At 39.0% G+C, this 144,179-nt stretch overlaps 7 protein-coding genes and 2 long non-coding RNA genes across 12 annotated transcripts in view; 7 read left to right on the forward strand and 2 right to left on the reverse strand.

Annotated features, from left to right (window-relative positions):
* Positions 1 to 4,953: 4,953 nt before the first annotated feature.
* KRT20 (keratin 20) lies at positions 4,954 to 15,691 on the forward strand. Its single transcript, XM_038547372.1, has 8 exons — positions 4,954 to 5,427; positions 7,996 to 8,078; positions 9,377 to 9,533; positions 9,820 to 9,981; positions 10,096 to 10,221; positions 12,065 to 12,288; positions 13,206 to 13,255; positions 13,775 to 15,691. The coding sequence occupies exons 1-8, from the start codon at positions 5,023 to 5,025 to the stop codon at positions 13,870 to 13,872; spliced, it is 1,305 nt and encodes a 434-aa protein (XP_038403300.1). The 5' UTR covers positions 4,954 to 5,022; the 3' UTR covers positions 13,873 to 15,691.
* On the reverse strand, positions 13,101 to 64,164 carry LOC119873274. Its single transcript, XR_005364383.1, has 2 exons — positions 63,253 to 64,164; positions 13,101 to 13,501 (listed from the first exon to the last, which is right to left on the reverse strand). It is a non-coding gene; the product is annotated as an uncharacterized LOC119873274 (long non-coding RNA).
* On the forward strand, positions 20,654 to 26,273 carry KRT12 (keratin 12). Its single transcript, NM_001082421.1, is given in 8 exon segments — positions 20,654 to 21,315; positions 21,698 to 21,780; positions 22,757 to 22,913; positions 23,805 to 23,966; positions 24,065 to 24,190; positions 24,368 to 24,588; positions 25,275 to 25,345; positions 25,841 to 26,273. Coding segments are annotated over 8 exon segments (1,524 nt in total). The 5' UTR covers positions 20,654 to 20,703; the 3' UTR covers positions 25,933 to 26,273.
* KRT10 (keratin 10) lies at positions 60,538 to 65,400 on the forward strand. 3 transcript variants are annotated; one of them, XM_038547368.1, is made up of 8 exons: positions 60,538 to 61,177; positions 61,972 to 62,054; positions 62,421 to 62,577; positions 62,672 to 62,833; positions 62,922 to 63,047; positions 63,539 to 63,756; positions 64,097 to 64,473; positions 65,029 to 65,400. In XM_038547368.1, exons 1-8 carry the CDS (start codon positions 60,581 to 60,583, stop codon positions 65,133 to 65,135), a joined length of 1,827 nt encoding a protein of 608 aa, XP_038403296.1. In that variant the 5' UTR covers positions 60,538 to 60,580; the 3' UTR covers positions 65,136 to 65,400. The 3 variants fall into 3 exon arrangements, with proteins under 3 accessions (XP_038403296.1, XP_038403298.1, XP_038403297.1); XM_038547370.1 differs by having other exon boundaries at positions 64,097 to 64,453; XM_038547369.1 differs by having other exon boundaries at positions 64,187 to 64,473.
* Positions 65,401 to 73,232: 7,832 nt separating this feature from the next.
* Positions 73,233 to 82,423, forward strand: KRT28 (keratin 28). Its single transcript, NM_001346072.1, has 8 exons — positions 73,233 to 73,730; positions 74,375 to 74,457; positions 74,994 to 75,150; positions 76,253 to 76,414; positions 76,493 to 76,618; positions 79,651 to 79,868; positions 81,701 to 81,756; positions 82,033 to 82,423. Exons 1-8 carry the CDS (start codon positions 73,281 to 73,283, stop codon positions 82,173 to 82,175), a joined length of 1,395 nt encoding a protein of 464 aa, NP_001333001.1. The 5' UTR covers positions 73,233 to 73,280; the 3' UTR covers positions 82,176 to 82,423.
* Positions 82,424 to 96,582: 14,159 nt separating this feature from the next.
* On the forward strand, positions 96,583 to 101,877 carry KRT27 (keratin 27). Its single transcript, NM_001346069.1, has 8 exons — positions 96,583 to 97,033; positions 97,508 to 97,590; positions 97,907 to 98,063; positions 98,969 to 99,130; positions 99,225 to 99,350; positions 100,945 to 101,162; positions 101,378 to 101,427; positions 101,555 to 101,877. The coding sequence occupies exons 1-8, from the start codon at positions 96,632 to 96,634 to the stop codon at positions 101,695 to 101,697; spliced, it is 1,341 nt and encodes a 446-aa protein (NP_001332998.1). The 5' UTR covers positions 96,583 to 96,631; the 3' UTR covers positions 101,698 to 101,877.
* A 19,282-nt stretch (positions 101,878 to 121,159) lies between these two features.
* On the reverse strand, positions 121,160 to 129,371 carry LOC119873426. 2 transcript variants are annotated; one of them, XR_005364029.1, is made up of 3 exons: positions 129,235 to 129,371; positions 123,112 to 123,187; positions 121,160 to 121,855 (listed from the first exon to the last, which is right to left on the reverse strand). It is a non-coding gene; the product is annotated as an uncharacterized LOC119873426 (long non-coding RNA). The 2 variants fall into 2 exon arrangements; XR_005364030.1 differs by having other exon boundaries at positions 123,087 to 123,187.
* On the forward strand, positions 121,489 to 127,056 carry KRT26 (keratin 26). Its single transcript, NM_001346066.1, is given in 8 exon segments — positions 121,489 to 121,966; positions 122,625 to 122,707; positions 123,094 to 123,250; positions 123,382 to 123,543; positions 123,652 to 123,777; positions 124,151 to 124,368; positions 125,797 to 125,864; positions 126,621 to 127,056. Coding segments are annotated over 8 exon segments (1,395 nt in total). The 5' UTR covers positions 121,489 to 121,537; the 3' UTR covers positions 126,773 to 127,056.
* Positions 129,372 to 137,675: 8,304 nt separating the features above from the next.
* The window catches only part of KRT25 (keratin 25), a 7,044-nt gene continuing 540 nt past the window's right edge, over positions 137,676 to 144,179 (forward strand). Inside the window, 7 exon segments of the mRNA NM_001346065.1 lie at positions 137,676 to 138,230; positions 138,733 to 138,815; positions 139,239 to 139,395; positions 141,871 to 142,032; positions 142,116 to 142,241; positions 142,632 to 142,849; positions 143,452 to 143,519. Coding sequence (NP_001332994.1) covers positions 137,802 to 138,230; positions 138,733 to 138,815; positions 139,239 to 139,395; positions 141,871 to 142,032; positions 142,116 to 142,241; positions 142,632 to 142,849; positions 143,452 to 143,519 — 1,243 coding nt within the window. The 5' untranslated portion in view covers positions 137,676 to 137,801.

Consider the following 144,179-nt stretch of genomic DNA (forward strand, 5'->3'; position numbering starts at 1 on the left):
ATACAGGACTCAATCCCAGGGCCCTGAGATCATGATGTGAGCCAAAGGCTCAAAGGTTCAACCCCTGAGCCACCCAGGCATCTCTACTTCATCCATTTAAAACTGCTGCATCATATACCATGGTGTGAATATCTGTCAACGTATTTATTCCTTCTACTCTTGATTAGCATTGAGGTTGTTTCAAGAGTGTGTGTATGTGTATTAGTATTACGAACAACACTTCTGTGAATATCCTTGTACAACTTTCTCTGGAATATATTCCTAAGAATGGAATTACTGGATGATAGATATGTGCATGCTCCCCGTTTGGATAACAGATCAAACTGTTTTCCAAAGCAATTGTACCAATTTACCAGCCACTACTAGTGTATATGAATTTCCCTCATCCATTTTTTTAAATTTATTCCAATTGACAGGTGTGAAATGGGCCACCCAGCTTTGCTTTCTGGGCATTCATTCATATTTTTGCCCACCTTCTCACTGGGTTTTTTTTTCTCTTTTATATTTATTTGTAAGTATTCTTTGCATATTCTGGAAACTAATTCCTTGTCAGTTACATGTATTATAAGTAACTGCTCACTGTTTGGGGACTTTCCCTTTATAATTATGAAGTCCTTTATTGAATAAAAATTGTTAAGTTAAATACCATAGTTTGAACTTTTTGTGTCTGTTTAAGAAATATTCCTTTACCCTGGTTCTTGGAGATATTATTCTGCATTTTTATCTAAACAATGTATTGTTTTTATCTAAAAACATTATATTATCTAAAAACATTAGACATTATCATTAAAAACATTATCTAAAAACATTTTATCTAAACAATGTATTTGTTTTATCTAAAATTGTATTGTTTTTACCTTTTACATTTATATAGTTAATAAATCTGGAATTTACTTTTGTATACTAACTATATATTTTGCCTGAACTACAATTTTCATTTTTTAAATATGGAAATACTTTATTCCTTTCCATCTCATTTCATTTGTAACTATTTCATTAAGTACACCAGTTTTTAAACACAGAGGCCATGATTTTTTTTCTTAACTAACTTGTATGGTATCTAGAAGCACAATGCCCACAAACACTCACAGTTCCTATACACCATCCTCCTCAACCAATGAGAGCAACATAATCTGAGATATCTGTTCAAGACAACCCCCATAGCCCACCAGATACTGCAGATTCTATATGTATCCCATTGGGCCTACAGTACTTTGTCCATATTGGGGGTGGGTGGGTGGAGTTGAAAATCCTCTGGATACTGTAGTGCTTGTAATAACTCTCCAAATTCCTGGCCATACTTAATCATTAACACCCTCAGCAGAGTCTGTCTCAGAGGTCAAAATGCACTTCCTATCAGCTATAAGGAAGTGGGAATCTAATAAATATTTATAGATGCTGTCATCCAACAGGCTGGAATAGCAGGGGCTCTAAATTCTAAATGACTTGTGTATGAACAAGAGTCAACAGGATCTGTATCTAGTCCTTGGGTATAATTCAAATTAATTGCTATGAAGTACCAGCCTGGTTTCCTCTGGTCACATTACAAGTTATAATAATCTACCAGAGCATAAAACTCAACGCTGTAGAGCAGCTGGGAAATTCTCTGCCCTGACATAAACATGTGGAAGTCTTCACAGCAGAAATTTTTCCAGATTGGATGACTGAACCCCATAATGATAGAATTGTTGAATCACTATGTTGTACACCTGAAACTAACACGACACTGTCTGTTGATTATACTTCAATTAAAAATAATAGCCCTATTGTATCATATTTTAGTTTAAGTTTGAAATCTCAAAAAATCTTCAAATAGTAGCCAAAAATTTCTGGAATAGCTTAGTTATTTTTCCAAAAAGTTAAAAATGATGTTAATAATTTTAATGAGACTTTAACTCTTTCACTTAATTGTAATTGGGTCCAGTCATAAGGAATAATCGTGCTAAAGAAGAAAATAAAAATTATCATGTTTAATAAGTGCACTGATATTCCTAGCTCTTATAAGGCTAACTCTTGATTTAAATAATTCTTCTACATACCTTGATCATTTGTTAGTGTATTAAACTCTTAGCTGAAACTAACTCACTGCAAAACTTGTGTAATTTAAACAGTACAATCTTCAATGACTTTAATCGAAAGACCCCCCCCTTCTCCATTAAGCAACAACAAAAAACACATTTTGTGAAAACATGCATAAAAGAACACAGTTCATGTTTATAAAGGGTTCTTCGTTGAAGATTTTAGCTGTGACAGCTATTTACAAAGTATTTTAAAGCTTTGTAACAAATGGCAAGGTGCTTATTACATGCTCAGTTACTGGTAGTGAACACTCAGTGAGCATTGGCTGATGTGAATGAGTGGATGAAAATGTAAATAAGAGTTATCCACACATGTATGGTAAAAAGCATGAAGTAAGTTTAACTCTCCCAATTTCTACTTTTATAATGTAACTTAAGCAGAGTCTAACACAAGGTATTATTTTAAAGTATACTGTTTATAAGAGAGAAATTATATAGTCTTACCTTATTTTAGATGTTTGTAAAAAATATTTTTTAAATAACAAAAAAAACCTCAATCTCAAAAGTAAAAAGCCATTGGTTTTCAGTGGAAGAACAACAGTTTGGGCCACTAAAAAAGTAAATTCCAAATTCCTCAGAAAGAATGTACAAAGATTCTGAATGAATGTCTTTTTTTTTTAGATTTCTTCTGCTTTGGTTGTTTGCTTGCTTGCTTATTTGCTTTTATCATATATAAACCTCAATTAAAGTACCAGAATGAAAATTAATGAGGTGTTTTCTGTAACTTCTCCAATCCTTTGAAATATTTATTCTGATTAAGGAAACGATTCAAATGTTTCAGTGAATTTTTTGGCCAGGGGATTTGAACAATTTGAGGAAGAACAAATGAATAGATTCCATTTGGCTCAATAATGTTTAGCAGAGCCCCACTGGTGAGACCACACCTGGAGTTCACCATGTGTCTGGATGTCTACACACATGCAGAGGCTTCCAGCCCAACCAGCAGAGGCTGGGTGTAGTCCCAGGGCACTACACACACACCCTGACTATACATAGCTCCCCTAATGCCGTGAGCCTGCGGCCCCGTAGGAAAGATGAGGCTTCCATGAAAACCACTGCCAGTGAAATCCATTGGAGATTCTAGCAGGGAGCAGCTGTAGTTTCAGAATGGATGGAGCAAGCAATCTGTCTCACGGTGGGTGCTGAGCTGACCTTATAACAGAGGAGAGAGACTCCATGCACCAGGTCAGGTGCACAGCACTATGCTATTTATTCTGTTTTCAGGGAACAAGATCCAAAGCCCAGGCAGTGACTGAAAACTTTAAATGAATTATCTAGTCTCTAGAACATTAGAATTGGGGGTAAAACTTCAAAATCACCTAAATTCATTTAATTCACTTCCCCAAACTTCATCTCCAAATGTATAAATGTTTCATCCCTGTTTTAAATACTTGAGGTTTTCTGTTTGTACAAAATATTTTAATCGTTTTATAAAATATAACCTCTAAACAGAGATAAACTTAAAAACAAAAACCAAAAAAAAAGGGATGCCTGGGTGCCTGAGCGGTTGGGTGTCTGCCTTTGGTTCAGGGCGTGATCCTAGTCTGGGGATCGAGTCCCGCATCAGGCTCCCTGTGAGGAGCTTGCTTCTCTCTCTGCCTATGTCTCTGCCTCTCTCTGTGTCTCTCATGAATAAATAAAGAAAATCTTTTTTTTTTTTTAAAGCATAAAACAGAGATTCTGAAGAGTGGTTATCCATACTTATAAATCGTTGTTATGCAAATCGAAACCACGATATCACCTCATTGTGTTACAGTGGTCATCATCAAAAACACAAGAGATAACAAATATTGATGAGGATGTGGACAAAAGGGAACCCTTGCACACTACTGGTGGGAATGTAAAATGGTGCAGCCACTATGGAAAATAATACGGAGGTTCCTCAAAAATTAAATATAGAATTACCATATGATCCAGCAAACCCACTTCTAGGTATATATCCAAAGGAGACAAAATCACTATCTCAAAAGTATCTGCACTCCTATGTTCATTGTGGCATTACTCACAACAGCCAAGATATAGAGACAACCTAAGATCCACAAAAGGATGACTGGATAAAATCACACACACACACACATACACACACACATTGAAATATTATTCAGTCACAAAAAAGGGGAGAACCCTGCCATTTGCAACAACATAGATAGATCCGGGGGGCATTAGGCTATGTGAAATAAGCCAGACAGAGAAAGACAAATACAGCATGATATCATTGACGTGTGGAATCTAAAGGAAAGAAAAAAAGTCAGACTTGTGGAAACAGTGGTTGCCAGGGCCTGGGGGGGTGTGGGGCATAGAGAAAATAGGGAGAGGTAAAAGGATAAAAACTTTCATCTTTAATATGAATAAGGTCTGAGGATCTAATGTAAAATGTGTGTAGAGTTGATAAGGCTGTACTTAGGAATTTACTAAAAGAATAGAACTTAAATGTTCTCCCCAAAAAGAAAAAGACAAATTTTAAAAGATTCTAAAACATTGTTCTTGATCACCAGTGTAACTTACTATTATGTACCCACATCTGTCTTTTTAGGTACCTAAATTATTCACAATGTTTGCAAATATTCTTCTTGTGTATATTAGGATGAAAAAAAAATCTGTCAAGGCAGGTGCAAAGGCTAAAAGAATACATCTTCCGTTTCCTTTTGTTGCCTCTGTTTAAAAAAAAGGAATCGCCCCTGAGAAAAGCCTCTAAGAAATGCCTCTAGTGATAATTTCTGGAATGAAACTAAACAGATCGCTGTACAAAGGGGAAAAAGAAAAAAACAAAGCAAGGCACGGTGGACAGTGGTGTCAATCCTAAAGCGAGATGTCAGCAGAAGAGGTCAGCAGAGGAGGCGTTTCTTTCCTACGAACTCTATAAAAGGTCAGCTCATCCACCACTGAGACTCAGACTCTGCTCCAGCCATCCAGAAGCTACAGGTGCTTCCTCCTAGAATCCCCAATGGAATTCAGTCGCAGAAACTTCCACAGAGGCTTGAGTTCCTCCCCACAGACCTCTGCACTCAGCATGAGTGGCTCCATGTATAGGAAGGAGGACATGCAGTACTTTGGGGCTGCACCCAGCGTCTATGGGGGAGCTGGAGGTCAGGGCATCCGCATCTCAACCTCCAGGCATATGAGGGGCTATGGGGGTGATCACACCAAAGGAAACCTGTTTGTTGGTAATGAGAAGACAACCATGCAGAACCTAAATGACCGCCTAGCAAGCTACCTAGCAAAAGTGCAGTCCCTGGAAAAGTCCAACTCCAAGCTTGAATCGCTGATCAAGGAGTGGTATAAAACAAACACGCCCAGCGCCAAGGACTACAGTGCATATTACAAACAAATGGAAGAGCTGCAAAAGCAGGTAAGGGATGACGCCTGTGTTTTCTACTCCACCTTTGAGCTGCAGGATATATATACCAAAAGGGCATATATGTTAGGTGGGTCCAAATGGATGTTATAAAGCAATTAGGCTGAAATGCTATATCTAAAAAAATGGTGCATTCTATCATCTACTTTTAGTGCTGGGGTAGCTGACTACATAATTGGATGACTGTACATATTTTTTTTCACTTTTTAAAATCTAATTACATAGAATATATGAAAATAAAATCCATATTTTTGTCAGTTTACCAGGACAAGTCTAAGTGAATAGTAAACTTTTTTTTTTCTGAGAAGAGCTGAAATTTCAATGATGATAAATCTGTTTTTTCACCCAATTCCCATTAACTTTTGAATTCCCAGTCAACTTAGAGATAATTCTTCCTTTAATTTATGTAAATGCTATAATATAAGTATTAAGATACTGTATCATAAATTTGAATGACAAAGTGATTCAGGGTGGAAATAAGGGGAAAGAATATAGCATTCTTTTTTTTTTTTTTTTTTAAGATTCTTTTATTGGGATGCCTGGGTGGCTCAGCGGTTGAGCGTTTACCTTTGGTTCAGGGTGTGATCCCCGGTCTGGGGATCGAGTCCCTCATTGGGCTTCCTTGCATGGAGCCTGCTTCTCCCTCTGCCTATATCTCCGCCTCTCTCTCTCTCTCTCTCTCTCTCTGTCTGTCTCTGTCTCTCATGAATAAATAAATAAAATATCTTTTAAAAAGATGTATTTATTTGAGAGAGACAGAGCAGGGGGATGGGGAGAGGAAAAAGAGAATTTCAAGCAGACTCCCTGGTGAGCACAGAGCCTTATGTGGGGCTCAATCCCAGGACCCTGAGATCATGACCTGAGTAGAAATCAAGAGTCAGCCACTTGACTGAGCCACCCAAGCACCTCAATGACGTCTAGATTTTTAAATGTCCTGCTTAATGATCTCATCATCATCATCACAAGTTCAGAAATCACTTCTACAGGAACAAAATGTTCTATTGCCCCCAATTCAAATTTGTTGCAATACCACAACCTACTCTCACAAAAGATGGAGCTCTGTTTTATCAGTTGTGTGCAATAAAGGATATGGACTTTGCTCCTAATTGAAGGGTTCAGATATGACAGGAGCACTTGCTTTGCTTTCAAATTCTTATCTAACCAAAGGGGGAAAATCCCATTCATTTTCATTTCTATTTTTTTAACATTCATATTCCTTTAAAGCAAAGGCCACCTCCTAACCAGGAAGTCTCTTTTTCTTGTGTTGTATTAGACGTCAGTGAAATTTAAACCAGACTCCACTGTAAGTTACTTTGGGGGTTTCAGGAACTACGGGGAGGTGAGGCAAAGGTGTCTAAATTATCTCTCTGCCAACAGGTCATTCTTCTCAGGCTCCCACTAAAAATGGTCAAAATCAGCAAACCATTCTCCCCTACCTGTCTCATGATTCATGTTTCTGAATCTACTTTGGATCATCCCAAACACATAGACACAGTCATCTGTTCCATTTGGGGCGGGGGGGGGGGGGCAGACTCAGTATAGGAAGGAAGGCAGCTCACTCCAGGACTAGATCTGTTGAAAGAGACATGTCACTGGGGCACCGGTTTAGCGCCGCCTTCAGCCCAGGGCGGGATCCTGGAGACCCCGGATGGTGTCCTATGTCAGGCTCCCTGCATGGAGCCTGCTTCTCCCTCTGCCTGTGTCTCTGCCTCTCTCTCTCTCTCTCTCACTCTCTCTCTCTCTCTCTCTCTCTGTCTGTCTCTCATGAATAAATAAATAAAATCTTTAAAAAATACATGTCACTATAACATCTTTTAAAAGCAGACGAGATCCTTATGTATCGTAGAGAATTCACCCATTAGGTGAATTCCCCCTTTTTTTTAAATCGAGGGCATACCCATCCTGACAGTTCCAGTGCTTAGCACAACTCTCACATAACAGGTGTCCATTCATTTAGCCAATATTTAGTACACACTAGCTGCTGGGTACCATGCTGGGCATTGAGGAATATCATGGTGAACATACGTGATTTAGGGGGAAACAGGCAGAGACAAAAGGAACATTTATCCCACACAGAGGGATAAATGCTAGCAAGGAGGGCTGGGCAGGGCAGTGAGAACATAGGCAGTTCATCCAGTTCTGCCTTGAGGAAATCACCGAGGCTTCCTTTAAGCAATGATGTCTAAGATGAGATGCGGAAAAGAAGTAGTTCACCAAATGAGGAGGGGTAACAAGAATATTCTAAGCAGGAACAACATCAAATGACAGGCACTCAGTAAGGTTTGATGGCTCAAGTAGAAAGAATTTTTCCTTTTTAAAACCGTAAGAAAGCTCACCAAATCCTAGGGACAAGAACTATGTTTTATGACTCAATTATGTTAAATGCCCATTTATCATTATTCTTTCTATTTTCATGTGGAAATTCTTTTTTTATATATTAATTTATTTTTTACTGGTGTTCAATTTGCCAGCATCATCTTTGATAGAATAGTGGCTGTATCTGAGGATACACTCATTTTAAACTCCTGTCCAGTTGAAAATGTCATTCTTTCTATTTTCCAGATTAAAAAGGCACAACTGGAAAATGCTCGTTGTGTCCTGCAGATTGATAATGCCAAACTGGCTGCTGAGGACTTCAGGCTGAGGTAGGTTCTAACTCCATGGTAAAACTTCCTGAAAAGGGATTTCTTTTAGTTGTTCTTGATGACACTCAGCTTTCCACGTTCTTGTTGGTAAAGGAGCTACTCCTTAAGTACTTCCAGAAGTAGAAGTAGAATCTATCTAATCTGGCCCAGCACTCAAGGCTACACTTTCCTCTCCCACAGTCTGATCTGGTCACCCAGGGTGTAACTGGGTATAACTAATACTGTTTTCACTGGTTAGCTCCGGTTACTAGAACATTCTTTTCGGGGAACCTCGCATCTACCTTTTCACCCATTGAAACTAATTCTGCCATTTAGAGTAATACCAAAGCAATTTACAACTCTCCTTCTGCAGTGCTGTCCTTCTGTTATCTAAAGCGAGCCATGTGTCTATGTTTAGTGATTCTCTAAATTAGTCATCCATGCTCTTTCTAGTGCTTGCAAATGTATGACCCAAATTCCAGGGGTGACCTTTGATGCATCTAAGTTTGCTAGTGTTTTATAATAGGGTCTGACTAACCAAAGAACTAGGACTATGATTAAACCAACTCAGATAGTGTTCACTCTCTTATAGCCATATCACACTACATGTAATCACAGCTGTTGCTCACAAATAGCACCTACCCTAGGGCTTTCTCATCCTGAATACGTACACTGCATTGGTACTGAAAGTTCTTTGTGGTTTAGAAGAGTAGCACTTGAATGCTACAAGAGATCAGATAAAAAGAAATGGGAAGGCAGATCTGAAGATTAAAGCAGTAAATATTCATTAATTCCAATTTTACTAAGTCAGCACCTGAATATCCCATTGTGTTATCATTTTGTAAAGTTTTGCTAGTTTAATAAAAATGAGAGTATATAAGATTGTAAGGAAGAATCATGAATTCTTTAAGACAATTCCCTTTGGATACATCTGCTTACAAAGTAATAAAAATAAATTGATCAAGTGTATTCATTACATAAATCTAACCATTTAATATCAATAATGAGAATCTTTTGCTGACACATTAATTAAAATATTTTTATTTCTTTTAAAGTATATTCTAGAATTTAAAAACTTTTAGGAGTTATTTCAGATTGTTTTTTTTTACCAATCACTCCAAATTACAAAGATTACATTATGGAGCAAATTATCTGATTCCTGGGTTCTCATGAACATTTTTGGAATGTATAAAGAGGGACACAATGTATTGAAATTAATCCTCATGTGCTACATAAAAATGTCTCATTATATTAAGACTATCTCTTCTATAATGGCTTCAGAAGGACTCCATTATCTCTGCATACCAATTAATTCACAGGTATGAGACTGAAAGGGGGATCCGCCTAACAGTGGAGAGTGATCTCCAAGGCCTGAATAAGGTCTTGGATGATCTAGCCCTAACTAGAAAAGACTTGGAGATTCAAGTTAAAGAACTGAGTAAAGACCTGGATATCCTCAAAAAAGAACATCAAGAGGTGAGAAAATATTCAGATGTGGTGCTGGGAATGACAGAATGGCTCTAATAATGATAATAAGGGGAGGGGGAGGATGGTAAAAAAAAATGACAATAATAATGATGTGAATGGTCAGGGTTCAATGACAGAGAAGTACCTGGACTGGAATAAGCCCCACCTAAGTTATTGTCTTTCTTTTTTATTCCTCCCCTATGAAAGAAGCCGTAAGAGTTATTATTATATCTTTTCTGCTCAGCCTCAAGTGAGAACATGCTGTAGACTGTAATCAGGATTTTCACTCTTGTAGGAAGTGGACAGCCTACACAGACACCTGGGCAATACTGTCAGTGTAGAATTGGATGCTGCTCCAGCCCTGAACCTTGGTACCACCATGAATGAAATGAGGCAGAAGTATGAAGTAATTGCCCAAGAGAACCTTCAGAAGGCCAAAGAACAGTTTGAGAAACAGGTAATAGCATAACTCAGAGGGTAAGCCAATGTGTAGAAGTTGTCCTTCCTTTAAAAAAAAGATAACTCTTTTTCTTTCCTTTCTCTCCTTACTCATTTTTTTTTTTAACTTTAGACTGAATCTCTGCAGCAACAAGTCATAGGGAGCAATGAAGAGTTAAAAGAAGCTGAGTTTCAAGTAAAGGAGCTGAGACGCACCTACCAGAACCTGGAGATAGAACTGCAGTCCCTCCTCAGTCTGGTAAAGCACATTTAATTTCCCGCTCTGAATGCAGTGTGTGTTTACTAAGTGCCTGTGTGAGGAACTCTAGAGATGCAGAAACCTCTAGGAAATAACATCTCGTCTCTGCAGAGCTGGCAGGGAAAGAGGCCAAACCACTGATTATAATTAAAACACAGAAAGAAATCCAGGACAAGAGTAATGCACTGCAAGGATGCACAGGAACAAGTAGATCTAGAAGACTTCACACAGAAAGTGGCATTTCAACTAGACCGGAAAACTTGAGATAAATTTGTAGTTGCAGAATAGAGGTAAAGACATTCCAGGCTAAGCAAATCAGTCAGCTCCTGATAAAATTATGCTTGTTAACAACCCCCAAATCACAGTGGCTTATAACAACACTACATCCATCATGGGTTGGCTGCAGTTCCGCTCCGTGACATTTCCACTCCAGGGGTAAGGCTAAGGGAGGAGACTCTAGCCAAGGCATGCCAGTGTTGCAGCAGAAAGAAAAGAGTAATGGCCAGACCATGTGTTAGTTCCTAAAGCTCCTCCTCCACAAAGGCATTTGTCAGTTTCACCTACATTTCCTTAGCCAAAGAAAGTCACATGATCAAGCCTGGCATCCACCGAAACCTACTCCTCCACTTAGGAGGGTCACCACAAATCAGGAGGAGAGGAGGCAAATATTAAGAACAATAATACAATATACCACAGTAAGACACCAGTGAGTGTGGAGCTAAAAACAAACAAAAGACCCCTAGTGGTCCTAGTAGCTGGCTGAGGTTGCCTTAGATGGAAACAGTGGGAGACAAAGCTAGAAATATGAATAATGCCCACAGTGACTAGCTGTCAAAATTCTCAAAAGAAATTAAAATTGAACCACCTCTTAAGTCTTCAACTAACAAAAACATCAGATAAAGGACTAGTATCCAAGCTCTATAAAGAACTTATTAAACTCAACAGCAAAGAAACAAACAATCCAATCATGAAATGGGCAAAAGACATGAACAGAAATTTCACCAAAGACAACATACACATGGCCAACAAGTGGTTGCTCTGCATCACTTGCTATCAGGGAAATATAAATCAAAACTACAATGAGATACCACCTCACACCAGTGAGAATGGGAAAAATTAACAAGGCAGGAAATAACAAATGTTGGAGAGGATGTGGAGAAAGGGGAACCCTCTTGCACTGTTGGTGGGAATGTGAACTGGTGCAGCCACTCTGGAAAACTGTGTGGAGGTTCCTCAAAGAGTTAAAAATAGGTCTGCCCTACGACCCAGCAATTGCACTGCTGGGGATTTACCCCAAAGATATAGATGCAGTGAAATGCTGGGACACCTGCACTCCGATGTTTATAGCAGCAATGTCCACTGCAGCCAAACTGTGGAAGGAGCCTCGGTGTCCATTGAAAGATGAATGGATAAAGATGTGATCTATGTATACAATGGAATATTACTCAGCCATTAGAAACGACAAATACCCACCATTTGCTTCGATGTGGGTGGGACTGGAGGGTATTATGCTGAGTGAAATAAGTCAATCGGAGAAGGACAAACATTATATGGTCTCATTCATTTGGGGAATATAAAAAATAGTGGAAGGGAATAAAGGGGAAAGGAGAAAAAGTGAGTGGGAAATATCAGAAAGGGAGACAGAACATGAGAGACTCCTAACTCTGGGAAACGAACAAGGGGTGGTGGAAAGGGAGGTGGACGGGGGTGGGGGTGACTGGGTGACAGGCACTGAGGGGGGCACTTGATGGGATGAGCACTGGGTGTTATGCTATATGTTGACAAATTGAACTCCAAAAGAAAAAAAAAAGAAAGAAACATCCACTTTTTCTTATGCTTATAGAAAGAAACCTTGGAGCATACACTAGACAACACCAAAGATTGTTACAGTCACAAACTGGCCACCATCCAGACAGTACTGGACAACCTAGAAGTCCAACTGACGCAGATACGGGCCGAGACAGAATACCAGAGCAACGAATACAATATTCTCTTTGACATAAAGACCCGACTTGAGCAGGAAATTGCTACTTACCGCCGCCTTCTGGAAGGGGAAGATGACGGCAGGTAAGTCTGTTAGAATCCAAGGTATGTGCCAGTGTGTCTACCTGCTGTACTATTTAAACATCGATACATTAAACCCTGTCACTCATTCCCCAGCAAGAATGCAATCCCTAGCACAAAAGCAACTGCACACATATCACAAACAACAAAACAAAAATATACAAAAGTACACCCATCCCCCAAATAACCAGGTATGGCCTTTTTACCTGAGGTCATGTGTGGGACTGATACAGATTATGCTTTTGCTCATTTTTATTATTAATACATAATTGAAAGTACAATAACTTTTTTAAAGATTTTATTTATTTTTTCATAAGAGATAGAGAAAGGCAGAAACATAGGTAGGGGGAGAAGCAGGCTTCCTGTCGGGAGCCCAATGTGGGACTCAATCCCAGGACTCCAGGACCACACCCTGAGCCGAAGGCAGACGTTCAACCACTGAGCCACCCAGGTGTGCTGAAAGTACAATAGCTTTGAAAAATTCTCCTTGAAAGGTCATGAAATGAACAACAGGCTGCAGAGGTCTGTGGGACCAGTTTGAGAATCATCAGTGTTGCTATGGCAACTGTCTTCTACTACCAAACTCAAGAAACTCAATAATATAAGATTTAAACTTCCACTGTTACAAAAGCTTCTAATATGGCATAAGCAGGTCAGTTTTGAAGTCGTGTGTGTGTGTGTGTGTGTGTGTGTGTGTGTCAAGTTGAAAAGTAAGAAACTCAAGTTCAAAGTAATAAGCATGGTCGAAGGAGAAAAAGTACAGACACAGCATTAAAACGCACACCAAAAAAACAACAACAACAACAACACACACACACACTATGCAGACTTTATTTTGAAACAAAAAAAAAGCAGAACAGGCCTTCATTTTCAAAATGGCAATAACATCTTTTCATGTTTCTTTTTCTTTTCTTTAAAAGATGCAAAATCACAATTCCAGATGATCAGATACACATTGAAGAGGAGAAAGGTAAGTGTTCTAATTTCACACGTTTCCTGGGAGACTGAATCCTCACTCAGTAGCTTACTACTCATTAAATGCCACTGGTGAAAAGTAAAAAGAGATCAATTCTCAAGAGAGCAGATATTGCCCTAGGGATTCTGAAAATCAGGCATATAACATAAAGAAACCCTCAAAACGGGAAGTTTGTCACACTCCCCCAACCTGGTGATTTTCTTGGCCCAAGATATTGCTGTCCTGAGACATCCTGGGATCCTAAAAAGAAAAAGAAAAAAAAAGATGAAAAGTGCATTTGGCTTAATTCAATATTGTATATTTCTCTTTGGAAGGAAAGTAGAAAATTTGTGAATTTGGGGACAGTGGCACATTTTCTACACTTATTTATAAATTGGACAAGATTAAGAAAAAGGATGGGTTGGGTTTCTTTTAGGAAAAAAATATATAAGATAATAATGATTTAGAGTTGAATATTATACACCAGCAGAGTCATTCTCCTGAGTTAACATTTTATACTTAAATTTAACTCAGATATAAAGAGAACAAGGAAGATTAAGACAGTCGTGGAAGAAGTGGTGAATGGCATGGTTGTGTCAAGTGAAACCAGAGAGGTGGAAGAAAATATGTAAACTGCTACCTGGAGATGCTGCTGAGAGTTTGAAAGAAATGTAGTTATAGTTTTTGCTCCCTGTAAGAAAGCGGCCATCAGAAGACACCATTAGTGCTTTGTGGTAATCCGAGGGGGACAAAAGCCCATTTATCAGTCTCCATAATTGAATATAAGTTGTTTTACTCAGAGGAGCTGCAAATCACCTACAAAAATGAAATCCATTGGGCACTAGGATATTTAAAAACATCACTACCACCATCTTTACTATGAAACACATTAATTATAAGCTAGAGACCACCTACTATCAATTCGTTAATGTTCCTGAAAAATTATAGCACATTTGAATTACTCTAAACCTTATAGAGCAGACGAGTACCTGAAAATCACAAATGAACTGCTCTAACTTTTCCTGTTTCTAAATTGCAAAATCTCCTTTCAGGGGCCTTTAGATTCTTAAATGAGCCTATTTCTTGGTTGATTTCATTAGATTTGTAATATTGGTACCATCCTACTAGCTTGGAGTTACACTTGCATTTTTTTCATGGTCTCCACTGCCTTTTAAAAACTCAACTCAGGGGATGCCTGGGTGGGTCAGTGGTTGAGCATCTGCCTTTGGCTCCGGTCATGATCCTGGCTCCAGGATTGAGTCCCGCATCAGGCTCCCTGCAGGGATCCTGCTTCTCCCTCTGCCTATGTCTCTGCCTCTCTCTGTGTGTCTCTCATGAATAAATAAATAAATCTTAAAAAAATAAATAAAATAAAATTCAACTCAGTTCTTCAAGTAATTTGAGTCAGACTCTAATCACAAATGCTGAGCAGAATTTGAATGAAGCACATTATGCTTGTAATGGGAGTAGATTAAACACAAAATTAGTGAAACTCTTCTTAAGGCAGAATGCTTCTCCTTAAGATAATAAACTGCATAAAGCATCAGGTGTTCTCTCTCTTTATGGGGTGAACGTGTGTTATGAAATGTTTCTCACTGTTTTTTTAAAAACAGCTTTAATGAAATATAATTCACACACCATAAAATCCATCCTTGTAAAGTACACAATTCAGTGGTCTTCAATATGTTCACAGGATTGTGCAACTATTGCCACTGTCCAGTTTTAGGACATTTCACCACTGAGAAAAGAAACCCCAATAGGAGTCACCCCCCCCAACCCACCTTCCCCCCCAGCCCTGGCAACCACTAATTGACTTCCTCTCTATGAATTTGCCTACTCCAGACATTTCCTACAAATGGAATCATACAGTGTTTTCTTTTGTACAAAAATGTTCATAGCAGCATTATTCATAATAGACCCAAAGTGGAAACAACTCAAATGTCCATTAATTGATCAAAGGATAAAGTGGAGTATGTCCTTACAAAAAAATATTATCTAGCAAGAGAAATAACAAAATACTGATACATAATGCAACAGGGATGAACCTTGAAAACGCTATGCTTACTGAAGGAAGTCAGACACAAAAAAGACTATTCTCTCCCATTTTGCATTTCTGTGAGCAGTAACTGCCTTGCAAATATTTACAGGAAAAATCATTTTGCCCTCTCTCCTTGTATTCTAGTAAATTAATAGCTTGGATTTAAATTTTGATATATAAGTTTATAAGTCAATGGATTTTGAGTGTGATTATATTGAAAATAATAATGTGATTCACTTAAGGATAATAATATCTACCATTTATTGAGCACTTTGAACTAAACAGTATGCTAGGCATTTTATAGGCACTTCTCATTTAATTTTCACAATAATCCCATGAAATAGAAGCTATTACGTTGAATCGTAGGAATTTGTCAATATGTAAAAATAAAATAAAAAATAAATTTAAAAAAAGGAACTTGTCAATATGTAATCATTCTTTTACCTTTAAAAAATAGCAATTTCACATGGTTTGACTTTATTCTATTATCCCTATTTTTCAAATGAGGATTATATATGAAGACATGAAATAGGTACTCTCCCAAAGTCACAGTTATCAAGTAATGGAGCAAGACTGAACCTTCTAAAGCCATGATACCCTTTTAGGCACTAATTACATGACAATTACAGAGTCATACCTGAAATGAGCATTTGCCTCTCCTTAGTTGTTTTGCTGTTTTCTGATTGCCATTTTCACTAGCCAGACACTTAAAACAGCCAAATGTCACAAATGTGGTCCAGACAGAATCCCACATGACTGGATTTATCACAACTTTTGTCAGAAAGAATATTATCTTCACTTATTCTCATTCTTTTGCTTTTCAAAGTGAAGAGATTCACTCTCATTTTTTTCTTAATTTCCTTCCAAGTCACTCTGGTTAGGACCTTGCTGTTAAAGATGTTAAGAACTTCTAGAAGTGAATTCTTTGTCTCCTATAAAACACATTCCAGAAGAGTCTGTAACTTCTACATGCAAATACCGGAGGCTGAGTCTGGTTAGTTAAAAACCTGCAGGAGGTGGGTTTAAAATTCACTAGGCATGGCCACTGTCAATATGACAATTACTGCATTTTGCCATAGGCAATAATGACACTTGGTTCCAAAGTAGAATTATTATTTTTAACTGAATTTCCTATCATGAAAAAATGAAAACTAATCCTTGCTTTTGGTCGATCTCTAGTTTCTTCCAAGTAATCTTTCAAAGAAAGTAGGTGAGGCAATATATACATGTGGAACTAGATGGTTCTACCAGTAATTACTGTGTGAAAATAAAGTGTTAATCTCCATATCTATACTTCTTTTTTTTTTTAATTTATTTATGATAGTCACAGAGAGAGAGAGAGAGGCAGAGACACAGGCAGAGGGATAAGCAGGCTCCATGCACCGGGAGCCCGACGTGGGATTCGATCCCGGGTCTCCAGGATCGCGCCCTGGGCCAAAGGCAGGCGCCAAACCACTGCGCCACCCAGGGATCCCCATATCTATACTTCTTATATGAGCTAGGAAACAGAACAGCATGATCCTATATCTGACAGGCTTACAAATCCAGGGAAGATTCATAATCCTTAAATTTGGCTCTCTTTATCACACATAGAATCACCAATAAATTTCATGACTTTATACAAAATCATCAGTGTACAAGTGGACCCATCAAACACAGAAACCTAGAGATGATTCTAGGATGGAGAGAACTACTTTTTCTGGCCTTGGGGAATTACATCTACACAGAGCTTTGTAACTTCTAAAAAGAATGGCATAGAATGACAGAAAATCAAAACTTGACCAGTGAACACCCTCTGCTCTTACCCTCACTAACTTGGGGGCAGTCTCAAATAACAATTCCAACTTACAGCATTGGCTAGTGATTTCTATTTTTAAATTTCCCTTCAAACATTTGTTTTCTCTCCCCTAGACTCACTTCCAAGATTCGCCTTCCCAGGAAAGGGAAGATTCCAAGATTCCTTATCCTTTTTCTCACCTCCCTGCCTTTGAGAACACTGAGCTCTGGAGACCAGAACTCATCCTCAAGCATGACTGCCAAGGGTCTTTTTTCATCCTCATTTCAAAAGCACAGCATACAATATTAGTTACCCAATATTCTTTTACTCACTCACAGGATCTTCAAATGTTATTCAAAGCAAAAGTGAAAGGTGTTAGGGACCAACTCATCAGTGAATTGCAGGAAGTGGAAGGTCTGTCTTTAATGGAAAGAACTCATGTGGAAAATTCTGCAATTAAAGAGCAGGAAACTAACCAATGTGACATGAGAAGATGATCATATGTTTTACTTAATAAATCAAAAGATTTACAAATACCACGTAGATAATTGTCTCTCTCTTGAGTATTCCCTAAACTCTACAAAAAGGGAAGCCATGATTCTTTTGAGTAGTTCCCCCTTTCTCATCATTTTCCTCTCTGCCTCAACTTACATAATCACTTTGCCACCAAGCCCAAGATGATTTCTGTTCTCTACACTTCCACCCTCCTATATTTTTACATTTGTCAGAGAAAACTATTTTTACTTCTAAAAACTCTAAAATACAGGCTTTATTATTTAACTTAGCCCTCCTCCCAAAAACACCAATGAAGAAGATATCTCAGGGATCCCTGGATGGCTCAGTGGTTTAGCACCTGCCTTCGGCCCAGGGCGTGATCTTGGAGTCCCTGGATCGAGTCCCACACTGGGCTCCCTGTGTGGATCCTGCTTCTCCCTCTGCCTGTCTCTCTCTCTCTCTCTCATGAATAAATAAAATCTTTTTAAAAAATCTATCTCTCCTCTCACTCTCTGTGTCTCTCATGAATAAATACAATCTTTAAAAAAAATGATATCTCTCTCTTTTCAATTTCTGAAGTTGTTCCCCATTCATAATTGAATTTAAAATAAATCTTAGTCAAAGCATACCAGCAAATTAGACAAAGGCACTCTTAAGTGAAATGAATTTTAAGTGACACATTCAAACACATTAAGGATTAAGTTCTTTCAAGTGAAATAGCTCCAGAAGTGCAAGGATGAAGCTTAGCCAAACACTAGGGTAAGACTCAGGATTTTAAAAAAATGAATTAGACATAGTCCCTACCTGAGAAACTTACAGTCTAGGATGATAAAAAATATGTATAGAAACATGAAGGTATAACATGCAAACGTGATATATAGATACCGAGCAAAATTATTTAAAATTTACATATAGGCATCAGAGATGGAAAATAGACATTTCAGCACAAAATCAGTTCCAAGTTCAAGAATTCAAGTTAATCATATTCCCATATTATATGATCATATCACTAAGCTACAAGTCTGCATTTGGCACATCCTCTCAAGTCTGTAAGCAAGTAATAGTCTGTTTCATGTCTATGGCAATAATGATGGAATCACCCTTGAAGGTGGCGGGGGGGTGCTGCTCATAACTAATAATTAATGACCATAATGTCAAAGTTCCTGTATAGGAAATGCAAGCAGAACTAGTACTTTACATGATCTCTGACAATGTGGTTACATGTCAAAAGTATAACTAAAAGTACACTTGCCCATGTGTTTGCAGGATTTCACATGTGGTGCCATTCTCTGGGTCTCAGCCTGTACGCTGAGAAATGAAATTCAAGGAGAACGCTTTCTTGAAAAGGAAAGAGCTAAAGCTCCTGGGTGATGTGCAGAGCAGAAACCTAGTCTCAAGAGTGACCCTCTGCTCTTTCTGTTTTCACCGTAAGAAGCAGGGTTGTGTTATCTATAAAAGGCACTGCAACCTGAATCCTATCTCTGCCACCTCCTGACTGTGTGGTCTTGAATAAGTCACTTAACATTGTGACCTTCAGATTGCTCATTTGGAAAAATAGGACAAAAGTATCAAACTTAAGAGGTTACCACAAAGGTTTAAAATAATGTCTGCAGTTCACCTAGCCCAGTGTCTGGAACACAGTAAGCACACTCACTACCAAAAATTCAAACAAGGACAAGCTCAGAAAAAAATGCTTGTAATATACATTAAAGGAATCCTTGGTAAAAATCTCCATATGAGGCCAAGGTCCCCGGCATTTCCACTTAACATATTTCCATCCTCTCACGAAATGGAACAAATGGATTATGGCGTCTCTCATCAAGCTGAGTCTGCATTTGATTGCTGCATCCTTTCTATATCTATTGTAAGTAAGAATATGTAGTTTCTGCAAATGTCTTGCTTAAACCCCTTTTATTTAGAAATCTCATTGGCTTGCTCTTTGTGATGGGTATAGGTTAGGGAAAATATGTCCCTTCATATGTGTCCTTCTACAATAAGGTAAAAGGAAGCTGTAATTGGATTTCACCCTGGGTTCATCATTCCTGTCCCTGGGAAAGTAAACGAATAAATAAATAAATAAAAAGCATCATGCAGTCCTTCTGTTTGCCAGAATTGACACTGAGTATTCCCTATAGAGGCCTGACATGGGCTTCAGGTGTTAAGTCCTCTGCATTTGCCCCTATGTCACCAGTGGGCACTGCCGGCTTGAAGAACCTCACTTTCTGGGACGCTACAGTCAAGCAGAGAATAGCTGTGGGGACACAGGGGTTGAGGGTGGGAGCAGTGATATAATTTTAATATACAAAAAAATCAATTGCATTTTGATACATTAGCAATGCTGGGGGTTGAGCACTGAATTATCAGACAAAGCTTCTGATTTCTTAGAGTTTACTAAGAAGGTCATTCTTATGTAAAGGAAGAGCTGCTGAGGATACTATAATATTCTAGTCAAAAATAGCATTCTTTCAATGTTTAAGAGGTCCTCTTTCTGAATCAGAAAGAAAGAAACTATGCAAAATCCTGATCCTAATCTGAGGTTTTAAAATCCTTGAGAATTCAAATCCCTGTATCAATCTGGAAAATTTGTTTATTCCTCTCCTTCCATTAATGCATTTCACAACTGCTTCTGAAACTATATTCCACTAGAATATAAACTAGATCATGGTCAGATGGTTTACAGTTCGTTTTCTAAAGGAAACAAGTAGGAAATGTGAGTGAAGAACTTTAAGAAGCTCAAGGCTGAGGAGACGTAAAATTAATTTATCCATTCAACAATCACTCATTGCTTTCCTACAGTGTGTAAGACACTGGGCAGTGCAGAGAATACAAACAATGGAGTAATCTGGAAGAGAAAAATTTCTTGTGACAACTTATCTCTACTCCACCCAGATTTCTTTTTTGTTTAACAAATATGTAATAGGCACAATTATTCAATTATTTCTATGCTAATGAGTTTTCAGTATGCATAAATCTTTTACTGGTTGAGCTGGTCAAAAAGGGGGGGGGGCATGATATTTTGGGTGAGAGAGTGAACTTTTCAACTGCAACACCCATTTCATGACCTATAAAAGGCCAACCCTTCTGCCTTGCTGACACTGCTTCCTCTCAGGTTGAGGCTCCCTTCCCTGGGCTGTGGATCTTTCCAGCAATACCATGTCCCTCTCAGTGCGCACCTCTGGGCTGCCCCGGCGGCTGTCTTCCCAGAGTGGGACATCGGGCAGAGCCAGGGGCACGTCTGCTTCCATAGTTGGAAGTAGCTATGGGGGGAGCACCCTTGGCTTTGGAGACAGCTATGGGGGAGGCTTTTCTGCTGCTTCCATGTTAGGTTCTAGTTCTGGCTTTGGTGGTGGCTCTGGAATTTCCTTTGCAGGAGGACTGGGTGCTGCTTATGGGGGAGCCCTGGGAGGTGGCTCTGGAGCCCTGGGAGGTGGCTTTGGAGCCCTGGGAGGTGGCTTTGGAGGCCTAGGAGGTGGCTTTGGAGGCCTGGGAATTGGATTTGGGGGAAGCCCAGGAGGTGGCTCTGCAGGTATTCTCTCTGGCAATGATGGAGGCCTTCTTTCTGGATCAGAGAAGGAAACCATGCAAAATCTTAATGACAGATTGGCTTCCTATCTGGATAAGGTTAGAGCTCTAGAAGAGGCTAATACTGAGCTAGAAAACAAAATTCGAGAATGGTATGAAACACGAGGATCTGGGACTGGAGACCCCGGATCACAGAGTGATTACAGTAAATATTATCCATTGATCGAAGACCTCAGGAATGAGGTAAGAATATGGTTTTTGAGGGGGATTTGGGAACTATTTTTTTATTTTCCTCTTTGGCTATACTAATATTTCACAGTGATAAACCATCTAAAACTTAAGGTACCTTTCAACTTGACTGTATTTGGAGCAATTTCTCATCTCAGGTTATTTAGTTTCATTCTATCATTTATCATAAAGTAACTGTATTTCCACTAACTTTCTGCAAGAAATGTTTCTCAATTTTTAAATAAAATGGTACAAGTATGTCTTCTTTTTAAAAGTTAAACTGCCTTAAACTCTTAATAGCATGTTAATATCACCTAAAAACTCCTTCTCAAAAATACACCCACATAATACTAGTATTTTACAACCCCATTTCATGTGTCTTCCCCTATTTGGCCAGATAATTTCTGCCAGCATTGGAAATGCCCAGCTCATCTTGCAGATTGACAATGCAAGACTGGCTGCCGAAGACTTCAGAATGAAGTGAGTAGAACAAAAGAAAGACTAATGGTAATTGACATGTCTCATCATTTCTTCTTATTCCCTATTTTCCTGCCTTTGTTGATGGCAAATATTTCAAACCCTCTGTAGTTAACACACTCTACACATCTGTTGTTTTGGTAAATTTACGTTGGACATTCTAGGAAGAAAGCTGATTCAAACACAATTCACGTTACATGTCCTTAGATATACGCTACTTAAACCTAGGGCTATGATCACCACCATGTTTGTAATTTGCTTTTGGCTTATACTGTGACATAGTATTTACACCAATGTCCTAAACCTCAATCTTCCATGTATCAAAATGAATTAATAATGTTTTTGTCTAGAAGTGAGATAATATTTTTCCTGATGACACATACCACTAAAATATTAACCACACACCTATTTTTATATTTCTTCCTCCTCTCCCATATTCCATCCTCCCGCACATAAGGAAGAAACACTAACACTCATTTTGCTCCACAAAATCTCCATGCAGGATGTTGCAGTGGTGATGATCCTCCACCTGTAAAATCTTGGTAAAAGGTATCAGAGAAGTATCAATGTTTTAAATTAAATCATGAATGAAAGTTAAGCAAAAATCTTTTTTTTTTTTTTTAATTTTCAACTGCTTTTAGGATTCCATCAGAAACTCCACCCGGAGAGGGCTACTACTGCCAGGGCAGCCAGCCAAAGGAGAAACTGTTCCCTGGGATGCAGGGCTACTGAGGTTCATGGTAGAGACAGACTGGTAGAAAAGTCTCACCTCACAATTCTTTCACTTCTCTCCAACTGAGTAGTAAATTATTATGAAGAAAAGGAAAGGAAAACGTTAAAAAGGAAACAGAGCATCATATATTACAATGCTGCCACTTTTACGTAATCACACAGGGTGCAAAACAGACCTGAAGATGATGGCAGAGGCCTTATTCAAATGGATGTGTTGACTTCGGAAACTTTTGTGCTTGGTTTTCAGGTACGAGAACGAGCTGGCCCTGCACCAGAGTGTGGAGGCTGACATTAACGGCCTGCGCCGTGTGCTGGACGAGCTGACCCTGGCCAGAGCCGACCTGGAAATGCAGATCGAGAACCTAACAGAAGAACTGGCCTACCTGAAGAAGAACCACGAAGAGGTCAGCCAGAAAAGGCAGATTTCTAAGTGGCTTTTTTCCTCCCAAGTTCAAAAATTACAATTTCAAATTTACAAATCCAGAGTTAGAACAGGTATGGATGATACATGATACCCCTGTTAAATTGGCCATTAGTTTTGGATTTCTGAGTGAGTGTATGTGTGGTGGCAGTGGCAGGATTGATAGTGGTTCCCGTTAAAGTTTAACAGATTAGCAGTGCTTTCTGATTTTGTCATTTTGCTCATTAGACAAGGACAACCAGAATTTTAATGGTCCTAACTTAGTGATTTCCAAAAATATAGTATATTTAAAGTTCAAAAACAAGTCTACCAATAATACAAAATGTTATATTTGTGTGAGAAGCTGGTTATGCCCAGTGTAAAACACACAATGAACTCTGGTATGCTGCATAGTATATCAAAAGTTCTGTGTACACAGACATTAATCATGACCCTGGCAATGGGCTTCTCAAGAGCTTTCTACTGGAAGTCAATGACTGATACAAACAGTGTGCAAGCCTTGGCACTGTCTGCAGCCCCAGTTTGGAGGCTGTAGTTGAAGCTCCACTGTACCTTTTCCACTAGGCCTTCTCTTCTTTGTAAAGGCCCTGGATCGCCAAGAAGCAGGGCTAACTCATCCATTTGCCATAGTAGGCACATCCCCTAGGGTCCATGGTAAGTTTAGGGACCCAAGGCAATGCCTTCAGTAGTTTTAAATCAAAAGAAAAGTATGAATTTGTAGATTAAAAAAAGAAGTTTTAATATGTTGTATTATAACAGTACAGCAACGTGGTCATAACATATAACACTTAATGTCTTTTCTGCTGTAAGACGCCCACCAGAGTTATCAAGGGGCCGGGCGCCTCTCCCTCACTCTCTCGCTCGCTGTTCCCAGGAGCTCCAAAGCTTCCGGGCAGGCGGCCCAGGGGAGATCAGTGTGGAAATGGACGCTGCTCCAGCCGTGGACCTCACCAGGCTCCTCAACAACATGAGGGCGCAGTACGAAGCCATTGCCGAGCAGAACCGTAAGGACGCAGAGGCCTGGTTCATTGAAAAGGTACCACAAGCAAAAACAAAAGGCTTTGACACGTAGGCAGGAAAGACCTGCGGGCGCAGCACGCGCTCACGTCCTTTCGCCCCTCTTTGCCGCGGCAGAGCGGGGAGCTGCGGAAGGAGATCAGCACCAACACGGAGCAGCTGCAGTCCAGCAAGAGCGAGGTCACCGACCTGAGGCGCGCACTTCAGAACCTGGAGATCGAGCTCCAGTCCCAGCTGGCCACGGTAGGGCGCGCACGCGCGGCATCATTTCGACTTCCAAAGAAAACGTGGCACCCACGTTAGTTATAAGGCCACTGGCTGGCCGCCTTCCTCATTGCCATCCCCTCCACTGTTGTGGCCGCCTTCCTCATTGCCATCCCCTCCACTGTTGTATCTGTGCCATCTCCCTCCCACGTGCAGAAGAAATCCCTGGAGGCCTCGCTGGCCGAAGTGGAGGGCGACTACTGCGGCCAGCTGTCCCAGGTGCAGCAGCTCATCGGCAGCCTGGAGGAGCAGCTGCTCCAGGTGCGCGCCGACACCGAGCGCCAGAACGCCGACCACCAGCGGCTGCTGAACGCCAAGGCCCGCCTGGAGATGGAGATCGAGACCTACCGCCGCCTCCTGGACGGCGAGGCCCAAGGGTGAATAGACAGGTTCACGTAGGATGCAAATAACTTCAGTGGCTGACCAGCAGGGGCCGCCTGATGCGCTTGGGGCAACAGAAGGAAGGAGGGTTCTTTCATTGATGGAAAATACCACATCTCCTAACAAGCATACCCTGGATTTCATTTAATGGTCTACACTTTCCAAAGTGGCGTCACCCTTTATCTCGCTTGACAATTCATAAAATGCTGGGATGAATAATGACACCACAGACAGGCATACTGCAAACTGACACTAGAGAAGTCACCCATTAGAGTCCTAGTATCAATGCCCCCATGCTGAGAATGACACCTCACACAACAGCCACCTGAATCACCTCACAACCTACTGCAGTGAACTTTCCAAAAGCAGCAGCAGCCTAGACTAGTGGGAAGACCCCAGGGCTCTAAATCAGGAAATCAAAGTTCTGAGATCAGATCTTCCATTAATTGCCAGTTTGCTTCACTTTGAGAGCCCATTTTAGGCAGAGTTTGAAAATAAAGGTTCACTGCACTAACTGCTTACTCTCAGGGTGCATTATTCAATCACTGTTCATCAAGAAATTTAGAATATCTTCTCTATTTAGCCATAGTGTTATGTAAATTTTTAGCTTAAAGAGCAAACTCTTTATTTCTCCTCCTCCCAGAAAGCATCATGTGGTATCATCCCCCTTGTTTTTTTACAGCGATGGCTTTGATGAGACTTTATATGTGACAGAATCCAAATCTCAAACGCAGTCGATTGATTCCTCTAAAGGTATGCAGACTCCCTAAGAATCACTGAGAATAAGTCAGAATCACACTTATTAATGACTAAAATGATAAGATCTCTTGAATATTGCAGTATTATTAATAATGTAAAATATATTTGCATTCTGGGCCAAGGAAAAATATTTATGTATTCCTGCAGAAAAATGAGTGGATTGTACTGTATGAACATTTCTGGCAACCCAGAAGGAAAACAATCTATTCTACAAAGAAGTGTTATGAGCATCATAGCCACTTTTTAAATTTTTAAAAGGAGAAATATTTTCACTTGTACATAATATGACACTGAATACATTTCACTTTCATTTTCAACAATGCAAAAAGTGCATTGTTTTAGAATGAATGCAAAGTCACTTTTGAAAGTTTAAATTTGGTGGATTATATCTGCCAATATCTAATTTAAAGCTTAAGCTAAACAACAACCAACTTTGGATGAATGTATGAAACACTTACTCTTGCCCCTTTATTCCATTTTTATCTTTAGACCCAACCAAATCCCGGAGAATCAAGACAATTGTGCAGGAAGTGGTGAACGGTGAAGTGGTCTCATCTCAAGTTCAGGAAGAACTAATGTAAAATTTCACAAGATCTGCCCCATGACTGGTTCCTTAGGGATAGGAAATTTACAAGCAGAAATTGTCCCTTTCAGAGTAAGATACCATATTAACTCAATTCTACGTTTGTCTGTTTCATTTTCCTTGGACTCCCTATTCACTTTGAGTCCCTATTGCTCTTCAATTACAAATCACTGTGGCCATGTTGGTCTTTAGAACAAACCAAAATTGCTTTACATCTTTCTGGACCTAGAGTAGCCTTCTAATAAGCTTTCTTTTGGTGACCTGGAACATATTTTAATCACATGATTTTGATCAAGTATTGTTTTAATAAAGTTAAATAAAAGATGAATGGTAATAATATGAAATATGTACCTTCTTAATTCCAACAATGTCAAGAGCATAGAGAGAGGTTTGTAAAACACTAATATAAAGTAGATAAACACTGAGATGAAAATGTCAAGGTTGGAGATTAAGAAGATTCTTTTAGAAGTTCTGCCCTTTTTACATCATCCCATTAAGGTTACAGCAAATTACATTGTCTACTATGGGGATAACAGTTGTCCTGTTCATTTTCTAAGACCTTCTTTGATTCAGTCAAGAAACACTTATGGAATCCTTACAGTATGTAAGAATGGAGACTCAAAGATGAATACGATAGGGTCCTTGCCTAGTGGAGCTCACAATTTAGGGCAGAGATAGACATTTAGTGGGAATGGTGATACAGAGAGGCCACATAGAAGTTAGAAGGACACATGGAGGAAGAACTGAACAATTTGTCAGGGGGCAACTAATTGCTTCATACAACAATCAACCAGGATGGAGCATCTGGGTGCCTTAGAAGGGTTAGCTGTCAGACTCTTGACTTTTCTTTCTTTTTTTTTTTTTTGGATTCTTGATTTTGATTCAGGTTGTGATCTCAGAGACATGGGACCAAGCCCCACATTGGGCTCTGTGCTGGGAGCAGAGTCTACTTGAGAGTCTCTTTCTCCTTCTCCTTCTGCCCCTCTACCCCCGTATGTGCTCTCGCGCTCTCAAATCAATTAATTAAAAAAAAAAAGAAAGAAAAGAGATCAACCAGGTAGAGAAAAGGAAAAGGGAACAGAGGAACGCATGTGAAAAAAACACAAGGGTATAAACAAACATTGTTTTATGTCCTTTCTCCTATCCAGCACCCGTGAGGCTCAGATTGGGTTTCTATTGGGGTGGATCAGACCCATGAGTCAATAACAGATGTCATGTTCTCGGTTATGGCAGAAGGTGGCCAAAGTCTAGGCTTGAGTAGATGGGGGTTCAATCTGGATTGCCATATTCAAAACTCTAGATGGAAAATAAGAGCAGGATTTAATGATTAAGAGCCTGGGCTCTGAAGCCAGACTGGGTTCAAATATTAGCTCTGTCACTTCATAGCAAGTAACCTACTTGCTGTATGCCTGTTTCCTGATCTTTGAAGTGGGTGGGTTTTGTGGAGATTAAGTGAGGGATTTAAAATACATACATAAAACACTAGGAGCAGTCTCTGGTACATAGCAAGTATTCACTATCTGCATTCTATTATTATGGAGTATATGGAACCAAAATGGGGTGCAGAAGGAAACTGATGAGCAAGGAGTATCAAGAGGAGAAAGGAGAGGGAGGAGTCATGCAAGCCTGGAGGAATTCCTGCACTGAGTGCAAAAGCCCAAAGAAGGTTATTATGCCATTGTAGGTGACTTACTTCAGCATGCAACTTTCTGAAGTGCTCCACTTATCTCCCTATATTATGCATAGCAATTTAACTCTCTGCCTAGCCCTCCCCTTCTAGAATATGTCATAGGAGAACTTTACCTTTTAGGTCCAAAAAGATTATCAAAATCTTTTCCTGAACAAGGTCCATGTAATAAAGGATGCCCCTTTTCTGGTACTCAGAAGTAGTTGCACATAGTTGCTGTTTCAAATAACATCTGTTTTCCTTACAACTATGTCTGACTTGTGTGAGACTCAAAGAAGAAAGGCATTTTGCACAAGGATAAACCCAGCTTATTGGTTCTTAGCTACTATCTTAGTTTTATCAACATTCCTCTTTTTTATCAGCATTTCTCCACTGGGTTCCCTGAGACAATACCTCACTTGCCACATTTTCTCACTCTTTTTTTTTTTTTTCAAACTCTTTTATGACCTCTGAATGTTGGCCCAATCTTCCTGTCCCCTCTCTCTCCACTCATTCCCTAGGTGATCTTAACTAATCCCATGGTTCTAAAATAACCATCTATAACTTATTGTGGTGATCATTTCACAACATATACAAATATTGAGTTATTATGTTGTATACTTGAAACTAATACACATTATTCAACAATTATACCTCAATAAGAAAAAAAAAAAGTAACCTCCTGTGCATTGATTACTTCTTGTGTACCCTCCAACATGGCTCCAGGGATCCCCACATCCTGGTACTCATGCCCCTATGTACAGTCCCCTCCTACAATGAATAGAATAGATCTACTCAAGAAGTGACCCTGTGTGATTTCCTTTTCACAAAAAGCGTTTCAATTCTGGGGCACCTGGGTGACTCAGTCAATTAAGCATCTGACTTGATTTCGACTCAGGTCATGATCTCAGGGTCATAAGATCAAGCCCCATGTTGGGCTCTATGCTCACGGTGGAGTCTGCTTGAGATTCTCTTTCTCCCTCTGCCCCTCCTCGCCCTCACCCACACCCATGCTCTCTCTCAAAATAAATAAATAAAATCTTTTTTTTCTAAGGCATTTCAATTCTGGATTGGTTTCTTGGATTGCTCACTTTGAGGGCAGTCATCTGGCCTTAGAGTTACATTACAGGAGAGGAACGCCTGGGTGGCTCAGTGGTTCAGCATCTGCCTTTGACTCAGGGCGTGATCCTGGAGTCCCGGGATCAAGTCCTGCATGGGGATCCCTGTAGGGAGCCTGCCTCTCCCTCTGCCTATATCTAGGCCTCTGTGTGTGTGTGTCTCTTGTGAATAAGTAAATGAATCTTTTAAAATAAATTAAGTTATATTATGGGGGGGGGGGAACTACCTTTAAAAAATCATTGATATCACAAAATTTCCTATTTAAACTCCAATGGCTAGGATCTAATGGAAGAGCCATCAAACCCAAAATTGCAGTCCTTTCCTAGTAATATCTCAGAATATTCTACAGTCTTCAGTGGGCAAAGGATGCATTAGGTTTATTATATAAGTTCACTTTGCCCTATTCTCACTGCTAAGAAATGCAATTAGCACAACATCCTTATCATGAGATTCCAGCCCTCATTCACTAAACCACAAGCCCTAATTCAACACAGATGTAAAGGGTCTTTCTGGACTCAGGAATTAATGAACTGCAGAAGTGATAGATCTATCTTTAAAGAAAATAACTTATGGGATCCCTGGGTGGCGCAGTGGTTTAGCACCTGCCTTTGGCCCAGGGTGTGATCCTGGAGACCCTGGATCGAATCCCACGTTGGGCTCCTGGTGCATGGAGCCTGCTTCTCCCTCTGCCTGTGTCTCTGTGTGACTATCATAAATAAATAAAAATTTAAAGAAAAAGAAAATAACTTATAAGAAAAAATCCAAGTACAGGATCAGACAATAAAAGACAAGCATATTGTTCATGATTATTTTGAAATCTAAACCTTTACAGATTAAAATGGTTACTTTTTATATGTATTTGTTGTATTTACAGGCTACAGAAAGGTCTGGAAAATATTGTATATACTAAGTTGTTACAGTGGTTATCTCCAGGAAATTACCAAGGACTTTGAAGACTATTCTTCTGTACATTTTCTTCTGTACATTTCTTAAAATGCTTAACAAAGAGCGTGTATGACTCTGATAATTAGGGAAACCATGAATTTTAATTATCCAGAACAAATGGGTTTGCAAGTCGGTCCCTACAGAAGAGAACTATCTAAAAAACAACCCTAGGTTGCCAAATCAGTCACTTCTTTAGGCTTTGTAAGAGTGCCACCTACTGGAATCTCAGAAAGTTAACTTAAAAAAATTAATCCTGCTTTTGAAGCCACTTGTGATATGTTTGAACTAGAAAGTTTACTTTTTTTTTTAGAGTGAGGGAGTGAGGGGGTGGGAGGGGCAGAGGAAAAAGAGAGACAGAACCTCAAGCAGGCTCCATGGCCAGCGTGGAGCCTGACACAGTGTGCAGTCCCACAACCCTGAGATCATGACCTGAGCCAGAATCAAAAGTTGGATGCTTAACCAACCGACTGAGCCACTCAAGCATCCCCTAGAAAGTTCACTTTTTAAAGTTCACTTTTAAAAAAGAGAGAGAGAGAGGTAAGGGCACCTGGGTGGCTCAGTCAGTTAAGCATCTGCTGTCAGCTCAGGTCATGGTCCTAGAGTCCTGGGACCAAGCCCCACATAGACTCCTTGTTCAGCGGGGAGTCTGCTTCTCCCTCTCCCTCTGCCTGCCGCTCCCCCTGCTTATTTTCTCTCTCTCTCTCTCATAAATAAAATCTTTAAAAAATAAAAAATTTAAAAAGAGAGGTAAAGAAAAGACAAAAAAAAAGCAAACTTTTTTACAAGCATCAACTTAATAAATTAACATGTTCTTACTTAAATAATGAGTGGCATTAGTTTCCAAAAAGTCCACCAGTAAGGAGGCAAGTTGTCTTAAGACATAAAGAATAAAGGTTGTGATTATTCAGAGTTTAGAGAACCAGACAATCTGAACTACTCAAGCTTTTAAAAATATACTCAAACATCAACTGAAAAATCTATTCACATAGCTGAGAAAATGACTTTTTATGAGCTAATGTTTCTTTAAAAAAAAAAGATTTATTTATTCACTTTAGAGAGAGAGAACATGAAGAGGGGAGAAGGGGAGGGAGAGAGAAACTTTAGCAGACTCCTTGCTGAGCTTGGAGCCCAATGTAGGGCTTAATCTCAAGACCCTGAGATCATGACCTGAGCTGAAACCAGAGTTGGATGGTGACTGCGCCACCAAGGAGCCCCACTAATAAATGTTTCTTAGGACTTGGAGCTAGACCTAAGATTTAAATGTCATAAACTTAAAATGAAACTAAAAAATATTAGTGTCCTAATTGAACATACCCTCTTCATCCCATGCCACTTCCCTGGCTGAACTTGGCTGGTCAAAATATGTGCATTTTAGTTGTCAGCTTGGAACGCATCTCCTAAAGTTATAAACACATGAAATTTCTGCTAAGATAAGTGTATCCTTTTTGGGATATTTCATTTATTTGTAAATACCATGGGATTTTTTTTTAAAAAAATGATTAAGGCTGCAATTTCATATTTCAAATGAACAGAGCTGCAAATACAACTTTTTTTTAACAAGTTGAAGTGTAATTTTTAATTTTTTAAACAATGATTAGTTGGTATATTTATGTATACATGCAGGGCATCATATATTCATTTATTTGTATATACATTCATTTAACCAATATTTAGCACCAACTATATGTAAGTCTTAATATATTCTATTGAAAATAACCAGTTTTGGGGATCCCTGGGTGGCGCAGCGGTTTAGCGCCTGCCTTTGGCCCAGAACGCGATCCTGGAGACCCGGGATCGAATCCCATGTCGGGCTCCCAGTGCATGGAGCCTGCTTCTCCCTCTCTTTCTGTGTGTGACTATCATAAATAAATAAAAATTAAAGAAAAGAAAATAACCAGTTTTTATGAACTAAAAGTAAATACATGATAAAGTTTCATACATTATTCTCCTTGGTTGCCTCGGTGCAAATAGAATAGGGCGAGTTGTCATCATTTTTAATTGGCAAAAGTGTCATTGCTCCACACACGATAAATGTGATTATTTAACAGAAGTGTGAGGAGGCTTAGTCAATTCCTTTTGGAAGACTGACACCTCTTCATTCATTTTTAGGAGTTTTAGAAGTTTTTAAAAGGAGCAACTCACACTGTTAAACAGGCATTTTCAGGGCAATTTTTTAAGATTTTATTTTTTAAGTAATCTCTATACACAAAACATGGGGCTCGAAGTTACAACCCCAAAATCAAGAGTCACATGCTCTGCTTACTGAACCAGTCAGGTATCAGGGCATATTTTTAAATTATAATATTCTTAAATATTTAATCACATTTTACGTCACATCTTTCATTATATTAAGGTACTTTCAAGATATTTTAAAATGTTTTCACTGAACACCCATTTTACACAACCTCATGTGCTGATTCTGGAATGACAAAGTAATTTTAATGTTAAACTTTCCTATCTTATCTAATAAGTAACTGAGTAGGTAGATAAATAATAAGGTAAATTTCCATCACTGTTTTAAAAAAAAAAAAAAAACACGTACAATCAGCATCTCATCCAGAGATGATTCTGAAACCAACACTGCAGAATTAGATCCAGACTAACAAAGAATTCATGTCAGTGTGCTATAGACAACGCAGAATAAAGAGGCCCAGCTTCCCTGTCTCATTAACCAGAGGCTGGGGGTGAAGAAAAGTCGCCCAAGAAGTGAGGAAGGTGAGAGAATCAGACTCAGTTCCCCAGTGGAGTCTTCTGCAGTAGACTCTGGAAGGTGTTTTTACAGCTTGCAGAGCTGGAAGGAGCAAGAACTGAATGCTAACCAGTGGGAAGATGAGTATTGCTCTAGGGGAAGGTAGGTCTTAGCAGGGAGGGGAGCCTGATGAACATTTTAGTCATCATTATCACCATCATCATCTGTCACCTCCAGGGTACACAGCCAACAGCTGCGTGACAGAGATCATTCGAGGAGTTAAAAGGACAATCTAACTTCGCAATTGCCCAGGTACAAAGCTAAAGCGGCAGGTTACACAATTCTTTCCTGATCTATCCAGAGGGAGACTGTTTAGCTGCATTTTCCAAAGCACTGGCATTCTGAAAACCTGCTCATATAAAACCACATTCCAAAATTGCATGCTATACATCACAAAACACTTGCTATATAAACATATATCCAAATACCTTATGCCATCATAACTTGTCTCTGTGTAAAATGTTTGTGGGTCATTTATGTTTGGGTTTTAGACAAATCACGAAATATGGGTTATTTTATTTTATTTTATTTTATTTTATTTTAAAGATTTTATTTATTTATTTATTCATGATAGTCACACAGAGAGAGACAGAGAGGCAGAGACACAGGCAGAGGGAGAAGCAGGCTCCATGCAGGGAGCCTGACGTGGGATTCGATCCCGGGTCTCCAGGATCACACCCTGGGCCAAAGGCAGGCGCCAAACCGCTGCGCCACCCAGGGATCCCGATATGGGTTATTTTAACAAATTTATACATTTCAGTCAAATTGTACTTTGCTTAATCAAGCCAAGGAAAGTTATTTCATCAATATTAGCCAAAAAATCCTTCAACTGTAACTTCTTAACTAGGTCAAGCTCCAGGTCTCCTGAGGCCATCGATTTATATATTCATTCAACAAATATGCTAAGCACATCCTGGCCACATCTGGCATTCTGCCTCCTAAATATCTATGATCCAGTTAGTTTACTCCATCTCCCCAACCTCCCCTCAACTGCCCCCCACCCCTGGTCCAGGTCATGGTTCATCATCACTAGCCTGAAAGTCATGCAGCTTCCACTAGCACCTCCCTCCATTCTGTTCCTCCTGTCACAGCCAGGAAGATATTGTTTTGAAAGACAAATCTGATCCTGCCATCCTATTGCTTAAAACCCTTCAAAGGTTTCCTATAGTCCTTGGAATAAAGACCAAAATCTAGCAAGGTCTGTCCTGGCCCCCTTTCCCCTCTCTCAAATTGTGTGCCTTCACCTGCCTTTCCTCTCTACTTCACCTCTCCTACTGGCCTAGTTCAGCTTTTCTAAAGCCCGCTCCTTCCCACAGGCTTTCCCTCTTTGCCTAGAATGTGCTTCCTCTTCATTTTGGCCTGGATAACTCCTACTTGCCTTGTCAGGTTTGAATTCAGATGTTACTTCCTCTGTAAAGCCTCAACCCGTCTCTGTAAGTCTCTACTCCTCCTCCTTCCTCACCCCCTCCCATGATAACCACATTGGGTTTTCCTATTATACACTCTCATAATACACTGTGGTCTTCTTACGTATTTATTTGCACAACTACTGAATTAGTGCCTGCTTCTCCCACTGTAAGATCTCTAAGCTCTCTACTGTTTTGCCTTCCACTGCAGCCCTGGTGTCCAGCCCAGGATATAAAACAGCACTCTAGCCCACTGTGTAGGAAAAAAATCAGTATTTGCTGAATATGTGTGCATGGAATTGTGTACAAGTGCTAGACTATCCACTCAATAAAAGTTGGAGTAACACTACTGTGCTATCCCCAGGACTTAGCATAGGGTACTACATAAAAGGCACTCAATAAACATTAGTTGCGTTAATACTGAAAAGTGTTCATATATTTCTTCTATTATTTTCTTGAAACAGTCAAGATATTTTTCTCTACTTATTTATTAACTATAACTCTAAAAGTTTCCACCACTTATCTTTAGTAAGACTGAATAAACAAACTCAAATTTATCAATACACAGCAGCTAAGCAGTATCCATTGTACAGGAGGCAGGAAGAAGATGCTTTGCAGGATTACTTAAAATAGCCAAGATATGAAAGCAACCCAAATGTCCATCAACAAATGAATGGATAAAGAAGATGTAGTATACATCTACAATGGAATAGCACTCAGACATTTTTCAAAAATGAATGAATCTTGCAATTTGCAGCATCCCCTCTAAGAAGGACTTAGAGGGCATAATGCTAAATAAAATAAGTCAGTAGAAATAAGCAGAGAAAGGCCAATACCATATGATTTCACTCATAAGTGGAGTTTAAGAAACAAGCAAACAAAGAAAAAAAGAGAGACAAATACAGAGAACAATCTAATGATTACCAGAGGGGAGGTGGATAAGGAGATGGGTGAAATAGATAAAGGGGATTATCTTGATGAGCATTAAGAAATGTACAGAATGCTGAATCATTATACTATATATCTGAAACTAAAAAAAACACCATGTATTAATCATACTTGAATAAATAAATAGGATGCTCTGAATATATTTAATTTGAATCTATTTATTTTCATTATTTTATTTTTTAAAAATGTATAAGTCACACAGAAATAAATTCTACTTACTTTATTTTCCTGAAATCTTAACTTAAAAATTTATGCTGTCAAGGACTAAAACACCATGAAGAAGTTATTTGCATTCTACTGAGAAATTTGATGAATTCAATGAATATTTTCAGAAAACCTTTAGAATACTTGTCACTTTGTGAAGACATAACTTTTTTAATCTAAAATACACAAATTCTCAATTGGTAATTTCACAAGGCCTATTGATATAAATCACATTGCTCAACAGGCAGTATCTGATGACTCAGTAGAAAGTGATCTTCAGTTTCAAAAGCCAGTCTTTACATTAATGATGCTTTTTTTCTTTTTAAAGGAAATTAACTCAAGGACTTTTTCCCATATATCTAAAGAGTCCCAGGAGTTGTTTCCACAAAATACAGTACCTTAGTCTCTATGAAGTCTTCATAAGAAAAAAACAAAACAAAACTAAACTGTATCCATTTAAGTTAACTTATGAAGCAACCCTAGAATCCTCTTATTCATCATTAGAGTATGCTTTGTATACAGGCAATCAACTCTCACTATGGATACAAAACTGAGTTCACTTAAAGCAACTGATCAAAGATATATTGGCTTTCCACAAAAAAATTGAGTCTGAAACCTTAATACTCCTGGCAATCTAAACCAAAATGGGACTTGTTCCTCTTCATTAACCAAGGTGTTCTTTTTTTTTCTTTTAAAGATTTTTTTTATTTATTTATTTGAGAGAGAGAGAGAGCATAAGTAAAAGCAGGAGGAGAGAGAGAAGGACAAGCAGATTCCCTGCTGAACCAGGAACCTGATGTGGAGCTAGATCCCAGGACCCTGGGATCACAACCTGAGCTGAAGGCAGATGCTTAACCGACTGAGCCACCCAGGCACCCTCAGTAACCAAGGTGTGCTATCTAAAATATATTTTTCTCTCAAATATTTACTGGGCATTACAGAAGTAACTGTGATAAAGCATAGACATATGCAAATAACATTATCTTGAGGTATAAAGACATCTGCCTACACCAGAAAGAAAATGCAGGAGAGGTGCTACCGAATTTTGGTGGAGGGAGAGAAGCCATAGGACTGAGACATGAGCACCTGGGTCACTCTTATGGCAAGAAAAGCATTTGAGCAGAATTTGATGGATATATAAAAATCTCAATGTTTGGTGTTAAATGAAAGAGCTGGTAGGCAGGAACAGAACCAAAACGGATCTCCCTTGGAATGCTTTTCCACAAGACTAAGTGGCCTTCTTCTGAGAACCTTATGTTCTTTGACCATGGTGGTCTATCTGAACTTTATTTATAGATGAGTTTTTGTGTCTGATTCCTCTTCAAAGACAGGGCCATGTATTACTGACCATCCAGAAATACATTCCCAGCACTTAATGCAGCATCTGGCACATAGTAGGTATGCCAAACATGTTGGTTGAAGTGATGTTTAGAAACATCACATTCAGTTTACACATTTTCAAAATGATTAAAAAATTCAGGGGAAAAGATTGACTGAAATCCAATGAAAACTATTTGTTAAGCCCAACACTTGTCCCAGTTTAAAATAAAGCATATGTTGACTGAATTTTTCATTTTGGCACCATTATGCTGTCACACAGGTATGGCTCTAGTTATGAGTCACTTAAAATTCTGTAATCTGGGAACAATAATACAGTATATTTTAATCACTGTGTTATAGCAAGTGAGGACACAGGAAAACAAAACCAGCAATACTGCAAAGTGCCCACTGATCAATTTTTGTTAGGAAGAATGTTCTACTCAGCAGTACTACAACAGCAACACCTAAGAGCTGATCAACCCAGAAGAAAAAACATGAATTGTCAGGAAAAGTCTGCTTAGAGTGAAATAAAAATCCAATATGTATTATTAGATTTTGCAATAGCTCATGTTGTAATACAGAAATGTGATTTTAACTGAAGGGGGAAGATAATTATAGCTTAGGAGCCAACTAGCTAATCAACACCACAATCAGAAATGTCTGAGTGACAAGCCTTGGCCTCACACCCAAGAGGGTGAACCCAAAATGAGAGTGAAATAAGTTTCCATTACAAATGTGTTCAAGACACCTGATCCTGAAACCAAGGCAGGGACAGAGGTGGGGGGAGGCAAGGGTATTATGTTACTAATGACTAATTATTAAATTTAAATAATCTCTATATTTAATAGGAAAACAGGAAACTCTGTGCTGTATTCTATCTCTAGGAGTACTATTATGCTGGAGACTGATGCAGTGGAATAAAAACAGCATGCATTCCTTAAAAAAAATATTCCTTGAACACTTAGAGATAGAAAAAAAGAAGTTCGATCAATCCTACAGATTTAGAAGTGATCCAAGTAATGGCAACCCAGATGATAAAGGAAGTGAAAACCATGTCCTCCAAGGAGCAATTGAATGACCTGGTAACCCCTTAGAATAGAAAATAAAAGATTTAGGAGAGTAGAATAACACTCCTTAAATATCCAAAAGACTCCAAAGCTAAGTTCTATGTGGCAGAAAGCACACTATATTCTGTGTGGCAGATTTCAGTTCAATATAACAGAGAGTTTTTAGTAGTTAGAGAAGCTTAGAAATGGAATGCCCAGTAAGATGAGGTTATCTTCACTAGAAATATTCAAGTAGAGATGGGAAATATTTGATCAAGGGAGTTCTGCTTAGTGTTGAATATCATTAACAAGAGAAGCAAGAAGGAATTAACATTTGTGAGTACCAACTATTTGCAAGACACTTTGCATGTTACCTAATTGGTAGTCTTGAACTTATGAATTGGATATCATTACTCAGATGAGGATACTAAGACTCAGAGATGTTAAGTAACTTAACCACACACCCAGTAAGAAGCAGAGCGAGGGGGGCACCTGGGTGGCTCAGTGCTTGAGCATCTGCCTTTGGTCAGGTCATGATCCCAAGGCCCTGGGACTGAGTCCCGTATCAGGCTCCCCAAGGGGAAGCCTGCTTCTCCCTCTGCCTATGTCTCTGCCTCTCTGTCATGAATAAATAAATAAATAAAATCTTTTTTAAAAAAAGAAGAGTGGATCCCTGGGTGGCTCAGCAGTTTAGCCTCTGCCTTCAGCCCAGGGTGTGGTCCTGGAGTCCCAGGATCGAGTCCCACATCGGGCTCCCTGCATGGAGCATGCTTCTCCCTCTGCTTGTGTCTCTGCTAATCTTTCTCTCTCTCTCTCTCTCTCTCATGAATAAATAAATAAAATCTTAAAAAAGAAGAAGAAGGAGCAAAAAGAAGACGAAGAAGAGAAAGAATAAGAAGAAAGAAGAAAAGCAGAAGAAGAGAAGAACAGGAATAAAAGAACTAGGAGAAGAAGACTCAAGACTAAGAAAAGAAGAAAAGAAGAGAAGATACCTAGCCTCCACCACATCCGCATTCACGAACTCAATCAAGCCTCCCCCCCTCCTCCCCTCACCTCCTCCTCCTCCCTCCATCTCCTCTCCCCCGCCTCCTCCTCCTCCTCCTCCTCCTCCTCCTCCAGCAGAAGAAGAAGAAGAAGAAAGAAGAAGAAGAACAACAACAACAACAACAACAACAACTAGGATTTAAAATCCGGGAACAATACCTAAGGTCCCTCAAAATTGTGTTCTGGCTGATACCATGACAGTGAATGTGTTAATGACCTAGATAATTCCATTCTGATAATTTCTGTCAATCTATCTAGTCTGGCATTATTTCTGTCAGAATATCTCAGAGACTTTTGGTCAAAGAGCATATTAGCTTTTCCCCATGACCTGAAACTTAAAAGATAAACCATCCTTTAGGTCCTTTCCAGATAAATTCTGTAATTTTGATTACCAGAATCCCTAACAACTCGTCTAAACTAGAAAGAACAACGAGTTTTAGCTCACATGGATCCAATTTAAGTAACTGGGTGTGGCTTCTTGGGTTAAGGTTATTAATAAGCATTCTATAGCTGGTCTAGGTTCAGCAGGAAAGAGTGTCATTATCAATTAGTAATGTCTGCTGTGAGTATAGTGGCAGCAAGAATATTTTGTGTTTGTCATCTCTAATCTACACATTTCCTAAACTATTTTCTATTGTTCATCACCAATTCTTGAATGGACACAAGCTCCACCTTTTTTTACTAACTGTTGAAAGTAATGCTAATGTTGAAAGTAATGCTTCCTGCTATTATTTCTAAAACCACTAATGGAGGGTATAGGAATACATAATAAGGCAGACAGAAGGCAGCCCACAAGACTGAGTATTTCAGTACTGGTTTTTTTTTAAATATAAATTAGAATTTTGGAAACCTTACCTTGGTCCAAAATCTGTTCCTCTCAGCCTTTCATGTGCAGAAACTGGACTTTACCAGTATACTCAGAGGTGATGTGGAACTTCAGGACTTATAATGATCGTATTCATTCAATACTAATGTATAGATTAGAATGCCAGCTAATTAATTAACAATAAGAGACATGTCTTTCTAGGTGTTCAAGGCCACTCAAAACACTCACTTTCATGCTGTAGATGTACTTGACAGGATGAATTAGGAATCAGGAAGTTGCTGCATAAGTACTGAATTTGAGCGGAAGTTAACAGAAAGACTTGAGGGACATTTCCTCCATGTCTCACTGAGACCAGGTAAGATATCTCTGCCACGTTAGGCAATTCTCCTCTACTGGCTGGACTGCCGATGTGCCAAATTCAGCATCTCTCTCCTTAAGAAGAGGCCAAAGGAAACTTACCTGAATCCCCTTTTGATATTCCCTGCTGACCACACTCCTTACCCAGTTGTTGGCCCCAGGAGATAGATTATATTTTGGCTTTATAATCCAGTTATGAAGGCAACTATATTTCCTTTTTTCTGGAGTTCATGGGGATACCTCACAGTCCTATCTATATTTATAGCTGAGACTACCTCTTTCAAGTATCAAAGGGCAGCCTCTTGGTTCACTGTATGTAAAAATGAAATCTTATCATTTTAAAAGTACAAAGGAGAATGATACACACTTTCTAGGCCCCATATACATTTACCACAGTGACTCTTCTAAAATGTAGAATTTTTTCAGTTATTTTTTTAATGATACCATGTGTCTGTTCTTTAAAAGTTCCCTGTGATGAAGCTCAATTTTTTTTTATGAAGCTTAAATTAATCATTCAACAGGTCATTTCCTAGATCATTGAGGCTTCACTGTGTCTTCCGATCACTTTATTACTTTATTAAGGGTTTTTTTTTGTATTTTTTAATTGGAGTTCGCTTTGCCAACATATAGTATAACACCTAGTGCTCATCCTGTCAAGTGCCCCCTCAGTGCCCATCACCCAGTCACCCCATCCCCCCTGCCCACCTCTCCTTCCACTACCCCTTGTTCGTTTCCCAGACTTGTCTCTCATGTTTTGTTACCCTCTCTGGTTTTTCCCACTCATTTTATCTCCTTTTTCCTATAATTCCTTTCACTATTTTTTATATTCCCTGAATGAATGAGACCATATAATGATTGTCCTTCTCCGATTGACTTACTTCACTCAGCATAATACCCTCCAGTTCTATCGAAGACACCTGCACCCCAATGTTTATACTTTATTAAGTTTTAAGCTTTGGGGGCACCTGGGTGGCTCAGTTGGTTAAGCATCTGACTCTTGGTTTTGGCTCAGGTCATGATCTCAGGGTCATGGGATAAAGATCTGTGTTGGGCTCCGTGCTCAGCAGGAAGTCTGCTTGAACATTCTCTCCCTCTGCCCCTCCCCCCACTTTCTCTCTCTCGCTCGAAAATAATTACATCTTTTTAAGAAGTTTTAAATCTTAATTCCAGTATAGTTAACATACAGTGTCATATTAGTTACAGACGTACAATACAGTGATTCAACAGGATCAGTATTGTTTCTGATTCCTCTTTCCATCCAGATACCTGAGTGCTATTTCACTTCTTGGTTCCTTGAGTTTCTCCTTTTCTTGCTTTCCCAGAAGCCCTAAGGAGCTACAGAATTCCCCCTTGCTTCTGTTTTCAGGTGCATTCCACACCCAACAATCTTCACTCCACCCGTGCCTCCCTCCTCACCATTCTTTTGTCTTCTATGTCCATTCAGGATGCTGCAGCAATATAAGACACAGATGGCTTCATTCCATCTCAATCCTTTCTTCCCTAATGACAGATGATCTGGCTTCCATGTCCTAAGTTTTCTGGAAAATTCTGGCTTTCAGCTCTCTTTGGACCTTGTGGCAATATCATGGATGTTGTTCTAGCCCTAATTCTCCCTGATCTCTCTTGCAGAATTGGAAACTCAAGACTTGAAAGAACCTCTGGGAGGTTCTAGAAACCTCAGCAGGTGAATCATTCATGCTTCAATCCGTGCTGTGATTTCTAGTCTTCTAGGTCACTCGCTATTCACTCCCTTCACTAGGTATTTACTTTTCCCTCTGTGCTAAACCAAGTAGTGAGGGTTTCCTCACTACTCAGTCTTAACCTTCTGCTCTTCTCTCCCTTAACAAACTCATTTGTTCTGAAGGCTTCAACTATCACCCTGATATGGATGATACCTAGCCTTATGTGCTCTCCTAAATTCTTCTATTCATTTCCTTTTTAAAAGGAATTAAAATTTTCCTTTAATTTGAGCAAATGGTCACGTTATAGAATTGACAAACTGTAAAGACTGAGAATACGTATGTATTTTAGGTAGTAGCTTTGAAAGAACTTACTCCTCACTCACTTGTATGATGTTTTCAGAATCCAAAACAGCCAAACTGAAAAGTGACTTTGCAGTCCTAATCCTACTTGACATCTCTGAACTACTGAAATCTTCCACATTGTTGACCACTTCACCTTCTTGAAATTCTCCTCTTCCTTGGTTTTTTTGAAACTTCTGTCTTCTAGCTCTTTCCTTTCAATGTTACCTTTCAACCTGTTTTGTTTCTCCTTAAATGTTACAGTTCCTCAAGTTTTTACCCTTTATCCTCATCTCTACCAATTCTCCCTGCAAAATCTCATCCAATCTCACGGTTGCTCTTTGCCAGTAACTTCCAAATCTAGCCACAAATTCTGATTCCCAGACCCACACCGCAACTGCCTTTGGAATATCTATACCTGGACAGTGGCAGGTACTTCACCTCCAATCTTTCCTATCCTGAACTCATTATCTTTCCTACAAAACCGGTTCCTCCTTCGCATTCCCACATCACTTAATAGCACTTCTCAAAGTCCAAAACTGGAAATCTCTTGTCATTTAACACTCCTTCCTTCGTTTTCATTAACCCAAAACTAAGCAATAATCAAATACAGCCATTCTTATCTTCTATCTTTCCCTTCTTTCCACCCCCTGCTACTGTCTTGAAGTTCTCATTGCCTCTTCCCCTCCCCCCATATTCTTGCAAATCCTCCTAGCTCATCTCCCTTCCTCCAGTTTCCCTGGGATCCATCCAGTACACCAGCAACAATGTTATCTGTCTAAAAAATTAGGATCATGTTCATCCTCTGCTTAGCAACCTTTATCAGTCCACTCCCTGAGTATAGAACCAAATCCAAATTCCTTAGAATGGTATTAAAGGCCCTTCCCCAACTGGTTCCAACCTATTTTTCTAGTCTTATCTCTTGGAAGTCACTCAAACAAACTTTATGCCCCAGCCAAACCACACTTTTCAGTTCTTCAAGTATGTCATGCATATTTACACCTCCTGTGTACACACTGGTCCCTCTGCCTTAAAAATTTTCCCTCACTCATTTTTTTAAGACATCATTCAAATGGCATCTCCTATGTCCTCCAGAGATTGGTTTCTCTTTTTTGGTGCTTCATATACTAACATAAGTCTGTATTATTAAAATCATCCTATTTTGTAATTATTTGTGTCTTATCCCCTACCCTCTACTCCCAAGATATGGTTTCTTTGAGAGCAAGGAACACATCTTACTTATCTTTTCATCTTCAGAACCCCATAAAGTTTCTGATGCATAATATATCTTCAGTGAGGGATCTGTACAAAAATGGGGAAATCAGAGCCAAAGTGCCTGACCCTTCCCTGAAAAAGGGAAAGGGAAAGGCCTCAAGACAAAAAAAAAGAACACTCTTTACCTTCTTTTCTGCTTCAGCTGATCTGACAGTCAGTTGTACTAACTGAATGAACACAGAGAAGTCCTTCCTGCAAAATTTTTATCACCATGATGCCTGGAATCCCACTTAGGTAAAAGGTACATTTTGTTTAATGTAAATAGTTTTGGTGAACACCTCTCCACCCCTACCAACCTTTGTCAGTAAGTCACACCTTGGATTAATTAGACTAACTAACCAGATGGTTATCCTCCTAGTACGTATTTCCACAGCAGGCTGAAAAGTCTCAAAGAGAAGGAGAAGAAAACAGGAAAATGGAGCACATCTGGGGAGGACCAACTAAACTGGGACATGGCTTTAGGATGCTGGGGGGGTACGTCCAGAGCCTGGGTCACAGGAGAGCTGGAAGGGGAGGGCTGCCAAGAGGAAGAGAGCAGCAAACCAAAAATCCAAATTCAGGGATGGAAACTTTGGTAGGTACTTGTTCTTCTACTCCTCCCTAGAGATGGGGCATACACCCTCTCGCACTCAGCAAAAGCAGCCCCACCTGTGCACACAGGTTTGGCTCTTCAGGGAAAGAAGTCACCTTCCATTGTTACTTCACTCCTGCCAACTCTTGTAACCTAAGTATTGTTCCCACCTACTGCCCCCCTTATCCTGCCTTTCATCTAGGGAGGAGACAAGGAAGAGAGGGGTGAGCCGGTTTCTACAGTCTCAAGACACAGGCTGCCACAGGGGATTAGATCTCACCTGATTCCATGACCTGAGACCTTGTCTTTCCTCCTACCTTACCTGCAGCATCAAGCAGGGTTTCTGAGTGGAAGACTGTAAGGAAGAAGCCCAGAGTGTTTCCATATAGCAAACGTAACATATATTCAGGAATGTTTTCAGTCCTGTGAAACCTGTGTCAACATACCTTAAAGACACTAAAAGCCAAGACCTGTCTGGGAGGATGCCCAACTCATACTAAATGTGGACTTTTCCCCAATTCCTATCCTACAAGCCCTGTTCTCTGCCTTCCTTTGATTCTAGAAGCTACTGATATTCTTCAAGTGAATCCCTTTGCTTAATGTGACCAGTCTGTATCTGATTGCCATGATTAGCTACACTGTGAAGCCTACCTGAATCCTCCTAGAACCAATGCTCATCTCCATCCTCCATTCCCCATACTCTTTATGGATAAATCTATCATTCCACACTAGTAAGCCCTTGCTCTCTACCTAGAATTATGCTAAGTGTCAGGAAAGAAACATGAATAATATATCGTCTCTACCTTCAAAGAGTCTATAGTTTGATAAGCATGTATTTCACAGTACTGCAATTACTCACTTTTTATTAACCTCTTGGAGGGGAAGGACTTTATATAAGTCCTGCCATACAGTAGAATCCAAGCAGGAAACAGTGGGCCCCTTGAATTAGGAAAAACTAAGGAGAGTCTAATACACAGACGGTTTGCAAAAGTGTGGGTTTGGTGTAGGCAAACCACCAGTAGCTATTATTACCCCCATACCCAAAAAGACAAAGAAAAGTGACTCAAAAAGGGAAAAGCAAATAAAGAGGGTTACCTTGAAAGGGGTTGTAGCTTTTAAATGAAAGGCCACACTCAATTGATAAGAGGCCAGGGAATGAAATACCCCAAACTCATTTTCCTCCCTCTCTTCCTCCCATTTACAGATTGGGTCTCCACTAGGCAAACCTAATGAAAGCCAAGAGAGCAGCTATCTTCCTGGAGCAAGAGGGCAAGAGGAAAAAGATAGAAAGTGGACCTGGAGAAGCAAATGGCTTTGGAGGGTGGGCATTCAGTACATGTTTGCTAAATTAGATTATTACTACTAACATGTATGCAGACAATTTCTAGGTTTACTTTTCTGTAATTAGTTCTCAATTAGCTACATTAGTGTCTTAGTTGACAGTTTTCCTGACACACAAGTTTGATTCTTTTCTTCCTCTCTGCTACAGAAATATATGTACCTACATCAAAAAGACAATTGTCAAAAAAAAAAAGTGCTTTGAATCTAACTTCCCAATAATCCGCACCCACTCTTGAAACCCTGATGAAGGCTCAGGCTCTTCTGTCTTTTCATGCATTTTCACCCCCTCCATTCTGTGCACCTGAGTGTAACAAAATCACAAGGAGACGTAGAGAATGCAGAACAAGCCCCACACTCTGAGGATAAGGTGCAATAGACACAGGTAGAGATCATGGCATAAGACAGAGGGGTGGCATAGAACTGTCACTTACAGACATTTGGGATGCTTAGGACAGACTAGGGATAAGAAAGGAAGAAGCGCTAGAGGAGAGTGACTAACGAGAGTGACTTCCAAAAATTTGGAGCAAACTCCCAGAACAGAACCCTGAGAAAGGTATGGAAGTAGGAAGAGAGATCTGTGCATAGATTAAGAAATAAAGTTTGCGCCTTCTCTTCAGTTACTCCCACACACACATCCTGACAGATTAAATCACATTTTTTAAGACTGCCCTTTTAAGTGCAAAACTGTGCTTTCAACAGATTTCTGCCCAAAATAACCTCTCTTCTCCTTACCAAGGACTGAAATTTCTATCATGGAGAACAATCTCATTTCTCAAATGAAGAACAAGCTCAAAATGCAAATGCTTATGTACCTGGAATAGCACAGTGAATAGGCTCTATGTCTGCTTGTGTAAATGAACCTTTTCCTGGACAGAAAAGGGGGTTAAAACACAAAAAAGCCCATGACCTCAGATGAAGGGCAGAGAGATTTCAACCCAAAGAAGAAAAAGTGAAGAAGAGCCAAAGACAAACATTAACAACTCCACAGTTCTGTCCAAAGAAGTGTGAGATATGCATGGATATCTAGAATCAGTACATGCTCAGATGCTGAACTTAGGAGGAACTCTGATCAAGAGGCATGCACAGGCAGATGCCTGGGTGGCTCAGCTGTTTAGCGCCTGCCTTCAGTCCAGGGCCTGGTCCTGGAGTCCCAGGATCGAGTCCTGGGATGGAGTCCCAAGTCAGGCTCCCTGAGTGGAGCCTGCTTCTCCCTCTCCCTCTGCCTATGTCTCTGCCTCTCTCTCTCTCTCTCTCTCTCTCTCTCAAATAAATAAATAAAATCTTTAAAAAAAAAAAAAAAAAGAGGCATGCACAGGGATGCCTGAGTGGCTCAGTGGTTGAGCATCTGCCTTTAGCCCAGGGCGTGATCCTGGAGTCCCAGGATTGAGTCCCACATTGGGCTCCCTGCATGGAGCCTGATTCTCCCTCTGCCTATGTCTCTGCCTCTCTGCCTCTCTCTCTCTCTCTCTCTCTCTCTCATGAATAAGTAAAATCTTAAAAAAAAAAAAAAAAGAGGCATGCACAACTGTCAAAAATTGAAACTGTCCCAGGAGGATCCCTGGCACATACTTAAGCATCAATAAGTATGTCATAAGTGAATGTGTGATATAATTCACATCATGAGTTTTAAAGACCACTCCAGATTAAAGTGGGGGAGTAGGGAAGAAAAGAGGGTGAGAGAGAATGAGCACTTATTGAGTGCCCACTATGTACCAGGCATGGTACATAGTTTACTTGTTTCTCATTATCTTTTGGAAGTTGTACAGATGAGGAAACTGAGGCAAACTCATAAGTAACTTTTATCCAGGCTGGAAAACAGTGAACCAGACTCAATCACACATCTGTTTGACTCCAAAATATATATACTACTCCACACAGACTCCCTAGAAAGAGACTGGTAGTTGGCTTGCAAACTACACAAAGAAGAGAGAAAACTGAGCTAGGCTCAAGACCTTGAGAATGATATGAATACAGGGCCAGAAGGAAACAAAGATTTTTTGTGAGAGGCATGCCTGCAAGGTTTCCATAAAAAATGACCAGTCATCATGGTTCAAAACGCAGTCATAAAATGATCTCTGTTTTTCCCACCCGCACTTAGTTTCCTGTCATATATAACCAACACCCTAGGGAGGCATCACTTGTGCATATATGGTCCATCAATATCTAAATTAAGGACTAGAGAGATTAAGCTGACCCCTCAAAACTAGATATTTTTTACAAACTGCTCATTAAAGATGATGTAATGTTACATACATAAAGCTCTACAATGGTCTCCCCAGTGCCCTGACTTTCAGGCTACACTTAGACCTTAGACCTAGAGCTCTACTACATTTGCACACAGTGGCTCATTCCTCTGGGTTCTTGACAGCACAGCAGCGCTGGAAGTGGCTATGGGTCTGTTAAGGCCTTGGAAGAAGCTATAACATTGTAGGGGGCTTAGGGAGTTAGAGAGCAGCAGGCTCTCTGCTCAGCAGGAGGTCTGCTTCTCCTCCTGTGCTCTCTCTCAAATAAATAAATAAAATCTTTTTTTAAAAAAGTATTCATTGTTTAATCTGAAATCTAAATTTACTTGGGCATTCCGTACTTTTATTTACAAAATTATCAGCATTATCAGATTTAGTGATCTCCTGAAAATTTTTTAAAACCTTAACAATGATTTCTAAAATCTACATTTCCAGTTTTATCTTTTTAATATATTCGAATTATTGTATTCCAGATGCAAACACCAAGTAACCTGTGACATTTCAAATCATTTCGTTTTGGACCGGTCCATGAAGGGTACCATGAAAGGTACCTCACGTTGAAGTTAATCTAGGAATCACTGTCCCAGGAGTAGACATGCCTGCCCTGCTGGAAGAGGTGAGGAGGCAGCATGAGGTTTTGGCAGAACAAAGCCACAGATAGGCTGAGTCCTGGTTTATGGAAAGGTAAGCCCATCACCCCGAGAAAAGATCATCCAGAACTAAGCTGGAGTGTTTATATTTTTATTCCACTCTAAGGCTTCAGAGTAAAGAACTGAATGGGCATGCACTGGCTTCTGCTGACAAGTACTAGCAGGAATAAGATGGCTGAGCTGCAGCAAATTCTGCAGACATTGGAATTAAAGCTTCAGGCCCAACTATCTCTACTAAGAATGTTGCAATGTGTTGTTCTCAAAGTCCAAATTGTTCTCCACATATGACAGTTACAAGGCTGGTCACAGATTTCTCAAACTATTTTAGGTCTCTGTAGAATAATCTCTTCACTGTAAAAACTAAAAGTGACTCTGTTTAAAGTTAAACAATAGAGGAACAGTATATCAGAAAAAGAGAGGAAGACATGCACGGTGCCAAGAATAGTTTCTTTAAAATTACGTATCAAGTTCTGTCTAGTAGTAGTTCTAGATTATGTTGTTTTTCTCCATCGCTGTGTTTTCACTGCAATTTTTATCAAATCATCTTTTCATTCGTATTGTGCTCCTGCAGGAACAATCCTTTAAATCCAGTTTGACAGAAACTGAAAGTAACCAACTGCTATAGTCAACTTTCACAAATGCAAGAACTGATGAGCAATCTGGAGGGTCAAGTTCAACAAATCAGGATTCTAGTGGACCTTGACTAGAAACAATTCCTTAGATTTGATCAGTGAATGAGATTGAAAAGTACCATAAACTAATAAATAGAAAATCTGAGTAAGTGATAAAATAATCCACTAAACTCTGGCCCTCTATTAAACACTCAGTTCTTAAATTGCTTGTGTATATGTACTCAAACCTAAAATATCAGGCCAAACAGCACTTGCCATGAAATAATTTTACTATTGTGACTGACCCACTCCTACCTAACCAAATCCATTACCCTCCACACGTATCCACATCACAAGGTATTTGCGTGAAAATAACATTTTAAAATCCTAAACAAAAAGGAATGTTCTTCAAATCTGCTCACTTTTTAAAAATTCCGTTTAGCTCATTTATAAGTAAGAAATGTAAGACCATCCTAAAACAAGCCTGGTTATAATAGAAAGGTCCCCTCTTCACCACTGTAATTCATATTTCTGGGATGGTCTTTGAATCCACAGGGCATCTGACAGTAAAAGATGGTGGTTAAGAGTGTGGGATCTAGATCTAGAGAAGACAGAGCTGGTTTCAATTCTGGCTCAGATACTAATGTAGTAGTTGTACCACCCTGTGCCCAACATGTGTGCACCATATGTTTCAGTTTCCTCCTCCGTTAAAAAGGGGCTAAAACTAGTATCTGCCATACAGGGTTGTTCCATAAGAAAATGTACGTAGAGTTCTTAACAGTGTCTGGCACAGAGTAAATGCTAAATAAATAAATGTTAGTGGTGAAAGTTCTTGGTATTCATAATATTCTTACGCTTGGAGCAACTTGATGGCTATCAGTATAACTATTACAACAGTGATCCCCATAGGGTTACAGAGTCCATGTCACTGGATAGTTCACGTTTGTTTTTTTATTTTATTTTTTAAAGCAATTCTACCAGGGTCATATTTAGATTATAGCATTTATATTCCAAATGTAAAAAAAAAAAAAAAAAAACATCTTATACTGCTATAAATATCCACTCACTTATATGTAAGCTCCGGGACTTAAAAATTCTAACCTTAGCTCCACTTTTTAACCAAAATGATCAATATAGGAAATATTAGTAAGTCACCAAAAAATCTGGTAGCTTTTGGATTATGGAAGTTGGGAAATCCCAAAGCAACAGAGCCTCTTCATGGCACAGTGTACTGTCAAATTAATTCAGATAATACACCACTTGTTTCAGACTTAGAGTAAAAAGCAGTTAATCTCCATAATGGGTGTTAGCTCAGTCTAGAAAAGCCAGCATAATAAAAGGATTAGCATTGCAATTATGCATGGTGGCTAATTGCTCTGATTTGTTGTTTTAATGACCGGTCTGGAGTTGAGGACAATCCTGCAGAAGAGTTTAGAACCTCCAGAAACCCAAGAGGAAGGATCCTCAGAAAGTTAAGGCAAAGTCTAGCCAGGATACAGACAAGACCAGCAAGTCCAACCCCTTCAAGAGCAGAATTCTTGCCCCATTAATTATCTTTCTTTTCAAATTAGTCCGTTTTTTCTATCATAAATGAAATTATATTAAAGAAGGCTTATCCAATCTGAGAAAGAAAACAGAATTCCTATGTTCTTGTTAATTTTCTAAGTCATAAGACTGGTAAATACAACTCTAGGCTACTTCCAGAGAGTTCTGAGTTACTCACGGTGTTAAAGCAAAGGCTCTAAAGATAGATCTGTATTCAAATCCCAGCTGAGTCCTTTCATTGAACAATTTGGGGCAAGCTGCTTAATTTTTCTATTAAAATAAAAGCTATCTCATACAATTGCTGTCAGGATTTGATGAGACAAAAATTCAGGTCAAGTGCTTGGCACCGGTTCTGGAACATAGAATAAGTCTCAATAAGCTTTAATTATCTGAGAACTGACTTTGCAAATGTTACTTACGTATTTAATAAGTTTAAATCCAGGAAATTAAAAGTTCTTTGGCATTATCTTTCATCAACTTTGTAGAGGGAGGCCACAGAGTGGTTATGGTAAGTTTTCTCCATTGCTATTATGTGTTACACTTAAATGATTATTTAAATTACTGAATAAATTTAAATTTATTAAATTCCTTACCACACACACACACACACACACACACACACACAAAGTGATTTGGACAAAGAGCTATTCTCAATTTGTTATAAAACTGACAGGCTGTTTGATTCTTTAAATTATTTTTTAAATCTCTAAGGAATAAAATTAAGAGATTAACTTCATAAGATTTTTTAAATTTAAGCACATTACATATATTCATTTAAAATTACTAGAGTGGGGGATTCCTGTTTTTATGTATTTTTAACCTCTATGTGGACCATTTTGAATTCAAAATTTATTCTTTCTACATCTGCCCAGATTTCCTAAGTAAAAATTAACAAGATTTTATAATAAAGTTACTTTCTCTCATTACCAGCCATCATGGAGATGATCAATTTTCATGAACCTCCACAAGTAGACCTAAGGGAATTTTATTGGATTTAGGAGTAAGGAAAAAAACAGTCACTATAATTTTGACAGGGTTCAGTTTTAATATCTTAAGACTGGAGCCTGTAGAGAGGTTGGCTGGTTTGTTGATTGGCTTGGCACTTTCATCTTTACTATTTTTATGAAAACCAAAAGGGATATTTAAAAAAAGTGGGGGGGGGGGATATTATGTTTCTGTTCTCTGTACTACATCAGTAAATTATCCTCCTAATGCAGGTAATTCATATTGACCAATTGTTTTTCATGGAATGAAGTCAACTCCATCAAAAGGAAGAAACCTAAGTCATGCTAACAAACCATAAAAGTTAAATCAGATAACATTTAATCTTCAAATTACACCAAACCCATGTGCTATCTAACCAGAAAACCAACTAAAATAGCCAATTCTCCTAGTAAAAAGTTTGAAATTTTATAAGTATAAATATATTTTTAGCAGTTTCCCAGTGTCAAGATCATCTCAACAGATCCAAGATCAAAAAATGGATATTTATTTATTTTTTATAAAATTTTTATTTATTTATCTGACAGAGAGAGAGAGAGAGACAGAACACAAGCAGGGGGAGCAGCAGAGGGAGGAGAAGCAGGCTCCCCACTGAGCAGAGGTCCCAAAGCAAGACTCCATCCCAGGACCCTAGGATCATGACCTAAGCTGAAGGCAGATGCTTAACTGACTGAACCACCAAGGTGTCCCCAAAAAGGGAATCTTTAATGAAGAGGAAAAAGTGAAAAGTTTTCTTAATATATATTAAATATAAATATATATATAGTCTAAGATATATATCTTTTTATATTTTTAGGATACCCTAAAATTCCTATGCAGAATATTGGAGTTCTTATCATTCTTATGCAACATTTTCACATCTAAAAGTATTATAAATTACTTTAAAGCATAATTAGTTGTCTTCAACTAGCCTTAATTAAAATGTGAACTTGCACCATTGCCAAAACATATGGAAAGAGTTTAGAGAACAAAATAAAGTCAAAGAAAATAAAGTAGAAAAAGGCACTGAGATGATACAAAAACATTCAGAGAACAGTAGGTACCTGCCAGGTACCAACTGGGTATAAAATATCCTCCCTTCTCTAAAGGGACTTAAATGCCTTATCTCATTGGGAACAATAATAACAAAGCATATTATAGAATACTAGGTTACACACACAGGAAATGAAAGAGACAGACATGACTACATTAATGATGAGAAACCTCCTGAAAGAGAGGGCATTTAAGCCAGAGACTGGAGTTGAAGTAGAATGTTTGAATAAGTGGAAGAAAGACAGTCCAAACCAAGAGCAATAAAGGAAGGCCTTAAATTTATGGATAAAGCTTGGTGTCTGGCCAAGATTAAAAAGAAAGGCTTGCTTATAATTAAAATATTTTTAATGGAAATTCTTTTCAGTGGATCATGGATTATTATACATATATTAATATTTACTAGTATAGGTACCCCCTGCTTTTTCGAAGTCACCTTTATGCAATTTTGCTTTTCTTTTAAAGGTTTTATTTATTTGTTTGTTTGTTTGTTTGTTTGTTTTAGAGATAGAAAGAGAAAGCAAGGAGGAGATAGAGCAGAGGGGGAGGGAGAGGAAAAGAGAATATCAAACAGACTGCACTGGGCGCAGAGCCTGACACAGGGCTTGATCTCACAAACCTGAGTCATGACCTGAGAGAAAACCAAGAGTCAGACACTTAACCCACTGACCACCCAGGTGCCTCTATGCGATTTTGCTTTTACAAGAGACCTACATTAGCACCTGTTTTCATTAACTGGAAATAATCGAAGGGGATTTTCACTTTTATGAAAAAAAGGCACAAAGCAAAAATAGCACTGTTTCTAGCAATGAGCCATTACTGTGGTAGCAAGAATGGCCCCACCAAGCTCCTTCCCTAAGAATTCAGCATCTCAGCATCAAGCCACCATAGCTTAGAACTGGGTCTCTGAGCCCCTGTGCTTTATCTCAAACTATTTTCTGTATCCATTAGCAAGTTGTGCCCCAGGGTATCAGAAAAGCCTATGAGAGGTTATTTTGGAGAATTGGGAATGCTCAAAATTTTTTTCCATATAAGTGAACAGTAATTGCTTCTTTGCTTCACAGAACACTCTACTCTCCAGTAGCAGGGAAACACCTACATTAATACTCATTTTTATGGGGTAGTAAAATGAGACATGGAGAGGTTGAGTGTCTTGCCCAAGGCCACATAATTACTTCAGGAGAAGCATGCAGCTCTCCTTCCACTCCGCCATCCTCACTCACTGCAGGGAGCACAAAATTGGGCAGAGTTGGACAAGGCTGTTGAGAAGACTTCATCCATCCACAGGAGAAAGCCATCATAGGCGCTTGAGTATGTTGATGAAGCCATGACAATACTTTTTCAAGAACTACATTAATCTTGTGGCAGTAAACAGGAAAGATCCTAAGCGACATAGCATTGAGCCAAGACAACATCATCAGGAGCTGGTGATATGATATCCATGACAGAAGTGCCAAAAGCCTAGATTAGGGTAACGGCAGTGGCACCAGGCAGAAAGAAGCAAACACATTAGCTACAGTAAGAGAACTAGTGACAAAACTGGTGATTTGGTGGATGTAGCAGATAAAGAAAAGAATGAAGTTAAGGACGAAAGCACACATCCTTCAGAGAAAAACAGATGACACAGTTTCTACAACTTTCCACTGGGCTTTGATTCTGTGGTAGTAATCACAAAGGCATATTCAGCAATTCGCACAACGTCACAGATCATTCAAGCAAAATATGTCCAACTTTCAAACTTTATGTGATTAAACAATAGAAAATTCTTTTTTTGTAAATTTTTTTATTGGAGTTTGATTTGCCAACATACAGTATAACACCCAGTGCTTATCCAGTCACCCCATCCCCCCGCCCACCTCCTTTTCTACCACCCCTTGTTCATTTCCCAGAGTTAGGAGTCTTTCATGTTCTGTCACCCTCATTCTTATTTCCTACTCATTTTCTCTCCTTTCCCCTATAATCCCTTTCACTATTTTTTATATTTCCCGAATGAATGAAACCATATAATGTTTGTCCTTCTCGGACTGGCTTACTTCACTCAGCATAATACCCTCCAGTTCTATCCATGTTGAAGCAAATGGTGGGTATTTGTCATTTCTAATGGCTGAGTAATATTCCATTGTATATATACACCACACCTTCTTTATCCATTCATCTTTCAAAAGACACCGAGGCTCCTTCCACAGTTTGGCTATTGTGGACATTGTTAACAATAAAAAATTCTAAACATTTAGCTCATCAAGCTTGCCATCTTGAACATAATCTGCTTGAGCAGAGTCATCTTTCTGTAACTACCTAAATTATATCTCAATTAATCAGAAAAAGAAACTTGCGAATAGAATTTTCAACTAGAAACTTCAAAAGAGAATTTTACTTGAAGTAAAATAAGGAAGAAACAAGAAAGCTCCAAATCCCAACAGCGAGACAAGTCAAGCTGATAACAAGCCTGAATTAACTACATGGTTCAAGGGCCCCAGCCAAATTAACCCCATGAGAATAGCATTTATACTCACCTTACCAGAGCCCAAATCCAGAAGCAATTAAAAGAGAAATTAACACACTTGACTACATGAAAACAAAATACAACAAAGTGATCAATTCTAATATTGGGTATACATTGTGGATTGCCCCACCAAACTCTACTAAACCACCCCAATGGAAGGATGCCAGTGGTTCCTAACTGCCAAATCAAGTCTTCCTTTAATCTCCTTTCTCCTTGACCTCTCTCTCTCTGGAGATGAGCCCACTTATCTGGGTTCCCTCCTTCTTGATCCTTCCATGATCCTTCTTCCTCTCTCCCCAGTCACAGTTAGCCTCCTTTTCAGTATTATTCTCTAGCTCTTCTTCCCAGCCCCTAAAGTGGCCATCATTTGAAGCTTAGGCTTAAACCTTCCACTTATTTTCTTTCTAAATTCCTTCCCTTAGGTGGCACCCTCTTGCACTGTTGGTGGGAATGTGAACTGATACAGCCACTGTGGAAAACTGTGTGGAGGTTCCTCAGAGTTAAAAATAGAGCTGCCCTACGACCCAGCAATTGCACTGCTGGGGATTTACCACAAAGATACAGATGCAGTGAAAGACCGAGACACCTGCACCCCGATGTTTCTAGCAGCAATGTCCACAACAGCCAAACTGTAGAAGGAGCCTTGGTGTCCATCAAAAGATGAATGGATAAAGAAGATGTGGCTTATGTATACAATGGAATATTACTCAGCCATTAGAAATGACAAATACCCACCATTTGCTTCAACGTGGATGGAACTGGAGGGTATTATGCTGAGTGAAATAAGTCAATCGGAGAAGGACAAACATTATATGGTCTCATTCATTTGGGGAATATAAATAATAGTGAAAGGGAATAGAAGGGAAGAGAGAAGAAATGGGTAGGAAGTGTCATAAAGGGAGACAGAACATGAAGACTCCTAACTCTGGGAAACAAACAAGGGGTGGTGGAAGGGGAGGAGGGCGGGGGTTGGGGGTGAATGAGTAATGGGCACTGAGGGGGACACTTGACGGGATGAGCACTGGGTGTTGTTCTGTATGTTGGCAAATTGAACACCAATAAAAAAATAAATTTATTATTAAAAAAAGATGAATGGATAAAGAAGGTGTGGTGTATATATACAATGGAATATTACTCAGCCATTTTTTTAATTTATTTTTTATTGGTGTTCAATTTACCAACATACAGAATAACCCCCATTGCCCGTCACCCATTCACTCCCACCCCCCGCCCTCCTCCCCTTCCACCACCCCTAGTTCGTTAGCAGAGTTAGCAGTCTTTACGTTCTGTCTCCCTTTCTGATATTTCCCACACATTTCTTCTCCCTTCCCTTATACTCCCTTTCACTATTATTTATATTCCCCAAATGAATGAGAACATATAGTGTTTGTCCTTCTCCGACTGACTTACTTCACTCAGCATAATACCCTCCAGTTCCATCCACGTTGAAGCAAATGGTGGGTATTTGTCATTTCTAATAGCTGAGTAATATTCCATTGTATACATAAACCACGTCTTCTTTATCCATTACTCAGCCATTAGAAACGACGAATACCCACCATTTGCTTCAACATGGATAGAACTGGAGGATATTATGCTGAGTGAAGTAAGTCAATCAGAGGACAAACATTATATGGTTTCATTCATTCGGGGAATATAAAAAATAGTGAAAGGGATTATAGGGGAAAGGAGAGAAAATGAGTAGGAAATATCAGAGAGGGTGACAGAACATGAGAGACTCCTAACTCTGGGAAACAAACAAGGGGTAGTGGAAGGGAAATTGGGTGGGGGGATGGGGTGACTGGGTGATGGGCACTGGTGGGGGGGAACTTGATGGGATGAGCACTGGGTGTTATACTATATGTTGGCAAATATAACTCCAATAAAATATGCAAAAAAATACAAAATCAAAAAAAAATTTAATAATAAATAAATAAATAAATAAATAAATAAATAAATAAATAAATTCCTTCCCTAAGGGATCCCACCTATCCTGAAGTCTTCTCTAATCTCTCTCCTGAACTGTGGTCCTATGAGTCTAACTGTTGAAAAACATTTTACATTAATATCCTGGTATTATTTCAAATTCCCATCTTAAAACTTCTCAAAATTTCACTCTTCTTTCATTGTGACCCCCTACATTGCATCTCTCTCTCTCTCTTTCTCTCTCTCTCTCTCTCACACACACACACACACACACACACACCACACACACACTGTTGGAACCCCTCCCTGCACTACTTCAATACCCTGTCCATGCCTCAAGTGTAGCCCAGATTACCCTAGATTGAAATCTCTGACTTGGGTATGTTTGCTTTCCTCTCCAAGTAGAGTGAAAATTCCTTAAGGGGCAGAAATTGTATCTTAGTCACCTGTGTTTCCCCAGGAAATACTGTAGGTGCTCAATAAAATCTGTTAAGAGAAATAAATAAATATAGATGATCTGTTCCAGCCAAACTGGTCCACTGAGAGTCTCCACCTGTTTGGCATGTTCAGAGTGTCCACTCCCCAGAAGAGTCCTCTCTCTGCTGCTGCACACATGGAAAAATCCCACCCATCCTTTACAAGACTCAGCTTAAATTCCACTGGCAAAATGAAATCTTGTCAGATGACCCTATTCCAATAAGACTCCTTGCTCATCAGTCTTACAGTGACAGTTCAGTGTCATGAAAACAGGATCCATCTTTGAAGCTACATAGGCCTGATTCAAAACCAGACTGTAGTATAAACTACCTCTGCTACTCTGGACAAATTCCTAAAGCCTTCTAAAGCTTTTTTTCTCAGCTATAAAATAAGGTAAATAATACCTATCATAGAGAATATCTGGGGGCGGGTGGATTAAAAGAGAGTAAACCATTTACGAACATAGGAGATGTTCGGGAAATGTTAACTTCTTTCCTCATCCCACCTCCCTTTCACTTCATTTACTATCCACACGGCGGTTAAGTTGATCATGTTCTCCTCAATTAGATTGTAAGGATTAGCAAAATCCTTAAGGGCAAGAGCTAAATCTCATTCATCTCTCTGTCTTCTTCTCTTTTTTTTTTTTTTTAAGATTTTACTTGTTTATTCATGAGAGACACAGAGAGAGAGGCAGAGACACAGGCAGAGAGAGAAGCAGGCTCCCTGCAGGAGCCCAATGTGGGACTTGATCCTGGGACTCCAAGATCACGCCCTGGGCTGAGGGCAGACGCTCAACCGCTGAGCCACCCAGGCACCACCATCTCTCTGTCTTCTAAATGCCTACCAGCATGCCCTACAGGGGCAAAATAAAAATCAAGAACAACAAAATTACAGTTACAGTGGATTATGGCAATCAAGTGTAAATGGTGCCAAGACTAGACTGACAGTCATAAATTTTCATCTAATTTAGTGGTAGAATTGTTACATGGCACTTCTGCAATTTCATTCATGCCAAAGGCAGATCTCAACAAATGACAGTACAAATAAAAACAAATCAGTCCTAGAGAATGCAGGTTAATAAGTAATCTTCGATAATAACCTTAAAGATGGTTTAAATTAAATGTTGCAGTTGGTATTAGAAGAGTCTCTGTGTATTTACCCCCATGTACTTCTATGCAAAGGTTTCCTTTCACATACTCTTTAATATGATTGCAACAGATTTCTTCATACCACTTGTTAAATAACTAAAAATAGATTGATATTTTAGATTTCCCTACCAAGGTTTTTTAAAAAAGTAAAAGCTAATACTGAAGCAAAATTGGTAAGATCAAGATCCAAAATTTGTGATAATTATAGGTAAAATCCATCAAAATCTTTCATTAAAATGGTTTCTTTCTGAATTGCTTTCATTAATATCAAGGCTTCAACATCCTTTCTGAACTTACTGGAATGTTTTGTTTTGTTTTGTTTTCTATCCTGATTTTTACAGCCTTCTTCTACCGCATGCTATCTTCATCAAGGATCAATTCCCATGGTTGGGCTTCATTATTTCTTTTAACCACTGCCCCACTTGCATGTGCTAACAAGTTGGAGGAGCTGCAATGTGCTGGGTAGTAACCTCTAACAATTGGCTCTTCATTAACACTCCCAGCCACATTCCCTTTCCTGAAGAAACTATTTCTACGGTTTTCATAGACTGTGCAACTGTAAATCTAATATGAAAAAGCAATTAGTAAGAGAAGAGTGTGTGCCAAATACTATACCCTTTCAATATTTTCTTGCTTTCAAGTACTTTTTGTACTGTTTTGTTTCTTCCCCATATGGAGAAGTTTATGGTAAGAAATAGAGGCATTCTATTTTATCAGACCAAATCCACCAGAGTAGAAAGTACATAGACACGTTCATAGAGAAGGACAGACCCAAAAGCCAGGGATCAAAAGATCAAGTTTCTAATTTCAGTTCAACCACGTATTTTATACTGTTAGTCAAAACCATAACCTTTCTGAGCTTCAACATCCTCTTTCATATACTAAAGATAATAACACATCCCTATTTCAGCAGCTTGCTTCAGAGATTATAAAATCATAAGATCAAAAATGGCACTGTATAATTATAAAATGTGTGTATGTATAATATATATGAATATATTTCTGAATAATAGTAATGCCATAGCCTATGGGTAGATAAAAAATAATTTTATATCATGTATTAAAGTGCCAATTAGGGATGCCTGGGTGGTTCAGCGGTTGAGCGTCTGCCTTCGGCTCAGGGCTTGATCCCGTGATTTGGGATCGAGTCCCACATAGGGCTCCTTGCAGGGAGCCTGCTTCTCCCTCTGCCTCTGCCTATGTCTCTGCCTCTCTCTGTGTGTGTTTCTCATAAATAAATAATAAAATCTTTAAAAAAATAAAGTCCCAATTAAATTGTTACACCAAATTCTATATACAGTGCGTCCAAGGAATTTTTTTTTTTTTTTAAGAAACAGAATCTAACTGGGAAATGTGTTCACAGTCCAGTTAATAATTTTTGGAGCAAGTATCATTCTCTAATCTGATGGGCACTGGGGAGGGCATTTGATGTAATGAGCACTGGGTGGTTTTATTTTTTTAAGATTTTATATATTTATTCTTGAGAGACACAGAGACAGAGGCAGAGGGAGAAGCAGGCTCCCTGAAGAAAGCTGGATGTGGGACTCCATCCCAGGACCCCGGAATCACACCCTGAGCTGAAGGCAGAGGCTCAACCACTGAACCACCCAGGCGTCCCAGCACTGGGTGTTAAGGGCAACTCGTGAATCACTAAACTCTACCCCTGAAACGAATAATATACTATATGTTAAATACATTGAATTTAAATTTTAAAAATTTGGATTTATATTCTTGCAAGAAAATTTTTAATCACAATCATAATATACCTAAACTCTCCCTTTGGGATCAATCAAACTTAGAGTAAAGAAAGTACTGGAGGTTAGTTTTTCATATCTTGTGCTAAGAATTTCTGCATTATAGTTTTCAAATAAGCCTTCACTATGATGAATTTAAAAGTTAAAAAATCCAGAATAACTTCATGATTTTAGATTTTTTTAAGGCTAAAAAGAATAGTACCATTATTTGCAGATTCCCACATCATTACTCACTTCCAACTCACTAAACAAAGTATCAATATACTTTCATTCTCCAAATAAATTAAGACTCCCAATAAATATATACATATATAAACATATTTCCAAATTGTGTTTTAATGTCTATAACTTTTTATATGTGGCAACTTTTGAACACTAAATAAACTGTTTAGCATATGTTTTTTTTCTTTTTGGTTGCTTGCATTCTCTACAAGATTTCCATTAGAACATGATTCTAGTAGACTTTATGTTAACTGCTGTTTCAATTCATAAAAACTGTTTAAAACATGGAATTTGAAATATTTTAACTAGAATTTTGTAGCTAAAATTCTTTTTCTAAACTTTGCAAACATTCCACGGAACCTAAATTAGTGCTGAGAAAAAAAATGGATTTAAGTTGCTCAATGTTCTTCAAAAGGTGAAAAAGCACAATGAAACATAAGCTCATCTGAACTACACCCATTTTCAATTTCAACATAGTAAACCTCCTATTTGTTCTTAGGGCAAATTCAAAACCATACATATTGGAATTGGCTATTACTGAAGATAATGTATGCAATCATAAGTAAAGATGCTAAATTGGCAAAAAGAAAACCATGCAAGTAAGCAAACTTTAACACATGTGGGACACACCCTCTCAGTATATAAAGGCTTGTCACTGTCCTTGGTAGCAAGCACTCCCTGAGCTAAACAGCATCACCATGTCTGTTCGATACAGCTCAAGCAAGCAATACTCTTCCTCCCGCAGTGGGGGAGGAGGAGGTGGAGGAGGAGGATCATCCTTCAGAATTTCGAGCAGCAAAGGCTCCATTGGTGGAGGATTTAGCTCAGGGGGGTTCAGTGGTGGCTCCTTTAGTCGCGGGAGCTCTGGTGGAGGCTGCTTTGGGGGATCATCAGGTGGCTATGGAGGATTAGGAGGAGGTTTTGGTGGAGGTAACTTTGGTGGAGGCTATGGAAGCAGTAGCTTTGGTGGGGGCTATGGAGGAGTTAGCTTTGGAGGGGGAAGCTTCGGAGGGGGCAGTTTTGGTGGCGGCGGCTTCAGTGGAGGCAGCTTTGGAGGCTATGGGGGTGGATATGGAGGAGATGGTGGCCTTCTCTCCGGAAATGAAAAAGTAACCATGCAGAATCTGAATGACCGCCTGGCTTCCTACTTGGACAAAGTTCGGGCTCTGGAAGAATCAAACTACGAGCTAGAAGGCAAAATCAAGGAGTGGTATGAAAAGCATGGCAACTCAAGCCAGAGAGCGCCTCGTGACTACAGCAAATACTACCAAACCATCGAAGATCTTAAAAATCAGGTAAGGTTCATTTTTAAAATCCAACTTGAAGCCTATTTTTTATCCATGTAATTCAGAGAGATGAATCTTAACCACAATATAGCTATTCACTGTGTTTGCCTGTGTTACTTTTCTTGCTTCCAAAAAAAATCCAGTCTTATCAAAGGTAAATATTTGTGAGGATATGGTCACTGAAATCTTCAGCATGTGTGTTGTGTATTTTACAGGATGGCAGATTACTGAGAATTTTTTAAGCTCTAATAAGTGTATGAGTCCATAGTTAAAATACCATATCATTTACAAACATAGGAACTTAATCATTAAATGAATCAAAACAAAATATTATTCAGATTGATAACAAAAAAATCTTCATTACCACTTACAAGCAATGTGAATTCTCCAGTATGGAAATGGGATACTGTTTGCTTCTTGAGAATTTGTGAATTGTACCTACTATGTGCCAGTCCAGAGTGTATGCATTTAGAATATATACTTAAAACAACTTAAACCAAAAGGTATGAGTCAGTCAAAAGTTGGCTGAAATACATGGAAATGACCCAGGATAAAAGTGGGCGACACACATGCAGGAACACAGCTATATAACTACAGTTAGTTTTTGGAAAAGGATGAATACAGAAATAGAAAAGTATAGAAATTTCAAGAAAACAAATAACTCAGAATTAGTAGCTGGGTAACCCTGCAATATTTAAGATGAAAATACCCCCAAGATTTTGTAAGAGCACATAAAAATACAGTTTACCTATGCCACCATAAAAGCCATATCTGTATCGGATTTTCTTTGCCTCTCCCTCCAGATCCTCAATCTAACAACTGATAATGCCAATATCCTGCTTCAGATCGACAATGCCAGGCTGGCAGCTGATGACTTCAGATTAAAGTAAGCTAAGTGATCATGGCACAACACTGTCACAGCAAATATAGGAGTTGCTTTTAACAATGACTTCGGATGCCCACATTTACATTTTCTTAACTTCATTCAAAGTTAAACAGTGTTAGAATCATCAGAAAAAATTTCAATTTCAGTATCACCTTTTTGGCAATATTGACAGAAGAAAATGCATTTTAAAGTAGCTGTGCTAAGCTTCTTGGCATTAAACCACTAATATCCCTATGTGAATTAGTATACTAAGAAATGTTGCCATAATGTGAAGTAAACTCTATTATTTGCTTTGTAAAAAGTCTCAGCTCAAGTATACCTCCCATATGTAAGTTATACCCAGTATTTGTACTATGCCTGTTTCAGGTATGAGAACGAGGTAGCCCTGCGCCAGAGTGTGGAGGCTGACATCAACGGCCTGCGCCGGGTGCTGGATGAGCTCACCCTGACCAAGGCTGACCTCGAGATGCAGATCGAGAGCCTGACTGAAGAGCTGGCCTACCTGAAGAAGAATCATGAAGAGGTGATGCAAAAAGTTATACTTCCCCCAGCCAAAAAAAAGGGAGGGTTCATTGTGATCATGGTGTAGTCATTAAACTTTTCTGCTCCTCAAACAGGAAATGAGAGACCTTCAGAATGTGTCCACTGGTGATGTAAATGTAGAAATGAATGCTGCCCCGGGTGTTGATCTGACTGAACTTCTAAATAACATGAGAAACCAATACGAACAACTTGCTGAACAAAACCGAAAAGATGCTGAAGCCTGGTTCAATGAAAAGGTAATTCATCTTCCTTCATATCGAGGCCAATGGATGTTTGGTTATCATTTCAGATTTTTCTCATCTTTTCCTGTTTTTAATACTCTAGAGCAAGGAACTGACTACAGAAATCAACAGTAACATTGAACAAATGTCCAGCCACAAATCTGAGATTACTGAATTGAGACGCACTGTTCAAGGTCTGGAAATCGAACTACAATCCCAACTAGCCCTGGTATGTTAACAACTCTCTTGAAATAACTTCAACTTAACCAAAGTTTCGTGCCTGCATAAGGATATGCAACTCAAGAGAAAAAAGGGAGGGTGGGGGTAAGAATGTAGAAATAAAATTGGAGCTCTTTGTTAACGGGAGAAAGTCAGTGGCACCACTGTACACGGGCTAAAGTTAAAATTTTACCATTAAGCATAAAACGGGGCACCTGGGTGGCTCAGTGGTTAAGCGTCTGCATTTGGGCTCAGGTCCTGGTCCCAGGGTCTTAGGATCAAATTTCGCATTGGGCTCTCCTCCAAGAGCCTGCTTCTCCCTCTGCCTGTGTCTCTGTGTCTCTCATGTGCCAATAAAACCTTTTTCAAAAATACACAAAACACAAATCCTATTCATTTTCTTTAATCTTCTGATGTCTTATTAAATCAGGAAATAACCTTCAGTGTATTCAGTCACACAGTGAAGTCACGCAGCCACCCTATATTCTCGGCTCTTTGCAGAAACAATCCCTGGAAGGCTCCTTGGCAGAAACAGAAGGTCGCTACTGCGTGCAGCTCTCACAGATTCAGGCCCAGATCTCCTCTCTGGAGGAACAACTGCAACAGATCCGAGCTGAGACGGAGTGCCAGAATGCCGAGTACCAACAACTCCTGGATATCAAGATCCGATTGGAGAATGAAATTCAAACCTACCGCAGCCTGCTAGAAGGAGAAGGAAGGTGAACTATCAGCTCTCCCAGCTGGTTTTATGCAATGCCCTAAATCTCCAGGCTTTTCCAAAACCCCAAGAAGCGCTGCCAAAGCAGAGCACAGAAAAAAAGGCGTGTGCAACCACAGCTTCAACTGCCCATGAACTGGGATTCCTAGGGTTGTGTGCTTATCAGACCGGCGTTAGCAATGGGTTTTAGAATCTATACTTGGCAGGGTATTTTTCCTTTTCTTTTCTCTTTTTTCCTCTCGAAACACGTTTTGCTTACTTTCAAAGTAACAATAACGTGGAAAGCGACCCACCAGTTCCCAACGTTCAAGCTAACCGAGCATGCCTCTCATTCCTGGTAGTTCCGGCGGCGGCGGCTACGGCGGCGGGCGCGGCGGCGGAAGTTCCGGCGGCGGCTACGGCGGAAGTTCCGGCGGCGGCTACGGCGGAAGTTCCGGCGGCGGCGGCTACGGCGGCGGAAGCTCCGGCGGCGGCGGCCACAGCGGTGGTCACAGTGGTGGTCACAGCGGTAGCTCGGGCGGCGGCTACGGCGGCGGCAGCAGCTCCGGCGGGGGCGGTTACGGCGGGGGCAGTTCCGGAGGCGGCGGCAGCCACGGCGGTAGCTCGGGCGGCGGCTACGGCGGCGGCAGCTCCTCCAGCGGAGGTCACAAGTCTTCGTCTTCCGGGTCGGTTGGCGAGTCCTCTTCTAAGGGACCAAGGTCAGCAGAAACTAGCTGGGGTAATCAGCATTAGTTTTAACTTTCTGTGATGGTTGTGTTGCTTTTTACGCCCTAGTGCTTTTTTAGAAAATCAAAACGTGGGGCGCCTGAGTGACTCAGCGGTTGAGCGTCTGCCTTTGTCTCAGGTCGTGATCCCGGGGTCCTGGGATCGAGTCCCACATCCGGTTCCTCACAGGGAGCCCGCTTCTCCCTCTCCCTCTTTTCTCTGTGTGTTTCATGAATAAATAAATGAAATATTTTTTTAATTAAAATCCCAGAGGGAAGAAAAATAAATAAAGTCCCAGAGAATATTCCCACTTGCTTTTTTTTAGGAAACTATACTTTTGACCGCCATCATGAAGGAAAAAAAAAAGTCATGGTCCAAGATGCTGTCGTTTAAACATTATTCGGATTTTTTTTTTAATGTAGAAAACTAATTTTCTTTTTTTAATGTATTTTTTACTTCTCAGAAATTTTGATTAATTAGTGAGGACCCCCCCACACACACACACACACTCACACACAAAACGCCTCGTCTGAATTCTTTTTTCTTTTTTCTCATGATTCATGTACAGATACTAACAAAACCAGAGTAATCAAGACAATTATTGAAGAAGTGACACCTGATGGTAGAGTCCTTTCGTCTATGGTTGAATCAGAAACCAAGAAACACTACTATTAAGCCGCGTCAAGAGGAAAGAGTCTCCCTTCACACAGACCATTATGTACAGATGCATGAACAACAAAATCTCCAAGGAAACACTTCAGTCTTAATGGTCTACGGAAATAGGTTCACTCCTTGAAAATAAGGTGTCTGAAAGGTGTTTTGTGGTTTCTGTATTTCTTCTTTTCACTTTACCAGAAAGTGTTTCTTTCATGGAAAAAAAAATCTTTTCTATTCTCATTCACTAATGAATTCCAATAAACTTTCTTACTGATGCAAGCTATCCAAGATGGTCAGAATTGTCTTTATTTAATTTAAGTGGTATGTTTAACCTTACAGATGAATGAACTATAGTACTTGAAGGTTGATTTATCTAGAAATTCTGAAGACATAAAAAAAAGGGGGGGGCCACCTGGGTGGCTCAGTGGTGGAGCATCTGCCTTTGGCTCAGGGTGTAAGCCTGGCGTCCTGGGATCGAGTTCCACATCCGGCTCCCCAGGGGGAGCTTGCTTCTTCTGCCTATGTCTCTGTCTCCCATGAGTAAGTTTTTTAAAAACTGAAGACAGAATTATCATTATGATTTCTCTTGAGTAAGTTTTTTAATCTTGTGGGTATGTTGGATCAATGTCAGTAATCTCACCGAGTGAAAAGTCTGAGACCCCAACCTTAACTCTTTATCTTAAAGATGCACAATGTATGGAAAACTCCCAGTGCTCTGGCTTTGAATTATTTCAACCCTGACAATTCTAAAATATCTCAAATAAGACCCCAAAGATCGAGTTATTGGAAATTTCACACTTCTTGATTACTTGGCTTCTCCCATTTGCATATCCTCATTTTCTTCCCCTTCATTTCTGCCCAATTGCTATATACTGTAAGAGATACCATCCACCATTTACCAAGCCAGTAAAATCATATCACCCCAACAAAATTATTTGGTGTCTATCATCAGACAGACAGAAACACTGATCAAGACATGATGATACCAATTGTACCAAAGAGCCAACTCTAGGTCCCAGCTTTCACCGAACTTTCTCTGTCTTGAGACAAATGCTAAAGACCTGGTATTTGTAGGGTCAACCCAATCATATCCTTCAGTCACTCAGAAACCAACTGATATTACTTAGTACTCTGCTAGTATATAGAATAGATGGGTTTATTAAGAGCTGGATTTATTCTTTGTACCTAAGATTACCTTGTGTTCCCTGGTGAGTTCCCAGATGACCCATGTCTACCAAATAGCCTTCTTCTGCACTCATACTGATTTGAGCTTGTTTTCCCCAAGACCTGAGCTCTGGTCCCCAGGTCGTTTACTTGGGACTCATGGTGGGTATACCCTACCCTCTGTACTCCAAACTAATGACCAGAGTCATATTTCAAAATGAATGGACTTCCCTATAGTCAGAGCTCCATGACCTACCCAACACCAAATACCACCATAGTTCAGAAATTCTACTTTAGTTGGCATATCTATTTGCCAGACCCCCTTCTTCAGAGCCAGTCTCCTAAGCTGTTGAAGTCCCAACACGCCACACTGTAAAACCCTAAAACATGTTGCTGGGTAAGAACTCTGAGCTGCCACTGTGTATATAATGACTGCTGTTCAGAAACACTACCTTTTAAAGTCCCTAACAAAGTTAGCCAAGTCCTAGGATTTAGAGTATTATTAAAATCTGAAACAGCCATTCTTACTCTGAAGAAATAAGTGTTTTTATATTCAGTGTCACAAAAAGATAAATATGTTTCTATGAGATCATTGTGTTTGTTATTAGGCTTTGTCTCTTGTACCCATTCCCATCACCACCACCACCTAACCCTCCACCCCAAACCAGGATCTCAGCTGGTCAGAGTACTTCATCTAGTTGGGTGGTGACCCAAACCTTCTTTCCTGAAAGTTCTAAATTGTAGTTCTGTCTTCTTACCTTTTCAGTCTTCCAATACCTTCTTAAACAATTACTTACGTTACATTTTCTCTGATAAAGTAATCATCTCTGATAAAGAACTACTTTTTGAATGTTAACTTATTGTGAAAATTCTTTCACTGTATAGATAAGCCATGCTGTACACTTTAAATAGTGGTATATATCAATTATATCTCAAAACAAAAAAAAATTTAAATAGAACTTTCTGAACTGGACAAACTGCACTTTAATAAAGACTGTCTAAACAAAGTTTGATTTTAACAAGGACATTGGTATTTATAGTTCACAAAAATTATTAACTGTACAGATCACTATTGTTAGTTATTACATGGGTTTATCATGTAGCTATTTAAGCAAGACAGTGTCCAGTGAAACCAGCAGAGCCAATTCTGGCACTCATGTGGAATCCTACTAAACATCCAAAGCTTGTCTCTAGAAGGATTTGCATTGTGCTGCTTAAAGCTTTGCATCAGGGGTCTGACATCTGTGACGGCTCAATTTTGCTAGGGCATGGCGAAATAACTTAGTTACGGCCAGTTTCCCCTTAGTTATAGGGGAAATAGCTTGAGTAAGGTAACTAAGGTCCACCCAGTATCCAATCTACATTGCATCAGGAGAGTGAGAATTAGGGAAAGAGATCATCTGTGACTTAAAGCATGCATTTCAAAGTCAGTGGTTCCTTGTCTTCATATTCTGACACTGGCATTTACAAATCATGTAGTTTGGACAAATTACTTCAACCCTTCTGAGTCCCAGTTTTCTTATATATATAATAGAGATAATAACTACTTCATTGAGATTATTGTGGGGATGACTTAATGCCTATAACACCCTTAAAGAATGCCCTCCATGGAGTAGACACTGAAGAAACTATTCTATTTTGCACAGAGAGGAAAACCATCAACAAAATGAAAGGGCAACCTACTGAATGGAAAAGATCTTTGCAAATGATCTATCTAATGGGGGTTAATGTCCAAAATATATAAAGAACTTACACAACTCAAAACACAAAACACACATGCAAAAACAAAATCCAGCTAAATCTGGGAGAACACATGAGCGGACAGTTCTCCAAAGAAGACATACAAATGGCCAACAGACACATGAGACGATGCTCGACATCACTAATTATCAGGGAAATGCACATCAAAACCATAATGAGATATTACTTTATACCTGTCAGAACAGCTAGAATGAAAAAGAAATAACCAGTTGGCAAGGGTGTGGTGAACATTTGTGCGCCATTTGCAGGAATGTAAATTGGTACAATCACTGTGGAAAACAGTATAGGTTTCCTCAAAAAATAAAAAATAGGAATATAATATGATCCAGTAATTCCACTACTGGAATATTACTCAGTCGTAAAATTAAGGGTAAGATATCTTGCCATTTGCAACAGCATTGATGGACCTAGAGGGTATTATGCTAAGTGAAATAAGTCAGACAGAAATACAAGTACCATATGATCTCACTTAAATGAGGAATCCAAAAACAAAACAAAAGGCAGAAACAGACTCATAAATACAAAGAACAAACTGATGGTTGCCAGAGGGGAGTGTGGCAAGGAGATGTACACTGAGTGAAGGGGAATAGAAGATACAGGTTTCTAGTTATGGAATGAATAAGTCACAGGGATGAAAGGTACAGCCTAAGGAATATAGTCAATGCTATTGATATAGTGGCTTTGCATGGTGACAGATGGTAGCTACACTTGTAAGCACAGTGTAAGTATTGAGTTATCAAATTGTGATGTTGTACACTTGAAACTAACGTAATATTATGTGACAACTATACTTCAATTAAAAACTAAAAACATTTTGAAAAATATTTTCAAAATATTTTTTAAAAACTGAAAAAAACAATCCTGAAATTTGGTATCTACTATAAGTTTTTAATTCTGTTCCTTTAATGTATCTGCTTTTATTCCTTAGTTATATTTTTAAAGGGTATATAAACAGCCTTTATAATGTGTGCTCCTGGTCATGTATTAAATAAGCCCAAATAAATAAAGGTTTTATAAAGAAAATAAAACCACACACACACCAAACAGTATTCTGTTCATCGTCAGAGAAGTATGTTTATTGGCTATATAATCTAGTTTCTCCAAAGATGGATATGAGCATCACAATAAATTGTCAGAGCAAGTGATCATTAACATAGTCTGCCATGGGGTAGAGATCAAGGTGAGATTACTGTCCTGGAGCTGCAAAACAAAATTCCAGACAGTAAGAATAGTGGCAAGAGTGTGTCACAGAGAATTAGGACTAATGTAGTCCTGTGAACCTGAGGTCCAATAAAACAGCAAAAGGTTTGTAAAGGTAAGTGGGAAGGACCAGATGACTGTCCCAAAGGTTTGAGATAGTTGACCATCCCTAAAAGCTATAGCTGTGGTCACCCGGATCATGAGGCAAATGACCCACGCTGCATCTTTGAGTGACAAAGAGAAGTTATCACAATAAAAATAAATGCAGTCTGGAGACCAGGGATGAAGCATATTTTTTTAAAAGGATACTTTTTGAACTAGGTTGTCCTACAGAAAGCCATGCCAAAGGATGAAGGACTCTTTGAGTTGTCACATTGCTTTTCAGTGTCTCTTAATAAAAAAACATCATCTCACACCTCAACACTGAATAAGAGATCCTTGCAGCCTAGTGCCAGTTAGAAAGGGAATTACTGTGAATTAGTACAAATATTGGACATTACCTGGGGGAAGAATTCGAGTAATGCTCTGAAAATACTTTTGTCCTTTGGGATTTTAGCAAAGAAAAAAATCACATACTTAAGCTTCTAATTAACCTTTCCTACTCAGAATAAGTTATCTCAAAAGAAATGCTTGAAAAGCATGAATAAATAGGTTCACAGGCTAGCTGAGCCATAACAAAGCTAATGACCTTTTTGGAAGAGAACTCTCATTCAAGTTTTGACCTATAGAGCCTCTGGAAGGTTTTCTAAAGTAAGAAATGTGAAGGGAAGACAAGAAAACAAAATGGCACCAAAATGCACTTCAGTAGATTGAAAATAGTTGTAAAGATAAAAGCAAGTGGGAGATGGCTAATAAATACATAAAAAGATTATGCTCAACATCACTAATCATTAGGGAAATGCAAATCAAAACTACCATGAGATACTACCTCACACCCATTAAGAAACTACCATCAATAATAATAATAATAATAATAATAATAATAACAGAAAACAGCAAGTTTTGGCAAGATTGTGGAGAAACTTGAATCTTTGTGCCCTCTTGGTGGAAATGTAAAATGGTATGGATGCTGCAGAAGTCAATATGATGACTTCTCAGAAAATTTTTTTTAAAGTACCGTATAAGGGGCACCTGGGCAGCTCAGTGGTTGAGCGTCTGCCTTGGGCTCACATCATGATTCCAGGGTCCTGGGATGGAGTCCCGCATCGGACTCCCTGCAGGGAGCCTGCTTCTCCCTCTGCCTATGCCTTTGCCTCTCTCTCTGTCTCTCATGAATGAATAAATAAAAACTTTAAAAAAAAAAAGTACCATATGATTTTGCAGTTTCACTTCTGGGTCTAAAGCCAAAAGAATTGATGTTAAGGTCTTGAAGAGATATTTGTGTGTGCCACATTCACAGCAGCATTATCCACAGTTAGGGCTTGGAAAGCATTTATTTTCTTCCCCTCTGTATGCCCTGCTACTCATACAGTGCCTTATGCATAGTATGTGCTCATTAAATACTTCTTGAATGAACAAAAAATGAATGACTGACACCTGATAGGCAGCATAACTGTAGTCAAAAGTTTCATTTGGCTATTAACTAGATATTCTGGCAAGAATTTTGTAAGAAATATGTTTTATGTTTTTCATTAAAGAGATTTTGGCATCATTTGAGTTCCTTTTCCATCTGACTTTAAGATAACTGTACTTAACAGAAGGACCACCACACTGAATCCCAAGGTCTATTCTGGCCTGATTCACCCTGCTTCATGTTGTATGTCCCTAAACAGTCCTTGTCCTCTGTTTTCTCATCGTTAAATCAGAAGGAAATCTCTCTTACTAATTCCCAGATGTTTTGTAAGGTTCAAATAAGATAATGTACAAAAAATCTCTTTGGAAGCTGTAAAGCACCATATAAACATAAGGAAAGCTTGTCTTTATACTCTTCGTACTCTGAACTTTGAGAAGATAAATATTGAGGTTGCTTCTTACCAAGGGTTTAATAATTTCCAGCTGAAGGCTCAAAGGACGCAAGCTGAAGTGTGATTCAGCGCCAAGCAACATCCATTTGCAGGTGAGCGCTGCCCCCTGGTGGAAATAAAAGGTCAGGGACAATTGCTGTGAAAGGTGTGGGATCACCAGGGGTGATGCTAATGAGGGAAGCAAGTTATTTCAACTTAAGCTTTAAAAAAAAAAAAAAAAGCTTCTTTCCCTTTCGTGTCACAAAATGTTCTTTGGAAATTTTTTTTACTCTGAAGGATGCATACACATTACACCAAAAATTTGTTTAACTATTATTTACAGCTAATAATCAGACACTGAAGAGATTTATAATTCTTCGTTTTAATATCCTAATTTTTTAATATTTCAATTTCAATAATTCAGCAACTTAAGAGAATAATTTCACAATTTAATATAACATGTTAAGACTATTGAGGGAATTATATAAAATAGGTATTTGTATGGGCGTAAATCATTTAGAGAAATTATTTGTATCTTAAAATAGACTCATGATGCCAGACTCTCAGTGCTATCTAGAACATATGCCAAATCTTCCTCTGGCATGTTCCTGGTGACTCTGAACAAATCGTTTAACATTTACAGCTCTCAGCTTGCCCCATCCGACAAAGGGGCTAAATTAGATAATGTCTAAGACCTTCTGCTGCTTTAAAAAATCCTACAATTTTGCCCAGAAAGTGCATTTAAAGGCCATGCCGATGACAGCCACAGTGCTAGCTGACCAGGCTTCAGACTGCTTGTACCAGCACAGTTCCAGGAGACACCCTGACTGTCCTCGAGGCAAAACAGTTTTATGCCTGTCTTCACCACAGAATCTAGAACCATAGAACCAGTCAAGCCCAACCAAATCCCTCCTATCCCTCCTTTTCCTGTCCTCTTCACCTGCTTCACCCCCACCTTCCTGGCAACTGCCTCAAGAGGAGGCTTCTCAGGTCAATTCCTGCTCACTTCTCCTGCCCTCTCAGCTAGACTGCCTCTCCCCTTCCCACACACATACCCAGTCAAACTCTTTGACAGAGAAGGCTAAACACGATCCAGCTTCTGCCTGACATTTCTTTTTTTGTTTTCCAACCATACATTTCTTAGAGACTGTACCCATATCTTTTCCATCTCTGAGTAATTTACCATCATGTCTTCATTTTTTAATTTAGCTTTGAACACCAGATATAGTAGCCATACATGTTAAATAAAGGAATCAGTTTATATCTACATTATTGTTCAAGGTAATAAATAGATGTTATAATCATAGTAAAACCAGAGAAGTTACCAGGATCATATTTTTTAAATGACACATTTATTTTTTGCTATGACAGGATAAAATATGTTTCTTTACATATTTATGGTTATTTTTTATGGTTACAATTAATGGTTCTCTTTTTTTAAGATTTTATTTATTTATTTATTTATTTATTTATTTATTTATTTGAGAGGGAGAAAGCATGAACAGGGGAGGGACAGAGGGAGAGAGAGAAGCAGACTCCTCACTGAGCAGGGAGCCTGACAGGTGGCTCAATCTCAGGACCCTGGGATCATGACCTGAGCTGAAGGCAGACACTTAATCGACTGAGCCACCCAGGTGCCCTTAATGGTTCTTTATATACCACCCTGGTAATTAAGACCCTACTGTAGCTAGTTGGTGGTACCCTATCACAATCAAACTTTTAACTTTATATCTGGTGCCAGGTAATGATGGTATATTCCTAGGGTCTAGATGAAAGTAAAGGATTACTCACCCAAAATTAGAAGTTAAAATAATGAACTTAATATAGACTGAACCCTGTTATATTTAAGATAACAAATATCCTGAAGCAATAGCTAAGGATGTTAGACATCAGATTACAAAAAAAAAAATCTAATTATACATAATTTCATGCTAATCTGGATGATGCCATTTTTCTTCTGGCATGCATAACTTAAATAGAAACACCCAATAATTGTGTATAAAAGCTCAAAGAAACCATCAGCACACAATATTCTGTTCACCTTTGAAGTTACAACTATCTTGTTACAGACAAGGTGAACGTTTCTCTTTCTGTCATGTCTCTCCGATTTTCTAGTGGGTCCAGACATATTTGCTTATGGTCTGGAACTGGATCTGCCAGGCCATCCAGTGGAGGCTCAGGCTTTGCAGGCAGCAATGCATGTGGCAGCTCCTTTGCTGGAAGTGGATTTTCCTGTGCCTTGGGAGGGGGCCTGGGCAGTATTCCTGGGGGGAACCATGCTGGTGGTGTCTTCGGAAGCGCTGCTTGTTCTGGATTTGCTGGAAGTGAAGGGGGACTTCTGTCTGGGAATGAGAAGGTGACCATGCAGAATCTTAATGACCGCTTGGCATCCTACCTGGATAACGTGCGAGCTCTGGAAGAGGCAAATGCTGAACTAGAGAGGAAAATCAAGGGTTGGTATGATAAGTATGGACCAGGATCTTGCCGTGGACTTGATTATGACTATAGCAGATACCATCTAATAATTGAAGATCTTAAGAATAAGGTGAGGAATCACAAATCTGAAAATATTCAAAGTATTTAAAGCTAAGAATTACCTAGCAAAAAGACATAGAACATGAACAGGAAATGCTTCATAACTGTTATCTGTCATTTATATTCATATTTATTTATTATTTATTTTCATAAATAATTCTTCCTATTAGTCAAAAATAAGCACTTTGATGCATGAATTTCAAGTAGCTTAAATGTTACTAGTTTTGAAATATATTCATTGATAAGAAAGTGTTGCATTCTAAAAGTTACATGAGTAGATAAGAGATAATCACATTTGTAATTTTTAGAAATTAAAATTCTAAATATTTTGGTTGTCACTTGAGGAAATGAGATATTTTAAAGATTTTATGTATTTATTCATGAGACACACAGAGACATAGGCAGAGGGAGAAACAGCCTTCCCCCACCCCCACCCCCTCACCCCCACCCCTGTGGGGAGCTCCATGCAGGACTCGATCCCAGAACCCCAGGATCATGACCTGAGCCAAAGGCAGACAATCACTGAGCCACCCAGGTGCCCCAGGAAATAAGATATTTACGCAAAAGTTCATTGTGTCACATTTTTTATTTCCTGAGATAACAAATTATAAGAGCAGGCTTATTTGTTGTGTCCTCCCTTTTGATTTCTTCTAGATTATCTCTTCCACTACTGCTAATGCTAATGTAATTCTACATATTGACAATGCCAGACTGGCTGCTGATGATTTCCGGCTAAAGTAAGTGATAGAAAACAAACACTCTCTAGAAAAAGTTTCCTGTCTGTTTAATATGTTAAGTAAAATTTCAATTTCATCCCGAGTAAAATAAACTATAAAAGATTAAGGAAAGTAATGCATGTTATAATACAACAACACCCTATGACACAAAGCATGTTATTACAATCAGCTATACTCACAGTTTATACATGTTTATTACATTCTTGGGACAAAACACCACTGTATATGAATAGCGCCAAGCACAGCTCGTAAATATGCATCAAGCAAGGAAAAATAGTAACGAAAATAAAATTCTAAAATGGCATATTTTTATTTAATCAGGATCTGCTATCAGAATTTGTATCATTAAATAACTGCCAATTTCCTTGCATCGAACTTGGTAAAAGGAGTGGAGGAAGGCTATCACTGTATGCTTTTATGACATTTTGAGTCCCAATTCAATTTCCAATGTGCCGCTGAAAGCAATCAAAGTTTTATTTTATTCTACCTCTTGAAGTAATCTAACTTGTGCTGAAATTCATTGAATGCTCCCCAAGGTACGAGAATGAGCTTGCCCTTCACCAAAACACAGAGGCTGACATCAACGGGCTGCGGAGAGTCCTGGACGAATTGACACTCTGCAGGACTGACCAGGAGCTGCAGTATGAATCCCTGAGTGAAGAGATGAGGTATCTCAAGAAGAACCATGAAGAGGTAGGAGAAACTGTACTTCTAGTCAAATCATGATTCTGTACATTTTAAATACTTTGGGGGGACATTAAATTACAACAGTATTGTTTAAATTATTATAATAGGCTTTTTACTATATGTATTTTTACTATATATGTCATTCATATAATATTAGTTATTATATTAATTATAACTATTAAAATAGTATGCCCATTGTAATAATTTAAACCATGCCAAGGCATATAAAGAATTTCATTTCTCCCACTCTCTAACCTTCTAATCCCATCTCCCAAGGTTATAAATATTAACCATTTGATCTGTACCCTTCCATTTGTTTAGGCGGATATAATATTTTATCATTTTGAAAATGGTGCATTGCTTTTGCATTCATACACCCATCTCTGTTTGCACCAGATTATTTCTTTCATTCATAAATGTCTATCCTGAGGTCAACCTTCTCACAGAAGACCTCTCTGACTATGAATGTCATTGTTTTCTCCACTTAATGAGTCTGGCTTTACTTGAGTGTTGAACTCGCCCAATAATATATTATTATCATTATTATTATTATTATTATTATTTATTTTCATCAATAATTATTCCTATTAGTCAAAAATAGGCACTTTGATGCATGAATTTCAAGTATCTTAAATGTTACTGGTTTTGAAATATATTCGTATATTGTATGTATGTATGTATAGGGTGTATCATTATTTGATACATTATACCAAGCAGCTTCAAACTCCTTTAAAAAAAATGATTATCCCCCAAATAGTCTCCAAAACAATAGATGATTAAGAAGGCACACGATGAGACGAGCACTAGGTGTTATACTATGTTGGCAAATTGAATTTAAAGAAAATTAAAAACAAAAAACAGTAGATGAAAATGTTTCAGAAATCACCCAATGACAGGTTCAAAAAGCCTAAAACCCCAACCCTACTGGCCCCCAAGGAGGTAATTATGGTGGAGGGAAAGGTCAGGAAGCATGAAAAAAGAGGGAGAGGGAAGAGTCACAGGGCAGAGGGCTGGGAAGGCAGGCCGCTGGGCTCCCAGCAGGAGCATGGAAGAGCAGGTGCATGCACTGACCCTACACCCATCGCGTCCTGCACACACTTCCCTGCAGGAAATGAAGGCGCTGCAGTGCGCGGCGGGAGGGAACGTGAACGTGGAGATGAACGCGGCGCCCGGGGTGGACCTCACCGTCCTGCTGAACAACATGCGGGCCGAGTACGAAGCCCTGGCTGAGCAGAACCGCAGGGACGCCGAGGCCTGGTTCAACGAGAAGGTGAGGCCGCCGCCCAGTCCCACGCAGGCCCGCCGGGCAGGTGCAAGCCTGCTCACCCCTCTGCACCCCACCTTCCAGAGCGCCACCCTGCAGCAGCAGATCTCTGACCACGCGGGCGCCGCCACCACGGCCAGGAACGAGCTGACCGACATGAAGCGCACCCTGCAGACCCTGGAGATCGAGCTGCAGTCCGTCCTGGCAACGGTAGGCAGGCGAGAGCGCGGGTCAGCCTGGATTTTGTGACTTGAGCTGAAACCCTCCTCTTCTTCTCTGTTAGAGCTTTCCCTACAAATCCTTAGAGCAGCAGAGAGCAAGGAAGATAGACTCTAAAACACTCAGAAAGAGAGAGACTGTCTGTGTTTCTTCCTCCCTGAGATCCCTGAGGATTTCCTCACTGGCCCCTGCTCAGTGCCCCTTTCACAAAAATAGCTCACGTCTTCACACAGCCCCTTCCTCGGCCCCACAAAGCAAGCAGCAGCACTATTACCCCACCTGAAAATTAAGTGTCAGGCCAAGGTCAAGGTGTCCACACAAGGCAGACCTTAGGAGCCTCCCCAGCATCTCCTCATATTGATGCAGGCCGATGAAAGCCACATGGTGCTTTCCATAAGGTAGAGAAGAGGGTACATATCTGAAACCCTATGAGCACTGTCAGCCTCTTCATCCCTGCTCATCTCACAGAGCTGGGCATTCAGCCACCTTGGCACCTACTGCCAATTATTTCAGAGGTTACCATGGAGACAATCCAGGACTAAAACTGGCTTTCCTTCTGGGGTGTGAGCTAGCAGCACCCAAAAAGCTTGATTTTGAGAATTAACGCATATACATGGCCCAAGGGTTCCCATTGTCATAGGGGGTTTCATGCTCCCCAAGGACATGAGATTGTAACCCAAAGAGAAGCACCACTATTATACAAATAAGTGCAGTGAGCAGAAAGGATAAAGATGACCCAAAACTACAGGAAGACCATTTTGATTTAACCACTCTAAAAAGGTAGAGTGCTCTCTTACCAGATAATGTTTAGATTGGAGACTTGTTTTAACCACGGACTGTCAACTGAACCAGGGTGTGCCCCTCTTGTCCTGACCTTGGTCTCCTCTGCAGGAACCCGACCCTCTCCCTGTCACTTGAGGCCCCTGGAGCCCTGCTCTCTGCCCCGTTCCCTTTGTCCCTGAGACTAGAACCCAGAGGACCTGTGCCTGCTGCTGTATCACTGAGCACAAACTGAGTACAAACCTGCCCTCTCATTTCTGAGATACATTGAAGCAAATAAGCTCCTGAGTTCACAGATCAAAATGTAAGCCCTTTCACATAGGAGGTAATGTTAGAAAGTAGTTAATTCTCTGCAGCCAGGAATACCATAGTTGGGGCTCAGGAAATAATCTACACAAAAAGCCCATGTTAGACAACATAACAGAATTATAGAATAATGGTGGTGTAGAACCTAACTTCCATACTTGAGATTCATCATAGATGGATTCTAGGCAAGATCTCTATAGTTTAGTACACAAATCACATGTAAGTTGGGAATTGTCTAAATATATAAACTTTCCCTATGCTTCCCGTAGTATGCAAACTTGTAAGTTTATCCTGTTCTCTTTCCTTATCTACAAGCTAACCTTTACAGTGAAAGGCTGTAGATAGAGATAGGGATACTGTGATCTCTGATTAAGAAGAGTAGTAGCAAACTTAAAAAGGAATACCAGATCTGGGTGGCCCAGTGGGTTAAACATCTGAATCTTGATTTCGGCTCAGGTCATGACTTCAGGATTGTGAGATCGAGCTCTGCTGGGTGGGGAGCCTGCTTAAGATTCTTTCTCTCCCTCCCCCTCTTTCACCATCTCTAAAAAAAAAAAAAAAGAAAGAAAGAAAGAAATACCACATGAGGACACATCATCAGGGAAATTAACGTTTCGAACAGCCGAGCACACACTTCACTGACATCTTTGCCTCCTCCCCATTACCATTCTGTCCACCTTCCACTCCTTTGCTCTGGAGAGGCCAGCACCACCCATGTAATGCACCAGTTGGCCCATTTAGTAAATCAGTGGTTCTTAGCCCCATCCAACCCCATGTCTGCCTGTTATGATGAATATTTTATAACTCCCTCTTTGTCCTAGAATGAAGTCAACAAATGATATACTTAGCAATACAAAAAAAAAATGATTTAAAAAACCCCACTATACTGCCATAAAATCATAAAAAAAAATGATTTAAAAAACCCCACTATACTGCCATTGCACTATACTGCAATGAAAAGGAAAACTATAAGTATTTTTAAATAAAATCTAATAAATAAATAAATAAAATCTATTTAACTTGTAAACACTTAGGCCCAAATACCCCAGAACATGTAATGACAGAAACAGAAGCTTACCCTTCCCTTGACAAATAGTTTTATTTTAAATGATGTAATATCAGGAGTGGCTCCATGCAAGAAGAACAGGAAAATGAGAGTGCGAATGGGGGTGGACACTCAGAAAATAACTAATATCAGGAGAAGAAATAACCACCCAGATGTACTTATCTATGGTAAGGGGAGAAGATAATTACTTTGATTGGAGTAGACATCACACGACCAGACAGATGACAGGCTGTCCAAGTGGAAAGGAGGAGGTGTAATATTCGTAAGAGTAGTGTGGAAATAATGACCTGTACTGTGCTATGAATATATCTCTTGTGTCGAAAGCCCACCCCCATTAAGACATTCATTCTTTCTCAAGTACTCTATAAAAGGCCTTTGAATAACAACAGCAAATCCGGAACAAATCAGAAAAGGAAACAGCAGCACACAAGGCCTTGGAGCAGCGGTGGGGTAGGTCTCTAGAGACAGTGGCAGAAAATGATCAAAAAACCAAAACCAACCCCAAAGTAAATATGTAATGTCAATATATAAAATTTCCAATATGATTTCTTATGGCACTATCCCCTCCACCAAAAGAGTTTTTCTCTGCATGATAGGAAATATTACCTAAATATCACAAAAGTCCATCGAAACAGTCAAAAGTCTCATGGGAAAGGGCCATTTATGCCATATCAGGTCATCCAGCATGCCGCCCCTCCACCCCGTAAATGCCTGTGACTTCCCCTTCCTCTGCACCTCCCATGTTGTTGTGATGATCCCCCACAGATTTCCAAAACTCACCTAGAAAGCAGTGCTGCTGTTTGCTGAGAAGTGCTGGTCTGCATAGTCCTCCAAGTGGCTTCATCCTTGCTGTGACATCTCTTGTCCTCAGAAACACTCCCTGGAGTGCTCCCTGACTGAGACCGAAGGCAACTACTGCACACAGCTCGCCCAGATCCAGGCTCAGATCGGGGCCCTGGAGGAGCAGCTGCACCAGGTCAGAACTGAGACCGAGGGCCAGAAGCTGGAGTATGAGCAGCTGCTTGACATCAAGGTCCACCTGGAAAAGGAAATTGAGACCTATTGCCACCTGATTGATGGAGATGGGAAGTAAGTAACACCATTTGAAAATCCGATATTTTGGGATGCCTGGGTGGCTCAGTGGTTGAACAACTGCCTTTTAGCTTGGGTTGTGATCCCAGGGTCCTGGGGTGGAGATCTGCATCAGGCTCCCTACAGGGAGCCTGCTTCTCCCTCTGCCTAAGTCTCTGCCTCTCTATCTATGTCTCTCATGAATAAATAAAACAGATCATTAAAAAACTGAAAATCCAGTATTTTATCAGATAGGTTTTTACTTATTTTAAACCACAACCATGGGCTGTCCATATTCCATGCCTCCAATCCTTTTCTTCTTCATTCCATCTGCAGTCATCCCTTCCATATTTTGTACATCACAGCCCCTTCTTCATCTGCTTTGGATGACCCCAGTCATCCCTGCAGAAGACCCTATTCATTATCCATGTTAATCATTCTAGGTTTTGAGATTACTCCCCACCAGGCTTTACCCATCTTTCACTCCCTTCCAAATATCATTGCTGCCCTCAAATAAACATAGTCTGTGCAACCCCCAGGATCTATATGTTAAAAAAATAAAAGGTAGGGATGCCTGGCTGGCTCAGTTGGAGGAGTATGCAATGTTTGATCCTGGGGTTGTGAGTTCAAGTCCCACATGGGTGTAGAGATTACTTAAATTAATAAGGGAGTCAGAGCAAGATGGCAGAAGAGTAGGGTCCCCAAGTCACCTGTCCGCACCAACTTATCTAGATAACTTTCAAATCATCCTGAAAACCTACGAATTCGGCCTGAGATTTAAAGAGAGAACAGCTGGAATGCTACAGTGAGAAGAGTTCGCACTACTTAAATAAATAAAAAACTTAAAAAAAAAAAAAAAAGGAGTAAGTGCACCTGGGTGGCTTAGGAGGTTAAGCCTCCAACTCTTGATTTTGGCTCAGGTCATAATCTCAAGGTTGTGAAATCCAGCCCTGTGTTTGGCTCTCCACTGGGCAAGGAGTCTGCTTAAGATGCTGTCTCTCCTTCTGCCCCTCTCCCACTTCTCTCCCTCTCTTAAAAAAAAAAAAAAGCATAACTTTCATTAAAAAAGTATATATTTATAAATGTATATATAGACCATGTACGTATATCAATATGCATATATACTCTCCTTAGGTTTAAATTCTTGGGTTAGGGCAGCCCCGGTGGCACAGCGGTTTAGCGCCACCTGCAGCCCAGGGTGTGATCCTGGAGACGAGTCCGGCATCGGGCTCCCTGCATGGAGCCTGCTTCTCCCCCTGCCTATGTCTATGCATCTCTCTCTGTGTCTCTCATGAATAAATAAATAAAATCTGTAAAAATAAATAAATAAATAAATAAATAAATAAATAAATAAATAAATAAATAAATTCTTGGGTTAAAGAAAATCAAATGGAAATAAAGTTGTTTTATGTCCTCTATTTAGAAGACATTTCATTACTTTCACCTCCTACAAATGTTTAATATTTTCCTTTATAGAAAACTAATATCTGTTCTTGGCATACAAAGTTCACTTGAGGGCAGCCCGGGTGGCTCAGCGGTTTAGCGCCGCCTTCAGCCCACGGCCTGATCCTGGGATCGAGACCCACAGGGGCTCCCTGCATGGAGCCTGCTTCTCCCTCTGCCTGCGTCTCTGCCTCTCTCTCTCTCTCTCTCTCTCTGTGTCTCTCATGAATAAATAAATAAAATATTCAAAAAAAAAAAAAACAAAGTTCACTTGAGTTCATGTTCATCATTTGACTCAATGAATATTTAAGTGATAAACTATTGTCACTATTAAATGATATTGAAGAATATAGATATATAGATACAGATATAGATATTTTAAAGAATAAACTGGGATTTTTTTGCAGCTCATGCTCCAAATCAAAGGGCTTTGGATCAGGAGGCTCAGGGAATTCATCCAAAGGTAATAAAATCTAGTTCTATTTCTACTGCAAGTACTTTCATGTTAATGGTAATCATATAGTGTGGCAACATTTGTATTTAAATAATTTTAATTAAAGTACTCGGAAGTTAAAGTATTACTTTAAGTGGATAAAATTATACTAAACTATTATTGTAAATCTACACATACTCTCTCATCAAAGTGTACATAATATGTTATATCACAGCTAGCACTGGAATTCTTCCCCATGTAATCTTTTAGCTGGAATATGTGTATTCACAGGTGTTTTATTTCTAGAGTTATCCAAAACCACACTGGTAAAGACAGTGGTTGAAGAGATAGATCAACGTGGTAAAGTTCTATCATCAAGAGTTCACTCCATTGAAGAAAAGACATCTAAAGTGACCAGTGGCAAAACAGAGCAAAAGGTTCCTTTCTAGCCGCCATAGAGAAGAGAACAGTCTGGGAAAGGATCCTGCACAACTACATTATTCTAAATATCAAGGAAATTTTTTTTTAAAACCAACTTTCTGCCCTTAATAATAAGTTACTTAGCAAAAATACTTTTTTTCTTAGCTAATTTTTACAGGGTTTTGGATGTCTGTTTTCAAATAAATAAAAAAAGTGGATGTGCACTCCTTTCCATTCACTCATAACCAATAAACAATTATTTGAGTTTTTTTTCCTACATCACAATCATGGGTATACATTTATGGAATCTATTTTCATTGCCTTTCACTCTGGTTTTAAATAATAGTGAATATCATGTGGCACTTAAATATTATTATTCACTAGGCATAATCTTTAAATAGCTCACCCTTTTGCATGGACAAATAACTAGGAAAAAAAATTAGAAATTCTCCTGTGATTGAAAAGTTCCATCACTAGATGGCGCCTCCTGGTATCTTACCAATGAGCCTATCAAACTTCCTGGGGATCTGGATACTTACCAGGGTACTTGTTCCCCTATAAACAAGATTAACTCTGGGAAGATCCACAGCATTGAGCCTCCTGTGAATGATTTTTTTCCTAGAGCAAACTTTCTGTCGAGCTCCAGATAGCATCTAGCTCAGACTTTGCAGGTCATAAGGTCTCTTTTTTCAACTACTTGGCTAAACCATTGTAGCAGAAAACAGCCATAGACAATCAGTAAATGAATGAACATGACTGTGTTCCAATAAAACTATTTATGGATACTGCAACTCAAATTGCAACTAAGTTTGACATATTATGATATATTATTCTTCTTTTGATTTTTTCCTAACCATTTAAAAATGTAAAAACCATTCTTAGCTCATGAGCTACACAAGAACAGGTGGCAGACCACATTCAACCCACCAACACCTGGTCTAGAACTTAAAATCTCATGAGGGTGATGAACGTTATGGTTATTGCGTCTTTCTATGTTTCCAGATCAAAATGTATGGTAAGGAATCCTAACAAATGTTAAATTCCCTAAAAGGAAAGCAGCTCTCCTATTTCTGTTATGTGGCCTGATTCTAATGAGAAGCTCCAATAAAGGCAGGACTGCTATCCAAAACACAACAGCTTGGGAGTTCAAAGAAGTGACAAAGGATGGGATGTTTACAAAATCTTGAGCCAAAAGGGATCAAATGAAGTTAATACCAGAAATTCATGGGCAAATAATCTCCCAAGTATAGAGTGTACAGGGCTAGCTGCATAATTTGCAGGGCTAAGTGCAGGATGAAAATTTGGAGTCCCTTGTTCAAAAATCGGGGGGGGGGGGGGGGGAAGTATCATTAAAGGCACTAAAATATGATGTTTTCCCTATCTTCTGCAGTCATACAGTCTACTTGTCATGTTTTTTTAAATTTGTCATTTAATATCATTCTAAGTAAATAAAAATTAAAATTTTAAGTTATTGGCATAAATTTTTCCATTCATTTTTATGTTGAGAAATACCCATTTTAAATTCACACACACACACACACACAAAGAACATTTAACTGGAGCACCTGGGTGGCTCAGTTGGTTAAGCATCTGCCTTCAGCTCAGGTCATGGTCCCAGGGTCCTGGGATCCAGCCCCATGTTGGGCTCTTTGCCCAATAGGGAGTCTGCTTCTCCCTCTCCTTCTGTTGTTCCCCCTGCTTTGCAGGCTCGCTCGCTCTCTCTCTCTCAAATAAATAAATAAAATACTTTTTTAATAAAGAGAACATTTAACTTGTTTACAGAATCACTAAAATAACACAATTCATATTTTATAGCTGATACATGTGAAGGGAAGGAAAATTCTTCTTCAACTCTACAAAGTCTTCCATCTCCACTAAGAATTAATTTACAGGAGTCAGATTAACAGAAGAAAAGAAACTAAGTCGTTTATGTGTGCACAGAGACCCACTATTGAATTTGAGACCCAAAGAAATGACCAAAGCTGGCAGTTTTTATACTTTTTAGACAACGAGAAAATTAATCTGTGAGCAGTTGACAGAACAAGGAAAACATAGCTTTGGGAGCTTCAATTCATAAGAAATTCTAAACAGAATTCAGGCTGTGGTAGTAAATCAGTAAAAAGTAGCAAGAGTCATTTATACAACCTTCTTGCCTCTAAATTCTCCATCTTCAGTAATAAGGATCTCTCTTTACCTCTTTGTATAGGGAGGGTGAGCTTCACACAGGAAATTTATTTGCTGCTTTCAGGGCAACAGAGGAGGTCTGAGTGTCCTTCTGTACAGGCTATCCCTTCAGTAGCTTTTATTTAAAATAGTCAATATGCCAGGGACACCTGGGTGGCTCAGTCAGTTAAGCATCTGCCTTCAGCTCAGGTCATGATCCCAGGGTCCTGGGATGCAGCCCTGCATCAGGCTCCCTCCCTGCTCAGTAGGGAGTCTGCTTCTCTCTCTGGCCCTCCCCCTCATATTCTTTCTCTCTCTCTCTCACTTACTCTCTCTCAATAAATAAAATCTTTAAAAAACATAAAAAATAATATAGTCAATATGCCAAAGTGGCATATTTTGGGGCAGGCTACCCTTGGTTGGCCCTTACACATGGACATGTATTTTGTTCTTACCAAGAGAGGAAACACTGCACCAAACCAACTCAACTAGTTATCTTTCACTCCTTTATCTGCTCCCATTTTACCAACACTAGCCATCATTGGCATAGTGATGAGTAAAAAAAAAAGACAGGAAAAGGAACTGTGGGTTGCCCTATCTTTCTATATCATTGTTTTCAGCATAAGTGGTTGGCTCATAAAGGAATGCAACAGTAAGTGATAGGGTTCCTGAGTAGTTCATGTTCTTTAGAACGCCACTGCCTTCTTTCTACATTTGAAACAAATACCATTTGAATGGAAAAGCTCTTGGGGTTGTCAGAAACCCTGCTTGCTCATAGACATACTTACCTAGCATGTGCTTTGAGTTTCACCAAACTCCACAGGATGGGTCCACCAGAATGCTGTGCACCTGGGCATTGCATATGCTACATGCTGCTGTAAGGAAAAACTGCAAATAAACATATTTCCATACTCCTCTGCTCAAACTCTTATCCTATTGTCCCAGCAGGCTTCACTTACAAGACACAAGTTCTGAGATAAAATTAAGAATATCAAGACGGCAACAGAAGAACATTAAATCTAGTATGGGGTCCTTATGTCCTACACATGTTTCATGCTGATGAAGCCAGACCCATTTATCAGATGTGCTCATAATACATTGATTTTAAAAACACTCTTCATGGTGATCAGCTTTTCATGGTGTGATATTGTGATTTATAATAAGAAACATATTTTTGTCCCATTCCTGGCACAGAATTACTAAAACCCTTAGAATTTCCAAGGGGTCTAGAGCTATCAAGGTTCTTTTGTGATGTTAATGAGGAGATTTGGGAAGCTAAAAGGAAACTAAAGAAGAAACTGAAGAAACTATCTTTAAGGAAACTAAAGATGGGGGATGCTTGTCAGCCAATCATGTGAGTAGAGAATTGGAATTTTCAGTCCCACCCCCATCCCCACCTCCTAGGAGTGGAGGGGAGGGAGATGGAGTTTGAGTTCAATCGCCAAAGGCCAATGATTTGATCAATCACACCCAAGTCAGGAAGCTTCCATAAAAACCCAAAAGGATGGGGTTTGCAGGGCTTCCAGGTTGATGAACACATGGAGATTTGGGGAGGATGGTGCACCTGGAGGGGGCACAAAAGCTCTGCACCCTTTCCCCATACCATGCTTTCTGCATCTCTTCCATATGACTGTTCCTGAGTTCTATCCTTTTATAATAAACCAGTGATCTAGTGAGTAAAATGTTTCTCTGAGTTCTGTGAACCACTCCAGCAAATTAATCAACCCAAGGAGAGGATCCTGGGAAAACTTTTGATCTATAGCCATTGGGTTAGAAGCACAAGTGATAACCCAGACTTGAGTTTGGGGTCTGAAATAGCTGAAGGTAGAGTGAGCAGTCTTATAGGACTGAACCCTTCATCTATCTCCAGGTAGACAGCATCATAATTGAGTGTGGGAGAATTTTTGCTGGTTTCAAAGCATTGCTTGGTGTGGGGGGAAAAAATCCACACCTGGAACTGGAATCAGAGTTGTACTCCCTCAGTAGTATAGGGAGCACACATTGCCTTTGTGGTACTGGTGCTGTTGATGTGACAAGATTAAAAAGAAAAGCAAATAACTCTAAGTCATCGTTTTTAAAAAAAGAAAGAAAGGAATTACAAGTCATATGCCCCCCACGCAGCAAACCAAGACTTAATTACAGTTTCGACCTCTTCCAGGAATGTGACCTTTTATGAGTCAATCTGAAATTTCCTGATCAGCACTGGTGAGGTCATCTGCATGATTTAAAAAAAAAAAAAAAAAAAAAAAACTGCGTTTCCCTTTCCTCAGAAAAGAAGAAGTAACCATCCTTTTCTTTTTTTCTGTTGCTAATAACCTCTTGCCCCACCCTTCTTCCTAAAAATCCTCCCATTTTGTACAGCTTGTCATAGCATCTCGCTATCTGTAACAAGGGATGCTGCCCAATTCATGCATCGCTTAATAAAGCCAATTCAATCTTCAAATTTACTCAGTTGAATTTCGTTTCTTAACAATTTCTTGCCAAGGGAACCAACCAGAATTCCTTGTGTATCTATTTAGCAAAGGAACAGATGTAAAATTAAATTCTGGGTGTCTCCTTTATATTCTGTTGAGTTCATAGGATTGAAGGAAGTATCCCATCCTTAGAACTTAAGTCTTAAATCTGTCCTTCCCTTCAGGGAGAATAAGAATTCATCATGGCCTCTTGGTCTAGATTTTCCTTTGCTTAGCAGAATTATGGGGCTCCTGAGTTTTTCAGGAGTTCTACTAATAATTAACATATTTTCTCCAAACCTTGAAGGTTGCTTTTTGCTGTGGTGAGTTTCTACACTGAAGGTACCTCCAAGGAATCAGTTGCCATCTGAAGGAGAAGGACTTCAGATACTGTGCTTGGGAGGTTGTTAAAGCAGAAATCACAAACTGATATGCTTTCTTTTAACAAACACCCAAGATCTGTGGACGCTCATTACAAGAGAAGTGAATAATTATTTGTTATTGGGTGTTGCAAATGCATTGCTATTGTTGTTTCTCTTTTAATTTTTTAATCTTTTTGGTCATCATACAGAATTTTATAATACCTTGTCTCATGTATAGATAAATGTCCATCATAGGTTTAGAGTTTTACATCTGAGAAAGGTCGTTGTCATGCCAGCATGATAAGTAAAATTGCCCATTTTGTTTTAGTACTTTTGAGATGATCATAGGATTTTTGTCATGTGACATTTTATGCATGTAGTATTTGACCATCCTCATTTCCTATAAATAACTCCCTTGGAATAGTATATGCTATTTCATATACTATTGAATTTTATTTGCTAATATTTGGTTTAAGATTGTGTATTTCCCGAATATGTCTTCTCTGAGAACTGGTTCTCATTGCCTGTGTTTGGATCTTATTCAGTGTAAAGATTTTTTTGCTTTTATTTCTAATCCTTTCCTAAGTTATATCTTCTCATTTCTAAGTGTCCTAATTATGGTTTATGTTGCTTGTTTTTTCTTCCATCATTTTTAATGCATTTTAGATCACTTCGAAATGATAAGTTATACCTTAATTTGTTTTGTTGACATGTCTTTCTGGCATACTTTTATTTTCTATAGAGATGTAACGCAGCTCCTAATTTTTTTTGTTTTCGTGTGCTAACATTTTGTGGGATTTTACCTTAATCCTTTTCTTCTCATTTTTCAAGCAATTCATGTTCCTTAACCTCTAGAATGAGTATAGTTCTACAAGGCTTTTCTAACTATACATACCTCCCATTTCTTGTTTTTCATCTAGGGATCAAAAATATATTGGCTTCAGGATCCCTGGGTGGCCCAGTGGTTTAGCACCTGCCTTCGGCCTGGGGCATGATCCTGTAGTCTCAGGATCGAGTCCCACATTGGGCTCCCTGCATAGAGCCTGCTTCTCCCTCTGCCTGTGTCTCTGCCTCTGTGTGTGTGTGTCATGAATAAATAAATAAAATATTTTATATATATATATACACATATATACATATATACATAGGTTTGATTTCAAATTTCTTCTTTTTTCCTCTCCTCCACTATATCTGGACCTTCTCTTCCCTTCATCTCTACTGACCCTATTCTGATCAGTTGAGATTCTTCTTCCTGGGGTTTCTTCTCATGGGAGGGGGGCACTCTCCTGGAAGGGAAACACAGCTGGTTGGTTTTGAGAATTCACAGGGTCTAGACTATTTCCGTCTCAGCTCATGCAAGATTCTTTTCACTCACCTGCTTCTGAATGGGCAAAACTCTCCCAGTTTTGACGGCAGATAGGGTTAGAGGTCTACAGAAAAAGAAAGATGAGTCATAGCTTTCTTAACATAAGAAAAGTCACGTAAGGCCCCCACCCATTCTGTGGTCTGTGCCTGACCAGCCATTTTGTGATCTATGCCTGACCAGCACTACTTGCCCAAACACACTTCTTGCAGGACTTCCTAGGAGGAATGACCCAAAAAATGCAAAAATCTCAGTAGTTAAGGATTTTAAAGGACTAATGAGAATGCAGAAACTAAGTCTCTACCAGGCCTGGAAATAGCCTAACCATATCAGACACAACAAATAAAGGATAAGACTTCCAGTACTGTTTCAAACTAAAGATTGACCTAGTGCACATCCTTGAGTTGTTTTTTTTTACAGAATTTAAACCCTTTTGAGCAGTCAAATACCAGACTAACTAGAGCAGAGAATTGGTAATGCTGCCCCCCGCCCCATGACTTCAATCAATTAAAACCTGGACTCTGTCCACTTCGCATGACTTTTGCCCCAATTCTCTACTGAATTCTCCCTCACCAAGCTCCATCCGTGAATACACATGCACCCTTACCTTAAAACTTCCCAATTTTTTAAAAAGATTTTATTTATTTATTCATGAGAATACACAGAGAGGAGAGAGAGAGAGAGGCAGAGACACAGGCAGAGGGAGAAGCAGGCTCCATGTAGGGAGCCCAATGTGGGACTTGATCTCGGATCTCCAGGATCCCGCCCTGGACTGAAGGCGGCGCTAAACCACTGAGCCACCTGGGCTGCCCAAAACTTCCCAATTTTTGTTGTTTGGGGAGACACTGCTTTGGGAAATAGCCATGGTGTTCTCCTGACTTGTTGCAAGTCAAACCCTTTCTTTTTTTTTTTTTTTATAATAAATTTATTTTTTATTGGTGTTCAATTTGCTAACATACAGAATAACACCCAGTGCTCATCCTGTCAAGTGCCCCCCTCAATGCCTGTCACCCATTCACCCCTACCCCCTGCCCTCCTCCCCTTCCACCACCCCTAGCTCGTTTCCCAGAGTTAGGAGTCTTTATGTTCTGTCTCCCTTTCTGATATTTCCTACCCATTTCTTCTCCCTTCCCTTCTATTCCCTTTCACTATTATTTATATTCCCCAAATGAATGAGAACATATAATATTTGTCAAACCCTTTCTTTTCCTAGTCTTTGGCTTGGTTGTGTCTTTTGGCTCCACATGCAAAAGAGGCGAACCCAGTTTCAGGTTATAGTTTCACCTGCTCTTCTCAAATTCACCTGCTGTCCTTTTTCAATCGGTTTTCCATAATTCTCCTGTAATCAGACCCTTCAAGTACCTCTGGATATCCTCTTCTTCCCACAGAAGTGCTTCTAACATAAGACTTGCAGGTCTTCGGGCTCCCTGCATGGAGCCTGCTTCTCCCTCTGCCTGTGTCTCTGCCTCTCTCTCTCTCTCTCTCTCTCTGTGTGTCTCTCATGAATACATACATACATACATACATCTTAAAAAAAAAAAAAAAGACCTGCAGGTCTTATGGCAAATGATAATTTGTTCTACCAGCTTACATTTTGGGTTTCATGGTCACCTCAGTTTGTTATAAAAGTTGTACATGGGTATCTGGTTTTGTGATGTAATTGTTCTGTGTAATTTCTATGTGAAGATTCAAAAGTTCTGCCACCATTGCCATGATTTCCCAGACTCTATGCCTTATTCTTGAAAGATAATTTTGCTTGGTGCTCAGTTTTAATGTGATAATTATTTTTTCTTAATATTTTGTGGAAGGGCACCTGGGTGATGCAGTTGGTTAAGTGTCCAACTCTTGTTTTCAGCTCAGGTTGTGATATTATGGAATGGGAGATGGAGCCCTGCATCAGGCTCTGCTCTTAGTACAGAGTCTGCTTGAGTTCCTCTCTCCTCTGCTCCTCCTCTCCCCTCTCAAAAATAAATAAATAAATCTTAAAAAAATATCTTCTGCAGAGATCATTCCAGTGTCTTTGATTTCTATTGTTGCTCATGGAAGCTGCAGACAGTCTAATTATGGTTCCTTTATAGATGATATCTATTTTCTCTGCTGCTTTTCCTTGTCTTTGGTGTTCTTCAGCATCACTATAATGTTACTTGAAGCAGATTCTTAAATTCACTTTACCTTTTAAATTGGAGGGCTGTTTCTATTCTAGAAAACTCTTACCCTCTGCCCCATTAGTATGGTCTCTAAGGAGACTCCACTGAAAAATATGTCAGAGTTTCTCTCCAATCTCCCTCTCTTTCTTTCTCCTTTTCTCCCTCTCTCCCCCTGTCTCATTCTCTTTCATTTAGGATAATAAGGTTTTATTTTTCCTACAATTTATTTATTTCTTCCTTAGTTATGTCATATCTGTTGCTTAATCCTCAGGTAAAATTCTCAATTTTAGTTATTATATTTCCCATTTTATTTTTTTATTGAAGTATAATTAACACACGATGTTATATTATTTGCAGATGTACAATATAGTGATTCAACAGTTCTAGGATGCTCAGTGTTCATCTAGACAAGCACACTCCTAATCCTCTTCATCTAGTTCTTTTGTTTCCATTTCTTTTTAAAATATATCTAGTCATTTTTTATAGTTATTCATTCAGAACACTTCCATTTCTCTCTTTCACTTCCCTAAACACAAAAAACACATTTTTTTTGCATACATTTCCTTGTAATTGCATTATCATTGGTCTTTGACATCCTATTCTGTAGACTGTAGTTAGTTTTGGCTCTTAGTCATATGTGTTTATTTCTTCATATGTTTATTTTATTTTGAGTTCATATGTGGTTGGAATTTAACTTTGGGAGTCGTGTAGGGCCAGGACTGAGATGATTTCTCCAGGGGAATGTGAAGCAGTACCAACCTGAAAACATCTTTTTAAATTTTTTTTTAATTTTATTTTTAAGTAAGCTCCACACTCAGAGTGGAGCCCAACACAGGCCTTGAACTCACAACTCTGAGATTAAGACCTGACCTGATATCAAGAGTTGGACAACCAAGCAAGCCACTCAGACACCCCAACCTGAAAATATCTTAAATGAATTTCTTGGATTGGGGTTCTCAGATTAAATTTGACCGTATCAGAGTAAGGCTGTGATTATAAGTCATTATCAAATATCAATAATATTCACATTATCAGATTTTTACTTAGTACCATTGGTAACAGAATGACTTGCTGGTTTCTCCATTTCGCCAGCATGGAGACTTTTCTAACTTCATCTTTTCTACTGATGATATAGGCTTTGGGGGCATACAGCTTTAAGTGGGGTCTCAAGTTCAGCTATGACACTTGGTCGGGTCCAAATCTTACTTCTCAGTGGAGTTTTTAACCAAAAAATCTTTCTAATCTAAGCATATTTCTAAGATAACTCAAGCTTCTATGTCTACTCACCATTCATGTTCAGCTCTGTGTGTGTGTTTTTTTTTTAATGTTTTCTTTTATTTTCTTTTGAGCTTAGGTATGAATTTAAAAAACATTTTACAATAATTTATCCAGCACTAGGGTATTTCATCTAGTCTTATTTAACTATTAGACATGGAGATACCATAGTGTCTATTTTAAAACTGGATTTATATCAACTTTATTTGTAAATTTTACAGTGAAATATCCAATGTGCACTTGAGATTTTTTTCTTGATTAGTTTGTAAAAAATTTTCCTTTTTATTCAAGTAATGAATGCATTTTAACAGTTAAATTGTGCTACAAACAAAAACAACAGTGTCTTTTTCTCTCCCTTCTTCTGCCTCAAGCCCTGCTTTCTACAGGCAACCACTTACAACTCTTTTAGCTGTTCCTTGTCATCTTTATCTCTAGATTTTTAAATACTATGTTTTATTCAATATTTCTTGATTTATCAATTTTTCTTATTATATATTGTACTCTTAAAAGAAAGTTGAGAGTTTTTCCTTTGCCACCTTCCTTCTCTTCCTAACATAGCTATACCACAGTATTTGGTTAGATCAATGTTAAGTTACTCATCATTATGGCTAAGTAGATATTGTTCATTGTTGCATTGAGCAGTAGATGCCATGTTTTTTGTGCAACTTTTTGTTTTTCATACAAGCAATATTTTTTTAGCATTTGTACTAACCTAGTTTCCTATATATCTTTATCTCTCATGCCTCTTTCTTACACGAACAAAACCATCCATCTTTTCCATCTACCTCCTGCAGCCCTCACACTCAGAATCCTCCCACCTCATATTTATTTTTCTGACTTGCTACCCAGCTATCATCAGGGACATTCATTCAGTGCACCTGTACTGGGGCCCTATTTCTCGGATTCTAAGCTTTTTCCTTTTTCTTGTTCATTTTTCGCTCTAGTGATTTCCTGACAAAGTATGTGAGGAAGATAAATATTTTGAGACCTTTCATGTCTGAAGATATTTTTATTCTACCCTCACTCATGATTAATTGTCAGAGGAGAGAATTTTATGTTGTACTTCATTTTCAAGTAGAATTTTGAGGGCATTCTTCACTGGAGTCAGGGCTTCCAGGATTGTTGAGAAGTCCAGAGCCATTCTGATTTCCCCATCACTGGATGTGTGTTGTCTTTTCTTCTGACATTTTAAGTGTTCTCTTTTTCTCCATGGTTCTCTGAAATAAACTGAGCACGTGCTCTGCTGTGATTCCTTTTCATTTATTACAGTCATTGGTGGTCTCTTTCAATTTAGAAGCTCAGTCCTTTAGTTCTGGGTAGTATTATAAAATATGTTTATAAAATAATTCCTTCATCATTTCACCATTCTCTCTTTCTGAAAGATTTACTTAAGGTTGCTCTTCTTGGACTAAACCTCTAATTTTATTTTATTTTTTTTAAGATTTTATTTATTTATTCATGAGAGACACAGAGAGGCAGAGACATAGGCAGAGGGAGACATAGGCGGAGAGTCCACTGGGAGACTCAGTCCCTTGACCTATGGATCATGACCTGAGCTGAAGGCAGGTGCTCAACCACTGAGCCACCCAAGTGCCCCAAACCTCTAATTTTCTTTTTTTTTTTTTTTTTATTTATTTATGATAGTCACACACAGAGAGAGAGAGAGAGTCAGAGACACAGGCAGAGGGAGAAGCAGGCTCCATGCACCGGGAGCCCGACGTGGGATTCGATCCCGGGTCTCCAGGATCGCGCCCTGGGCCAAAGGCAGGCGCCAAACCGCTGCGCCACCCAGGGATCCCAACCTCTAATTTTCTAATCTTTTCTCTTATCCATCTTTTGACCTTCGTTCAACTGTTAGGGAGATTTTTTTTTTTTTTGAAACTTATTTGCCAACCCATCTATTGAAGTTATTTTGGAATTTATTTTTTAATTCTTTAATTCTTAGGGCCCTTTCTTGTGCTCTGCTGTTTAATTTTAATAATACTGTATTCATGTTTCAAATATGTAGTATTTTTCTTACTCCTAAAGGCATTAATGATAGGTAGTTTCATTTTTAAAGTTTTATTCAGGTTCCTTTATTGTTTGTATCCAAGTGCCATTCTTTGATTCTTTCTTTGTGTCTTTGTCTTTCATGTTGGAGTGTTTTTTAATATATGGTGATTATTGAAATTCTGCTCATCCTTAAGTAAGGCCCTAAATACTGTATGTGGTGTGTGTTTATTTCACTCTAGAGTAGGTAGGTAGTAAGCACTCTTCTGTGGGAAACACTCAAGTACCTGCAGGTCTTTTCTCTAGAACTCTTCAGCTACCCCAGAGAAAGACCCAACAACCAGAGATGGCATCTAATCTGCAGAGTCTAGGGCAAAATAAAAATGTCAGATCCCTTGTTCCAAAGTCAGAAAAAAATTCAGTTAGGGTAACTAACACATAAATATTTTTCTTTAAAAATGTTTTATTAAAACATAGAATAGAATAGTAATACATACATAATATAATCTTACAAATTGCAAAATAACATTTTATGTCATAATTTTTTGTAATATAATAAATTATAATGCTTTATTAATATGATTTCTTGGTTGATCAATAGATTTCTCTGACTTGCTTTTCTGTAAATTCACTTATTAGGTCATGAAAATTTATATTTTTAGCAACTTCATTTTCAATCTGTATAATTGAAAGTAATGTCCATTGTTCTTGGCAAATGCAAGATCTCAAATAATCTCAACTGGAAAGAACAACACGAGCAGAGACCAAAAGGAGGGAGGCAAGAACAGTAAAATGAAGGAATGAACAAGTCAGGCTGGTAAAACCTACCACAAGAAGAAACTTACAAGTCAGACAAAGGAGCTTTATCTAGCTTATAGTCCATTGATTTTAAACTGGAGGAAAGTGGGAGAAGGAAAGAAATACTTACTGACTACAGTCATTGACAAGCATAGTTGCTTTACAAATGTAACTACCATTTAACAGCCTCACAAAAACACAAGTCACATCTCCATCTTAGAAATAGAGGCTCAGCAAGAGAGAACTTTGCATTGGTCACACAGAAATTTGCAGAACTGGGATATGAATGCTGATATATTTGATCCAAGAGCTCACATTCTTTCAATTACATGAATGGTGGTGTATTACAGGAATGGTACCTTGACTTACTGCTCTGCCTACTGATCAGGAAGGAAAAGAAAAAGACTTGAGCCAAAAATCCAATTATTAAGCTGGAAAAAAATAATAGAAGAAAAATAGAAAAGAAAAAAAATGCTTCAAGAGACACTGCAGAAGTAGATTCAATTGGACTTAGTGACTTGTTGGATGCAAGCTGGTAGAAGATGACAGAAATTAAAGATTTTTTTAGCAATCATAAACATGACAGGGTAATTCCACCAACAAGTAATGCAAAAAAGATACAAAAGATCAAAGTTTGATGACAAGGTGACTGAGTGTTGAGCTAGAAGTCATCCAAGTAGAAATGTCTAGTGGACATAGTGAGGCGTGGATCTAGAATAGAACACAGACCAGTGCTAAAGATACATATTTAGAAACCATTCACCCATAGCCAAAGTGACAAGAAGGGGTGACAGCACCAAAAGAGAATGTGTAGAAAATAAGAGTGTCAAGCACAAAATTATAAGGAATGACAAATCTAGAGCACAGACATACTAAACGGAAGAAAGAAGAGGAGCAAACAGAAATATTCCATTAGAAGTATTTTCAGAAGGCAGTTGTTCAGAATTCACTAAGCCTGGTGTGGTCAGTATCAAATATGTCCAAGAAGATGTAGGGGAATAAACATGAGAAATAATGACTGAATTGGAGATGTGGGAAAATGAGCAATTTGAGGGTTAATTTCCATAAAGTGCTAGGAACCAAAATTCAGGAGTGAGTAGGAGGGGAGATGTAGAGGAAGTGAATGCAGAAAATTTTTCTAGAAATAATGAAAGAAAGAAATGTAAAAACACAAGAAATCTAGAAATAGAACAGGAATATACAGGCCATAGTCTAGTTCCTATATTTTACAGATAAGAAAACTGGACCCAGAGAAATTAACCAGTGCCTTTATTTATACCTTAGACAAAAGCAGTAAAGATGAAATGATAACTCAGGAGGGATAAGGATCAAGAAGACTTTCTGTCTCCAAGGAAGAGTCCATTTAAAACCTCAGTTTTCATTTAAGACCTGACCTTTTCCCTCCAGTACCATGAGCCCATGGTCTTGAAATTATTTTCAATATATCTGAAAGAAAGATCATATTTTCCATCAAAATGCATGACTATGATGGGCTCTCTTGCTGAAGAAAATGTAATGTCCTTGCTTTGAGCAAGGGGAAGAGAAATCTATCACACTTCGTTATTTATTCTTATAGGAGTTTTGTAGCCCTGAAACCTAGAAGACAGGAAGGATTACTCATACTAAATTTGAAATGCATCACTATAATAATCTTGATCATACCCCTCCCTGTCTCATTTTGGAGATAACAAATAACCCCAAGGTAACTCTCCACCTACAGAAATGGACACAGTAGGGTAAAGGCATTCATTAAAAAAAAAAAAACACCCAATTATGAATAATTCATGATGAGCTGGCAAGCACTATTTTGCTATGGGTAGCAAGGTTCATCAAGAAACACCCTGGTAATATGTATATAAAGACAAACTCACCATTTGAGCAGGACATTTGCCATCAGAGCTTCACTCTAGGGACAAGCTCGCTGGTCTGGACATCATGTCTGTGCGCTTTTCTTCTGCATCCAGACGGCTTGGTTCTAGCGGGGGAGCAGGTTTGGGGGCTGGAAATGCATGCGGTGTGCCGGGCATTGGAAGTAGCTTCTCCTGTGCTTTTGGGGGCAGCTCATCTGCAGGAGGCTATGGCGGGGGAAGTGCTTCTTGCGCTGCTTTCACAGGAAATGAGCATGGCCTCCTGTCCGGCAATGAGAAGGTGACCATGCAGAACCTCAACGACCGCTTGGCCTCCTACCTGGAGAATGTGCGAGCACTAGAAGAGGCCAATGCTGACCTGGAGCAGAAGATCAAGGGCTGGTATGAGAAATTTGGGCCTGGTTCTTGCCGTGGTCTTGATCATGACTACAGCAGATACTTCCCAATAATTGATGACCTTAGGAACCAGGTAAGAAGCGCAATGTCATAAGGGTTAAACCCCTAAGAGTATTTAGCCACATAAGCACACACAAACGTGGAAGCTGTCACACACGGCAGGGCTTTGCACTCAGCTTCTGATTTTCTGTAGTTCATTATGAATATTAAAAATAATTTATGTTAAAATTCTAATCTTTGAATATGGCTCACTCAAACCTGGTATGAGGCATGCATGTTTATGCTTTTTGTAATATGAAAATATCAGAAACTGCCCACTCTCTCTTGCTATATTGTTTATAAGTTTTTTCATAGAAAGGTTATTTTTATGGGTGGGGTAAAGGGTAAAAGAGGCCATACTTGATTTCCCATCTGCGAAAGAATCATCTTATTATTGGAGACAGAATGCCAGAAAGAGTACTATATAATTTTGTAAGTGACTTTCTTTCAAGGAAGTATGACATTTTTAAAGTATTTCCTCACTCCTAACTAACTCTCCATTTATCAGATCATTTCTGCAACTACCAGCAATGCCAATATTATCCTGCAAAATGATAATGCAAGACTAACGGCTGATGACTTCAGGCTAAAGTAAGTAGAGCTGAAGAGAAACCAAAGAAGTTATCTCAGCATTTTCCCCTTTAATCTAAGCTATTGGAGGTCACCTCAATTGTTTGACCTTATTTGTTTTAAACCAAATGCATGTAAGAATGACCAGCCGAATATTATGTTTTACTCTGGAAATATAGGATCCAACACAAATGAATGTCAAGATCATATTGCTTCTTGCATTATGGACAGTCTAATTGCAATTTTGAGTATATTTTAACAGTTTGATCTCAAAGCATGATTGGAAGTTTTTGATGACCTAAAAGGTGATGGGACTAACTGTCAAATATTTTCTAAGGTTTGAAAACGAACAGGCCCTTCACCAGAGTGTTGATGCAGATGTCAGCGGTTTGCGCAGGGTCCTGGATGAGCTGACTCTGTGCAGAACTGACCTGGAGATCCAGCTGGAAACTCTGAGCGAGGAGCTGGCCTACCTCAAGAAGAATCACGAGGAGGTGGGTGCTCTGTCTCTCCTGCCTCCATGATCTGCCTGGCTCCCAAAATTAAAATAATAATAATAATAATTTCAGATGACAAGTATAATAATGTCTGACATAAACATTCCAGAAGGAACTCGTTTCTCCATATGGCTTAGGTTTTTTGCAGTGTTTCTATCCATCTGCCTCCAAAGAATATTTTGGTTTTTTGGGGGGGGGGGCGGGGGGGAGGATGGTCAGGTTTTATTAGGTTTTAGAGATAAATCAACACAGATTAATTGCCTGCTTTGAGAAATTCTTTGATTTCCAAGGCAGGCCATTAGTATCAGAAAAAGATGGAGGGGGCAGCCCCGGTGGCTCAGTGGCTTAGCGCCACCTTCAGTCCCGGGTGTGGTCCTAGAGACCTGGAATCGAGTCCCACGTCAGGCTCCCTGCATGGAATGGAGCCTGCTTCTCCCTCTGCCTGTGTCTGTGCCTCTCTCTCTCTCTCTTTCTCTGCCTCTCATGAATAAATAAATAAAATTTAAAAAGAAAAAGAAAAATATGGAGGGAATATGATGTGTGATTAGAGACATCGAATGATCTTTTATATCTTATGAAGATTACAGACTTCACATTTCAATGTAACACCCATTTATTTTTTATTTTTTTAATTTTTAAAAATATTTTATTTAAATTCAACTTGCCAATATATAGTATAACTCCCAGTGCTCATCCCATCAAGTGCCTTCCTTAGTGCCTTAGTCATCCAGTTACCCTAAACCCCCACCCACCTCCCCTTCTGCAACCCTTGGTTTCCCAGAGTTAGCACTCTCATGGTTTGCAACCAACGCTTTTTAAAAAGTTTCTAACGTTATGCATCCTGCTGTCTGGTTCCTTTGAAAATATTCAGCTCCTAACGTGGTCAATCAAATTCCTTTCAGGAAATGAAGGCGCTGCAGTGCGCGGCGGGAGGGAACGTGAACGTGGAGATGAACGCGGCGCCCGGGGTGGACCTCACCGTCCTGCTGAACAACATGCGGGCCGAGTACGAAGCCCTGGCTGAGCAGAACCGCAGGGACGCCGAGGCCTGGTTCAACGAGAAGGTAAAACCCGACCTGGGCGCGCTTACGTGGTCCTGGGCACTGAGGCAAGGCCAGCAGCACCCTAACACCCTAACACCCACCCCCAACCTTTCAGAGCGCTTCCCTGCAGCAGCAGATTTCTGACGATGCTGGTGCCACCACCTCGGCTCGAAATGAACTTACAGAGATGAAACGTACTCTTCAAACCCTGGAGATCGAGCTTCAGTCCCTCTTAGCAATGGTCAGTAAAATGTACTATATATATATGTTTCAGAATTGGAGAAAAAATTTAAAAAGTGTTTCTTCTACATAGTATTACTTATTTTCGTTGTTATCGGTTAATTACCATGCTTGAAATAAGACACATTTGCGTTTTGCACAGCACGATCCTCTTGGCCTGAAAAGTAGACCTAGACACTCATAACTGTGAAACATGAGAAATTAGCAAGCACAAATATTTTGAGGTACTCAAAAAAGAAAATAATTTTTATCCTGAATCTTCTCTCCCAAATCAAAAGATAAAAAAAAAAAAAAATTCTCCATAGAATGCAAAAATGTGTGTGCACCCCTATCTTCTTCATCTGGCATTCCGTTGGGCAATTTAATTAAGAACACTTACAAGTTCCTTTTTAAGTGGCATAAACAAGAAGCAAAGTGGAGGCATGAATGTTGCCTATAAAGCTAAACAGGCTTGATAATAATAGCAACCTTTTCATTAAGGGTTTGCCTAGCACTTTCTCCCACTGGAGTCCACAATAACCCTGGGGCTTGGGCAGAGCAGAGTTTATAATTCCTGTCATTATTTTCAAAAGAACGATCTGAGATTCAAAGAAGTGAGGCAGTTTTCCCAGTCCCACAGTTGAATACGAAGGAACCTGAACTTCTCTCCAAATTTCTTAACTCCTACATCCATACTTTTTCTGCTAGGGCTAGTATACAAACCTTCAGAGTTTATCCACAAAATAGGGTATGAGTGTATATAAAATTAGGACTTTGCATAAAAATTCTTGCAGCTGAAAGAGTAAGACAGTCTTATCTTCATTCCATGTAGAAGTATAACAAGCATCCCTCTTGAAGAGAAACCCTTTATAAACCCATTTGGATTCACAAACCAATGAGTCAAACCATCTAAAGCTTTAAAAGGTCCTTCTTTTCTTTGGGACATTATGCTTTGGAAAAGTTTGCACAGTTCACTATGGGATTTTTTTTTAAAGATTTTATTTATCAAAAAAAAGAGATTTTATTTATCTATTCAGGTGAGACACAGAGAGAGGCAGAGACATAGGCAGAGAAAGAGTATGCTCCCCACTGGGAGCCCAGTGTGGGACTGGATCTCAGGACCCTGGGGCCACACCCTGAGCAGAAGGCAGATGTTCAACCACTGAGCCACCCAGGCATCCTTGGGATTGTTTTTTAATAGAAAAGCTACAATCTACATGAGACAAGACTGTCTGGTGATTAGAAACAACGTAGCAAATTGTAGGGTGACCTTTATTCCTAGGGAATGTGGCAAATTGTGCCAGACTCTAGAAGCAGTTTATATTAGTGGGGCAGAGGGATCTTTGGACTGTGCCCTATGAGAAAACAAGTTCGTCTTTGCTAACACTCCTGGACATATGAGTGACATTCACCATCAACTGTGTCATTCTCAAACAGAAAAATAGTATGACATCTAATAAAGGCAATAATGAATATTGAACAAAGGGGACTCTTTGGGGTAAATATGGTTACTTGCATCATGTAAGCATAATTCTTAAATATGTCTTAAGTGCTCTGCCTTATTCTAAAACAACACTGTGACATTTTCTACTAAACTATGTCTTGCTGATCCACAGAAACACTCCCTGGAATGCTCCCTGACCGAGACCGAAGGCAACTACTGCACACAGCTCGCCCAGATCCAGGCTCAGATTGGAGCCCTGGAGGAGCAGCTGCACCAGGTCAGAACCGAGACGGAGGGCCAGAAGCTGGAGTATGAGCAGCTCCTCGACATCAAGGTCCACCTGGAAAAAGAAATTGAGACCTACTGCCGCCTGATTGATGGAGAAGATGGGTAAGTACAGCTTCTATTGAGAATGCACTTTATTTTAAGGTTACTAAAGATTTTTTGAAATCAAGCACAAAGTATTTATGACCCATATCATGTATAAATAAACCTCTTTAGTGTTATTTCAGAATCCAGAGATCTCCCATCTTAAATCCTTGTTTTCCAGGTTCCTCAGCAAAATAGGGTGAAATAATTAATACAAGCTCTCTGTATTTTTACAGCTCTTGTGTTAAATCAAAAGGCTATGGAGGACCAGGAAATCAGATAAAAGGTAAAAAAAAAAAAAAAAAAAAGCTGTGCTAAGCATTCAAAATGTACTTGTGTCAGTTTCAAATGAGGAGTTAATTATTTTCCTTAATGGATTTAATAAATTATAACACTTCATTGTGTCATTTTAGAGTCATCTAAAACCACCATGGTTAAAACAATTGTTGAAGAAATAGATCCTCGTGGCAAAGTTCTCTCATCCAGAGTTCACACTGTAGAAGAGAAATCCACCAAAGTCAACAACGTGAAGAGTGAACAGAGGGTGCCTTCCTGAACCCCAGAAGAAGGACCCCTAAATTAAAATACCAAATTGAAGCTAGATTCCTGAATAAAAGCCCTCTTATTTTCATGGTTTTCTTCTAATGAATTAAGACAAGCTATTTGTAGAATGGTAACGTTTCTTTGGCTTTCTCTATGGTGGTGTGTCAATAAAAGCTCTTCCTGTTGCAAGTCATCTTCACTGGTTCTGGTCAATCTTTACATTTTAAACATACCCACAAGGGAGTTGAATCTTATTTTTATTTTTATTTTTTTAGTTTTTATTTATTTACTTGAGAGAAAGAGACACAGAGATAGCGAAAGAGAACACAAGCAGAGAGGAGAGGGAGAAGCATCTGCCTCAGCAGGTAGCCCAACTCAGGGCCTGGGATCATGACCTGAGCTGATGGCAGATGCTTAACCCACTGAGCCACCCAGGCACCCCTTATTTTTACTTTTTTACTTTCTTTTGTTTAATTCAGAGGCCTTCACAAGCCAGGAATTTAACAAATAAACTGGTTGGAATCTTTTCCATATCTCTGTAAAATTTTAAATCTTTCTCTTTCCTTCTATAAATACTTGTTAAGCACACTTGCTAAATGCTGGCAACAAGAATAAAACAATGAGAATAAAATCTAATCCCTGAATACAACATGCTCATAGAAGTGGAAATATGAAATTTAAGAATCAAAAACATCCTAAAAATAAAAGGAAAAAATGTAAATGGTGATATTTGAAGGTAGAAGGGAAGGGGGGGAACTAGATACAGCAAGTGGGAAATTCCACAATGCTAGGCCACAAAACACATATTAACAAACTGAATAAGACTTAAATCATGTCACAAGTATCTTTTCTGGCCACAATGTCTGAAACTAGAAATGAGTAACAGGAGGAAGGGGGCAGGGCAAGATGGCGGGGGAGTAGGGTCCCCAAGTCACCTGTCCCCACCAACTTACCTAGATAACTTTCAACTCATCCTGAAAACCTATGAACTCGACCTGAGATTTAAAGAGAGAACAGCTTAGAAGACTACAGAGAGGATTTTGCTCTTCTAACAAGTACAACTCATTTTTAGCCACTCTGCACTGAGCAAAATGACTAAAAAGAGGAACTCACCACAAAAGAATCAGAAACAGTACTCTCTGCCACAGAGTTACAGAATTTGGATTACAATTCAATGTGAGAAATCCAATTCAGAAGCACAATTATAAAGCTACTGGTGGCTCTGGAAAAAAGCATAAAGGAATCAAGAGACTTCATGACTGCAGAATTTAGATCTAATCAAGCCGAAATTAAAAATCAATTAAATGAGATGCAATCCGGGATCCCTGGGTGGCTCAGCGGTTTAGTGCCTGCCTTTGGCCCAGGGTGTGCTCCTGGAGTCCCAGGATCAAGTCCCACATCGGGCTCCCTGCATGGAGCTGCTTCACCCTCTTCCTATGTCTCTGCCTCTCTCTCTCTCTCTCGCTCTGTGTGTGTGTGTGTGTGTGTCTGTGTCTGTGTCTGTGTCTGTGTCTCTCATGAATAAATAAAATCTTTAAAAAAAAATGAGATGCAATCCAAACTGGAGGTCCTAACGACCAGGGTTAATGTGGAGGAGAAAGAGTGAGTGACATAGAAGACAAGTTGATGGCAAGGAAGGAAGCTGAGGAAAAAAGAGAAAAACAATTAAAAGATCATTAGGAAAGGTTAAGGGAAATAAATGACAGCCTTGGAAGGAAAAAACTACATATAATTGGGGTTCCAGAGGGTGCCGAGAGGGACAGAGGACCAGAAAGCATATTTGAACAAATCAGAGCTGAGAACTTCCCTAATTTGGGGAGGGAAACAGGCATGCAGATCCAGGAGATAGAGAGGTACCCCCCAAAAAATCAATAAAAACCATTCAATACCTCGACATTTAATAGTGAAACTTGCAAATTCCAAAGATAAAGAGAAAATCCTTAAAGCAGCAAGAAACAAGAGATCCCTAACTTATATGGGGAGAAATATTAGATTAACAGCAGACCTCTCCACAGAGACCTGGCAGGCCAGAAAGGGGTGGCAGGATATATTCAGGGTCCTAAATGAGAAGAACCTGCAGCCAAGAATACTCTAGCCAGCAAGGCTCTCATTCAGATTAGAAGGAGAGATAAAGAGCTTCCAATATAGGCAGAAACTGAAAGAATATGGGACCACCAAACCAGCTCTGCAAGAAATATTAAGGGAGACTCTGTAAAAGAAAGAGGAAGTCCAAGGGAACAATCCACAAAAACAGGGACTGAATAGGTATCATAGTGACACCAAATTCATATCTTTCAATAGTAACTCTGAACGTGAACGGGCTTAATGACCCCATCAAAAGGTGCAGGGTTTCAGACTGGATAAAAAAGCAAGACCCATCTATTTGCTGTCTACAAAAGACTCATTTTAGATATAAGGACACCTACAGCCTGAAAATGAAAGGTTGGAGAACTATTTACCATTCAAATGGTCCTCAAAAGAAAACTGGGGTAGCAATCCTCATATCACATAAAGTTTATCCCAAAGACTATAGTAAGAGATGAATAGGGACACTATACCATATTTAAAGGATATATCCAACAAGAGGACATAACAATCATGAATATTTATGCCCCTAATGTGGGAGCTGCCAAGTATATCAACTAATTAATAACCAAAGTAAAGACATACTTAGATAATAATACACTAATACTGGGAGACTTCAACATGGCACTTTCTGCAAATGACAGATATTCTAACCACAACATCTCCAAAGAAACAAGAGCTTTAAATGACACACCGGACCAGATGGATTTCACAGATATATACAGAACTTTACATCCAAATACAACTGAATATATATTCTTCTCAAGTGCACATGGAACTTTCTCCAGAATAGACCACATACTGGGTCACAAATCAGGTCTCAACCAATACCAAAAGATTGGGATTGTCCCCTCCATATTTTCAGACCATAATGCCTTGAAACTTGAACTCAATCACAAGAAGAAATTTGGAAGAAACTCAAACACGTGGATGTTAAAGAGCATCCTGCTAAAAGATGAAAGGGTCAACCAGGAAATTAGAGAAGAATTAAAAAGATTCATGGAAACTAATGAGAATGAAGATGCAACCGTTCAAAATCTTTGGTATACAGCAAAAGCAGTCCTAAGAGGAAAATACAGCACAATACAAGCATCCCTCAAAAAATTGGGAAAAACCCAAATACACAAGCTAACCTCGCACCAAAGGAACTGGAGAAAGAACAACAAATAAAACCTACACCCAGGAGAAGAAGAGCAGAACTCAATGAAATAGAGACCATAGAACTGTAGAACAGATCAACAAAACCAAGAGTTGGTTCTTTGAAAGAATTCATAAGATACATAAACCATTAGCCAGCCTTATTAAAAACAAAAGAGAAAAGACTCAAATTAATAAAATCATGAATGAAAAAGGAGAGATCACCACCAATACCAAGGAAATACAAACGATTTTTAAAAACGTATTATGAGCAGCTTTATGCCAATAAATTAAGCAATCTAGAAGAAATGGATGCATTTCTGGAAAACCACAAACTACCAAACTGTAACAGGAAGAAATAGAAAACCTGAACAGGCCAATAACCAGGGAGGAAATTGAAGCAGTCATCAAAAACCTCCCAAGACACAAAAGTCCAGGTCCAGATAGCTTCCCAGGGGAATTCTACCAAATGTTTAAAGAAGAAACAATATCTATTCTACTAAAGCTGTTCCAAAAGATAGAAAGGGACAAAATACTTCCAAACTCGTTCTATGAGGCCAGCATCACCTTGATTCCAAAACCAAAGACTCCACCAAAAAGGAGAATTATAAACCAATATCCCTGATGAACACAGATGCAAAAATTCTCAACAAGATACTAGCCAATAGATTCCAACAATACATTAAGAAGATTATTCACCATGACCAAGTGGGATTTATCCCCAGGATGCAAGGCTGGCTCAACACTTGTAAAGCAGTCAACGTGGTAGATCACATCAACAAGAGAAAAAACAAGAACCATATAATTCTCTCAGTAGATGCAGAGAAAGCATTTGACAAAATACAGCATCCATTCCTGATCAAAACTCTTCAGAGTGTAGGGATAGAGGGAACATTCCTCAGCACCTTAAAAGCCATCTACAAAAGCCCACAGCAAATATCATTCTCAATGGTGAAACACTGGGAGCCTTTCCCCTAAGATCAGGAACACGACAGGGATGTCCACTCTCACCACTGCTATTCAACACAGTACTAGGAGTCCTAATCGCAGAAATCAGGCAACAAAAAGAAATAAAAGGCATTCAAATTGGCAAAGAAGAAGTCAAACTCTCCCTCTTTGAGGATGACATGATACTATACATAGAAAACCCAAAAGCCTCCACCCCAAGATTGCTAGAACTCATACAGCAAATCGGCAGTGTGTCAGGATACAAAACCAATGCCGAGAAGTCAGTGGCATTTCTATACACTAACAATGAGACTGAGAAATTAAGGAGTCAATCCCATTTACTATCACACTCAAAAGCATAAGATATCTAGGTATAAACCTAACCAAAGAGGTAAAGGATCTATACCCTAAAAACTATAGAACACTTCTGAAAGAAATTGAGGAAGACACAAAGAGATGGAAAATATTCCAAGCTCATAGATTGGAAGAATTAATATTGTGAAAATGTCAATACTACCCAGTGAAATTTACACATTTAATGCAATCCCTATTAAAATACCATGGACTTTCTTCAGAGAGTTGGAACAAATCGTCTTAAGATTTGTGTGGAATAAGAAAAGACCCCAAAAAGCCAGGGGAATATTGAAAAAGAAAACCAGAGCCGGGGGCATCACAATGCCGGATTTCAAGTTGTACTACAAAGCTGTGGTCATCAAGACAGTGTGGTACTGGCACAAAAACAGACACATAGATCAATGGAACAGAATAGAAAATCCAGAAATGGGCTCTCAACTCTATGGTCAACTCATCTTCAACAAAGCAGAAAAGAATATCCCCCGGAAAAAGGACAGTCTCTTCAATAAATGGTGTGGGGAAAATTGGACAGCCACGTGCAGAAGAATGAAACTAGACCATTCTCTTACACATACACAAAGATAAACTCAAAACGGATGAAAGATCTAAATGTGAGACAAGAATCCATCAAAGTCCTAGAGGAGAACCCGGGCAACACCCGTTTTGAACTTGGCCACAGCAACTTCTTGCAAGATATATCTATGAAGGCAAGGGAAACAAAAGCAAAAATGAACTATTGGGACTTAATCAAGATAAAAAGATTCTGCACAGCAAAGAAACAGTCAACAAAACTAAAAGACAAACTACAGAATGGGAGAAGATATTTGCAAATGACATATCAGATAAGGGGCTAGTATCCAAGATCTACAAAGAACTTAGCAAACTCAACACCAAAGAAACAAACAATCCAATCATGAAATGGGCAAAAGACATGAATAGAAATTTCATCAAAGAAGACATACACATGGCCAACAAGCACATGAGAAAATGCTCTGCATCACTTGCCATCAGGGAAATACAAATCAAAACCACAATGAGATACCACCTCACATCAGTGAGAATGGTGAAAATTAACAAGACAGGAAACAACAAATATTGGAGAGGATATGGGGAAAGGGGAACATTCTTGCACTGTTTTTGGGAATGTGAACTGGTGCAGCTACTCTGGAAATCTGTGTGGAGGTTCCTCAAAGAGTTAAAAATAGAACTACCCTATGACCCAGCAATTGCACTGCTGGGGATCTACCCCAAAGATACAGATGCAGTGAAACGACAGGACACCTGCACCCCAATGTTTATAGCAGCAATGTCCACAGTAGGCAAACTATGGAAGGAGCCTCGGTGTCCATCGAAAGATGAATGGATAAAGAAGATGTGATATATGTATACAATGGAATATTACTCACCCATTAGAAATGACAAATACCTACTATTTGCTTCAGTGTGGATGGAACTGGAGGGTATTGTGCTGAGTGAAGTAAGTCAATCAGAGAAGGACAATAATTATATGGTCTCATTCATTCGGGAAATATAAAAAATAGTGAAAGGGAATAAAGGGGAAGGGAGAGAAAATGTGTGGGAAATATCAGAAAGGGAGACAGAACATGAGAGACACCTGACACTGGGAAACGAACAAGGGGTGATGGACAGGGAGTTGGGCGGGGGTTGCGGTGACTGGGTGATGGGCACTGAGGGAGGCACTTGACAGGATGAGCACTGGGTGTTATGCTATATGTTGGCAAATCGAACTCAATTAAAAAAAAAAACAGGAGAAAAATTGGAAAATTAAAAAATTCGTAGAAATTAACTAATACTCCTAAATAACCAATGCATAAAAGATGAAATCAAGAGGAAGAATTATTTTTAAATCTTGAGACAAATGAAAATGAAAATTTAGCATATCAAAACTTATGGGATGCATCAAAAGCTTACTACGAGGGAATTTTATCATGATAACCACCAATATTAATAAAGAAGAAAGTTCATAAATAAACAATCTAACTTTACGTATCAATGAACTTGAAAAAGGAGAAATTAAGCCTAAAACTAACAGAAGGAAAGAAATAATAAAGATTAGAACAAAAACAAATGAAATAGAGACTAGAAAAGAAATAGATAAGATTAACAAAACTGAGAGGTGGCTTTTTGAAAAGATAAAATCGACAAATCTTTAGCTAGGCCAACCAGAGAGAGAAAGGACTCAAAAATTGTAAGTGAAAAAAGAGACATTACAAGTGCTGCCAGAAATACAAAGGATTATAAAAGAATACTGAAACACTAAATGCCAACAAATTGGATAATCTTTTTTTTTATATAGTAGAATACATTTATCGAGTTTAATTAAGTAGCAGATACTTTTCCAAGCACTTTACATGGATTAACTCTATTATCTCTTTTTTTTATTTTTTTAATAAATTAATTTTTTATTGGTGTTCAATTTACCAACATACAGAATAACACCCAGTGCTCATCCCGTCAAGTGCCCCCTCAGTGCCCGTCACCCATTCACCCCCACCCCCCTCCCTCCTCCCCTTCCACCACCCCTAGTTCGTTTCCCAGAGTTAGGAGTCTTTATGTTCTGTCTCCCCTTCTGATATTTCCCACACATTTCTTCTCCCTTCCCTTATATTCTCTTTCACTATTATTTATATTCCCCAAATGAATGAGTCCATGTAATGTTTGTCCTTCTCCGATTGACTCATTTCACTCAGCATAATACCCTCCAGTTCCATCCACGTTGAAGCAAATGGTGGGTATTTGTCGTTTCTAATGGCTGAGTAATATTCCATTGTATACATACACCACATCTTCTTTATCCATTCATCTTTCGATGGACACCAAGGCTCCTTCCACAGTTTTGCTATTGTGGACATTGCTGCTAGAAACATCGGGGTGCAGGTGTCCCAGCGTTTCATTGCATCTGAATCTTTGGGGTAAATCCCCAACAGTGCAATTGCTCGGTCGTAGGGCAGGTCTATTTTTAGCTCTTTGAGGAACACACACAGTTTTCCAGAGTGGCTGCACCAGTTCACATTCCCACCAACAGTGTAAGAGGGTTCCGTTTTCTCCACATCCTCTCCAACATTTGTTGTTTCCTGCCTTGTTAATTTTCACCATTCTCACTGGTGTGAGGTGGTATCTCATTGTGATTTTGATTTGTATTTCCCTGATGGCAAGTGATGCAGAGCATTTTCTCATGTGCTTGTTGGCCATGTCTATGTCTTCCGCTGTGAGATTTCTCTTTATGTCTTTTGCCCATTTCATGAGTGGATTGTTTGTTTCTTTGGTGTTGAGTTTAAGAAGTTCTTTATAGATCTTGGAAACTAGCCCTTTATTTGATACGTCATTTGCAAATATCTTCTCCCATTCTGTAGGTTGTCTTTTAGTTTTGTTGACTATATCCTTTGCTGTGCAAAAGCTTCTTATCTTGATGAAGTCCCAATAGTTCATTTTTGCTTTTGTTTCTTTTGCCTTCATGGATGTATCTTGCAAGAAGTTACTGTGGCCGAGTTCAAAAAGGGTGTTGCCTGTGTTCTTCTCTAGGATTTTGATGGAATCTTGCCTCACGTTTAGATCTTTCATCCATTTTGAGTTTATCTTTGTGTATGGTGAAAGAGAGTGGTCTAGTTTCATTCTTCTGCATGTGGATGTCCAATTTTCCCAGCACCATTTATTGAGGAGACTTTCTTCCAATGGATAGTCTTTCCTCCTTTATCGAATATTAGTTGACCATAAAGTTCAGGGTCCACTTCTGGGTTCTCTATTCTGTTCCATTGATCTATGTGTCTGTTTTTGTGCCAGTACCACACTGTCTTGATGACCACAGCTTTGTAGTACAACCTGAAATCTGGCATTGTGATGCCCCTGGCTATGGTTTTCTTTTTTAAAATTCCCCTGGCTATTCGGGGTCTTTTCTGATTCCACACAAATCTTAAAATAATTTGTTCTAACTCTCTGAAGAAAGTCCATAGTATTTTGATAGGGGTTTCATTAAACGTGTAAATTGCCCTGGGTAACATTGACATTTTCACAATATTAATTCTTCCAATCTATGAGCATGGAATATTTTCCATCTCTTTGTGTCGTCCTCAATTTCTTTCAGAAGTGTTCTATAGTTTTTAGGGTATAGATCCTTTACCTCTTTGGTTAGGTTTATTCCTAGGTATCTTACGCTTTTGGGTGCAATTGTAAATGGGATTGACTCCTTAATTTCTATTTCTTCAGTCTCATTGTTAGTGTAGAGAAATGCCATGATTTCTGGGCATTGATTTTGTATCCTGTCACGCTGCCAAATTGCTGTATGAGTTCTAGCAATCTTGGGGTGGAGGCTTTTGGGTTTTCTATGTAGAGTATCATGTCATCAGCGAAGAGGTAGAGTTTGACTTCTTCTTTGCCAATTTGGATGCCTTTAATGTCTTTTTGTTGTCTGATTGCTGAGGCTAGGACTTCCAGTACTATGTTGAATAGCAGTGGTGAGAGTGGACATCCCTGTCGTGTTCCTGATCTTAGGGGAAAGGCTCCCAGTGCTTCCCCATTGAGAATGATATTTGCTGTGGGCTTTTCATAGATGGCTTTTAAGATGTCGAGGAATGTTCCCTCTATCCCTACACTCTGAAGAGTTTTGATCAGGAATGGATGCTGTATTTTGTCAAATGCTTTCTCTGCATCTATTGAGAGGATCACATGGTTCTTGGTTTTTCTCTTGCTGATATGATGAATCACATTGATTGTTTTACGAGTGTTGAACCAGCCTTGTGTCCCGGGGATAAATCCCACTTGGTCATGGTGAATAATCTTCTTAATGTACTGTTGGAATCTATTGGCTAGTATCTTGTTGAGAATTTTTGCATCCATGTTCATCAGGGATATTGGTCTGTAATTCTTTTTTGTGGGGTCTTTGTCTGGTTTTGGAATTAAGGTGATGCTGCCTCATAGAACGAATTTGGAAGTACTCCATCTCTTTCTATCTTTCCAAACAGCTTTAGTAGAATAGGTATGGTTTCTTCTTTAAACGTTTGATAGAATTCCCCTGGGAAGCCATCTGGCCCTGGACTCTTGTGTCTTGGGAGGTTTTTGATGACTGCTTCAATTTCCTCCCTGGTTATTGTCCTGTTCAGGTAATCTATTTCTTCCTGTTCCAGTTTTGGTAGTTTGTGGCTTTCCAGGAATGCGTCCATTTCTTCTAGATTGCCTAATTTATTGGCGTATAGCTGTTCATAATATGTTTTTAAAATCGTTTGTATTTCCTTGGTGTTGGTAGTTATCTCTCCTTTCTCATTCATGATTTTATCAATTTGAGTCTTCTCTTCTTTTTAATAAGGTTGGCTAATGGTTTATCTATCTTATTAATTCTTTCAAAGAACCAACTCCTGGTTCTGTTGATCTGTTCCACAGTTCTTCTGGTCTCAATTTCGTTGAATTCTGCTCGAATTTTAATTAACTCTCTTCTTCTGCTGGGCGTAGGGTCCATCTGCTGTTTTTTCTCTAGCTCCTTTATGTGTAAGGTTAGCTTTTGTATTTGAGTTCTTTCCAGTTTTTGAATGGATGCTGGATGCTTGTATTGCGATGTATTTCCCCCTTAGGACTGCTTTTGCTGCATCCCAAAGATTTTGAACGGTCATATCTTCATTCTCATTAGTTTCCATGAATCTTTTTAATTCTTCCTTAATTTCCTGGTTGACCCTTTCATCTTTTATCAGGATGGTCCTTAACCTCCACGTGTTTGAGGTCCTTCCAAACTTCTTGTTGTGATTTAGTTCTAATTTCAAGTCATTATGGTCTGAGAATATGCAGGGGACGATCCCAATCTTTTGGTATCAGTTCAGACCCAATTTGTGACCCAGTATGTGGTCTATTCTGGAGAAAGTTCCATGTGCACTTGAGAAGAATGTGTATTCAGTTGAGTTTGGATGTAAAGTTCTGTAGATATCTGTGAAATCCATCTGGTCCAGTGTATCATTTAAAGCTCTCGTTTCAATTGAACACCAATAAAAATTATTTTATTTAAAAAAAATAAAGCTCTCGTTTCTTTGGAGATGTTGTGCTTAGAAGACCTATCGAGGGTAGAAAGAGCTAGATTGAAGTCACCAAGTATAAGTGTATTATTATCTAAGTATTTCTTCACTTTGGTTATTAATTGGTTTAAATATTTGGCAGCTCCCACATTCAGGGCATATATATTGAGGATTGTTAAGTCCTCTTGTTTGATAGATCCTTTAAGTATGATATAGTGTCCCTCTTCATCTCTTACTACAGTCTTCGGGGTAAATTTTAGTTTATCTGATATAAGGATGGCTACCCCTGCTTTCTTTTGAGGACCATTCAAAGGTAAATGGTTCTCCAACCTTTTATTTTCAGGTTGTAGGTGTCCTTCTGTCTGAAATGAGTCTCTTGTAGACAGCAAATAGATGGGTCCTGCTTTTTTATCCAGTCTGAAACCCTGCGCCTTTTGATGGGGTCATTAAGCCCGTTCACGTTCAGAGTTACTATTGAGAGATATGAGTTTAGTGTAACCATGATATCTATTCAGTCCTTGTTTTTGTGGATTGTTCCACTGAACTTCTTCTTAAAGGGGAATTTTAAGAGTCCCCCTTAAAATTTCTTGCAGAGCTGGTTTGGAGGTCACATAGTCTTTCAGTTCCTGCCTGTCTTGGAAGCTCTTTATCTCTCCTTCCATTTTGAATGAGAGCTTCGCTGGATAAAGTATTCTTGGTTGCATGTTCTTCTCATTTAGGACCCTGAATATATCCTGCCAGCCCTTTCTGGCCTGCCAGGTCTCTGTGGAGAGGTCTGCTGTTACCCTAATATTCCTCCCCATAAAAGTCAGGGATTTCTTGTCTCTTGCTGCTTTAAGGATCTTCTCTGTATCTTTGGAATTTGCAAGCTTCACTATTAAATGTCGAGGTGTTGGATGGTTTTTAGTGATTTTAGGGGGGGATATCTCTATTTCCTGGATCTGAATGCCTGTTTCCCTTCCCAGATTAGGAAAGTTTTCAGCTATGATTTCAAAAACGTATTCTGGCCCTCTGTCCCTTTGGCGCCCTCGGGAACCCCAATTAAACGTAGGTTTTTCTTCCTCAGGCTGTCGTTTATTTCCCTTAATCTGTCCTCATGGTCTTTTAATTGTCTGTCTTTTTTTTCCTCAGTTTCCCTCTTTGCCATCAACTTGTCTTCTATGTCACTCACTTGTTCTTCCACCTCGTTAACCCTCGTCGTTAGGACTTCTAGTTTGGATTGCATCTCATTCAATTGATTTTTAATTTCTGCCTGATTGGATCTAAATTCTGCAGTCATGAAGTCTCTTGAGTCCTTTATGCTTTTTTCTAGAGCCACCAGTAGCTGTATAATAGTGCTTCTGAATTGGCTTTCTGACATTGAATTGTAATCCAGATTTTGTAATTCTGTGGGAGAGAGGGCTGTTTCTGATTCTTTCTTTTGAGGTGAGGTTTTCCTTCTAGTCATTTTGCTCAGTGCAGAGTGGGCCAAAAACAAGTTGTATTGGGAAAAGGAGAAAAAGAGAGGAGAGAAAGAAGGAAAGAAAAGAGAAAAAGAAAAAAGAAAAAAGGAAAAAAGAAGAAAAAGAGAAAGAAAAAGAAAGAAAGGGGGAAAAAGGGTGGGGGAAGCAATCAGAAATTAAAAAAAAAAAAAAAAAAACACGGGGGAGTATCTTCTGATTCTGTATACTTTAAGTCCCTTGACTTCCCCGGGAACTTGTCCGTCTAGCTGGTCTTCTGGGGGAGTGGCCTGTTGTGCTGATTTTCAGGTGTTAGCAGTTGGGGGAGCTGCTCTGCCCCCTGCCTGATGCAGGGCTCAGTGGGGGTTGTTTACCCCGTGAGGCCCCAGGAGGAACAACCCCAGTGGCAGCGGCCAGCTCTGGAAATCTGGATTCAGCCCCCGCAGTAACCCCGGAGCTCTCCGTCTGCAGGGCCTGGAGGCTCCGGGGCGGGGCCGCTGATCTGCTCAGCTCGGGGCAGGAGCGTCCTCGCTGTCCTGGGCCCTCCCGGCCTCTGCCTGTCCCGGGGAAGGCCGGATCCTGGGCTGTGTCCCGGCGCCCAGTGCTCCGGGGCCTGCGCTGTTGGATTCGCGCTCCCGCCCCGCAGCCCCCTCCGCGGAGCCGCCGCCCGAGCCCCTCCGAGCTGCTCCGGGTCCCGCCGTGCGCGCTGCAGCCCTTAGGGAGCTCGGCGCACTCTCCTGGGCGAGCAGGTGTCTGTTACTGTCCCAGGGAGCCCGAGGGCATCCCCGCCCTCCTGGGGTCCTGCTCCAACTCCCTGCGAGCCCCTTTCCGCCCGGGAAGGTTGGTGCAGCTCCTGCTTCTCCGGGACGGGGCTCTCCTGTCCTGGGGACACTGCCCTGGCCTTAGCCCGGCTCCTCGTGGGGCCCCTCCCCCTCGGAGGCCTTTTGTTTCTTTATTTCTTTTTTCCCATCTCCCTACCTAGATGGAAGCGCGAAATCTTCTCACTGTAGCGTTTCAGCTGTTCTCTCTTTAAATCTCAGGCCGAATTCGTAGATTTTCAGGATGATTTGAAGGTTATCTAGGTAATTTGGTGGGGACAGGTGATTTGGGGACCCTACTCTTCCGCCATCTTGCCCCTCCCTCCGAAATTGTATAATCTAAAAGAAATAAATTCCTAGAAACACACAACCTCCCAAGAGTAAATCATGAAAAATAGAAAATCTAAGCAGACCAATGATAAACGAAGAGATATAATCAGTAATCAAAAACCCTTTCAACAAAAAGCCTAGGACCAGGTGTTTTCACTGATGAATTCTACTATTTACAGAGGAATTAATGCCAATCCTTCTCAAGCTCTTCCAAAAACTAAGAGGAGAAAAAAACTTCCAAACTCATTGCATAAGGCAGCATCTCTCTTATACCAAAGCCAAAGATGCTACAAGAAAAGAAAATTACAGGCCAATATCCTTGATGAATATAGATGCAAAAATCTTCAATAAAATTCTAGCAAAACAAATTCAACAGCACACTAAAAGAATCATATATCATGATCAAATGTGAATTATCCCTGGGATGCAAGAATGGTTCAACATACACAAATCAATAAATATTATATACCACATTAGCAGAAGGAAGGGTAAAAATCATATAGTCATCTCAATAAATAAAGAAAAAGCATTTGACAAAACTTGACAGTTTTTCATGATAAAAACGCTCAACAAATTAGTTATAGAAGGAATGTAACCCAATATAAAAGGCCATATAAAACAATACTACAGTTAATATCATACTCAATGGTGAAAAACTGAAAGCTTTCCTGCATACTAGGAATAAGAGAAAAATGTCCACTCACCCCTTTTATTCAATACTGGAATTCCTAGCCAGAGCAATTAGACAAGAAAAAGAAGTAAAATTATCTCTGTTTGCAGAAAATAGCCTCTTATATATAGAAAACCCTAAAGACTTTATCAAAAAACTGCTAGACGTAATAAATAAATTCAGCAAAGTTGCAGGATACAAAATCAACATTAAAAAACCAGTTACATTTTTATACACTTATAATAAATTATCCAAAAAGAAAATTAAGAAAACAATCCAATTTATAATAGCATCAAAAAGAATAAAATACTTAGGAATAAATTAACTAAGGAGATAAGAGACTTGTACCCTGAAAACTACAAAACAGTATTGAAAAATATTAAATCAGACACAAATAAATCAAATGACATCTCATCTTCACTATCTAGAAGAATTAATAATGTCTAAATAGTCATATTACCAAAGCAATCTGCAGATTTAATGCAATCCCTGTCAAAATCCCATTGGCATTTTAAAATAATAAATAGAAAAAAATCCTAAAATTCATATTGATACCAAAAAAAAAAAAACCCTTAATAGCTAAAGCAATTTTGAGAAAAGACAAATCACACTTCCTGATTTCAAAATACATTACAAAGCTAGAGTAAATAAAACATCATGGAAGACGTAAAGATATGGAGAAATTAGAACACTTCTGCACTGTTAGTGGGAATACAAACTGGTGCAGCCCCTAACAAAAACAGTATGACAGTTTCTCAAAAAATTAGAATTAGAAATACCATACGTTCCAGCAATTCCACCTCCTGATATAATCAAAAAAATTTGAAAGCATGATCTTAAAAAGATATTTTTCACCCATGATCAGAGCAGCAACTAAAATACAAGCAACAACTAAATATAAGCAACCCAAATGATCACTAATAATGAATGAATAAGCAAAATGTGGTGCATGCTTACAGTGGAATATTATTCAGCCTTTAAAAGGAAGGAAATCCCGATACATGCTACTACAAGGAGTATGTTAAGTAAAATAAGCCAGTCACAAAAAGATAAATACCATATGATTCCACTTATATAAGGTACCTAGAGTTGTCAAATTCATAGAGAGAAAAAATATAGAATGGTGATTTCCAGGGGCTGGGAAGAAGAGAATGGGGAGTTATTGTTTAATGGGTATGCTTAAGTTTTGCAAGATGAAAACAGTATGGAGATGTATATTGGTTGCACAACATTATGAATGGATTCAATGTCACTGAATCATACACTTAAAAATAGATAAGGAGGGACACCTGGGTGGCTCAGTGGTTGAGCCTCTGCCTTCAGCTCAGGGCATGATCCTGGGTCTGTGGATTGAGTCCCAAATCGGGCTCCCTGAGGGGAACCTGCTTCTCCCTCTGCCTGTGTCTCTGCCTCTCTCTGTGTGTCTCTCATGAATAAATAAATAAAATCTTTTTAAAAATAGATAAGGAAATAATTTTATGTTCTGTGTATTTTACCACAATAGAAAGAATAGAGAGCCCAGAAATAAATCCACATATATACATTGCCCTAAATTCAACAAAGGGGCCAAGGATATGTAATGGGAAAAAGATAGTCTCTTTAAGAAGTGGTATTGGGAAAACTGAATAGTCACATGTAAAAAGGGCCCCATGTGAAATTGGGCCTCTATCACACACTATACACAAAAATCAACCCAGAATGGATTAAACACCTAAACATAAGACCGAAAACAGTAAAACTCCTCAACGAAAACATAAAAGATAATATCAAGTGTGTTCAGGGTGGTATGGCAATATTGATGGGAGAAAGCTCCTTGACATTGGTCTTGGCAATGATTTCTTGGATGGGACACCAAAATAAAGGCAACAAAACCAAAATATGTGCAGGATTTTTTAAATGATTTCCAGGAAAGAATCAATAATAGTGATACCCAGCACTTTGAACTCTATTCTAAGCATCATTTAATTCTCAGAACTCTATGAGATAGGTACTATTGTCATCCTCTTTTATACATAAGGAAACTAAGGTAGACTGTGGCTAAGTAACTTTCCCAGCATCACACAACTAATAACTGGAGTTGCTGGAATGCTAATCCAGGTGTTCTGGCTCAGAGTCTGTGCTTAACTCCAACATAACACCATGCTATTGAGAACCTCATGATTCCAGTTTCCTTCTAGTGAGAGAAGGGAGGAAAAAACTAAGCACATTCTGAACTCCAATCAGTCAAGATTAAGCTGCCATCAGAGTCCCTTATAAAGAGCAAGGGACCCTGCAAAGTGACTTTGGGTAGTATCTGATTTCATTTCTCAGGTCCACCATTCACTTCAGGGCAAAGTGGAAGTACCAAAACCAGGGAAGCCATTTTGTGGGAAGAATTAGCACACCAGAATCTGATTCCCAGAAAAACTAGATAGCTAGTGATAAAACAAACCTCATTCAGTCTGAGAAAAATACCATTTCAACTTGGATAACAGAAATGTAGAGTGTAAATTTTAAAAACCAGCAAAAAATATTGAAAAACCTAAATGTGAGACAGAAATCCATCAAAATCCTAGAGAACACAGGCAACAACCTCTTTGACCTTGCCCACAGCAACTTCTTGCTAAACACATCTCCAAAGGGCAGGGAAACAAAGGCAAAAATGAACTATTGGGACTTCATCAAGATAAAAAAGCCTTTGCACAGAAAGGGAAACAATCAACAAAATTAAAAGGCAACTAATGGAATGGGAGATGGTATTTGCAAATGGTGTATTGGATAAAGGGCTAATATCCAAATATGTAAAGAACTTATCAAACTCAATACCCCTAAAAACAAAAAAATCCAGTCAAGAAATGGGCAAAAGACATGAAACAGACATTTCTCCAAAGAATATATACAAATGGCTAACAGGCACATGAAAAAAATGTTCAACATCATTCAGCATCAGGGAAATACAAATCAAAACTACAGTGAAATAACATCTCCCACCAGTCAGAATAGCTAAAATTCACAACTCAGAAAACAACAGATGTTAGCAGGGATGCAGAGAAAAGGAAACCCTTTTACACTGTTGGTGAGAATGCAGACTGATGCAGCCACTCTGGAAAACAGTATGGAAGTCCTTCAAAAAGTTAAAATAGAACTATGCTATGACTCAGCAATTGCACTACTAGGTATTCATCCAAAAGATGCAAACATAGTGCAATGTTTATGGCAGCAATGTCCACAATAGCCAAAATATGGAAGGGCCCAGATGTCCATCAATAGATGAATGGATAAAGAAGATGTGATATATGTATACCACATATATTACTCAGCCATCAAAAAGAATGAAATCTTGCCATTTGCAAGACATGGATGGAACTAGAGGATATTATGCTAAGCAAAAAAGTCAGTCAGAGAAAGACAAATACCATAAAATTTCACTCATATGTGGAATTTAAGAAACAAAACAGATGAATATAGGGGAAGGGAAGAGAAAATAAAATAAGATGAAAACAGAGAGAGAGACAAACCATAAGAGACTCTTAACTATAAGAAACAAACTAAAAGCTGCTGGGGGGAAGTGAGTGGAGGGATGGGGTACCTGGGTGATGGGCATTAAGGATGGCATGTGATATAATGAGCACTGGGTGTTATAGGCAACTGATGAATCACTAAATTCTACTCCTGAAACTAATAATACACTCGATGTTAACTAAATTGAATTTAAATTTAAAAAAACTTTAAAGATATTGAAACAAGTTTGAAATTAAACACTAAATTTATCATATGATTGTTAGAATAAGATAATGTGATGAATTTCATTATCCTGAGGTGAGCAGACATTTACACTGCATAATTTACAGTTCAATTCAATTATTTTGGAGTACCTAGAACATGTGTATTATATGAACATTCTAGTACCTAATAGAGTTTCAAGAAAGGATAATGATATATGGTTGAATATTTCTTACCATGAATAAAAATAACCACCCTCAAGGAAGAGATGAATGGATAGAATTCATTAAGTCTATCCCCCACTTCTGGAAAGGACTAAAATCTATCTAAATTTCTGTAGCAGGTATTAGTGTAGAGGAAATCCATGATTAAGAAAAGTCAAAAGATTTGCCCTGATGAGTAAACAGATGACAGTGTTTTCAGGAGTTAAGCATCATACATTCCAATCCTGCTTGGATATAAAAATGCTTTGTGATCTGTGTTGCCACTTAGCTTCACAGCCAACTCATCCCCGAAATGGTTCTGATAATATATGCTTAACTTGTTCCACAAAAGATTACAAGTTAATTAGTATTTATAAAATACCTAGAGATAAGTAGATTACATTAATAATACTTTGCAGCTTCATAATACTTCTTGTACAAGTCTCAGGACTTAAAAACTATTACCCTGACCCCATATTCTATTTTTCTTGTTTTATTCATGGGAAATTTGGGCAAAAGATTAAAATTGTGACCAAGTCACAACAAAATCAATAACAACTCTCTAGGGCAGCCTTGGTGGCTCAGCAGTTCAGCGCTGCCTTCAGCCCGGGGCGTGATCCTGGAGTCCTGAGATCAAGTCCCACATTGGGCTCCCTGCATGGAGCCTGCTTCTCCCTCTGCCTGTGTCTCTCCCTCTCTCCCTCTCTCCCTCCTTCCCTCCCTCTCTCTCTCTCTCTCTCTCTGTCTCCCATGAATAAATAAATAAAAATCTTAAAAAAAAACAATTCTTTAAATATAAACTGCATCTCTTATCACACATTATTCTGAAACTGTTGAGATGGTCTGAATTACAGTTTTATATATATTTGGTCAAAAAAATCCAGGCATTCTGGCCCACCAATTATTATCTATCTTTCAGGAGCAATAATGTTGGGTGTTTCCAAATTATTTGATACTCAGAGCATTGAAAAATCTCATTCAGAAAAAAAAAATAGTTTCAAAACAATCTAAACCCATAATCAGTAACTAATCAATTTGTACCATTATAAATCATAGAGACTTGACCCTGTCTGACATGTTCACTTTATTATAATAATTTAAATAATTAACATTTACAAAATGTTTGTGCCCTTCAGACTGTTTTACAGTCACTAATTATTTAAACTACCCAACATGCAGTGTTATTATTTTCTTTTGCCCAAGAGGGAAATGAAGCACAACCAAATGGAACGACTTCCCATGGGCATTAAGAAAAGAGAACGAAGAGGCTGCTTACCTATAACAAACAACTAATCTTTCATCTCGAGTACCATAATTATTGGTTTCCTAAGGAGGGATGAAAACACATCTCTCCTTCATATATCTTACTCCTTAATTATCAATAGGAAATTCCAAAATAATTCTGAATACTTAAAATACATAAATTTAAGCTAAAAGGCAGTACGCAGTATTTTTGAGGTAGAGAAATGAATTATTTGGAAACTTAGAAGTTTGTTGAATGGATACTCTCCTAGACTAAGCCAAGAAATCTCAATACAAATAGTTTTCTGACACTGCCACATATTCATTAATTTCAGTTAAATTCATAAGCAAAGTGTTGCAGGACTTCTCTTACTTCTGTTTCAGCTTTAAAAAATCAATTAAAAAATTCCCACTACCAACAGATCACTGTATATTGAGAGCATCTAATATTAATAAGAAAGGAAATGCCCAATAAAGCATGAACAATAGACATACTCCATCAACATTTGCAGGAAAAAACCAGTGGAGATTTCTCATGTGAATTATTCTTTATTATCTAGAGGAAAAAAAAACTAGACTCTCTTCCAGAGGTCAAAAAGATGTATGTTTACTCACATTTAATATTGACCTTTGAAACTATGATTTAGTATTACTCGGCCAGGCACCTTTTCATAGATCAACATACCCTTGGGGCACCTTTCCACCTACAGACTGGACACAATTAAAAATCATCCAATTATGAAAAACAACAATTAGGGAGCAAGTAATTTTTATTACAGATTGAAAGTCAAGACTGAAAGAACCTACTGAGACCTATAAAAGGCCAATGGAGATCACTTCTTCACTTCTATGGATGGTGTGCTTTTGCTTTGCTCCTTGCTGAGAAAGGGTCACTCCACTGTACTGTCACCATGTCTTTTCAACTTTCTAGTGGAGCTAGGAGAGTCTGCTCACGAGCTAGCCCGGGGTGGCTGTCTGGTGGCGGTCCAGGCTTTGGAGCTGGGAATGTGTGCCGTGGATCTGGAGCAGGAAGTAACATTTCTTGTGCTCTTGGGAGCATTTCTTCTGGAGGAGGTTTCTATCATGGTGGTGGGGGTGTCTGTGCTGGTTTTCTGGGAAATGAGCATGGCCTCCTTTCTGGGAATGAAAAGGTGACCATGCAGAACCTCAATGACCGCCTGGCGTGCTACCTGGACCATGTACGAGCTCTGGAGGAGGCCAATGCAGACCTAGAGCAGAAAATCAAGGCCTGGTATGAGAAATATGGGCCTGGTTCTTGCCGGGGACTAGATCATGACTATACTAGATATTTCTCTATCATTGAGGATCTTAAAAAGCAGGTAAGAAATATGGACTTCCATAATTTTACTATAGACATTGGGTGTACATAACCTAAAAGAGACAAAATATAAATTATAAAGTGCTTAAAATTTTGACATGATGGGGCAGCCCAGGTGGCTCAGCGGTTTAGCGCCACCTTCAGCCCAGGGCCTGATCCTGGAGACCTGGGATGGAGTCCCACATCAGGCTCCCTGCATGGAGCCTGCTTCTCCCTCTGCCTCTGTGTGTATGTGTGTGTGTGTGTGTGTGTGTGTGTGTGTGTCTCAGGAATGAATAAATAAAATATTTTTAAAAATTTTTTGACATCATGTAGAATTTGCTCACTCTCCATTCCCAGTGCTTAAAGCAGTGTCTTGGGGGAAAAAAAATTATATAATTAAAGACAAATAGTTTCAAAACATATAACCACCTTGTTGATCTTATATTTAGCTCATATTTTTAAATCAAGAGTATAAAAGTATCTGTAATTGTAAAAACTTATACTTTGCCTCTTAAGCTCTGGCTATTCGTTATCTGAAGAAAAAGCCAGATTCCTTTCACATAGAAAAAAATGACACTAAAGCAGATACTTGATGGGTTGTGAAGAAAGAATCACATTGAAATCTGGACTCGCCCTTAACTATCAGCACCTATTTTTGTACAATCTATCCTATTTAGATTATTTCTGTGACCACCAGTAACTCCAGCATTATACTACAAAATGACAATGCCAGACTGACCGCTGATGACTTCAGGCTGAAGTAGGTGAAAATAATGTAATTAATTATAATAAAGGTAAAATACTACAGTTGGAGTAAAAAAACAGACCTTTTGCTTTAAAAACCGAGATATGAGACTAAATCACTGAAGAAATTAAATGTGCCCTTACAAAAAGAGCTATCATAAATTTTAAACATTTTGATTTAACTACAAAGCACAGTGGATGATAAAAACTGAAGGCACAACTCCTCCAAAACAATCACCCTAAATCAGTAGGTATTCCAAAGTGTATCATCTCTTTGCCGATGTGGTAAGTTTCAGAAGCATGGACAGAACATCCTGTCTTTTGGTATATGAGATGTTGGAGAAAGTTAGGCTTTGCACCTGCCTGGGATTACAATTCTCAAACACTTTACTAACCTTTCAGGTATGAAAACGAACTTACTCTACACCAGAGCGTCGAGGCCGACATCAATGGTCTTCACAGGGTTCTGGATGAGTTGACCCTTTGTACAACTGACCTGGAGATACAGTTTGAAACACTCAGTGAGGAATTGGCATACCTCAAAAAAAATCACGAGTCGGTGAGGGACCCCACAGGTGGCTTCAGATAGTATCTGATTTCATTCCTCTCAGGTCCACTGTTCACTTCAGAGCAGAGGGGGAATATCGGTCAAAATTTTACCTTGGGTGTTAATACTGATCCCTTTTCCAGGAAATGAAAGTCCTGCAGTGTGCAGCGGGCGGGGATGTGAATGTGGAGGTGAACGCAGCCCCAGGTGTGGACCTCACAGTCCTGCTGAACAACATGAGGGCCGAGTATGAGGACTTGGCCGAGCAGAACCGCAGGGACGTGGAGACCTGGTTCAACGAGAAGGTATGTCTATGGCAATGACATAGACAAAGGTATGTCTATGGTATGTCTATGTCTATGGTTGGTAGACCACTGAGCTGGTCACTAACCCTTCTGATGATTATGCTACAGAGTGCTTCACTGCAACAGCAGATTTCTGATGATGCAGGAGCGGCCACCACAGCTAGGAATGAGCTGACGGAGCTGAAACGCAATCTGCAAACCTTGGAAATAGAACTTCAGTCAGTCATGGCTACGGTTCGTAGGAGTCCCCACTGATTTGAATGTGTGTGTGCATGTGAAGAGATAAATGTACTTCTAACAAAGTATATATAACTAATCGCATATAATTTAATGTGTATAAAATGTGGTAGATCATAAGAACATTGTCCCTAAACATGACTTCTGACTTAACAATCCCAAAACTTAAAAATCAAACTTTTCTCAATGGGGAGAAAAATGTTTGTTTGTTTGTTTGTTTGTTTGTATAAAGAATTCTGGTTTACGCTAATTTTTCCATTGAAAAGATTTAGACTTTGTTCAAATGCTTTTTTCCATCTTGAGAATGTTTCAAATATGAACATGCCATTTATCTGTTACCCACACAAGCCTTGCTTTGTTCTTCCTTCAGAAACATTCCTATGAATGCTCCCTGGCCGAAACGGAAGGCAATTACTGCATCCAGCTCCAGCAAATTCAGGACCAGATTGGAGCTATGGAGGAAGAACTGCAACAAATTCGCACAGAGACAGAAGGCCAGAAGCTGGAGTATGAACAGCTCCTTGACATCAAAATATTTTTAGAGAAAGAAATAGAAACGTATTGCAAATTAATAGATGGAGAAGAAAGGTAAATACTAACTTGTGAAAAAAAATCATCTCACATCAACTAGATTTTATTGGAATCCACGTACACCAGTATCATATCCTAGAACTTCCTACTGTAAGGATCATATTCATCTGTGGTCTCAGGAATTTATTATTGCACCCAAGTTAAATGAAAACAGGCAGCCATATCAAATGTCCAAGTATGTGAGGTGTGTGTGTCTACAATAACACATAGGATGCTTAAATACCCAATGTTAAGTAATCCCTGTACTCCAGGGGGAGTGATTCTGTGATTTAATGTTGGAGCACATTTCCTTTAACAACACACTCTATATTATTGGTGCTTCACTAGTGACCACATGTGCACCCTGTATGAGGTGAGCTATTACATTTTCATTTGAAAGATGAACAATGACTATTTCATTGGCGAAGTCACCATAGCTTGGTAGCCAAGAGCAACAGCCCTGGAAATGTAACCGTGGGTGAATGTGAACACATGGCTTAACCTCTTTATTTTTTTTTTAATTTTTTTATTTATTTATGATAGTCACAGAGAGAGAGAGAGAGAGAGAGAGAGGCAGAGACACAGGCAGAGGGAGAAGCAGGCTCCATGCACCGGGAGCCCGACGTGGGATTCGATCCTGGGTCTCCAGGATCGCGCCCTGGGCCAAAGGCAGGCGCTAAACCGCAGCGCCACCCAGGGATCCCGGCTTAACCTCTTTAAATCCCAGTTTCCTTATTGGTATGATTGTGATGACACCAAAACAACACTTTGTGTTCATGACCATAATGCTTCACTGTGTAGGTAAAGTGGTCATGAGAGTGGCTTGCACCCAGAAGGTACTGGGTAATCATCAGTGTCTGTTACCACTAAATGCTTGCCCATGGTCCATAGCAGGAGTCCATACCATCTCCTGCATCTTCCAAGGCTAGTGTCAGCCCTCTACAATCTATTTGCATAGGAACTCAACAATGATGCTCCTTGGAACAAAGTGCTCATTACAGCATTCCTTATTCACTTCTTCCACTATACATTTCATGCCATGTTCTGGCTAAATTTTTACACTATACTTCATTTTCAGTGGTGTAAACTGATTGCATCATCACTCTATATTTTCTACAGCACTAGCCCACCGCCTTCTGCATTGTGGCATCCTGAACATCTTCACTGGCCAGAAGACTCACTGAAAAGTCAGAGTCAGAAACTGGAGTCCCCAGATAGTGAGACAAAAGAGATAGCTGGTCACAAGGGGATTTCTGACCATAAACACTCATTTACTCTCTCCCTTCACTATACTGGGGTCATGAAAAGCTTACTTATATGTCTTTTAAACATAAGAGGAATTGAATCCTGTGGAAACCAGAACTCCAAAACTTTTATTCCCGATTCAGTTATTTATGAGCTTCCTCATGAAAGAAAAAAATGCAACAATTACTCTTCTCTTCACAGAAAAAGCAAGTCCACATGCTACAAATCAAAAGGACGTGGGCCCATACATTCTGAAAATCAAGTCAAAGGTACAGAAGGTTTTTTTACTTGGTATAAATCTTTTCAACTCTAGCAATTTTATTAAATAAGTCGCTTATTTGTAAACTAAATCAAATTGTTCTAAGGTTAATTGCAGTGAATGAAGAAATCAGGGGTCATTATAGCAGCTGGGTTTTTTTAAAAGATTTATTTATTTATTCATGAGAGACACACAGAGAAAGGCAGAGACACAGACAGAGGCAGAAGCCAACTCCCCAAGAGGATCCCGATATGGGACTCGATCCCAAGACCCCAGGATCACACCTTGAGCCAAAGGCAGACGCTCAACCACTGAGCCACCCAGGTGCCCCATTATGACAGCTTCTTAATGGTTGCATTTTTATATTCCTGTAGAACAGGCATTGTGAAATTTCTGAAATGGAGACTCAATCCCCAAACATTTTTCTTACCTAGAACCTATTATTTTCCCAGTTTCAATTCTTTGGTGAAAGAGCTACTGTATTTTAAACCACAAAAGTAGGCCAAGTTGGCATTTAAAAGAAGACATTACTTGCCTCAGGCCAGTACTGACCTGATAATTAGGTTGCTTTAATCTACATTTTACTTAAACTTTCAAACACTCATTGTTCTAAAAGACAGTGGTAAATATAAGATAGTTCTGGGCCTTGCTGAGCAGTCTTCAAACACAGTCTTGCAAACACTATTTTTTAGAAGCATACCATTGTGACTAAGTACCTTTCAGCCTATTAAGAATGAGTACTAAATTTGCATTTATTTTATTTTAGACTCAAAAGAAGAAATTGTTGTCAAAACAGTGGTTGAGGAACTAGATCAACTTGGTAATGTCCTTTCATTGAGGGTCCATTCAGTTGAAGAAAAATCCTCTAAAATAAGCAACATTACAATGGAGCAACGAGTGTCTTCTAAAGCACCATAGTGAGAAAACAAGTTATTTTAAAAAAACAAAACAAACAAACAAAAAAAAAAAAAAAAAACCAGAGCCTGCCTTTGCAAAATCCCACTGGCCAAATAACCCAAGGAAATAATTCATTTCTGTTCTTAAAAATGCAAGGGCTAGAATTTGTTTTCCTTTCTCTTCTTTTTCTCATGTTCTTTCCATGTAATCCTTCTCAGGAGTAAGAAAAATCTTGTTCTCATTATTTTGTTTCTATTTCAGGGTACTTTTTGGGCACTCATTAAAAATTTTTCTGTTGCAAATTATTTCTGATGAATCTGGTGCTTTTGAATTTCTACAGTTGATCCCAACGTGACAGTACTAAGAGTAGGTTGGTAAAATAAAGTGCCTCACACAGTCACATTTACTTCAATTCATGATTAGATAAATTGGATAGAGCACCAGACCTAATCTCTGGTCCCAAATCGGCCCCTGATCAATCATATAAATAACTAGATCTCCTTGGGCTTTTGTGGATGGAAAAGAAGAGTATCCCCGTTGATCACTAGGATTTGTTCACCTTTATAATGGCCAGTCTGCATGGGTGTTCAGTTAACATGAGTTTGTTGAATTTGAATTTTGATAGCTATTTTTCCATTTTGCAGTACATTCATCTTTCTGCTCCAACCCCAGGGGAGAAAGCTTACTGGTTCAGAATAGTGGAAGAATTCTCAAAAACAACAACAAAAATACAATGTTCAAGGAACTGACTGACTCTCTAGAATCCAGGAGAGATTCAGGACTTAGAAGAACCAAGTATGATGGTGAACCAGTCTGAGAGATAAAGCTGAGAGCAGGGTGACTGACAGGTGAATTTACCATGACAGAAATGCATAAGCTTCAGATCCCTCATCAGTGCAGGAAAGGCCCTAGCATTATGTTTATAGAGTCATTTTTTTAAAACTGTTGCAAAACTAAGATAACTTTAGCACCATCAATTAAGTCTCCTATCTCTTTCCACTCCAATTTCTCCTCCATCACTCTTTCCCTCATGTCTGGGGTGATCTATCATGTCTAAGATGGGGTGACCATACAATGTATTATGCAAATGTAACATTTGAGAGAGAGTTAAGGATGCTACTAACCAGATGTTTTAGCAGATGTGAACTGACCTATTTTGGCATTTACACATAAAGTCACCCTAAGTCAAGAGGAAGTTAAAATGAGTGTGATGGAATATATTAATGACGTTCTCATCATTTCCATGGGAGGCTTCCAGGAATATTCCTACTGCCCACTGTGCCCATGCAGTATCATATTATAAAGGAACAAGGTTGCAAGTTGTGACATGAACAAATCCTATAACACCCAGGCCCAGAAATATGTAGATAACAGAAGAGATATAAGGTATGAAGTGTGTGGAACAGAAGCTCATCTATGGAAAAATCTTTTTAGTCATCAAATGTGTAAAATTGTGGAGAATTAATTTTCACTGATGCCTACTAAAGACAAAAATCTCCTTCTGTCAGGAATGTAATGGGTAATGTAACATATTTATTGTTTTTAGTATTGCTCTGTGCTCCTTATATACAAGAATTTTTATAAATTTTATTTTTGCACAATTCCTATAAAAGTCTTCACATATGACAACTCCATACTTATGAGAATTGCATTCCCCTGGGAGTGAGCACAAGGCATATGGCTCTTTATAACTCATTTTAATGCACTCTACAGAACACTACAGAGAAAGAGCTCCACAACTATGTGGACAAGCTGATTCATCTTGTGGAGGTCAGCCAACCTCCCTCTTCCCCACTTCAATGCTTGCACACTGAGCCCATTGTCAAAGTGGCCATTGTGACAAATATGGAGGCTATAGCTCAGACTCCATCTCTCTAAGGCTGGTCAAGTTATTGACCTGCCATCAGCAGACATAGAAACTGAATATATTAATGAATATTCATTCCATAGAAACTTTTTTTAGAAGGAAAACTAATCATATGCTGTCAGGATGATTCTGCTGAATCCCTTTATCTTGGAGGGAACAACAAATTTTCCTTAACAAAAGTAACACATTTCATTCAAATATAGGTTTGCCTATCAATTCCTGCTAGCACTACCATCTGAGGAACAAAAATTGAGTAAGCTTCAGGCCCTCAGAACAGGCCCTGGATCTACCCCTAGCAATTGGTTTAAAGTCAGAAAGCTTCCAGAAAGATAGCTTCCAGAATGGCTTCCAGAAGGATAAAACAGAGACAATTGGAGTAAAGCAATATCAGAAGAGATAAAGAGCTAAAATTTTTCCAGAACTGATGAAAGACACCAGTTCACAGATTAAAAAGTCCTATGCATTGAAATAAAATGAACTGTACAGGAATCAGATCACAGTAAAGCTGAAGACAAGATAAAAAGAAATTCACATATGGATAAATCATAGTGAAACCACAAAACAATGAAGATAATAGAATATCTTTAAAATCAGGCAAATGGGGAGAAATGTTTACCTTCAAGTGAGTGGCAGCAAGAATGAACGCCAACTTCTCAGCAGCAACAATGGGAATCCAAAGGACAGTAGAAGGATATCTTCAATGTGCTGATAGAAATCCTAAATGCCAATAAATGTATGAGTGTTCAACCTCACTAGCAATCAGAGAAATAGAAACTGAAACCACATGAGATACCATTATCTAACTCCCAGCTTGGCAAAACTTTTTAAATATTTGGCACAATTTATCCATTCTACTGTTGAATTGCTTCCAGTTTGGGACTAGTATGAATAATACTACCATAAACATTCTGTACATGGCACCTACTACATGTGCATGTGTTTCTCTAGAGCACAACCCACATAAATGCTATCTACAAGATTCACTTCAAACATACCAAATACAGGTAGATTGAAAGTAAAAGAATGGTAAAAGATATATCATGCAAACATTAATCCAAAAAAAATTATTTTTACTTTGTAAATACATGGGGTGATGGATATTCTTGACTTACTGTGGTGATCATTTTATAATATATACATATATGGAATCATTATGTTTTACACATGAAATTAATACAATGTTACATGTCAATTATACCTCCATTTTTTTAAAAAATTTAATTTACTTTTAATAAATCAGGAGTGGCTGTATTAGTATCAGACAAAGCAATCCTAAATATATAAAACAAAAACTCTCCCAAACACATGAAGCAAAATCTAATAGAGTGGAAAGAAGTAATAGACAAATTCATTAGAATGCATATTGCATTATTGCATTTATGTAATATTTGTGAAATAAAATAATTACAGAGATGGAGAACAGATTCATAGTTGCCAGAGGTTAGAGATTGGGAGGGAGGAGCAGGTGTGGTTGTAAAGGGGTTAGCATAAGAGTCTTATGAAAATGGCACGGTTAAGTATCTTGATTATGGTAGTGGCTGCATGAGGCCACACATGTGTAAAATTGCATAGAGCTACAACATATCCACTTGCACACACGCACACACACACACAAATAAATGTTTATATAACTGGCAAAATCTGAATAAACACTATGAATTGTACTAATGTCAATTTCCTGAATTTAATACTGTACTACAGTTATCTAAGATGTTAACATTGGGGAGCCTGGGGATCCCTAGGTAGCTCAGCAGTTTAGCGCCTGCCTTCAGGCCAGGGCATGATCCTGGAGTCCTGGGATCGAGTCCCACATCAGGCTCCCTGCATGGAGCCTGCTTCTCCCTCTGCCTGTGTCTCTGCCTCCCTCTCCCTCTCTCTCTCTCTCTCTCTCTCTCTCTGTCTCTGATGAATAAATAAATAAAAATCTTTTAAAAAAATATTGGGGAGCCTGGGTGAAAGGTGTACAGAACCTCCCTGAATATTTCTTCATAGACTTTTGGACTTTACTGTAAGTCTATAAATATTTCAAAACATTTTTTTAATTATAGAAGAAAAATCTTTATAACTCTGGTTTAGGCATAAATTCATTAGACATGACATCCAAAGCATGATTTCAAAGAAAAATATTCATTTGGACACCATCAAAATTAAAAAGGTGTGCTCTTTGAGAGACATTATTTAAGAAAATGAAAAGACAAGACATGGATTAGAGAAAATGCCTGAAAGTTATCTATTTGATAAAGTACTGCAACTAGAATATATAAAGAATATTCACAACTCAATAGTAAGAAAGCAGGGATGCCTGGTGGCTCAGCAGTTGAGCAACTGTCTTCAGCTCAGGGTGTGATCCTGGGGTCCCGGATTGAGTCCTACATCGGGCTCCCTGCATAGAGCCTGCTTCTCCCTCTGCCTAGGTCTCTGCATCTCTCCTTCTGTGTCTCTCACATGAATAAATAAATATAATCTTTAAAAATAGTAAGAAAACAAATCTGATACATAAACAGGCAAAAGAACTGAACAGCTGTCTCACCAAGGGAGAGATATGAATGGCAAATAAGCATATGAAAAGATGTTCACCATTATGAGTTATTAAGGAAATGAAAATTTAAACCACAGCAAGATACCACCACGCATCTATTAGAATACACAAAAAAAATATATTTTTAAAGCTGGCAATACTAAGTGCTGGTAAGGATAAGGAGCAGCTAGGACTCTCATTCATTGTTGATGAAAATACAAAATGGTACAACCACTTTGGAAAACATTTTGCCCCAGTTTCCTATAATATTAAACATACACCTGGGATCCCTGGGTGGCTCAGTGGTTGAGCATCTGCCTTTGGCCCAGGGTGTGATCCTGGAGATGGGATCGAGTCCCACATGGGGCTCCCTGCATGGAGCCTGCTTCTCCCTCTGCCTGTGTCTCTGCCTCTCTCTTTCTCTCTCTGTGTGTCTCTCATGAAAAAATAAATAAATAAATAAATAAATAAATAAATAAATAAATAAATAAATAAATATTAAACATACATCTGTATATATGACCCAGCAATCCCACTCCCTCATATTAAATAAAATCAAACTTACATTCACATTTTAAAAAGCCTCTATGTGAATATTTATAGCGGCTTTATTCATATTCATCATAAACTGGAAACAACTCATGTCCTTCACCTAGTAAATGGATAAGCAAACTGTGGTATATCAAAAATAAAAAGGGAAAACTGTCCAATAAAAATTAACAAACTTTTAATACACTCAGCAGCATGAATGCATTCAACTGTATTAGTGCTAAGTAAAGAAGTCAGACACAAAGGATAAATGGGCAAGAAAAGCAATCAATGTTGCCTAGAGCTGGGGCTATGGGCAGAGGTTGACTACAAAGGGATACAGAAGAATTTAGGGAGGGGGTAAGGGAACTGTTCTATATCTTGACTGTGGTAGTGGCTACATGACCATGCATTTGTCAAAACTTATAGAACTGTATGCTAAAAAGGATGAATTAATAAATTTGACCAAAAAGAACTGGCAAAAACATTTTAAGGAATCTATCCTAAAGAAAAATGTAAGTTCAGCCTTATCAATAATAGCAATAAGCTGAAAACAATCTGAAGGTCCTTTAATAAGCTAGTGGTTAAACAAATTACTTAATATTAGATTTTGCTCTGAGTAATAGTAACAGAAGTAACAGGACTTTACACTGTTAGAAGTTTATTTCTTTCACACATAAAACTCCAGAGATAGAGCATTCAGGGCTAGGATGACATCTTTGCACCAGAACATCATCAGAAACCCAAGATGTTTGCAGTTTCCCACTCTACCAGAGCCAGGATGTGGCCCTGGTGCATGGTCCAAGATGAAGCTTCAACCATCCAATTCAGCCATCACACCCATGCTGGCAGGATAAAGGAAGGTGAGAAGATGGGACAAAGACTTGTGTCAACTTCTTAAAGTCTCTAGAACATGCCACATATTCTCCCACTTCCATCACATTGGTTAGCTTAAGGACATAGCCACAGCTAGCTGCAAAGAATGCTGGAGAAAGTAGTCTTTATTGTGGGCAGCCATTGCCCAGTTAAAAACTGGGGGTCAACCAACAGCTTCTGCAACATTAGGCACCTATTTGTGCTCTGTGGCGTATTATGTAAGGTAAACAAAGTTACAGAACAGTGCATATAACACAGATGATTCACGTATGGCATTTGTGTATTTACCTGCTATATATGTGTGCAAATGCATAGAAAACCATTTGGAAGGGTGAAAACATCTGGAAGAGTCAAGTAGTCACCTGGAAGAAGAGGGAGGACAAAAGTGAGGAAGGACTTTAATGTTTTACTTTATACTCTTAGATGTATGTTTTCATGCAGAACAGAATTGTGGTTACCAGGGACTGGAAGGTAGGAATATGGGATAGGATGGCAAGAGGGTACAAACTTTTAGTTATAAGATGAATAAGTTCTGAGGATCTAACATGTAGCGTGGTGACTAAAGTTAATTATACTGTATTGCATTCTTGAAATTTGCTGAGAGTAGATCTTACCAGTTCTCTCTCTCTCTCTCTCTTTCTCTCTCTCTCTCACACACACAAAGGTAGCTGTGTGAAGTGGTGAATGTGATAATAACTTGATTATGAGAATCATTTTACAGTGTATACACATATCAAATCATCACATTGTACAGTTTAAATACATTACAATTTTCTTTGTTCAGTATGCTTCAATAAATCTGGAAAAAAACAAAAACTGGGGTGAAAAGAATAAAATGTAGCAAAAGTGACCAGAATCACTATGCAAATATCAATTGTATTTCTTATGTAGTAAAGTTTATCTAGAAAATGTGATTTCTAAAAGATATCTTTAACAACAATATCAGATAAACAACTGGAAATTATGCTAGAAAATGATATGAAAGCACATATGGAAACATAACTTTCTACTGAAGAACATTAAGGAAGATCTCAATAAATGGAAATAATACTCAATCTTTTGGCTAGACATACGCAACATCATAGGGATGTCAATTTTCCTCAAATATCTTTCTAGATTTAAGGCAAATCTTAGGATCTTATTGTATATAAAAAGCTGATTTTATTTTTCTCCATGACATTTGTTGAGAAGAGAGAGAAAAGGGGGCAGAAGATTTATTTGAAGCAATAATAGTTGAAAACTTCCTGAATCTTTCTGAAAGAGAAATCCAGATCCAGGAAATACAGAAAACCCCCAAGAAAACCAATCCAAAAAGGTCTGCACCAAGACACAAAGTAAATAAGATAGCCAAAGCAATGATAAAGAGAGAATTTTAAAATCAGCAAGAGAAAGGAAAGCATTCCATACAAAAGAAACCCCATAAGGCTATCAGTGGATTTTTCAGCAGAAACTTTGCAGGCCAGAAAAGAGTGGCATGATATATTCAAAGTGCTAAAAGGAAAAAATCTGCAGCTAAGAATACTCTATCCAGCAAGATTTTCATTCAGAGTAGAAGGAGAGATTGAGTTTCCTAGAAAAACAAAAGTTAAAGGAATTCATGACGAGGAGCAAAATCAGCCAAATCCCCATCACACACAATGTCATTGGCCTGTTGGTCCCAAATCCACAGTTCAGCCCTCTTTTGCCAGAATTATCATGCACTGCCAGACACCTACTCACTGCCAAGTCAACACATCTTCACCTCAGATCAACAAGGATTCAAACTGACACTCTTCCCCTCAAATCCCAGCCCCTGTGCTCAAGTTTGTGCACAAAAGTGGGCATAATTATAATAGCAGAATGAAGCAACCCAAATAGTGACACAAATTCTGTGGAATATATAATGGATAAAAGGAGTGTGCTAGGCTGAGAACATCTCCAACAAGCACATCAAAGAACAAAACATACAGTGTGATTCTGGTTACTAAAAGAAACAAACCCAGGAAAAAGTAAAACAAGACAAAATCAGAGAGGAAGACAAACCATAAGAGACTCTTAATCATAGGAAACAAACTGAGGGTTCCTGGTGGGGAGGGGGGGTTGGGGAATGGGATAACTGAGTGATGGGCATTAGGGAGGGCACCTGATGTAATGAGTACTGGGTGTTATATAAGGCTGATGAATCCTGAAACTCTACCTCTGAAACTAATAACACACTGTATGTTAATTAACTGAATTAAATTTTTAAAAAAACAATGCCCTCAAAAAAAAAAAAGCTGATTTTAAAATTTATATAAAAGAGGAATGGAGAAAGAATATTTGACTTAACATTGACTTGATGGTGTGGAGTTGGTGTTCTTGCCTTACCAAATATCATGTTATATTTTGGAGCAATTGTGACTAAAATGTCATGGTTCTGACACAAATAGAAAAATAGTACCAACTGAACCCTCACCTATATGAAGATTTTATTGAGGAGGCATTGGACACTTTCTTTATGACAACATGGCATTGCAGGGAAAGGATGGTACCATTTGGTAAATATGCTGAAGTAATCATTATCCATATTTTTTTAAAAAAAGAAACTTGATTCTATATCAAACAATAAAAACAAGAAAAAAAAGAATAAAAACAAGAATACTTAAAAATGATTCCAAACTACCAAAGCCTTACATGGGAAATGCAAAATGAGTAAATGTTTAGAAAACAATATAGGAAAATATTTGTATGACCTTGGAGAATTAGTCATTTCTTAGATAAAAGAATCATGAATTTAACTTAAATTTTTAAAAATGTAAAAAATAAAATAAAATGTGCTAAAATAGAATTATTTCAGACCCCCCCCCCAAAAAAAAAGAATCACAATCCAAAAATAAAAAAGAGTGATAAATTCAACCTATTTAACAATGAAATTATAACGGGTTAATATCCAGAATATATAACAAACTCCTACAACTCAACAACAACAAAAAACAAACAACATGAATTTAAAAATGGGCATAGGATCTGAATGGACATTTCCCTAGGTAAGATACTCCAGTGGCCAACAAGTACATGAAAAGATGCTCAACGTCATGAATCATTAAGGAAATGCAAATCGAAACTATCATTAGATACCACCTGATATACATTAGGATGGCCACTATCAAGAAAAGAAATAAAGAGAAAAGAACAAAGGTTGGTGATGATGTGGAGAAATTGGAACCCTTGTGTACTAGTGATAGCAATGTAAAATAGTGAGTTAATATGGAAAGCAGTATGGCAATTCCTCAAAAAATTAAAAATAGAATCACCATATGATCTAGTAATTCCACCATGGGGTATATTCCCATGAGAAATGAAAGCAGGGATTCAGACAGATATTTGTTTTTTTAAAAAATAAATTTATTTTATATTGGTGTTCAATTTGCCAACATACAGAATAACACCCAGTGCTCATCCCGTCAAGTGCCCCCCTCAGTGCCCGTCACCCATTCACCCCCACCCCCCACCCTCCTCCCCTTCCACCACCCCTAGTTCGTTTCCCAGAGTTAGGAGTTTTTATGTTCTGTCTCCCTTTCTGATATTTCCTACCCATTTCTTCTCCCTTCCCTGCTATTCCCTTTCACTATTTTTTATATTCCCCAAATGAATGAGACCATATAATGTTTGTCCTTCTCCTGATTGACTTATTTCACTCAGCAGAATACCCTCCAGGTCCATCCACGTTGAAGCAAATGGTGGGTATTTGTCATTTCTAATGGCTGAGTAATATTCCATTGTATACATAAACCGCATCTTCTTTATTCATTCACCTTTCAATGGACACCGAGGCTCCTTCCACAGTTTGAAGACAGATATTTGTACATCCATGTTTGTAGTAGCATTATTCACAACACCCAATAGGTGAACTCAACCCTAATGTCTATCAACTAATGAGTGGATAAACCAAATATGGTATATACAGGTAATGGAAAATTATTTAGTCTGATAAAGAAAAGAAATTCCGACACATGCTACAATATGGTTGAAACTTGAAGACATTTTGCTAAAGGAAATAAGCCATGGGCAGCCCAGTGGCTTAGTGGTTTAGCACTGCTAAACCAGGGCACAACCCTGGAGACCTGGGATCGAGTCCCACATCGGGCTCCCTGCGAGGAGCGTGCTTCTCCCTCTGCCTGTGTCTCTGCCTCTCTTTCTCTCTGTGTCTCTGAATAAATAAATAAAATCTTAAAAAAAAAAAAGGAAATAAGCCAGTCATCAAAAGATAAATAATGTATGATTCCACTTATCCCAAGTGCCCAGAACAGTGACTGGCGCATAACAGGTTTTAAATAAGTATTTGTTAAATGAAGGAACGAATGACTCTGTAACAGCCTCACACCCATAATAAGCATTCAGAGAAATTCTGTCCACAAGTCAAATTCCAGATGTCTCAAAAATTTCCAAAATATTCAGGGTTTTCAATAAATATATGGGAATCCACACCCAGTAAATAGTCTACTGATAACTTTGACCTAAACTAAACCACAATAAAATAAAAAGAGGAAATATTTCCTGCCAGGTTTGCCTCAGGTTTTGCAGGGTCAGGAAATATGTTAATGTCCTTCCGAAGTCCCACAACACATAACAGCAATTAGGGGTGTGTTCCTAATTGCAAAATGGATAAGAGAAGACAACTATCCCCAAACCTAAGTAAGTGTCAACAGAAGATGATGCATGTCAGCCAAAATGGAAGTTAACTTCCCATTAGAAACAGTGCCAAGAAGGAGGGGGAAACCAGTGATTGGAAGGACCATTTAGGGGAATAACAGTTACAAGTCTGTTCTCTACTTATGTGGAAAGAACTGTGGAAAAAAAAAAAAAGTAGAAAAAGTCTCAGAAACGTCAATATCTATTAGCATAATAGCCCCAAACCATGAAGCCAGATTTTTACTGTGTGCTGGACTGATGAGTCTTATCTTCTAAGGACATAAGTGAAAAATGACTCACTCGCAATTTAAAAATGTATCAAGGAAACACATTGCTCCACCCAGACCCATTTCTCAGATAACCACCAACCTGAGGGCAACTGCCCTCCTACAGAAAGGAGCCCAGCTAAGTTAGTTACTAATTAGGAAAAATCATCCAATTACACTGACTTGCTGAGGCTGGCAAGCCATGTTTTACTTTATGTAGGCAGAATTTCATCTAGAACACACTTGAGAATTATCTATAAAAAGGCAAACAAAGCAGTGGAGACGAGGAGGCACTCCATTCTGGCTCTCTCCAAGACAGCTGTGCAACGCGTTTGCCCTGATACCATGTCTCTTCGACTTTCCGGTGGATCCAGGAGGTCCTGCCCCCGTCCTACTGCAGGATCCCTCAGGCTTTCTGGCGGGACAGCCGGCTTTGGAGCTGGCAATACTTGCAGCATGCCTGGAATTGGAAGTAGTTTCTCTTGTACCTTCGGGAGCAGCTCATCAGGAGGAAATGTAGGGGGAAGCAATCTCTGTGCTGGCTTTACACTGAATGAGGGGGGTCTCCTTTCGGGCAACGAGAAGGTGACCATGCAGAACCTCAATGACCGGCTGGCCTCCTACCTGGAGAATGTGCGTGCTCTGGAGGAGGCCAATGCTGACCTGGAGCAGAAGATCAAGGGCTGGTATGAGAAATTTGGGCCTGGTTCTTGCCGTGGTCTTGACCACGACTATAGTAGATATTTCCCGATAATTGATGATCTTAAAAATCAGGTAAGAAATTACACCTCATGATTATTTTTACATACTTTTATTTCTAAACATTCTTTTCCTTTCTTCACTGAATACTAAAAACATTTCTCATCATTATATGTGATATCTTTTTTTAAAAGATTTTTATTTATTTGAGAGAGTGAGTGATAGAGCTTGAGCAGAGTGAGGGGAAGAGGGAGAAGGAAAAGCAGACTCTGCTGAGCAGGGAGTCTGACCCGGGGCTTGATTCCAGGTCCCAGGGATCTCGACCTGAGGAGAAGGCAGATATTTAACCAACTGAACCATCCAGGCACTCCTACCTTGTGTAATTTCTTAAAGGGAATTTCAATTTAGCATTGGAAATAAGCATTCAGTAGATTCAGCTGGTGAACCTCATGATAAAAATGTCACTATCTTAGTAACTATATTATTTTTTATTATTCCCATTCCCTAATCTTAAAAAGAACTTTTGTTTTATGGTTGTGATAAATTGCCCTTTAAAAGTCAAATTCCCCATTTCCAGATCATTGCTTCCACCACCAGCAATGCTAATGCTGTTCTGCAGATTGATAACGCCAGGCTGACAGCGGATGATTTCAGACTCAAGTAAGTAGGCTCAAAGAGTGAAAAAGATACCTGGGAATTAACACAAAGCATTAAATTTAATTAATTTTTTGAGACTTCCATTAAATATTACCAACTTTTATTTCAACACTGGTAAAACACTTGGATTTAAAACAAGCAGAATGTGAAATAAAATAAACTGAATATTACTACTTTTTTATATTTTGGCTATGAAATATAAATTATGAACTGCTATAAAAGCAATGTCCAATCCTCTAGTTCATTTTCTACCAAAGAAATCCCTCAAATTAAAGAAAATAACCATTATTATGCAATATACTTTGAAAATGTCTCTTGTGGCCAAATCTGCCACTTCAAAACTCCAGGATTCTAGCACTTGATCATCAATTGGTGACTATTTCTCCCACTATATGACATGCTAGAAAATCATTAATATTCCTTAAGGTATGAAAATGAGCTGGCTCTTCACCAGAGTGTGGAGAGTGATGTCAATGGGCTACGCAGAGTTCTGGATGAAATCACCTTGTGCAGAACAGACCTGGAGATTCAGTATGAAACCCTCAGTGAGGAGATGACTTACCTGAAAAAGAACCATAAGGAGGTAAGAACTGCCTATGTGCATTTTGCTATCCCTCTGCAGACACCATCCATCTGGGAGAAGATAATGCGCTTGACTTTTAAATAAGAAATGGGTAGTGATCAAACCATTGTCAGAGAGGCATGAGGCATGAGTTGTCTTGAAAAATGGCAGTGTTTGTACAGATTCACCCTAGTTCTCTCACCAAGTTTCCCATGGGAAAAGAAAAAAAAAAGAATCCTGTTTTCCAGATTAATCAGCATTACAAGAGTAGTGTTTGGCTAGGTAATCATAGCTAAATTAAAATTGGACAGGTAAGAGATTACATCTAATTACATAAAATAAATATACTGAAAGGATATCCTAAGAAAACTAGATCTAAACTTCTATATATTAGTGGCAGACTTTAAACACTTAAACATTTACTTTGTATACACATTAAATATATACATTTAATATTAAGGTATATTCTTAATAAGTGTGTCTATAAAAATAGTGAGACTGAAAATAAATTGTATCAAAGTCCTTTCTTCCAAATAAAGAGTATACTTCAAAGCAGTCACTGTTGGAAACTAGATAAAAAATCATATAGCCACTTCTTTGGGATCGCTTTTAGAACCACTGTCTTCCAGGGGGGATGGGGATCTCTATTCTTTGAAAATAATTTACTATTTTTAAACAGCCAAAAGGCTTCTATAATCAAGCCAAATACTTAGAGCAGGAGGTTAGGCTAAAAATGCTACTTGATTAGCCATGAGCCTGTCTTGTAAAAATAACTGAGTTAAGAACAATATATGGGTTCAAGCATGGGTATAGCCCATTGTTGTCACTCAACAAATTTTTGACAAATTGAATGCCATCGATTTTTTTTAATGCCTCAGTTACAGACAAACCCAAATGCTTCTCTTTTGTCTTTTTCTGCTTGAACTAGGGGAATGTTCACTAAATCCTTGGAAGTAAAAACCACATCTGGTACTAGAGAAGATTTGGGACCACCAGGGAGGAAAGAATGCTAGAATCACCTAAGGGACTTGGGGCAAGAGGGAAAGGAAATCTCATTATTAATCATCATAAGGACCAATCCAAATCCAGGACATGGGTGGGGAGGAGAATTTCTGCAGTAGAGACATAAGTTGAACCAAATGATTTCAGTATACTCAGTCTTAGTGGCGATGTCTGCCAACCTCAACCTTGTACCTCCCAAGAGCACACACTGCAGATGTAATAACAGGTGGACTTTGACTGCAAAACTGATATTCCAACTCCTACTATGATGACAATGATCATAATAATTAACATTTATTTAGCATGTATACACCAGGTATACTGTTGGTCATTTTACTAATCGTTCTTTCACACTTTTCAACAACTAGACAAGGATTTTTATCCTCTACTTTCAGATAAGAATATGAGATTTAAAGATGTTAAGCAACTTTCTCAAGTTCACCCAGCCACTTCAAGGTAGAACCATTATAACACTGTAATATCCCTGTGTAAGCTTAATAAGTTCTTAAGCAGTTAGGATTCTTTAGAGGAGGATGTGTGCTTCCTTTATTAATTATAAATGAATATATTTATAAGTCTAAACAAATAAATAAACATAAATATTTATAATTATTCCAATTGTTCAGAATTACTCAGACTCAGCCCCTCCACCCTGTCCATGCTGTGTTCAACATCTTGCTGAGTCAAGAACACATCAAAGCTGCTCACTAAGTGGAATGAAGATCAGTCCACCAAGGTGGAGACGTTTCACCTGTAAATGAGTAGAGCAAGAGATGATGGCTAATTCATTTTAAATACCTTTTTAAAGACTTTTTATTTATTCATTTGAGAGAGAGACAGCACAAGCATGGGGAAAAGCAAAAGGAGAGGGAAAAACAGACTCCCTGCTCAATTGTTAGCCAGATGTGGGGCTTGATGCCAGGACCTGGAGATCCTGAGCCAAAGGCAGACTTCAACCACCTGAGCCACCTAGGCAGCCCTCTAATTTTAAATATCTTAAGAATTTTCATTTGAAAAAGGAATTAAGACTTTCTGTGCAACAGAACTAAAACCCACGAATTGGAGTTATAAAAAGCAGGACTTGGGGCACGAGGGTGGCTCAGTGGTTGAGCATCTGCCTTTGGCTCAGGTTGTGATCCCCAGGTCCTGGGATCGAGTCCCACATCAGGCTCCCTACAAGGAGCCTGCTTCTCCCTCTGCCTATGTCTCCGCCTCTCTCTGTGTGTCTCTTATGAATAAATAAATGAAATCTTAAAAATAAAATAAAAAGCAAGACTTTGGTTCACCATTTGGAAGAGCTCCGGAGCAATTTAAAAACTCTCTCCTTATGAAGCAGGCTCCTTCGTGAGATGGGAAACATAAAAAGTAGAGGAGGGTCACTGCCCAGCCCAGGAGGTGAAGCCAGATGAACTACAAAAACCCTTTCAAAGCTAACCCTCTAGGCTTTCTACAATATTCCCCGCATTTCTGAGCTGCACAGTTTTCTGCCTCTAGGAAATGCAGGTTCTGCAGTGCGCGGCGGGAGGGAACGTGAACGTGGAGATGAACGCGGCGCCCGGGGTGGACCTCACCGTCCTGCTGAACAACATGCGGGCCGAGTACGAAGCCCTGGCTGAGCAGAACCGCAGGGACGCCGAGGCCTGGTTCAACGAGAAGGTGAGTCTTGCCCCAAAAAAGATCCCTTTGGATTTGTGAGGGTCACAAAACTAAGATTTGTTCCCTCCCTTCTACTGTTTCAGAGCGCTTCGCTGCAACAGCAGATCTCTGAGGACGTCGGGGCCACGACCTCAGCTAGGAATGAATTGACGGAAATGAAGCGCAACCTCCAAACACTGGAAATTGAACTTCAATCTCTCTTAGCCACGGTATGAAAAGGACAAATTCTCACCATCTCCTGGGGTATCATTTTAAATATGTGCCATTTGGTTTTAAAGCCCTTAACCATGGTAAAAAATATATATATCTATATATCTCCATGTCTGTTTATGTAATTAACCTAGAACACAAGAATAGGATTTTACATAGAACAGCTAAAACAGCAACACTAACATCTCTAGCTCATTCTACCAAAAAGAGAGATGTGCTCCTTTTCGAGAATGTCAGAGTCTTATTAACTATGTAAAATCAAACACAATTGTAGACAAAATTAACAAGAGAAGAAAGTCATCTATCAGAGCAAATTTCTGCATACCCATCTCAGGGGGTATGCATCTCAGGGGGTATGCATCTCAGGTTTTTTTCTTGTTTCCTGACAGAAACACTCCCTGGAGTGCTCCCTGACTGAGACCGAAGGCAACTACTGCACACAGCTTGCCCAAATCCAGGCTCAGATCGGGGCCCTGGAGGAGCAGCTGCACCAGGTCAGAACCGAGACGGAGGGCCAGAAGCTGGAGTATGAGCAGCTGCTCGACATCAAGGTCCACCTGGAAAAGGAAATTGAGACCTACTGCCTCCTCATCGGTGGAGATGATGGGTAGGTAAAATAATTTACAGGGAAGATGTCCTGTAGTGAATCCACTTGATGCTTAGATCCCTGGAAAGTGACCATAAACTGACATGACTGCATTTATAATCATGAATGCTCAATGTTAAACCTAACACATGACCACCAAGATACAAATTATCAACATCTTACAAAACCAAAATGGGACAAGCCCTGTATGAAAGGTATGACAATTAAAAATATCACCTCTTGATACTAAAGCAGAATAGTTCCAGCTGTATAACCCACTGCAACTGTCCTCACCAAACAGCTAAAGAAAATGCAAGAGCAAAGTTAGAATAGAAAGGGTTCTGTCTAGGGGCTCCTGGATGATTCAATTTGTTGGGTGTCCAACCCTTGATTTCAGCTCAAGTCATGATCTCAGGGCCATGGGATCAAGCCCCACATGGGGCTTTGTGCTGAGCGTGGAGCCTGCTTGAGATTCTCTCCCTCCCTCTCACTCTGCTCCCCCCACCCCCTCACTCACTCACTCTTTCTAAAATAAAGACAATCTTAAAAAAAAAAGAAAGGAAGAAGAGGTTCTCTCTAAATCACTCTCTTTTGTGAGTTTCCAACAATATGTGTGTTCACAGGGCTTGCAAGTCTGGAGGTTACAAGTCTAAAGATTATGGATCTGGAAACGTGGGAAATCAAGTCAAAGGTAATTAAAATGAAATTCTGTTTTTATGCTGTGCTGTTTCATTTGTAATGTCCAGCTTGGTTGTTTTTATATTCCCAGGGCTTAGTAAGAGTAGATATGATAAAGGTTTATAGTACATATATCAGCATGTGCTGGGTGTCTAACTTTAGTGATATGTGTTAATTTAAACAAAGTAATATGTCACCATGCTTTTAACCAACCAAGAAAGCAAAATTCACCAAAAGTTCATCTATTTGTGCTTACTGCATAGTCCATCCTATTAAAAATCCTATTATTCTTTTAACTGATATAATTTCTTATTCAACCTTTTTTTTTTCTATTTTTTCATTGTGGTAAAATACACAGAACATAAACTTTACTGTCTTAGCCATTTTAAGGGGACAGTTCAGTGGCATTAAGTACATTTATATTGTGGTACAACCAGCAACACTATCCATCTCTATAACTCTTTTCATCTTGCCCTATAACTAGTAAACAATAGCTCCCCATTTCTTCCTCCTCCCAATCCCTGGCAACCACCATTCTTCTTTCTCTCTCTAAGTATTTGACTACTCTAGGTCCCTCATATAACTGAAATCATACAATATTTGTCTTTTTGTGCTTATTTCACTTAGCATAATGTCTTCAAGATTCATCCATGTCATAGTATGTGTCAGAATA

Source organism: Canis lupus, chromosome 9 (genome assembly GCF_011100685.1).
Source record: "Canis lupus familiaris isolate Mischka breed German Shepherd chromosome 9, alternate assembly UU_Cfam_GSD_1.0, whole genome shotgun sequence".
Classification (NCBI taxonomy): Eukaryota; Metazoa; Chordata; class Mammalia; order Carnivora; family Canidae; genus Canis; species Canis lupus.

Excerpts from the sequence above, each read along its gene's own strand:
- KRT20 (XM_038547372.1), top strand. The coding sequence starts at position 5,023 with ATGGAATTCAGTCGCAGAAACTTCCACAGAGGCTTGAGTTCCTCCCCA. Across the intron at positions 5,428-7,995 it reads TGGAAGAGCTGCAAAAGCAG|ATTAAAAAGGCACAACTGGA; the intron begins GTAAGGGATGAC and ends TCTATTTTCCAG. Across the intron at positions 8,079-9,376 it reads GCTGAGGACTTCAGGCTGAG|GTATGAGACTGAAAGGGGGA; the intron begins GTAGGTTCTAAC and ends ATTAATTCACAG.
- KRT10 (XM_038547368.1), top strand. The coding sequence starts at position 60,581 with ATGTCTGTTCGATACAGCTCAAGCAAGCAATACTCTTCCTCCCGCAGT. Across the intron at positions 62,834-62,921 it reads AAGCCTGGTTCAATGAAAAG|AGCAAGGAACTGACTACAGA; the intron begins GTAATTCATCTT and ends TTAATACTCTAG. Across the intron at positions 63,757-64,096 it reads CTGCTAGAAGGAGAAGGAAG|TTCCGGCGGCGGCGGCTACG; the intron begins GTGAACTATCAG and ends CATTCCTGGTAG.
- KRT27 (NM_001346069.1), top strand. The coding sequence starts at position 96,632 with ATGTCTGTGCGCTTTTCTTCTGCATCCAGACGGCTTGGTTCTAGCGGG. Across the intron at positions 97,591-97,906 it reads GCTGATGACTTCAGGCTAAA|GTTTGAAAACGAACAGGCCC; the intron begins GTAAGTAGAGCT and ends ATATTTTCTAAG. Across the intron at positions 99,131-99,224 it reads AGGCCTGGTTCAACGAGAAG|AGCGCTTCCCTGCAGCAGCA; the intron begins GTAAAACCCGAC and ends CCAACCTTTCAG.
- KRT28 (NM_001346072.1), top strand. The coding sequence starts at position 73,281 with ATGTCTCTCCGATTTTCTAGTGGGTCCAGACATATTTGCTTATGGTCT. Across the intron at positions 74,458-74,993 it reads GCTGATGATTTCCGGCTAAA|GTACGAGAATGAGCTTGCCC; the intron begins GTAAGTGATAGA and ends ATGCTCCCCAAG. Across the intron at positions 79,869-81,700 it reads CTGATTGATGGAGATGGGAA|CTCATGCTCCAAATCAAAGG; the intron begins GTAAGTAACACC and ends ATTTTTTTGCAG.